The sequence below is a fragment of the Triturus cristatus genome, chromosome 8 (genome assembly GCF_964204655.1).
Source record: "Triturus cristatus chromosome 8, aTriCri1.1, whole genome shotgun sequence".
Classification (NCBI taxonomy): Eukaryota; Metazoa; Chordata; class Amphibia; order Caudata; family Salamandridae; genus Triturus; species Triturus cristatus.
The window spans coordinates 1590973810-1591117988 of NC_140591.1; positions in this window are offsets into that span (position 1 = coordinate 1590973810).

Consider the following 144179-nt stretch of genomic DNA (forward strand, 5'->3'; position numbering starts at 1 on the left):
AGGCATGGTGAAAGGAGAGAAGTCTGAGGAAAGGGGGTACCAAGAGGCAGAGGAAAATGCTGCAGGAAAACACCCAGGACATATCCAGGCCTTCCATTCTGCACCTGACTGTGCAAAGAAGGAATGCTCGAGGCGCAGGACATGATGGAAGGACATCGCAGGGCTTGCAGGGATATGGGGAGGAAAGCAGTAGCGGTCTCTCGTATTGTGAAGTGGTGAGGCGGTGGGAGAGGGAATACAAACTACAAAAAAGAATTATAAATGTATAAAATTGCACTTACCTGCTCTGGCGGCTGCCGCCTTGCTCCCGATCCTCGCCTTCCGGACATGCAGGAACTGCTGCACACTGCGCAGGCTCCCAGATGCCAATCCCATCGCTGCTCTCATGCTGGGAATATGCTCGGATTGGTCTGGGCGCCCTAGTGTGGTGCTCAGACATGGACTGGGAGCCTGTGTTGGTTCTCCTCCCAGCTGCACAACACAGCTTGGGTAGGAGAAAGGCTAAGTGCCCCTGACGGTTTGGCCTGCCCCGGATGGCCGTCCAATCACCCTTCGCTCTTATCAGTGCTCAATACTACCCTCTCCTCCTTCCAGGATTTTCCTGGTCTTAAGTTTGGCGCTGCCACCTATTATCGCTTCTCTTGATAATAGGTGCCAGTGTCCAAGTGAATGGGTGTTGCAGTGGAACCCCCACCGTAACACCCACTGCACGCCCCTTTCACGCTAATTTTAGCGTGAAAGGGGCCCTATTACCAAGGCAGGGTTAAGCCACTTAACGTGGCTTTTAGCTATATTATGTGGTTTAACGCTGCCTTGGTAATAGGCCGCTGACCCTATCGCCACCACAACGTCAAAAAAAGTGACGTTGTGGTGGCGATAGGGGCTTGGTAATATGCCCCAATATAATTTGGAATGAATATTGGAAAGTTGTGTTATTGAAGAAACTGAGCCCTAAAATCGTCTTTAGGAGATGGTAGCAGTAAATGCAGGTCAGTCAGTGAAAGACCACAAAGCATACCACAAACGGGAAGTATGTAATGGGTGCTTCCGCTCAGGAGGGCTCACCCTGGAACTGCACTACCGGAGAAAGGGGAGATGTTATTTCTGGATCGGGATGGGGAAAGCAACAACATTAGGCATATATAGGAGTGATTGACACAACATTAGTGGAGAGAGGGTGTGAGGAAAGATCGCTGAAAAGAAGGACTGCGTCGCTCCACACTGGTAGGCCGTGGACAATCGCCAAATGAAGCTTTAATTACAAGGAGGAAACAGAACAGCATTTATTCTGAAATCAATTTTAAATTGCTATTATGGGATTTAATCGCAAGGATTAACAATCTGGTGTTGATATGAGTAAAACGCATTGCAGGTAAGTGCTGTTTGTTAATTACAGTTCAGACATGTCATTGTAATATAATCAAATGAGAACAGCTGTAAATTGCTTTTTTTAAATTAGAATATCTGAAGGGCAAATCCCTGATGGAGGGAGTTTGGAAAATGTGTAGGCAAACGTGAAAGTGCCTGAAAGTTATAATTATCAAAATAAAAATGAAAGAAACAATCAGTGGGAACTAATCACACGAGAACAAAATGAGAATTGAAATGAATGATTAAGATGCCTGCTCTTGTTCTTAGTGAAATGTTATCATGAGAAATTGGAGAAAACTTGGGTACGGTAGCATGAGAATCCTTAACCGATGACAAAGTATCAGCCATTCAGAATTTGTATATATCACAGCGGGCGGAAAGGCTTTGATAGATCATCCATGCTGCGCACCCAATCATGTGTCCTCCGTGTGTCCAGCTTTATCCAACCACCCCTGCGCATCAGTCATACCTCTCCTTGACCCAAACACCAAACACCACTGCGCATCAGTCATATTTGTCCTTGACCCAAACACCACTGCGCATCAGTCATAATTCTCCTTGACCCAAACACCACTGCGCATCAGTCATAATTCTCCTAGATCCAAACACCACCGCGCATCAGTCATAATTCTCCTAGACCCAAACACCACTGCGCATCAGTCATAATTCTCCTTGACCCAAACACCACTGCGCATCAGTCATAATTCTCCTAGACCCAAACCCCACTGTGCATCAGTCATAATTCTCCTAGACCCAAACACCACTGCGCATCAGTCATAATTCTCCTTGACCCAAACACCACTGCGCATCAGTCATAATTCTCCTAGACCCAAACCCCACTGCGCATCAGTCATAATTCTCCTAAACCCAAACACCACTGCGCATCAGTCATAATTCTCCTAGACACAAACCCCACTGCGCATCAGTCATAATTCTCCTTGACCCAAACACCACTGCGCATCAGTCATAATTCTCCTTGACCCAAACACCACTGCACATCAGTCATATTTGTCCTTGACCCAAACACCACAGCGCATCAGTCATAATTCTCCTTGACCCAAACACCACTGCGCATCAGTCATATTTGTCCTTGACCCAAACACCACTGCGCATCAGTCATAATTCTCCTAGACCCAAACACCACTGCGCATCAGTCATAATTCTCCTTGACCCAAACACCACTGCGCATCAGTCATAATTCTCCTAGACCCAAACCCCACTGCGCATCAGTCATAATTCTCCTAGACCCAAACACCACTGCGCATCAGTCATAATTCTCCTTGACCCAAACACCACTGCGCATCAGTCATAATTGTCCTAGACCCAAACCCCACTGCGCATCAGTCATAATTCTCCTAGACCCAAACACCACTGCGCATCAGTCATAATTCTCCTAGACCCAAACCCCACTGCGCATCAGTCATAATTCTCCTTGACCCAAACACCACTGCGCATCAGTCATATTTGTCCTTGACCCAAACACCACTGCGCATCAGTCATAATTCTCCTTGACCCAAACACCACTGCGTATCAGTCATATTTGTCCTTGACCCAAACACCACTGCGCATCAGTCATAATTCTCCTAGACCCAAACACCTCTGTGCATCAGTCATAATTCTCCTAGACCCAAACACCACTGCGCATCAGTCATAATTGTCCTTGACCCAAACCCCACTGCGCATCAGTCATAATTCTCCTTGACCCAAACACCACTGCGCTTTGGTCATAATTTCCCTTGAACCAAACAACACTGCGCATCAGTCATAATTCTCCTACACCCAAACACCACTGCGCATCAGTCGTTATTGTCCTTCACCCAAATACCACTGCGCATCAGTCATAATTGTCCTTGACCCAAACCCCACTGCGCATCAGTCATAATTGTCCTTGACCCAAACCCCACTGCGCATCAGTCATAATTGTCCTTGACCCAAACACCTCTGTGCATCAGTCATAATTCTTCTTGACCCAAACACCACTGCGCTTAGGTCATAATTTCCCTTGACCCAAACAACACTGTGCATCAGTCATAATTCTCCTACACCCAAACACCACTGCGCATCAGACATAATTCTCCTAGACCCAAACACCACTGCGCATCAGTCATAATTCTCCTTGACCCAAACACCACTGCGCATCAGTCATAATTGTCCTAGACCCAAACACCACTGCGCATCAGTCATAATTCTCCTTGACCCAAACACCACTGCGCATCAGTCATAATTGTCCTAGACCCAAACACCACTGCGCATCAGTCATAATTCTCCTTGACCCAAACACCACTGCGCATCAGTCATAATTCTCCTTGATCCAAACACCACTGCGCATCAGTCATAATTCTCCTTGACCCAAACACCACTGCGCATCAGTCATAATTCTCCTAGACCCAAACCCCACTGCGCATCAGTCATAATTCTCCTTGACCCAAACACCACTGCGCATCAGTCATAATTCTCCTTGACCCAAACACCACTGCGCATCAGTCATAATTCTCCTTGACCCAAACACCACTGCGCATCAGTCATAATTCTCCTAGACCCAAACCCCACTGCGCATCAGTCATAATTCTCCTTGACCCAAACACCACTGCGCATCAGTCATAATTCTCCTTGACCCAAACACCACTGCGCATCAGTCATAATTGTCCTAGACCCAAACACCACTGCGCATCAGTCATAATTGTCCTAGACCCTGACACCACTGCGCATCAGTCATACTTCTCCTAGACCCAAACCCCACTGCGCATCAGTCATACTTCTCCTTGACGTATCAGTTGTCGTTCAGACTGTCCTACTCAACACTTTTACTTCTTTTGGAGTTAACGATAAAGCCCTTGATGGTTCTTCTCTTCTGTAGAATCTCTTTTTCTGTGTATCCCAGTCTTCGGCTCCGCACTCCACATTCCCTGCACCACAAGGCATATCCCAGGGCTCCGTTACCACTGCATCCACTTTTGTCTCTGCGCCCCAACTCTGTGAGTGGTATCTAATCTATCCTACCCATAAGGGTGAGTAGTTCGCGCTTTACAAATACCGTATTTATACTCTTTTTCAAATCACTGTCTTTCTGCTCTAGGCACTGCCTAACTCCACAACCTTCAATTTTCATTTTACACAAAATGTAACTCTCTTTACATGATATCACTTGAGATGGATCAGGAAAATCTCTGTTTACCTTTTCATCAATTTGATCTATTTGAACTAAGAGTGATGATACTCTGTTCCATCACCCGTGTCACTGCAAATAGACCTGCCGCGTGTTCAAAGTTCGGCCAGATCAAATCAGCGCTTCATACTCCCTAGGCTGATCCATTGAGTACAATTCTAAAGAATGATAGTAAAACTTGTTATTTGCAGTGACTACAAACTGCAAAACCATAGTACTTAACACAGTGTAATCATCATACTGATAATAATAATAATAATAATAATAATAATAATAATAATAATAATAATAATATTAATAATAATAACAAATTATTACTGTTATTATTTTTGTTATTCTCATTATTGTATGTAGTGGTAGTAGTAGTGCACTTATTGGTGTTAGATTGCTCTGCCTGCTGCACTGGTGTTGAGCCTTTGCTACACTGATAGAATTAGTAACACTTTATTAAAGTTTTATAGCAGGAGGTGTTGGCACCTGGCATAAAGTACTTTTTGGTAGTATGGAAGGATAGCACAGGCTCCTCAATATCCATTAGATGCTTGCATTCAATTTCCTTCAGCATTACCGATTGCACTTTAAAGATAAGGATGTTGTCATGTCCCATTTTAGAGTCATTTTCTGGAGTGTGGACATATATATTTTCTGTGAACTTATTTAGATGTATATGTTGTCCAATATGTCAACGTTGATGTCAATTTGCTTATATAGTGAGTAAAATATTTGGGAATAGGTTTAAAAATTATGGTTGTGTGATGGAACAACGCATACCTCAACAACGCATATCTTAACCACGTGGTGTTAACCACAACCGTGTCTTTACCATGCATGCCTTTACCACGCATACCTTTACCACGCAATTTCGTGGTAAAGACATGATTGGTAAAGGGACATATGTGATAAAGATCACATTCCTGCTCCTTTACCCTGAGCTCTAATATTCGGCCCTCCTGCGGACTATTGTACCTGCCCCAGCCCTATAAACTTCCCCGACCCCCTATGCTGAACCTTAATACTTAAACCCCCAGCCCCTAATAACTACCCTGACCACTGCCCCCTACCTAAGCACTAAAACCAGCCCCCACCTCCTAAAACCTACCTCCAATCCCCCCGGCCTAGCCCAACTGCCCCCTAGACCTGAAAAGTGCCACTTTCCTGACCCCACTCCCTGAGAACTAAAACCAGCCGCCACCCCCTAAAATCTACCCCACCTACCCCCTGCGCCAGCCCACCTGACCCCTTAACCTATAAACTGTCCCATTCCTGGCCCCTGCTCTGAGCTCTAAAACTCCAGACCCCCCAGCCCTGAAAATGACCCTGACCCAAACAAACTACCCCTCACACCCGTCCCCTGCCCTTATCCCTAAAATCCCCGGCCCCCCAGCTCCCAAAACTAGCCCCAACCCAAACAAACTACCCCTACCTCCCCAAACCCTAACCGTGGGCAATGAACTCCGCTCTGCTAGCAGAGGTTGCAGAGATTTGTTAACTACACATTGCATTAAAAACATGGAATTCGTGCAAAAATTCAGATTCTGCCATCAAGCGGAGTTAGCTACTGCACCCACGACCCTTTGATAAAACAATTTTACCTTTACATGCTTTGACAAATATCAGGCAATTACAGAGGTGATGATTTTGGGGTCCCCCCTAACCTAGGGGGAGGACCAAGCAGATGCCTTGAACACAAAGAGCATATCATGGCTCAACGATCGTGGTGGTCCCATCCTCCTAGGACCACCCCAAGCAAAGTTATGGGCAAAATACAATGCCAACCAAAGGCATAGCAAAGCATTATGGGGTTGGGGTTGGGGGTTCTCCTAGAAGGATGGGACCACCACTGAATCGTTCAGCATGATGTTCTCTTTGTGTTCAAGGCATCTGCTTGGTTCTCCCCCTAGGTTAGGGAGGACCCCAAAACCATCACGTCTCTCACTGCTTGCTGCATTTTCATTTTGAGTTTTGTGAGATGACTATATACATTTTAGCATGTAAAGATAGAGTTACTTGTTTTGTCAAAGGTATGTCAGGCTTCTGTTTTATTAATTGGGATGAGATGGAGAGGAGTTGCGGAGCGGAATTCACAGAGTTTTTGTTCAACTCCGCAGAATTCTATGTAGTGGCACTATGACAACTACGCCCACCCTTACCAAAAATCCCACTTACCTCACTTCCTCATGCAGATCTTTCTGCTTCCTGCTCTTCGGCAGAGCAGCAGCCAGCAACTAGACACCGCAAATGACTTATCCATGCGTATCCGTGATCAAGGCATGTGCACGGTTAAGGCAAGCGTGGTTACACTTGCGATGTCGGAACACGCATGGCTGAGGCTGCGGTGTTTCGACTGTTTCCCAAAAACGATGCTTCTTTAGTCTCAATTCATTTGCTATATATGCATTTAAAAATGATATTCATACAATGTATTATCACTTGCTAGCAACCTGGCAGCATGCTAATAAAAACACAGAAAGGTGTTTACCACAGCAACACCCTGGAGGAGGTTTGAATCTAAAATCTTGAGAGAAATGCTTAGTGACACCAATTCTTCACACCTCCAGCAGTAGAAACCCCTAAGGCAGCCAGCGGCAGTAGCCTGACCCTTGCAAATACCTTCACTTCAAAAGAGTCATGCCCTAAAGCAGTACCGCTATCTTGCCAACAGAGATAGCCATGTTTTTTTAAAAGGATTTAGTGTAAGGTTTGTTGTACACACAAAAAGAAATTCATTGCATTTCACGAATAAAAACATTAATGTGATTCAGAGTAAATTGAAAAAATTGTTCATCTTTATTTTAATGCTGATAAGAAAATTTAGAACTCTGCCATGCAGCAGAGCTGCTATTTCACGAGCCTTGTTTTTCTTCATATTTCTAAACCCCCAGACAGTAAACTTTACTCAAACTGCTAGTGTGCAAAAGTGATTTTAAATCAGACAGTGCATCCATAAGGTAATGCTTAAACATATATGAGGCATTGCTAAAACTCTGATTAGAGCCTGATGGTGGTATTTGATAGTTCTGCCCTTTTACATTCTGGCTTGGCAGTGCAGCTGTCACCAGTCCTTATGAGCTAAAAAAAAAAAGAGTCCCTACAAGGAGTGACTGTAGCTCCGATTGCAGTAATTTATTTGTAAAAAGCTCTATACTTTGGTGCAACATTCTGCACATGCAACGGTTTGGTGCAAATTCCGGTTCAGGCTTCACTTTGATGGATCTTTTGTTGCGGGACGAAGCTGTTGATTTAAATTATTTGCAAACCATTAATGTTCGTTAAAAGATTAGCACAGTTATAACTTCAAATCATCAAATTAGTTATAAATTAATACCCAATACATGAATGCATTAGTCAAAGTAATTCAAAGCAATTTAAAAATAAAAATCATAAATGCAAAGACGAACTGTTAGAAAGATTTCTCAAACTGTATTCCGGCAGACGCAGTTGCCCTTGAAGTGAAGAACCGGTTCTGCTAAGCCAGGGAAAAGTCACAAAGCTTGAGAGAGGTCAGGCAGAAGGTGCCATCGTAGAAAGCCTCTGAAAGGTGGGACAGTTACATTACATAAAGCTGTATCTAGCAAGTGGGGAAGGTATCTGCCCATGAGTCAAGTTAAACTCCTTCCGCAAGAGAAAAAGCCATAAGTTCTAAAGGAAGCTAGAAGGGAATCTGCTCTAAAGGAAGAATGAAGAGAATCTGCTCTAAATGAAGCTAGCTAGAAGGGAATCTGCTCTAAAGGAAGAGAGAAGGGAATCTGCTCTAAAGGAAGAATGAAGAGAATCTGCTCTAAATGAAGCTAGCTAGAAGGGAATCTGCTCTAAAGGAAGAGAGAAGGGAATCTGCTCTAAATGAAGCTAGAAGGGAATCTGCTCTGAATGAAGCTAGAAGGGAATCTGCTCTAAAGGAAGCTAGAAGGGAATCTGCTCTAAAGGAAGATAGAAGGGAATCTGCTCTGAATGAAGCTAGAAGGGAATCTGCTCTAAAGGAAGCTAGAAGGGAATCTGCTCTGAATGAAGCTAGAAGGGAATCTGCTCTAAAGGAAGCTAGAAGGGAATAGATGCTCTAAAGGAAGCTAGAAGGGAATCTGCTGTAAAGGAAGCTAGAAGGGAATCTGCTCTAAATGAAGCTAGAAGGTAATCTGCTCTAAATGAAGCTAGAAGGGAATCTGCTCTAAAGAAAGCTGGAAAGGAATCTGCTCTAAAGGAAGCTAGAAGGGAATCTGCTCTAAAGGAAGCTAGAAGGGAATCTGCTCTAAAGGAAGCTAGAAGGGAATAGATGCTCTAAATGAAGCTAGAAGGGAATCTGCTCTAAAGAAAGCTGGAAGGGAATCTGCTGTAAAGGAAGCTAGAAGGGAATCTGCTCTAAAGGAAGCTAGAAGGGAATCTGCTGTAAAGGAAGCTAGAAGGGAATCTGCTCTAAATGAAGCTAGAAGGGAATCTGCTCTAAACGAAGCTAGAAGGGAATCTGCTCTAAATGAAGCTAGAAGGGAATCTGCTCTAAAGGAAGCTAGAAGGGAATAGATGCTCTAAAGGAAGCTAGAAGGGAATCTGCTCTAAAGAAAGCTGGAAGGGAATCTGCTCTAAAGGAAGCTAGAAGGGAATCTGCTCTAAAGGAAGCTAGAAGGGAGTAGATGCTCTAAATGAAGCTAGAAGGGAATCTACTCTAAAGAAAGCTGGAAGGGAATCTGCTCTAAAGGAAGCTAGAAGGGAATCTGCTCTAAAGGAAGCTAGAAGGGAATAGATGCTCTAAATGAAGCTAGAAGGGAATCTGCTCTAAAGAAAGCTGGAAGGGAATCTGCTGTAAAGGAAGCTAGAAGGGAATCTGCTCTAAAGGAAGCTAGAAGGGAATCTGCTGTAAAGGAAGCTAGAAGGGAATCTGCTCTAAATGAAGCTAGAAGGGAATCTGCTCTAAACGAAGCTAGAAGGGAATCTGCTCTAAAGAAAGCTGGAAGGGAATCTGCTCTAAATGAAGCTAGAAGGGAATCTGCTCTAAAGGAACCTAGAAGGGAATAGATGCTCTAAATGAAGCTAGAAGGGAATCTGCTCTAAAGAAAGCTGGAAGGGAATCTGCTGTAAAGGAAGCTAGAAGGGAATCTGCTCTAAAGGAAGCTAGAAGGGAATCTGCTGTAAAGGAAGCTAGAAGGGAATCTGCTCTAAAGGAAGCTAGAAGGGAATCTGCTCTAAAGGAAGCTAGAAGGGAGTAGATGCTCTAAATGAAGCTAGAAGGGAATCTACTCTAAAGAAAGCTGGAAGGGAATCTGCTCTAAAGGAAGCTAGAAGGGAATCTGCTCTAAAGGAAGCTGGAAGGGAATCTGCTGTAAAGGAAGCTAGAAGGGAATCTGCTCTAAAGGAATCTAGAAGGGAATCTGCTCTAAAGGAAGCTAGAAGTGAATCTGATTTGAATGAAGTTAAGTAGGAATCTGTCTCTAAAGGAAGTTAAAAGGGGATCTCCTCTAAAGGGTGTTAAATGAGACCCTGAATCTAAAGCTCTGTAAACACACCCCTAAAACAACAGAATTCTAGCAATATTAGTAACAGGTAATTTCTCCAAAGAGCCAATCAATCGAATGGAGATGGAACAGACACATTACCAGTCTCATTATACAATCCTTTCTCACAAGCAGGATCTGACTGTGACCTTCAAACCAGCAGGAAAGACAAATGGCCTGCTCACATTTGCAGGCGCTGCTAAAAGGCTTCTGTTCAATTAAAAAATTCCTCCACGATCTCAAAAAACAAAATGTTCTTTTCTGCATGAGAAATTAGAAAAGCCAGCATTGCACATTTTCACTGTTGCTTCTGCTTTTCAGCAAAAAACAGAAGGGGCTCATTTATGTGACAGTACCCTCGCTGGTCTGCACCGTGTGACATGGGAAGGGGAGGAATGTGCCGTATCTAATAGAATATGACGCATTCTGTCATTTCCCTTGCACTGGCGCACCATGGGTTGCTCTGCGCCAATGCAGCTACCCTTGCGTGGTGCAAGGGTGCCTGCATTGCACGCAGGATTGTTTTTGTGCAGGAAAGGACACGTTCCTGCACAAACATAATCCTGGGAGGCATATTTCTCTTTCTACGTGTGCTGCAGAACACAGCACACACAGAGGAAGAAACTAGGAAACATAGAGATATTTCTCCTTGTTACGCCTCCCCTCGGAGGGTGTAAGATGTTGGCACATCCCTAGGTTTACCAGTTCTTGTTATTCTGGGGATGTGTCAAAATCCATAGGATTTGTGTGGCAAACCCATGGAATGCCTTCCAAGGTCAGAGTAATGCAACACAGCGATTTGTGCTGTGATGCGTTACTCCAGATGTTTGAAGCCACTCAAAGTGGCTTTGTGTGGCTTCAAAAATCTGTGTTACAGGTTTGCGTCACACATGTACCACGTTGCGCAACCTTCTCATATATAAGCCCCCAAACGTATATGTTTTACAAGCAAAGTATTCAACTAACCTGAGGCTTTTTTTTAAATACAGGTCTACATTAACTAGAGTTAGATTGGAAAATGTACAGAAAACACATTTGCCTGCGGCATGAGACTGATGATGAGTGCACTAAAGTTTTAATTAGAAAAAAAAAAATTCAGCTCCTACAGAAAGAGTGCTTACCCTCATTTATTTATCCACTTTTATGAGCCAGGCTCTTTAGCAAACAAAGCAATTGTGCTTGACTTGTGGGTTACTGAATACAAGCTGCGGATGCTATTAAACAAAGTCTCCTGGATAATAAGATTAGGATGGTCTTAGTTGTTGTCTTGTTGCCAGATGTGTTCAAGCTTATGCTTGATACAGAAGAGCTTTGTGGGCTAAGTTGGCAAGACAGTGACCAAGGCTATCATCTAGATGTGTTTGATATTAAACATTGGAGTAAAGTCAGTGACGTATTTATTGTGAAAAGGATATGTTAGTGTAAATAGGCATTTAAGGGTTTATCAGAATTACTGTGTTTTAAACCCTACAGTTAGCTATTTTGTTAAATGGAATTTGTCAGATTAGCATAGGAGGCGAGGGTTAGGTGCTGGTTACTCCCTCTGACATGATATAGGGATACAAGGATTGCAGTGAGATCATCCATGTTATACCCCAGTTGTTTGCATTGCTAACTGTGATGGTGTTCACGTTTTTCGTTTAGTGGCTGTATACTAGATGTTTTCCTTATTGGAAAGCCTGCACTCAATACAGTTTACCTGAGCTGGTTATGGTGACAAGATAACAATAAAAGGGACTGGTCTAAATGGTCCACTGGTAAAAGTTACATCCGAAGCCACAGGTCTTATCTCTTTATTTTGAAACATTATGACAAAGGCAATAAGCTTGATGTATGTGTTGCACAAAAACATTTGGCAAAGCCAATATGCCTTTAGCAGTGGATTGTTATCACACCAAGATACAGGCTGTTGACAGGTTTTTTGTTACATAAAGTCTCACAGTTTTACCATAAGAGGGAAAGAGTTTTAATGTTCCTTTGTGACAAACCCTGAGGGTAGAACATGTTTAGTGTGCTAATACTTGTTAAGCTCTTTTGGGAGGACTTGCATGTCATTTTGTCTGATGTAATTCTGTTCATTCTTGTGATTAATGCATGGTGATTACTAGCTTAGGCACACTTTAGTAGGCCTCGGTGGGCTAGTGTGTAAAGCCAATGATAAGGGCCTTAGTCCTAGTGGTTCTCTGGGGCACAAATCTCAGATTTTATAGGTTTGATCTGTTTGTTTATTTTTAAAAGTTATGAGAAAGCCACTAGGCCTGAATTATTTATTGTGAAAAGCATACGTTGGAGACATTTGTTGAGGCTAAAGGTTTTTAACAGTGAATTGTTAATGCATTGTGGTTAAAGCCCATGGGCAGATAGTTTGTTAAATGGAACCTCACAGATTGCCAGTGTAGCCAAGGGTTTTGGTGTTGATGACCTACTCGAATAAACGTGATTTGGACGTGTTCATCCATGTAAGGCCCTCCCAGAAGGGATTTTATATGATTTTGGTAACTGTAATTTGATACATATTTGTAATTTTATTACTGTCTACCTGATGATTTCCCTGTGGGATAGTGTATGCTCAATACAGTGGGTCCAAGTGGGTTATGATGACAAATCAATTTTAAAGGCTACGGGCCTGATTTAACAAATGCAATGTTATGTTATGTTATAATTTGGTAGAGCGCGAACAGCTGCCCCAGCAAAGAGGCGTCCCCGCGCTAAAGAACCACGGAAACTCAGCGGAGGACAAAAAAGAAAGCAACTAGGAAATATGAGACAAAAATCTAACTTTACGAGTTGTGATATTCATACAGTTCATTTACAAGACATATCTTAACATCCAGAGTCGGGCCGGAATCTCGGGCTTGTGCTGTACTCTCCGCATCCAGGCAGTACTCTCTGGCAAGGACCTGATGAAGTGTAATCAATGGGCCAGAATGCAATTTATACAAAAAGGAACATTAGGAACGTGTGATAAATGGCAGAGGAGGGCATGAAAATCAGTATGGACAGGGAAAAGGGTGTGGCCGGACACTACATCATATCCCAGAAACGTTTTCTCCTTTGCATCATGGTACATGCAGCCCACAATTTGCGCTCCCCTCAGTGTTGACAGGAAGGTGTACCTTCCTGCAGAAAAACAACCCTGCCTGTAGCGCAGTCACATTTACTCTACGACGCAAGGGTGGCTGTGTTAGTGCTAAGAAAGCCACAGAGCTCTTGTGCAAGGAGAGGGTAAATATTTGTATTGTAATTGTAAGTATGGCTTATTTTTGCACTCCCTACCTTTCACACAGCATAGTGGAGTCTGCCTCCCTGACAAATCATATGGGGGGGTAAAAGATTTGAACTGTTATAAACATTCTTCTTCTTTCGCTGAGGTTTGACAAGTCTGATATATCTCTTGTAAGAAAGAAGCCTTAAAAATACATATTACATATCCAATAGAGGAGAAGGAAAGAAATCTGATCAGAAAGAAACAGTGTCAGGGCAAATGAGTAAATGAGTGAAGCACTCTGATTGCATCCATGATGATATGTAGCTTGTGCCAATGTGTCAGTGACTTCAACCACTGGCTCTCTTGCCTATGAGTGATGCCATTTTTCTAATCACATTGACATCTACCTGGAAATCTGTCTGCTTCAGTGCCAGGACTGGAAGCCCCTCCTTCAGTGTTCCATGATTTCTTCTCATTTCTTTCCTAAAGTCTGTGTAGTGCACAGGACCCTGCCGTTCCCTGACCTGGCTCCAGACACACCACATGGGGGTGGAGACATCTTTGTGTGAGGACAGGCACAGCCCTATTCAGGTGTCAGTGACAATGCCTCCCACCACTCTAGGTCAGTAAGGCCCTATTCAGGAGTCAGTGACAATGCCTCCCACCACTCTGGCTCAGGAGGGCATATCAGCCTGGTGATGACCCATCAGGATATACAAGGTACACCTCAGCTTCCTTTGTGTGACTGTTTAAAACGAATGCACAGGAGCCCAACTGTCATCCTGACACAGATGTGGATTCTACAGAGGCACAGATTGATTAAGCAAGAAAATGACGACTTTCTTTAAGTGGCATTTTCAAACACGCAATTTAAAAACCAACTTCATCAAAAGAAATATTTTAAAATTGTGAGTTTGGAGACACTAAACTCCAAATCTCTCTCAGCTCCCAATGGGAAATTACACTTTTATTCCAAGACAATCCCCATGTTACCATGTGGGAGTGATAGTCCTTGTAATAGTAAAAAAACAAAATTAGCAGTATTTCACTATCAGGACTTGTAAAATACAACAGTACATGTCTGACCTATTAAATACACTGCACCCTGCCCATGGGGCTGCCTTGGGCCTACTTTACGGGTGCCTTACATGTAGTTAAAGGGAAGGTTTGGGCCTGGCAAGTGGGCGCATTTGCCAGGTCAAAATAGCAGTTCAAAACTGCACACACAGACACTGCAGTGGCAGGTCTGCGACAGGTTTGCAGGGTGTGGGTGGCACAATCAGTGCTGCAGGCCCACTAGTAGCATCTGATTTACTAGCCCTGGGCCCACCTGGTGCACTTTACTAGGGACTAACTAGTAAATCAAATATGCCAATCATGTATAAACTAATCACCAATCCAATTTGAACAGAGAGCATATGCACTTTAGCACTGGTTATCATTGGTAAAGCGCCCAGAGTTCTAAAGCCAATGAAAACAGAGGAAGAAAGCAAAAAGTTTGAGGATAGGTCCAGGTTCAACATAGAAAATCTACTTGAGTGGCAGCAAAATCAGCTTGAGAAGCTTGGGGTCGTCCACACTGATTTTTCAGTGTGAAACGAGCTCCCAGAGCAAAATCACAGTGCGAGCCGCTTGACGGCCCTATTTCCACCCGTTCACGGAATTCCGTGGAATTTAACAGAGTTTCTTCATAAGTTCCACCCAGGCCTAATCTTCGCCATTGAGCACTGCATCTGCAGCACTTATATTACATTGTATATACTACACCAAATTTCATATCAAGCAGAAGAATAAATAATTGTGACATGAACTTTTTTGCTAAAATTCTTTTGTATTTATTTTTATCTAATGCTGAATGAACAAAGTATGGATAATACCTCATAATCATGCAAGAGATATTTTACTGAAGGCCTCCCATGAGACAACTGTTGCATTGTAGTGCTATGCCTAGACAGCGGCATGTTTTCTTTTTCTATTTGTATTCCTTTAATGTATCTTACATATGTTGTTGAGTTTGTGTGTGTGTTCATTGTGGTTGTGTAAGAGTATGAATGCATTAACGAGTCAGTGGTTGGATGAATGGACACATGAGTGCTGAGATGAGTAACAGAGTGCATGTAGAATGTATGTATGTGGTATTTCTATGACATATGATGACCTATTGAATGCCTAAACCAATCACTGACAGAGGAGGCGCAATCATGTAAGAGCCAGGTCTATTGGCATGGCAAAGCTTGTTACTACACTTTGCACTATAAAGACATTTCGTCCTGTTTGATTTGAACAATTGCATTCTTTTTAACTGATGAAAAGCAAGTCTTGGTGAAAACATCTCTTTTTAAAAAAACAACAATTTATTGGCATTTATTAGGAAATTACAATTGGTACAGTGTAGTGACAGTTCGGTGAGGCATATGTGGCATAAAAAATGAAATACAAGATTCAATTATCTTCCGCAGTAGGCATGAAGGCGTGTCGCCTATGCATTATTCCCATAGTATTGATGGAGCCCCAACACGGCGCAGATTACCCTTGCTTTGGTCCTGTTAGTCGCTTACATCTGACAACAATTCTTCCTGTGGAGGCTCACAAATATTGCCTCGGTAAGCATTCCACTTGACCCATACCTGAGTCCATTTTCTTTGGGGCATCCCCTGTGGATGTAGACTGATTTCTTTATTATCATTACAGTATCCATGTCACGACACCATTGCTGATGGCTAGGAGTCTGTCTCGATCCCCAGTACTGAGCTATATTTGGTTTTGCCAATGTCATACCCAGTGTCGCCCAGTCTTGAGTCGTATGATTGAGGTCTGTAGGTTCCCATATGTTAAGAAGACATCCTTTTGGCTCTGGTGGAACCGTGACCCCGGTGACCTGCGAAATTATGTTCATGACTTTATCCCAGCAAGTTGCAATAGTCGGGCAGTGCCAGATCATGTGTAGGAATGTGCCTGGTGCACCGCATTGTTTCAGGCAGAGTGGTGTATCTGTCGCGCCAAATTTATGCAGTAGTGGTCGTGTGTAGTAGGTACGGTGTAGAATTTTCAGTTGTACCAATTTTGAAGAAATCGCCACCTCTTTTGGGGATGCGAGCGCGTCCTGCCAATCTGTGTCATCGAGTGGTCCCATCTCTGTCTCCCATCGCTCCCTGAAGGCGGTCATGGAGTCTTGCTGATTGTTTATTATTTTTCGGTATGTCAGGGAAATGGCTTTTTTGATCAAATGATCCGTCAGAAGCCTGTCCTCTAATGGTGAGGCCTCTGGTAGTTGTGTACCTGGTGGAAGTATCCCCCTTAAAGCATGTCTGATCTGCATGTATCTAAAAAATTCCGTCTGCGCCAATCCATAGGTGGTCTGTAATTGGGCAAATGGGATTACCTTGCCGTTTTTCCCTATGTCTCCCACGTTTGAAATACCTATCAGGTCCCATTGTCTGAACCCTTTAGTGTTTCGCAGTTTCCCGAGCCGTCGGGTTTCCCATAGTGGCGTAGCCTGCGTTATGACCCCTTCCCATCCCAACATTTGTTGTGCCTCGAACCATATACTGACGATGTGGGCCGTTGGGCCTGTGAGAGTCGTCTTTCTGGATTTGTTGTATAGTGTCCCCATAATTTCGTCAGCTTTTAGGAGGTGTCTATCCATACGGAACCTAGGGTCATCTTGTGATGCGTGAAGCCATTGATTTATTACCGTAAGCTGTGATGCACAGTAGTATATTTTTAGATTGGGGAGGGCAATGCCGCCATCATACCAGTCCCTCACTAATTTATGCATGGCTATCCGGGCAGGCTAAAAGTCACCTTTTGTAAATTCCATGTAGTCAGAAAACCAGACATTTGCTTAAATCAAACCTACACATAAACTTGGCTTTTTAAATAATCCCCAATATTTTTAAACACTATAAGTGCCTGTAGGGGGGTTTTATCACCCATCAGAATTTATTGCATGATTACATGAACTGAGAAATTAGTACTGTACTACCATTATTCAACTAGAAACATGAGGAGCTGGCTAACCATGATGATAATGATTGACTCAGAAACTCCAAGATTTCTAACAATGTGGGATGACCACTTTGTCTTGGCCATTGTAAACAGATTGTGCTTCACACCTGTCTGTAAGTGAAATGTCATAACGTTAATGTTAAATTAATTTATATCGCGCGCGGATACTCGAAAGTGTCCCGGCGCATACCTGAAGGGGGTCAGAGTCTAGTATTAAGCGAAGAAGTGTGTTTTCAGGTTCTTTTAAAAAATCTGCAGGTCCTGAGTATTCCGCAGGCTGAGAGGAAGGGCGTTCCAAGCCTCAGCTGCCTTCCAAGCAAAAGAGCTGCCTCCAGGACTCTTACATTTAAAACACGGAACCTGAGCAAGACGTTGAGACATGGAGCACAGATATCACGTGGGGGAATAGAAAGAAAGCCGTTTTGTAAGTAGCTTAGGCCATGACCATGAAGAGCACGGTGGACCATAACTAAAACGTTAAATTTGACCCGAAGGGCCACCAGAAGCCAGTGTAAAGAGCGTAAGTGACAACTCACGCTCATCCTAGAAGGAATCTTAAGAAGAAGTCTGGGTTCCGCATTCTGGACCACTTGGAGTGTTTTTAACAGATGGCCCGGAATGCCCACCAGTAGAGCATTGGCATAGTCCAATCGGCACAGAATAGGTGCGCAGATGACAGTTTCTTTTGCCGCCCTGGGCAGGACAGGAAGAAATTTGTTTAAGGTTTTCAAAAGACCAAAACAAGTCCCCGCAAGTTTCTTAATATGCGTGGAGAATGACAAGTTATCCTCGAACCACACCCCAAGGCTTTTGGTGGGTTTGCCTATAGAAGTTGGCAGGGGTAACTCGGGCGGCCAGAGAGTTTCCTTAAAATTGAGCGGGAACTTCCCAAATAGGAGGATCTCTGACTTCTCTTCGTTGCACTTCAATTGCACCCCGGCTAGCCATTTAAAAATGGAAGACAGACAGTGTTGAGCAGAGGAGACCGAGTCCCCACTCCTGTCCCAGGTAAAAAGAAGCTGAGTGTCAACAGCGTAGGCCATGACCTTAGCCCCAAGACCCTCTGCCAAGTACACGAGGGGACTAATATAAATATTAAAGAGAAGGGGGCTAAGGGAGGACCCCTGGGGGACACCGGTAGTCACGGGCTGGGGAGCAGAAGAAGACGGCGGGAGCCAAATCTGATGGACCTGACCTTCCAGGAAGGACCGAGGCCAACCCCAGGCTGTGCCTGACACCCCAATCTCGGCCAGACGCGAGAGAAGGAGAGCGTGCGGAACCGTATCGAACGCCGCCGCCAGGTCAAGCAAAATTAATGCAGCCCTCCCGCCGGCGTCCAAACACTCGCGAATTGCCTCAGAGACCTCCACCAGGGCCGACTCGGTACTACATTACTGTGTTGGTGGATATCTTTATTGCTAAATCTGTCAATGCTCTCCTTGTAACTAGTCAGACTCATATGGGGAAAAAGTGTGGGCCAATCCATATGTGAAGCAGACTGATGGCAGGCTAGGTTACCAAGCTGCCTCATAAGTCCCTTTGTGTCTGTCCCTTTAGCCCACTGCTATGTTAATGTGTCATTCACATTTTGTATCAGCCTCCAGATAGCATATACAGAGTGGTTCCTGGATTTGTATCAGTGTTAGTGACACTGTGGCTCAACCTACAGGACAGCCATGTGAAAGATGTCATGCTGTATATACAGATTGAAAATACTGAATTCAAATACCCTAAGACATGTGCTTGCTTTTCCTCTGGTATTTTCTTATGTTTTCTAACAACACGTCGCAAACAAACGTTATCAAATTCAATAGTTTAACACTTCCGTTATTAAGGTCTATTGGCTTTTAGTTTCTGTTTCAGGGACAGCCTTTGATATTTTATTATGTTTTTGTTTATTTTTATTGAAATGTTTTTAAAGACCTCTATCAACAGTGGATATTCTGATTCATGTGCTTCTTTTCTACATCATTCTTAAACTCTTGTAGGTCTTACTGCTGCTGGCTATGGTTACCCACAGATTTATTTTCATGAAGTGGAACACATTGTTAGCATGAAAAATCACTAGACATCATTTTCTCCTTTAGCTATCCTCCCTTTCATTTTTCTTTATGTCTGTATGTATGTATGTCTGTCTGTCTGTATGTATGTATGTATGTATGTATGTATTTATGTATGTATGTATTTATGTACATATGTAGCAATTTTTATAGCACAAACAGTGCTGTACAGACAAAAATTGGAGGAGGATAAACCGTCAGTGACAATGGCTACAATGAACAGGATATTTTCATTTTATGTCATGCCTCCTTTTGTACAATCGCATCATTCCAGTGGCCCTGGTAATACCAGAACATTTAGCACTGGGAGTTGATCGTAGTTCATACAAACTGCAAAATAATTAGTGTTTGACACTTATACTGGCATCGGAAAAGCTGCTATTGGTAATGTCCACCACCCCGCACTGTACCAGCCCACAGAAATTGCCAATTGAACAGGCATGAAAGAACTGGCCACTAGCCAATGCAAGGCACTCGTTTAAACTAGTTCTGTGGGTCCCAACAAGCTACATACTATAAGCAATTCTGGACATCTCTGAATGATATTCAAATATTGATGTTACTAATTAAGTCCACCCCAGCAGATCTCGCCACAGTTTCTCCCTCTAACCTACACCTGCTCAGGACCAGAAACTTTAAATAAAATATCTCAGAATGGACAATCCGTTGTGGTAATTAGTTAAGTGGACTATGCTCGTAAGAAATACTATGAAGGGACCTGCATAGCTGTTCAAAACTGCCTGCTTATTGAGAACCATCACCTGAGCCCAGGGACCTGCACAGCTGTTCAAACTGCCTGCTTATTGAGAACCATCACCTGAGCCCAGGGACCTGCACAGCTGTTCAAACTGCCTGCTTATTGGAAACCATCACCTGAGCCCAGGGACCTGCACAGCTGTTCAAACTGCCTGCTTATTGGAAACCATCACCTGAGCCCATCTCGCTCGCACTTCTTTATTTTTCATCCAATTCAATCAATTAATCTTTATTGGGATTATTCAAAAATCCATAAGAGCATACAGACATACAATATTATTAATCAAATAACAGCAATGGTGTAAATTTACCATAAAGTGCAAATGTGAACATTCAGTGACATTTTACAAAATATGTTAATGATGCACTGCCTTAATATAAGACCAAATGTGCAAAGAAAATGCTCAAGGTAAAATATTTTATAGAAATCGAAATACCATTAAGTTAAACCAATAAATGCAATTCAAATCAGGCAGAAAAATGAATCTAAAAACAATTATAAGTTCTATATAATTGGAGCGAGATCATATTCCTACCACATGTACCCAATAAAATCATTTTATTCCCCGGTTGAATCTGTTTAATAGCACAATCTTTCTAAATGACTAAGCGCCTTATGCCTTCTAATTACAAACTTAATGAAAGTGACAATCGCATAGCTGGAATGGGCGTGGTCTAATTTACATAAAAATGCAAACGCTCTCTGATAATGGACCAACCTCTGCGATAGAAATCGTGACCGCAGTACACGTAGTCTGATGTCTTTATATAGTATGCAAAATAACATGCGGTGAGTGGTTGATTGGTTGGCCTTTCCATCATATGGGCACTTAGGTAAGTGTCCTGACCAAGCCTTTTATTTGGGAAATGCAAGCATATAGGGTGGTACCTGAAGGCGTAGCCAAGTCAAATAGAATCCATCCTATATCTTAGTTACATTAATCAGATAGACTTGTATCCCTCGTTTCCATGGTTCCCGACAGTATCTATCCACTGTTATCTTAGATCTATCACACAGCTCTCTTCATTATTAAAGCTGCCCTTATTGCTTTTTTGCTGTATTGCAATATTCTCGCAGGGTATTGGATGCGTGGTGGATTCTGAAGGTCCTGCAATGGACACTTACATACTGCCGCCACTGAATGTTCTCATACTTCTATAGTTCCGGACAGTCCCGTATAATTTGTCTCGTAAACTTTGGACCCTTCTTGACCCAAACACTATATCATTGAATTTTTGCACAGAGGTGGATTGAGTCTTCAATATGCACAACGTCTCATTCTTTGTGGGTAATGTATGTGGGGTGGAACACGGGACTGCCAAGAGCCTGCATAGGAGGGACTTCTCCTGTGACTGAACCAAGTTACTACTTCCCATACCCCATACCAGGGCTCCATACAATGCACTGGGAGCCATTTACCTTTATATATTTTCACCATTTCTCTAATGCGTTTTGCGCCAAGTTTATAAGAAAATCTAAAGACCACATCAGAGGCTTTTTTAAACTTAAGATTTGCTGATTTGACATGCTGACCCCAAGAGCCCTCCTGTGAGAATAATATCCCAGATAACTGAAGGTGCTCCTTGTTCAAGCTTCTGGCCCGCCACAAAATGACGTCTACTCTTCTTTTCCCCCCTCCACAAGCCATAGTATATGCTTTTTTTTGGTTCATCTTGAGATCTCCAGCCTACATGTAGGATGGAAAATTATCTAGCAAAAGTGGGAGGCCGTTTGCTGTCCTTGACAGCAACACAGCATCATCTGCATATAACAAAGTGGCTGTGACTCGAGCCCCAACCCTAGGAGCGTCAGCAGTCACCCTCGGAAGAAAGGCATTCACCCCATTTATACACAAAGAGAACAAGAATGCAGCCCTGCCTGATTCTTTTTGTCACACTGAGGGCCTTATTTATGAAGTCTGAGGCCCCGGCTGTGTAAAAAATGCGCCATGTTGCACCATATTTACAAAGTGACTCATCTAAACCTTTGTAAAGGCCTGCGCTACATTATACCTGCTTCAGGTATAATGTACACAGGGTGGGCATTCCCCCGCAAAAAGCCTCATAGAAGTGGCATGAAATCTATTAGATTTTACTGCGCCACTTCTAGGATGCTACTGCGTCAAAATCGAACGCCTGCCTCACTGCAGGCATAAGACTGACGCAGGCCCTTTCGCCTGGGGCTTGCCCCATGAGAAAGGACACATTGCTGGAGATGCGCCTGTTTTCAGACACACCCCAGCAATGTGTCACCTTTGTGCCTACAGATACGTCAGTAATACTGACATATCTGTAACTCCTTGCGACATGGAATGCCATACATTAAATACGGCGCATCCATCGTGTCGCAAGGATGGTGCAGTGAGAACTGTTGCGTCGCTGTTTTCATGCAGCGATGCAACAATTTTCATTAATGAGGCCCTGAATTTTTCCATGCATTCCCCATTCATCTCAAAGTGTACTCTCACTGAAAGGGAGTTGTACGGCTAAGAGAGGTGGCTAATAATATCTTCTGGTGCCCCAAGTCCTTTAGGGTCTGCCACAATTTGGCACTATTTACTAGATCAAAGGCACTACTTAAATGTGCAATGCAGAGATGAATGTGCCGCAGTCGTGCCCTAGTATACTTACTGATAATTAGATTCAGGTTAATGCACTGCTCCACAGTGCCAATATCCTTTCTGAAACGTTATAATGGATCTGTTAAAATATGGCCTTCCTAAGCCCAGGCCCCCAACCTGCCTAATATCACCCTTCCTGTTTTAACTGATGAGTCCTGTAAGAATAACTGGCAGTAACACCTTGCATCCCCCTGTCCCCTTTCTTAAAAATGGGTACAATTATTCTCTCACGCCATGTCGAGGCAAAATATCCCTTTGCTGCTACATTAAAGGCTTGGGTTAAGATAGGCACCCATAATGGTATATGAGACTTGAAGGCATCCACTGGAACCCCATCAGCGCCTTCCCAAGAGCACTGTTTTCTAAGGCTAAAGTTACTTCTTCTAAGCTAATTGTTTATAGGGATAAGAATGATGGAGGTGGCTGTGTGCTGACTAAGCTTGCACCAATTTCTATATAATCTGGAATAAAAGTCCCTCCAAAGAGTCCAATACAGATTCCTGAAACAACCGAGGCCTCTATAGTTGCCAAGGTGTTATCTTTTAAGGAGGGGGCATAAATAGTTTTCCAAAAAATAATGGAGTCACCCTTTTCTGCTGCATGTTCCAGATCTTCCTATGCCTGTCCTTGAAGTTCTTTCTTCCTTACTATTAGAGCTATTTTATAAGCCCTGCTTAACTCCTTGATCTTCTTTATCCATGGTTGATTTTTGTAAAGCTTTCCCTAGGTTCTGTTTTGCTCTAGTGCAATGTTTGTCAAACCACCCTTGAACTTTACCAGTACTAAAGGATTTCCTAAAGGGTGCTCTTAAGTTTATTTATTTTTATTTATTTAAAGTTTTGTAAAGCGAATATGACCCAGGCGGGTTTCAGAGCTCTTTACATAAGGGTTGCGAGAGACATTGATTGAGCACTATGGGAGAAATTTACGTCAGTGTACATCAGTTACTGCAGTGACAGGGTGGACTGGAACGTTCCATTGGCCAGGTAGCAATTACAACAAGATAGATAAGGAATGTCAGTGGACAGGTGGCGGGCGACAGTGGGCCGTAGCAGAGGCCAGGTGGTACCATAGGCAGGTAAAACCAGGCAGGGCGGCAAAGGAGCAAAGCTTCTAGTTCAGGTTGTTGTTCATCAAAAGAGCTTTCACTTCCCTTTTGAAGGCAAGAGTTGAGGGAATTAGTCTTGTTTCCACAGGAAGGGAGTTCCATATTCTCGGGGCAATACCAGAGAAAGTACTTTTGTAGGTTTTCAGTTTTTTTTATTTCTTTGGCTTGAGGAGCAGTGTGCTGGTGCTCCTTGAGGGCCTGGCGCTACCAGATAGCTTGAGCTTATTTGCCAGGTAGATAGGGGTATTGAAGTGTAGTGCTCTGTGAGTCATACACACAATTTTTAACTGGATCCTTGCCTCAAATGGGAGCCAGTTGAGCACTTTAAGGTCAGGAGAGATGTGATTGGGTTTCTTGGAACCCGTGATAAGTCTAGTCGCAGCGTTGAATGATGCTCTAAGTGGGGCTAAACTGTGTTTCGGGAGACTGCATAGAGTAGCACTGCCGTATTCAAGTCTTGAGATGACTAGTGCTTGCACCGCTGATTTGAAGTCTTCTTGAGGTAGATAAGGTTTAAGTTTTCTAAGGATGCTTAATTGGAAGTACGCTCCTTTGGTAGATGCTCTGATTTGATCTTGCATGTTTAGGTTCTTGTCCAGTAGAACACCCAGTGATTTAGTGGAGTCAATGATGTGTGGTGTGCAGTTGAGAGCGGTGCCCCACAGTGGAGGATTGCCTAGTCGGTGAAATGAGGAGGAATTCAGTTTTAATGGCGTTTAGTTTGAGGTGGTTGGAAGTTAGCCAGTTTAAAGTTTTGTGCAGTGTTCCGTTCAGTGACTGGATGTCTTCAGGTGAGGATAATTTCATGTACAGTTGGGTATCATCCGCATACATGTGATATTGAATTATGGAATCTTTGAGGATTACCGTCAGCAGTTCAATGAAAAGGTTGAATAGCGTGGGGGGGTGTGAGGACACTTGAGGAACTGTTATCTGCAATCGCTACAGTGATTTTATTGGAACTCCATTAGCAGGGTGTCATCACATGCTTCTTGATATTCCATGATTACATTTTCTAGAAGCCTGACATCACTGGTGCCTGCCCACTTCAAACTAACATCGTTTCTGCCCACTGTCTCAAAAGGTGACACTAATTTAAAACTCTCTGCCCGATTGCAAACAATATTGAAAGTAAGGCCAAGCACTGCATGGCCATTAAGGGTGGGTGGTTCTATCTTAAGAGATTTAACCCAGTTCAAGACATTTACGGAGACTATAGTATTGTCAATTATAGAAAAACGGCCATTAGTGTGAAATGTTGGTAGTGGAGAGCTGAGTCCCTCCTGATCCTGCTCATTCAGCTCCAGGATAAACCGTGCATGGCTTCATTTAAGGATTCACCATAGATCATGTGGGAAGTGCAATAGGTCTTTCCCAAAGCAATCGTGATAATCACAAATTTTACTGTGTGCATGTTGATGTTTACTTATATTAAAACCCCAGCCCAGATAACATATTCTCTGCTCCTTTACCAGCTCCACCACAACTGCGCTTCCTGTGGTATTAAAAACAATAGTATAAAACTGTTTCAAAATCACCTCATATTTAGGACCAAGAAGTAGATATCAATTAACAAAAGAAAGAGAGAGCGATGAGGAAGCATAGACGTTCGTTTGTCTTCCTTACTCTTGGATTAAACAAACAAAGATAACGAGCTCAAAGCTAAACTCTAATTAATCCAGTCAGCAGGGTCATTGGAAAGGAGTATCCCTTGCAAGGAACCAATTTGGTTTGTAGAAGAACCCTCACCCACCAACCTAGTTGGTGGCATGCTTCATCATAGAGGTTGCAAGTGGCGCCCAGGTGTGCTTCCACACCTGATTACAGCGGAGCTGGGTTTTTGTGTGGTTATGGATCATTTATGTGAGTAGTGGATACCGTGAAAGTGAAAGGTTAAAACTACCTCGGGGTACTCAACTCTTTATTATATGGTTCCTGGGGTAGGGTTAAAAAATAGTTATTTGGATGTGAATGAGAGAATTAATCTTGCACGTCTCTTCAAAGATATGTGAAAATAATAATCCCAGTAAGTAGTCTACATGTTTCAGTTAATGAGTTTCCAATTGATTGGCTTTCTTCAGGACCTGTGGTTCAGAGTAAACCCTGAGCTCATGTGAACTATGCACACATGCTAAGGTGTGCATATGGTGTGTGCAGTGCGTAACTTACAGGTTTCACCGTCAGATTTTGTAATATTTAGAGCACAAATATTTTCCGTGACATAGATCCCCGCAGGAGGCGGTGCCTATTGTCACACTTGCATCAAGTTCAGCCGCCTGCAGGTTTACCTACTTGTACCTCTATTCAGGGATCTCGGCGAAGCCCGTAAGTTATGCACCGTATACACCTATGCACACCTCCACGTGTGTGATTAATATTACTAAACCTCCTTTTGCTCCACTGGAGCCTGAAGGGAAGGTAGGGGAAAGAATAGATATAAAAACCATCTACATGGAAACCTTCTGTGAGCCAGGTTTCTTGCAAACAAATCAAGTGTGCACAATTTTGATGTTATATCACGAAATTTACTATCGCATTGTCACACGTCACATGTTACAAAACACATTATCATGTTGATTAGTTCAGGCCAGAAAGAAGAAGCTCTTGGATATCAAGAGAAATTTCTTACAAGGATGTACTTATGTATAAACACCGCATGCACGTTACCACAAATGTCACACTTGTATGGTAGTGCACCGCAATGCTGTTGTGTGCCCCTGCAGATACAGATTACTAGCAGATAGCGTTTAATCTTATGGGCTTTCCACCAGCCCGTTGCTACTGACATTCCGCTAGTACACAGTAAATTGATTCCAGTGCCCCGGGGGACCGATACACCACTCCCAGATGGCGCCTAAAATGGGTTCAGGGATTCCAGTGTCCCGGGGGTCCTGATACACCAGGCAGGTCGCTCCCCCCATCCGCCACGCAGCCCCCTGTGGGTTGAACCTCTGTTGCTGCTTTTGCCGTCTGACTGCTCTCTCCCTTTTTTATTCTGTACCCCTGCACTTGGGTTTCTGTGCCACTTTGTTTTTTCATTCTGTGCCCCTGTGTTTTGCTTTCTGTACCCCTGTGCTCTGTTGTCCCTCTCCCGCCGTCTTTTCCCGCTGTTTTTTCCCCGGGTTTTCCCCCGCCGCTGAGCCCCTGTGGCCCTGCCCCCTTCACTCCCATTGGCCTCCCCGCTCCCACCTCCCAGCTGCTCCTCCCTCCCTCTGCCCTCATATGGAGGCCGCGAAGCAGCCGCGCAGCGGCCGCGTGCAGCGGGCGCGCCGCTGGCGCGCCAAATGCGCGCCTAAGGCAAGCCCGTCTACGCCCGTCTGCGCCTGGACCGCACCCAGCGCCAGAACCCCTGGACCCCGCACCCCTCGCAACGCCAGATTGCACTACGACGCAAGCACCCTCCACGCACTCAACACCAGACGAGACCACCCATGCTACCGGGCCACCCCGAAACGCAACCAGGGGCCTTTCACCTGCCGGAACTGCAGATTCACCAGCATCCAACCCTCCACACCACCAGCCAGAGAACCCAACCACCTCCGCTGCATCCTCCTCAACACCCGCTCTGCTCGCAAGCACGCCATCGAACTCTGGGACCTCCTAGACTCCACCGCCCCCGATGTCACCTTCCTGACGGAGACATGGCTGAACGCCACCTCAGCACCAGACATCGCCATAGCCATCCCACAGGGCTACAAGATCTCCCACAGAGACCGCACCAATGGAGTGGGAGGAGGAATCGCCATCATCCACAAAGACTCCATCAAAATCTCAACGAACACCGATGACACCCTCACCACCGCTGAGCACATGCTCTTCCAGATCCACACCGACCCCAACACCACCCTCAGAGGAACTCTCATCTACAGACCTCCCGGACCCCGCCCACAGTTCAGTGACACCATCGCTGACCTCATCAGCACCCACGCCCTCGCTTCCACGGACTACATCCTCCTCGGGGACCTGAACTTCCACCTCGAGAACAACAACAACTCCACCGCCCTGATCGACAACCTCGCCAACCTCGGACTCAAACAGCTCGTAACAACACCTACTCACGCCGCTGGACACACGCTCGACCCCATCTTCTCCGCAAGCCCCCACGTCTCCTTCAACCACACCACCGAACCACACTGGACCGACCACAGATGCGTCCACTTCACCTTCAGAAGACCCACCACACACCACCACACCCAACAGCTACCATGCCGCTGCTGGGGCAAGGTCACCGAGGACCAACTGACTACCGCCCTCGCCCTGAGACCACCCACCGACCCCACCGACCCCACCGACCCAGACATGGCCGCGACCAACCTCACACAGTGGATCAACGACTGCGCCAACACCCTCACCCCTCTCAAGACCTCTACAACCAACCACACCAACAAGAAAGCCGACTGGTTCACCGAGGACCTCCGGATCGCCAAGCACACCTGTCGGAAGCTGGAGAAGAAATGGCTCCACGACCGAACACCAGACAACCACACAGCCCTCAAGAGCGCCACCCGCTGACACCACCAACTCATCAGGACCGCCAAGAAGACCACCTTCAAGGACCGCCTAGACAACAACGCACACAACACCAAAGAGCTCTTCAGCATCGTGAAAGAACTCTCCAACCCCAGCTCCAACACCAACGACATCCCGCCATCTCAAGACCTGTGCGACTCCCTGGCCACCTTCTTCCACCGCAAGATCACCGACATCCACAACAGCTTCAACTCCGACCACCCCGCACCCACCACCGAATCCACCACCCCTGCGACTACCACTCGCACCAGTAGCCTGACCGTCTGGTCCAGCGTCAGCGACGAAGACACCATCAAAACCATGAACTCCATCCACTCCGGATCCCCATCGGACCCCTGCCCTCACCACGTCTTCAACAAAGCCAGCGCAACCATCGCGCCCCACCTCCGGAAAACAATCAACTGTTCCTTCGAGACAGCAACCTTCCCAGAAAGCTGGAAGCACGCCGAGGTCAACGCCCTTTTGAAGAAGCCCAAGGCGGACCCCAAGGACCTCAAGAACTTCCGGCCCATCTCCCTGCTCCCTTTCCCGGCAAAAGTGACTGAGAAGATTGTCAACAAACAGCTGACCCGCTACCTCGAAGTTAACAACATCCTGGACCCTTCCCAATCCGGTTTTCGCAGCAACCACAGCACCGAGACCGCCCTCATTGCCGCCACTGACGACATCCGGACCCTGATGGACAAAGGAGAAACAGCCGCCCTCATCCTCCTGGAACTATCAGCAGCCTTTGACACGGTCTGCCACCACACCCTATCAGCACGTCTCCATGACGCCGGTGTCCAAGAGAAGGCCCTGGCCTGGACCACATCGTTCCTCTCCGGCAGAACCCAGAGCGTCCGCCTCCCACCCTTCCGCTCCAAAACCACTGAGATCATCTGTGGCGTCCCACAGGGATCCTCCCTCAGCCCAACGCTGTTCAATATCTACATGGTCCCCCTCGCCCACGTCGCACGACAAGACAACCTCAACATCATCTCCTATGCCGACGACACCCAGCTGATCATATCCCTCACCGAAGATCCCCACACTGCCAAAGCTAACCTCCACAGAGGAATGAAGGCCGTAGCCGACTGGATGAAGGACAGCAGACTGAAGCCATTCTCAGACAAGGCAGAGGTCCTCATTCTCGGACCCACCCCATCAGCCTGGGACGACTCTTGGTGGCCCACGTCACTAGGCACAGCCCCGAAACCCACGTACCACGCACGCAACCTGGAGGTCATCCTCGACTCCACTCTCTCCATGACCAGGCAAGTCAACGCCGTCTCCGCGTCCAGCTTCAACACCCTCCGTATGCTCCGCAGGATCTTCAGATGGATCCCCCTCGGTACGAGAAAAACCGTTACCCAGGCCCTCATCACCAACAGACTCGACTACGGGAACGCCCTCTACTCAGGAACTACAAACAAGCTCCTGAGACGACTCCAACGCATCCAGAACGCCTCGGCCCGACTCATCCTCGACGTCCCCCGCCGCAGCCACATCACACTCCACCTGAGAGGCCTGCACTGGCTCCCCGTCAACAAAAGGATCACCTTCAAGCTACTGATCCATACGCACAAAGCACTGCACAACACCGGACCCACGTACCTCAACAACCGACTCAGCTTCCACACCCCCCAAGCCTTTGCTCAGCCAACCTCGCCCTCGCCACAGTCCCTTGCATCTGAAAAACCACCGCCGGCGGCAGATCCTTCTCCTACCTCGCCGCCAAGACCTGGAACACTCTCCCCGCCATCCTACGGCAGACCCAGGACCTGCTGGCCTTCAGAAGACTCCTCAAGACCTGGCTCTTCGACCAGTAGCAACCCCCGCCTCCCCAGCGCCTTGAGACCCTCTTGGGTATGTAGCGCACTTTACAAATGCAGTGATTAATTGATTGATTGATACACCACTCCAAGATGGTGCCCAAAATGGGTTTAGTACCGGCTTAATCCGCCCTCATGCTTCATTATTTAAGACAACGCCGGAGTGGACGGCTGCAGACTGCTGATTTGCATGGCAAACACGCCACGGCCTGGAGATCTGAAGGGTTCTACCTAATTCTGCCGGTAGGGAATGATAAAATGGACTTACTAGAGTCATAGTACGGGACAGAGGAGTAAGGGATAAAAATGCTGCTACAATGTTAATTTTACCTTATGATGGGCAGCTCTTCTAAAAGAAACTTGCTTACATTTGGAAGCATATTTAGCTTTCCGGACACAAGACTAATTAGTCTACCTCTCCAGGAGCAGAACTTACAGGAACCCCTTTCGGGATGGAATTATCACCAGAACTAAGGTAGCGGGATCCTTCATGGTACCTAGTACACCTTATTAGAATGTACCGACTGCCACTCTTTAGCTGATGTGCCCTTTTCTGTTACTTAGAGACTACTTGAAACTGACCTCAGGTATCATAATATAACAAAATACATTCTTTTATACATGTTTGATTACACAATATAGTCAGCATGTATTTACTATTTAGTGACAGCATGAGGGAGCACTACTTCGCCACAAATATAACAAAATAGATTATAAACCTAAATAGGTTGATTGCATGCCTGCACCTCGCCAACCACAGGATTACTCCTATAAGGGAGTCTCGAACACCAACTGTACCAGTATGTTTTATAGAGACAACATAAACGATTGGAGGCTTTGCTTGTTCTTTCTTACCCCCTTTGATATATGGATGCACAAAGAAGTTGTACAAGAAGCATGTACAACACCAGTTTCACATGGATTTCCACACAGTTCTATTCACTTTTTTAAAATTCACACAAGTCAGCGAAGTCACTTTGTCAATAATTTGAAAAGTAAAGTGTTCTTACTACCATTGCATACACAAACAAGTACCTGTTTATATATTCCCTTAGCCCTGAAGAACTCGCGGGGTAATCCCCTGTAACAGCAACGAAACACGTGTTGGCTAAGAAGGCTTAAAGATCTTGAATTAAAGACATCTGAAAATATAAAGACAAGCATAATTGTGATATTTGATGTAACTTTATGTACTTACTTTTGAACGTGTGCAGAGGATATGTATGTACATCATCTCCGTGTGTTTGTTCTGTTCACCCTAAATATTTAAGTATGAGTTGGATTAACTTCCCATTCAGAATAGGAAAGGGGTACAGATGTCCCCCAGATTTGGTGGGATGCAGGGGACCGGCTCGCTTTACGGGCAAAATGATTTCCCTGTAGGAAGAAATGATTCAAGAAATGCACGAGGCTCCGTTCTACCATGCGAGTCCTGCGGTACATATAATTTCACAAGATGAGAACAGGAGCTCTGTGAAATTTCACAAACAGTGCCAGGCACAGGCTTCCAGGCACGCTACGTAAAATGGCACATGATCATCAACAAGCAGTAAATCTGTAGTCATGGGAAGAGTACATATATGGATGCAGATGTATGATTTTGGTGACTAGGGCCCTACTTTTCTGGAGAAGTCTGTAGTAACATGAAGATGCTCGTACCGCATCATTGAGACGCACATCCTTATGCAAACAAGAGTGCAGGTAAACTTTTCAGGATTTGTACTTGAAAACCATAATAATAACTTGGACACCATCATGATGTCAAGCCACTGAAAAAGGAAGGCTACAGCTCTGGTGCAACTATAAGTTATGAAACAGAAAAGAAAACTCAGTTTTCAGGTTATTTGGGCTAAAATAGCTGGATTAAATCAACACCTTTACAACTCCACAGAGTGCATGCAGATGGACTGTCTCCAGTAGTTTTATACATTACCTATAAATTAGAAGTTGAAGTAAGTAATGTATACCTTAGGGAAAGCAATCCATATATACTGAACAGAGCCAGTGATGGGCACAGACCTTACTTATTCCAAGTTACCTTATAGCATGAAAATCACAGAGAGACATCAACAGGAGGGCAGGATCTCAATTCTGGAACGCATTTCACAATTTTGGTGAAATTACCTTAATTGCTATAATGTAAATGCTGTAATCCCAAAATAAGCTATCACTCGCAACAGAATAGGACACATCAATGTCCAAGGGTGTGCCAACCAAACACAGATACAATGATGTTCCCAAAGCGGTGACTTAAGCCACCCCACAATCGTTGGCATCTGAAGGAGGTGGAAGAGTAATGTGGTGTGTGGTACAAAATACAAAAATAATGAATACATAAATACATAAATAAAATTAAATGTGTGGCACAGACAGCAACGAGGGAACAATTCCTTAACCAGTGAAGTCAGTCGGCAGTCCCAGCAGAATGAGAACGAGTACTTACAATGAAGAAACAGGCAAAGGTAACGCCCACCACACCCGCGTGTCTGGCCAGGACCCTCACCATTCCAGACTCTAGACCAAAATGCCCCAACTGGAGGTGTTAGGACCAGGTCACACGAGTCCACACAGCTCGGGACCTCCATTACACTCACCCTTGGTCCAATCCCAGCTGCCATAGCTTTGACCACAAACCACTCCACACGTCTGATTTCTCTGGTTTACGTCCCCACAGGTGCTTAAAAAAATTAATGAATGCAGGTTATGGCAGAGGAAAATGAGATGTCATATTGTGACTCATTTTGTTGAGGGACAGAAAACCACAACCCTGTGAGTAAACATATTCAATTTACACAATTTCAGATTTTACACTCATAATACCGGAAGAGTGGACAGCATTCTTCAAGATATTACTGTTCGCTTCAACCTCTTTTAAGCAGCATGTAGTTTGCAGTAGTCATATCAAAACCGAATTCCTGTGGGAATATGTGTCATGTATAGGTTTCCCATAGACTTGGTGTAACCACAGTTACAAAGCTGCTATAATGCAAGTTGTGCTATTTAGAAAGGTTGTGCATACATTAGTGCGTGGCTTTTGCTTGCATGCATTGGACAGTATTGGCTTTACCAATGCTTTTTACACTAGGCTTGAAGTTCTATGTAGGAGGCATCTTTGAAACCCAGAATCCCCTCAAACGCAAGAAACCCTGGATGTAGGCAGCATTATGGGAAATTATGATCATACCACGGAGACCAATGAGGGTTGTGCAGGCAGCAACAAGTTAAGGTAATATAGAACACAATCTTAATATTTCATGCTATTGGCGATCTACAGTGTTCTTCTGTCATGCCTAGTAGTGTCAGCCAGGGCTGGATTAACCATTAGTCAACATAATCCCGTGCTCAGGGCATCAAGGGAAGGGGGGCACCACAGACATTTTTCCATTGCTGGAATTACCATGGACCATATGGTGCAAAACTGTGAATGGTGCAGCTGAACCTATAACTAAAGTGGAAGTATACAAAAAATCGACATTATTTTCCATTTTACTGTAAGTTTTGTTTAATTTCGAAAATTAAATTTCTTTTACGGTTTATTATTGTTTATATTTTAAATTATATATATATATATATACATAATAATAATGTCAATAATGTAAAAACATGTAAAAATGCTAAAGGAACAATGGCAACCGCCAAAAGCCAGATGCAATCATTCTTAAACATGGGTTAGCAGTCTAGTCTATTTTTTAACAGAAATAAACAAGGGATTCATGCACTTAGTCAATTTAAATAGACAGTTTAGACGGTGGAACTCTATGGTCCAGTTGAAGGCATCTGCCGAAACGCGTCGACCGTCCTTTCTTGTTTTGCACTGATGGTGTTCTAAAAAATAAAAGTACCTTAAAGGAACAACTGTGGACTCCCTCTCTGCCATGGATACTCTGGTGGTGATCGCGCCGAGTCCGTTTGAAAATATTGGTGCAGCGGCTGATCTGCACACCACGTGCACTCCACTAGTGGGGTGAAGCGGATCCATGCCGTTGACTCAGCCCCGTTTTCGAGTAACGGAGCATTAGAACCGACGCCTCTGCCACCTGTAGAGAGGGAAGATTGCTAAACCTCGGGATGTGGCGGAGGCTGAAAGCTGAAGCAGCGAAACCTGGGCGGTGAGTACGGGGGATTGGGGTAGGCGCTGCGGGATTCCAACCACGCTGCGGGAGTGGCGGGGGAGGTGTGTCGCATAGCTGATTCCATCCCGGCCGAAAAGCCGTCACAGCGAGTAACGGAACAGGAGCGTGCTGTGGTTTGAATATGAAACCGCTTCCCGTGCAAAGTTGCGATCTTTTAAGACAGACAGAGCAGAAATCCGAAAAGTGGTATTTTGTGGATCAGTATACGCTCAAACTAATGAGGTATACGAAGAAGAGAGAATCCAGACAAGGAACAAACACAAATTTCTTGATAAATATACACCAAGTGCAAACTAGTATTGTATCACCTAACCCTACAGACTGACAGCTAATAAACAAAAATGGCTGAAAGAATCTTGAGCCGGGCGCAGAGATCCAATGAGCTCTTAGATGATAACATGGTGAGTAGGGATCCCCCCAGTTCCGGGAGCACGCACACAGAAGGGAGGAGAAAGACTGTCCAGAGTCTTATTAAAGAATTACAACAAGCAAAAATCATAGAAATCAATAAATGGTGGGAGAAGACAACTCTGGAGATATATATTGAATTTAAAAGGGTGCCCAGGGGATTGCGAATTCTAATCATGCCCACACTAAACAATTTAGACCTATATTTGATCAAACAGTGGCAAATGGACACAAATGAATGCTCATTAAAATTAATGAAAACATTAATTATACATGCTGAACGGAAACTTGAAAGTATTCTGGAAAAAAATAAAAACTTGGAGGAAGAATTGGATAGACTACCAAATAACGACGAAAAGAAAGAACTGATGGACACAATGGAAAAGAAGTTAACGAAACATGAGATTGATGTGGAGAAGAGAAAGGCCAGTAAATTCAATTGCGATCGTATTGACTATGCGAATGGTCGGATTTATACGTTCGCAAGAAAATATGATTCCCTGAGGAACAGAGCAGCAATGGATAGATGTATCAGTTATGATACTCAAGGCACATACGATAGCTCTGATTTGAGCTCTGCAGATGAGGATACTGATACATCCAAACTGGATTTTTGTGGGGAAATGAGGTTGGCACAAATGGAGACGCAACAGCGAGGTCAAGCAAGAGAAATAACGTGGGGGAGGGGAAGGGGACATAACCCACCCCAACCAGACATAGCAAAAGAAGGAGCAAGGCCAAAAAGAGGAGAAGATAAAAAAAAACAAAAATAAAATTGATGTCATTACATAAAGATCTGGTAATAAACATCTCCAGCATGATTTTAAATGAAGATCACATTAGCCTCCTCAACCAGGGACTGACCTCCTGTCCGAATACCAACATGGACATTCCAAATTTTCGCATCGACCTGTACAAATTTTGTCACAAAGCAAAATTAAAGAAATATTTTGAGGAAAAACCATCCGTCATAAGGGGTACTCATTCAAGATCCATGGAAATCTCCCACCTGAATCAAAATGATTTACCAACTTTAAGAACGTTGTCAAATTTAGGGACCGACACTCCAGAGAATGGCCTGAATTCCACTATAAGAATAGATGATGACATAACAGTCTGTCAGAGAGAAGGTATTAATACATATCATGGTGGAGGAAGTGGATTAAAATCTCAGTCTAAGTTCTGCCCACAGTTACCCCCAGGGAATAAAATTGATCTGTTCCACGAGATTGTGGTAGAAGAGATTAATCAATTATCCATAAAGAAGAGAAATAATAAACAGTCATGGAACCTTACACCAAAATAACAAAAGGCATTGAAAGATCAAAGGGAAAACTCGAAAATTGTCATAAAGGCTGAAGACAAAGGCGGGAATATTGTTTTACAAGATCGAGAACAATATATCTCTGAGGCTTATAGGCAACTGAGTAATCCAGAGCACTACCAAAAACTGGAGAAGAACCCAATGGAACAATGGACCACGGAATATCATTCACAACTGTTGGCTTGGAAAGAAAGGGGACTGATCTACTTTGAGGAATATATGTACCTTAAGGTGGAAAACCCAGTAACAGCAACTATAACTTTTCTGTCTAAGGTACATAAATCACTCATCAATCCACCTGGAAGACCAATAGTTAGTTCCATAGGTTCTTTATTTGAAAAAACCTCCCACTATATTGATGTGTTCTTGATGGAATATGTGATGTCTCTTCCCTCATACCTTAAGGATACAACGGCCTTCCTAAACAGACTACAAGACATCAATTGGAACAACAATCAAACTATGGTTACGATTGATGTAAACTCGTTATACACATCAATTCTCCACAAAGATGGTTTAACAGGAGTCAGGAGGTTCTTGAAGACGAGATCTTTGAGTTTCTTGGAACACTCTGAAATGATTATGGATATGTTGAGTCATTGTTTAACGGAAATTGTTTTTCTCTTCAATGGCGAGATATTTCTTCAAAGACAAGGCACAGCAATGGGTACGTCATTTGCTCCGACATATGCAAATCTATTTATGGCAGTCTGGGAGGAAGGTATATTACAGAGCAGGTACAAGTTGAATATCAAGTCCTGGATGAGATATATCAACAATTTATTCGTGATATGGGAAGGAGATCTGACAAGTCTTGAAGAATTCACCCAAAGCTTGGACCAAAATGATTACAATCTAACGTTTACATCCATCTGCAGAAAAAACAAATGACTTACCTGGATGTAGAAGTATTTGTACAAAACAAAAGCTCTGTACCAGAATCCATAGGAAACTGACCGCCACGAACAATATCCTCCACGCGAACAGCGGACATCCACAACATCTGAAGTGGAACATTCCATATGGAGAGATGCTCCGCGTTAAGAGGAACTGTTCAGAGGCCGTTGACTTTGAGAAAAATCTAGATGAAACCAGCACCAGATTCCTGGCAAGGGGCTGTCCATTGGATGTTATTGAAAGTGCCAAGAATAGAGTAACAGGAAAAACAAGATCAGAACTACTGGAAGATCATAAGCAATTGGAAAATTATGACACAATCCGTATCATCCTAGACTTTAATGTGGAAAATAAGTGCCTAAGAAACATCATAAAAAAGCACTGGAGTATTCTAATGCTTGATGAGTCATTAAAGAGGAAGCTACCATCAACTCAATAAATAACATTCAGAAAGACAGCCTCATTGGGCGATCTTCTCACACACAGTCACCTGGAAACAACCAAAAAAGATAAAGGAACATGGCTAACAACTCCCGGATTCTGGAAATGTTCCAAATGCAAGGCCTGTGAACATGGACGTAATACACAAACGTATCAACTGCCAAATGGAAAGAGGGAATGGATTGCTGAATATATCACATGTGAGTCTAAATACGTGGTATATGTTTTAGAATGTCCGTGCAAAATAAATTATGTTGGGAGTACCATCAATAAATTAAAACTACGCATACTACAGCATCTAAGAGCAATAAAAAATAAAGATCTTTCCTACCCAATGGCAAAGCATTTCTCAGAGAAACATTCAGGAAACATCCAAGAACTAAAATACTTTGGAGCTAAAATGGTAAAACGAGGAGGGGACAGAACCCTGGACCTCAGGAAAGCTGAGTCAAGGTTCATTTTGATGCTGGGAACAGAAAAACCATTTGGGCACAACTTGGATGCTGAATTGCACGTTCATCTATAAGAACAAAAAGATTAATTTACAGTGCAAACCTAAAAAGGATAAATTAAAAGAAAAACATAGGAAAAACATCTCGATGATGGTCCCTGACTATTCTATTGGACAATCAATCAAGCACGTTTTAAGATCTATAATACACAAAAGAATGAATGGAGGAGCAAGAATTCTAAGTCGGTATCATTGGGTGACAAAGGAAAAAAGCTGTAAAGAGAACATGCAATAAAGGAGAAGATCAAAAGAAATATTAAAATAATTATATATAGCCAGGGAAGTGAAAACATCATGGATTCAACAAGAACAATTGAGGAAATTACTTAGACTCCCCAATGGAATATGTTATGTTATGTTATGTTAATTAAATTTATAACGCGCACAGATACTCAACAGAGTATCCCGGCGCAAACTAAGAAAAGGGGCCCTAGGCATTATCCAAAAAGATGAGTTTTTAGCTTTTTTTTAAAAATCACAGGATCATGATTGCAACGAAGCGCCAAAGGAAGAGCATTCCAGGCCAAAGCAGCCTTGCGCACAAAAGAGCTCCCACCCAGCCTCTGACGTGTAAATCTAGGTGCCAACATCAGAAATTGGGAGGAGGACTGCAGCTGTCTCAAGAGGACATAAAAGGCAAGCCTCTTCTGAAGATATGAAGGGCCTAGACCATGCAGGGCCCTATGGGCAGTGGGCAGAGTTTTAAATCTAATACGCGCCTCCACCGGGAGCCAGTGTAAAGAGCGCAAATGAGCCCGCACACTACATCTGCGAGATATACCCAACAAGAGTCTGACGGCCGAATTTTGGATGACCTGTAATTTATTCAGGAGAAAGCCCGGTATGCCCACATACAGAGCATTGGCATAATCTAGGCGAGACAGAATCAGAGCCCGCACAACCGTTTCTTTGGAAGAACTTGGAAGGAAAGGTAAAAATTTCCTCAGAGCTTTCAAAATGCCAAAGCAAGAGCCGACCAGCTTTTTAATCTGGGTAGAGAAAGACAGGTTCTCATTACACCAAACCCCTAGATTTTTTACAGCTGAGTCCTTTGTTCTAGGCAAGGGAAAACCAGGGGGCCAGAGTCTCTCTCGAAAGTTGTCAGGAAAGACGCCATACAAGAGAACCTCCGATTTCTCTTCCTTACATTTGAGCTGTGCCCGGGCCAGCCAGCTGAAAACTGAAGAGAGACAGTATTGAGCCATCGAGGCTTAGTCATTATCCTTACCCCAAGAAAACAGGAGCTGGATGTCGTCCGCGTAGGCCATCACCTTAGCCCCAAGTGACTCCGCTAAATAAATCAGCGGAGTGACATAGATGTTAAAAAGAAGGGGACTAAGGGATGACCCCTGCGGGACACCTGTGGCTACACGCTACGATGCCGAGACGCACGGGGGGAGCCAGATCTGCTGAGAGCGTTCCTCCAAGAAAGATTTAATCCATCGCCAAACTGTGCCGGAGATCCCAATCTCAGAGAGGCGATCCAAAAGCAGAGAGTGTGGCACCGTGTCAAACGTCGCCGAGAGATCCAGCATAACTAATGCTGCTCTCCCACTGACGTCCAGACACTCACGGATTGCCTCCGTCACCTCAAGCAAGGCCGACTCAGTGCTAAACAGAGCACGAAACCCTGATTGAGCCGGGTGCAGCAGACCCGATGACTCAACAAAGTTGGTCAGTTGCATGATGACAGTCTTCTCGCAGACCTTGGACAGTCTGGGTAGCAGTGAGATGGGGCGATAGTTCCCGGTGTCAGTGGGTCAAGGGATGGTTTCTTGAAAAGAGGGAGAATCTGAGCCCGCTTCCACGCGGCTGGCACAAAGCCTTCCTGCAACGACAGCAGCACAGGGATCAGTTGGAGATCCCGACTTCAAGGCCTTAAGAATTTTGAGAGAACAATCCAGCTCGATAGGCTTGAAAGACGACAGGCCATTAAGAGGTGCAGCAGGCAAAAAGCCAGCTAAGGCGATCTTACAAGCCATGCTAGACAGGGCAAATCTTGTCCAAAAAGAACTTAGCCAGAATATTGCACCAAGTCTCAGAAGCTGGTGCAGCACGAACCAAGGCACTGGGAGACATAAAACTTTGCACGATGGAGAATATTTCCTTGGAGTTATTACTCGCTTGGTCAATACGTCGGGAATAGTAGCTGCCTTTTGCGGCAGCTATGGCAGTGTAGTAACTTTTTTGTTTAATTCTCAGTTTGTGTTTGGCTAGAGGGCAGTAGCCACTCACGCGCCAGGCCCTTTCTAATATTTTACATTCATGTTTTAGAACTTTAAGCTCAGAGGAGAACCAAGGTTTAAAAGGAGACTCTCTTGCAAATTTGAGCCGGCGAGGTGTTGAAAGTGCAGACACTGAATCAGAGATCCAATCAGTGAACCTAGATAGGTTTCCCTCAAGATCTGCCTGAAGAGAGGGCCGAGATGCAGCCAAGGAACTAGCAAACTAAGTAGGATCTATCTTACTAAAAGTTTGAAAGAGCCTAAACCTGTGCTTTCTTTACTAATGGAAATCCTGCCTTTGCTTCAGAAATAAAGAACTGCATTTGAAAGGTGACACGCACATTTCTGTGCCACAGAGTGAAAACATGAGCTCTTGAAATTCACAGACTTCAGCAAGACACTTTAATTTAGCAATTTATGTAACCCATGTGCAAGTAATTCATAGTTTGATTTAAATGTGTTTAGTTAGATGTTGTTCTCACTTTGAAAATGTGACTAACTTGTGAAAACTGTTAAATGTGCATTAGTAGAAAATAACTTGCATTTGAATTAGCACAACATTTTATAATGTAGAAAACAGAACCAGCTCCAGATTCAGCTTGGTCTGTTAGTTTCTGTGGACCTTAAAGATAAGCAAAGGAATGTTTTTCTCTTAATGCAAAGAGAACAGTGGCAGGATTTACAGCTGTGACCTCGGTCTGATCTTTATTAGGTCTCGCCTGAGCCAGTGCTTTAGCGCTGCTCTCGCGAGAGCTTTTGTAAATGTGGGATTTGGAAGTGCACACTAGAGCTTTTCAGGCCTCCAAATACAGTGCATGTGCGCCGGGCGCGCGGACCATTTGGCAGCCTGCCTGGTCAGTTTCGCGGCCACTTTGATGTTCTTAGTGAGCCGCGTGGCCACTGAGAACATCAAAACGGCCGTGAAAGTGCTCACCATTTGCCACCCCCTCCCTTATCCCACTTCCTGCTTGTTATTTTATACTTGTTTTTTACAGTTACGGGGTGTGTTACAGGGATGGCTGCGGTTCGTGCATCTGATGTGCTTGTTTGTTTTGCTGCCCTTTACAGCGTTCAAAATACCGTTGCAGAAATTAGTTAAACGCATTTTTAATATATTCAGTACATGCGTTCAGTATATTTTATAATGCAGAATGCACAAATAAAAAATGCCCTCTCTTACACAGTGTCAGCACTAAATCCGCAAGCATTTCATAATAAAGTAACAGTCACACTGCAAACGTGAAACAGACTATTGACATCGTCCAATGCTCTGTGGCAGTATAACTAGTTTGCTTCCTAATTAACATCTTCTTCACTTCTGCACATTTATACCAAAAGGCAACTGTCGTGAAAAGTGTCTAACAGGAAACATTAAAATGATGCAATATCATGTATGAAACTTTTACTACTATCCTCCAGCTGATTCATATTTCTTGTTTCTACACAAATTTATGTTCATTGCACTGTCGTCTCTAAATCGGGGTTTCTGTTAAATGAAACATGTTAATTTCCGTTTTGCTTCTCTTGCTATTTAAATAGTCACACAAAACAGATATAATCAGTTTTTATAAGATGCACCACTTTCCACAATGGTGAATATATTAAAAAACGAATTATAGATATTATTCCTCATCATCAAAGCCTTTATAATGGATTCTAAAACATCTATAAAAGCAAAACATAATAACAATTAAAATCTCAATAAATACATAAAAACAACTTCACATAAATAAACTGAAGGGGGTCCAACAAAACTGAATTCCCATTGCACGATAACTAACCTGCCTGGTGCGTTCTATTAAGATTACAAAGAATTTAATAGCAATCTATGAATCGCAGACGCTTTCATCACCTCCAACCTTTGCCTCATGTTGGCCGCCTCCGTAAGAACACGACCAATAGAATAATATTACTCATGATCTCAGCACAGTACATAAGGACGAGATCGGGCGCATTCAGGCTGGTATGGCCATAGGCACCATTAACAAGCATTGGCATAGCCAATAGGTCTCGCCTTTGGGACCTTATAAGTGTTTAGCCATGCAACAGTTATAGGATATTGTGCTGCATAACTAAATACTTATAAGGTCCCAAATGCGAGACCTATTGGCTATGCCAATGCTTGTCTCTGTAGTTGCTGGAAATGTTGAACAAAGCCTCATTTAACTCTTTGCTTTAGTGAGAACAGAAAATCATGTATTTTAAAAGTGCATTACCAAGTTTAATGTTTCTTGCTTAGTTTAAAAATGTTATTTTGCAGTTCATGTTATGTGTGTAGTTAGAAATAAAATGTCTCTTTTAAAAGGAAGGTTAGGAGATGAAATTGTATTAAATAAGATGCAGAATGTACCGTGGGAAGGATCTTTGCCTGTCTGAGAGATGACGTATGAAATTTGCAGATGGGTGGAGGCATCCTTTTGGAGAATGCGGGATTACAGTTGGCGGAAGAGAAAGCCACGCCACATGCTTTGTAGCATTATTATTTGATTAACCCGTTCCTAGTTAGGAGTTTGAGAGAGCAGAGGGGGAGAGAGCTGAGAGAAGAAGATGAGACAGGACGCCTTCCAGAACACAGGCAGGAAGACTTTCAGAGCCCTTTGAGAGAGACACACAGACAGAGACACAAAGCTGCAGAAGAGTTTCAGACTCCCACGCAGCAATGAAGGAGAGGGCATAAGTGATTTATAGATGCAGTGAAGGAGAGGTCAGACCTTTGATGGAAAGCAGAACGTAGGCAGATTAGATGTAGTTTTAGTTCCATTCTGATTTTTGTTTTGACTCATTGGCTTTGCCAAAGCTTATTTGCTCTATTCTTTGTTTCCCTTCATGGGAGATTCTGCAATTATTAATTATTGATTGGCTTATGCTAACTCACTCTTGCTTCTGGAACTTTTCAGGAGTTCTGACTGACATCTTTTGAGCCCCATTGTCTTAGAATAGGGATTATTTCCTTTATGGAACGCGCTGTTTGCAAATTATGATGCTTTGTGCTAACCTAATTTTTCTGTTATCAATTCTGTAACCTGATTGATACCTGACTATTGAATGAAGAGTCAGAGATTCTTAAATTTTGATTGGAAAATAAATCCCTTTAAAACTGCTCATAACTCTCATTATTGGCTAAATGTTTATTTGCATTTTATGAATTGTTCATGTTTATGTAGAATCTCCCTGGTCATAAACGGTGGCAAAGATCCATTGACCTTTAGCGGCAATCAGGGTAACGGTAATCAGAGGTAATGGTGTCACATTTCCTAAATTTTCCAAAGCGAGATTACCGTGGGATTACCGCTGGAACAGGATGGTAGCAGAGTTAAGGTTAAACACCTTGACCAGAAGGAGCAGAGTTTAGGTTAATGCCCTGGAAGGAGCTACAAAAAAAAATTGCCCAAGTTAGAATAAGGCCCAAGCCCCAAAAAGTCCTGATTCCTGATTTCAATGCCCAGTACTTGAAGATTGGCAAAGTCCAAGAAGGCGGTTACTGAAGAAGGTCTGAGTATCAATAGGGAGCAGCGCATTTGTGGTAATTTCTGATTGTGGTAAATTTTGATTGCGGTAATTGCATAATGCGGTAATTGCGTTTGATTAGATCATGGTATGCGGTAATGGTATATGTGGTAATTGCATTGGATTAGATTGTGGTATGCGGTAATTTCAGTTGTGGTAATTCCAGTTGCGGTAATGGCGGTTGTGGTAATTGCATGGAGTGTGTTGGACTTGGCCCTTTTTGCAGGGTCATCCCTAAACTTTTTGCCTTCCTCCTGTATTTTTTCTGACCTGTTGTTGGCTGTTTTATGACTCTGGGCACCTTACCACTGCTGATCAGTGCTAAGGTGCATATGCTCTCCCTATGGTAAAATGTTGATGTTCATTGGATTCCATGATTGGCTTATTTGGTTTACTTTCAGCCCCTAGTAAAGTGCACCAGGAGTGCCAGGGCTTGTAAATACAAATTCTGCTGGTGGGCTTGCAGCACTGCTTGTGCCATCCACAGAAGCGGCCTAGTAAAATGTGTCTAAGGTCTGCCATTGCAGAACCTGCGTGCAGTCTGGTACTGTCATGCTGACTGCGCAAGTGCCCCTACTTGCCAGTCCCTAAACCTTCCCTTAACTACATATTAGCCACCCCTATGGTAGGCCCAAGGGCAGGGTGCATTGTAAGCCTAAGGTAGGACATGCCCTGAGGTGTGTGGCATGTCCTAATAGTGAATTACAGCCATTTTCGTTTTTCACTATTGAAAGGCTACCTGCTCTCCATAGGCCAGAATGGGCTGCTGGAATTACTACACTCTATAATCCCAGCGGACTCAGAGAGCATGGTAGAAAGTCAAGTTTAGTGTGCCTGAACTCAGAATAATAAAATACTTCTTTTAGTAAAGTTTATTTTAATATCCTGTGTTTGTAAATACTACTTTATCCTTGTTAAAATCTGCAGATTCTGCATAGGATGATGGGTCATATGGCAAACATGGCAAATTTATAATGATGCGACAATTACCACAGGCGTACAATCGCATCATTCCAGTGGCCCTGGTAATACCAGAACATTTAGCACTGGGAGTTGATCGTAGTTCATACAAACTGCAAAATAATTTGTGTTTGACACTTATACTGGCATAGGAAAAGCTGCCATGGGTAATGTCCACCACCCCGCACTGTACCAGCCCAGAGAAATTGCCAATTGAACAGGCATGAAAGAACTGGCCACAAGCCAATGCAAGGAACTCGTTTAAAGTAGTTCTGCAGGTCCCAACAAGCTACATACTATAAGCAATTCTGGACATCTCTCAATGATGTTCAAATATTGATGTTACTAATTAAGTCCAGCCCAGCAGACCTCGCCACAGTTTCTCACTCTGACCGACACCTGCTCAGGACCAGAAACTTTAAATAAAATATCTCAGAATGGACAACCCGTTGGGGTAATTAGCTAAGTGGACTATGCTCGAAAGAAATACCATAAAGGGACCTGCACAGCTGTTCAAAACTGCCTGCTTATTGGAAACCATCACCTGAGCCCTTCTCGCTCACACTTCTTTATTTTTCATCCAATTCAATCAATTGATCTTTATTCGGATTATTCAAAAATCCATAAGAGCATACAGACATACAATATTATTCATCAAATAACAGCAATGGTGTAAATTTACCATAAAGTGCAAATGTGAACATTCAGTGCAATTTAACAATATATGTTAATAAGACCAAATGTGCAAAGAAAATGCTCAAGGTAAAATATTTTATATAAATCGAAATACCATTAAGTTAAACCAATAAATGCAATTAAAATCAGCCATAAAAATGGATCTAAAAACAATTATAAGTTCTATATAATTGGAGCGAGATCATATTCCTACCACATGTACCCAATAAAATAATTTTATTCCCCGGTTGAATCTGTTTAATAGCACAATCTTTCTAAATGACTAAGCGCCTTATGCCTTCTAATTACAAACTTAATGAAAGTGACAATCGCATAGCTGGAATGGGCGTGGTCTAATTTACATAAAAATGCAAAGGCTTTCTGATAATGGACCAACCTCTGCGATAGAAATCGTGGCCAGAGTACACGTAGTCTAATGTCTTTATATAGTGTGCAAAATAACATGGGGTGAATAGTTGATTGGTTGACCTTTCCATTATATGGGCACTTAGGTGAGAGTTTTGACCAAGCCTCTGATTTGGGAAATGCAACCATATTGGGTGGTACCTGAAGGCGTAGCCAAGTCAAATGGAATCCATCCTATATCTTAGTTACATTAATCCGATAGACTTGCATCCCTCGTTTCCATGGTTCCCGACAGTATCTATCCACTGTTATCTTAGATCCATCACACAGCTCTCTCACGGCCTCCTTCTTCATTATTAAAGCTGCCCTTATTGCTTTTTTGCTGTATTGCAATATTCTCGCAGGGAATTGGATGTGTGGTGGATTGTGAAGGTCCTGCAATGGCCACTTACATACTGCAGCCACTGAATGTTCTCATAAAGCTATAGTTCCGGACAGTCCCGTATAATTTGTCTCATAAACTTTGGACCTTTCTTGACCCAAACACTATATTATTGAATTTTTGCACAGAGGTGGATTGAGTCTTCAATATGCACAACATCTCATTCTTTGTGGGTAATGTATGTGGGGTGGAGCACGGGACTGCCAAGAGCCTGCATAGGAGGGACTTCTCATGTGACTGAACCAAGTTACTACTACCCATACCCCATACCAGGGCTCCATACAATGCACTGGGAGCCATTTACCTTTATATATTTTCACCATTTCTCTAATGCGTTTTGCGCCAAGTTTATAAGAAAATCTAAAGACCACATCAGAGGCTCATTTAAACTTAAGATTTGCTGATTTGACATGCTGACCCCAAGAGCCCTCCTGTGAGAATAATATCCCAGATAACTGAAGGTGCTCCTTGTTCAAGCTTCTGGCCCGCCACAAAATGACGTCTACTCTTCTTTTCCCCCCTCCACAAACCATAGTATATGCTTTTTTTTGGTTCATCTTGAGATCTCCAGCCTACATGTAGGATGGAAAATTATCTAGCAAAAGTGGGAGGCCGTTTGCTGTCCTTGACAGCAACACAGCATCATCTGCATATAACAAAATGGCTGTGACTCGAGTCCCAACCCTAGGAGCGTCAGCAGTTACCCTCGGAAGAAAGGCATTCACCCCATTTATATACAAAGAGAACAAGAATGCAGCCCTGCCTGATTCTTTTTGTCACACTGAGGGCCTTATTTATGTAGTCTGAGGCCCCGGCTGCGTGAAAAATACGCCATGTTGCACCATATTTACAAAATGACGCAGATGCTTCACTTTGTAAAGGCCTGCGCTACATTATACCTGCTTCAGGTATAATGTACGCAGCGTGGGCATTCCCCCGCAAAAAGCCTCATAGAAGTGGCATAAAATCTATTAGATTTTACTGCGCCACTTCTAGGACGCTACTGCGTCAAAATCGTACGCCTGCCTCACAGCAGGCATAAGACTGACGCAGGCCCTTTCGCCTGGGGCTTGCCCCATGAGAAAGGACACATTGCTAGGGATGCGCCTGTTTTCAGGCACACCCCAGCAATGTGTCACCTTTGTGCCGACATGGAGTGCCATACATTAAATACGGCGCATCCATCATGTCGCAAGGATAGTGCAGTGAAAAGTGTTGCGACGCTGTTTTCATGCAGCGATGCAACAGTTTTCATTAATGAGGCCCTTATATACCCATTTATTCTTCCATCGACCTTGAGATATACATATATAAAACATATTTAATTTTCAGAAAAACAGACATTCACTGGATGATGTCATCAGTGATGTCATCAGTGATGTCATTTGAGATGTCATCAGTGATGTCATGAGTGATGTCACTGACCATGTCATGAGTGATGTAATATGTGACGTCATCAGCAGTGCATTGCGGGCGCGTGAGTTATAGTTAGCTGAACTAACTATAACGGGGGAATTTCAATGGTTTTGTACAAGTGAAAAGTCCAGCTAACTATAACACCCCTGAAACCTATGTTTTTTTCAGTGAATTTCTGAGGCTTTTTAAATGCTAATTCCTAACTATAACGTGCCTGAAACCTATGGTTTTTTCTGTGAATTTCAAAGGTTTTTTAAATGCTAATTTCTAACTATGCCTACAGAGATAGGACATGTGAAGAAAGAAGAAAAAATGCACAGAAAGAAAAAAAAGAAGTGCAGAAAGAAGCAACAGAAGTCCTCAAAGACGAAGAAAAGTGCAGGAAGAAGGATAACGTGCAGAAAGAACAAAAAGAAGAGCAGAAAGAATCCTTGTTGCAAAATCATCCTGTACCCTCAACTTTTTCAGACGGATACTGGTGGTAACTGAGTCTGACTAACCAGTCCTAGAGCCAGTGCTATGTTAAAAGACACTTAGAATACAGTGAAAACACCTACATACACTAGGGAACATTATGCGTTGGGGTCCCCCTGTGATTAGCATGACCTCCTCTGTAAGCCCCTAGTATATAATAGGGCAGGGGGATTAAAACTACCTCTTAAAACAGGCCACAGGGCGTTTTTGCACACGTTAACTCAGGCCCCGTCCCCTCCCTTCACCACTGTGTAAACACGCCCTGTGTCCGTTTTTAGTTGGCAGATTAAGTTCATTTGAATCCTGAGGGTCCCTAGGGTCCAACTAGCCCACTAGGTACTTCCAGTAAGTGCCATAGAGCTGCGTTGCAGAGAGGTGTAAAAAGTGGCACAGCCTGGACCACCTCTCTGCAATGCAGCTCAGTGGCGCTTACTGGAAGCACTTGGTGGGCTAGTTAGCCCCCAGGGACCCTCAGTATTGAAGGGAATTTATATCCCCAATTTAAAACGTGCCATAGTGCGTGTTTGCACACGTCACCTCAGGCCCCGTCCCCTCCCTTCACCACTGTGTAAACGCGCCCTGTGGCTGTTCTAAGTTGAGAGATTAAGTCCCCTTGAATCCTAAGGGTCCCTAGGGTCAAACTAGACCACTAGGTACCTCCAGTAAGCACCACAGAGCTGTGTTGCAGAGAGGTGTAAAAAGGGGCTTGGCCTCAGAACACCTGTCTGCAGCGCAGCTCCCTGGCGCATACTGGAGATGCCTGTTGGGCTAGTTGGCCCTCAGGGACCCTCAGTATTGAAGAGGAATTAATTCCCCAACTTACAACTCGCCAGGGGGCGCGTTTGCAGAGTGCTGCAAGGAGGGGGCGTGGCCTCCGGCACGATGCCAGTCTTTTATTTATTTTAATTTTTTAAGAAGGGGGGGCTGTGTGGTTCCCCTTCTAATTCTAATTTATTGGCCCTGATGACCCCATCCCCCAGGGCCTGTCTCCTAATTATATTTTTTTTACCCCAATCCCCAGGGCCGGCCACTGTTTTTTATTACTTTTAAAAAATATATATTTATAGACACACCTAGGACATGCTGGACAAACCGTACATACCTATCACCATGACGATTTGAGTGATATTCATTAAAAGGCGACTATGCATACAATGAATCCACGTGGAATGTATTTACACCACTAGTGAAGCTTTGACATGTCTGATGCCCTACCGTGCCTAATCCCGGTAGACACCCTTGTTGTTTATTTATACAAACATGGGTAGCTATTGACGGGCACATTTAATACACATGCACACCAAGCCATTCAAAGGGGATTCGACAAAAATTCGACCAAAACTATGTAAGAAACCCCCCTCACGGTTAATAAAACACACATCCACTGCCGGATGTGTAATACTTTTTATTTTACTCTCTGGAAAGGGGACGAACATCACTTGAGAGTCACAGCGCGCTCCTGGCAGAGCCCAATGCTGTGTTACACCCACCATTGCCTGCCGAGTGCCACACACCTCTGTGTTGTATTCCACCAGCTAGTGCATATGCTATGACACTCTCTAGCCCATGTGCACTGTAACACCACCCCGTGAATATGTCATGCCACACTTGTCTTCGCACGGGTTATATTGCCCCATCTAACGTGCCTTCCTCGATGCCTGTTATAACGCACAGTGCTATGCCATACATATTACAATCTCGGATCCATATCTTTGTCACAGTGCATATGCAACGTTACACTCCCCAGCACATATTTTATATTACAACTTTAGAGACTAGTTAGGTTACACAACACTGCCCTGTGCATATTACACTCCAAGGCGCACATCGCATAGCACGCGCTAGTGCCTGTGCTATCTCGCGCTCTCCAATTAATCTGTCATTGCGCACAATGTATTGCATATTATATTTCACGCCCGGTTCATCTTATATCACACTTTTTGGTGCATAGTTTATACCATACACTATACCTAGTTTTCATTTTCAATCGTGCTCTCAGGACTATGTTCTATATAACACTGCGCTTTTCACGGGCATTACATTTTGCAATAGGGGGTGGAGGGTCAGGGGGTGTTTCTGCCAAGTGAGCCCGGAGTCACAGTCACAAACGTCCTCTTCTTCATGAATAAAAGTGAGATTATGCTGCATACTTGTTCATATTTTAAGTAGTTCGCACAGACACACGTTTTAAAAACAATAAAGTTCCTAATACCCGCCTTCTCTGAACAGTTAGCTTGCTGCCCCATCCCCCTCCTCCCTATCCTCTGTCGTGTGAATCCATGGACTAGCCTCCTCCCTCCTGCCATGCATGGTCTGATATGCTGCCACTGCCCTCAATTTAGTATGATGTACCAGTCCCCTCCTCCTGCCCTCCATTGCCCAATTCTATGCCCCATCATTGACCTCCTGCTTAAACTCTGTGCTTAGCTTGCTGCCCCTATTCTCCTTCCCCCTGCCCTCCGATGTCTTTGTGCATGCCCCTGCTCCATCCTTTTTGCCCACCATGTTCCATGGACCTGCCACTCCTATCTACTCTGAGTGTTCTGTTGAGCTGCCACTCCCCTCCCACCTGCCTAGCATTGTCAGATGACTGTAACCTGTCCCTGCCACCTCCACCCTGCCTGTCCACATGCCATGCCCCTATCCTCTTCCTCCTGTCCTACATGGTCCATTGTACTGCCACACCCTTCTGCCCTCCCTGGTCTGTTGTGCTGCAACTGCTCCTCCTGCCTGCCCCGTGCGGTCTGTTGTGAGGCCCCTTCCCCTGAACTTTCTTGTCTGTGCACAGGTCCTGACCCTCCCTTCTATCCTCCACCATCCTTTGTGCATGCCCCTGCACCCTCCTTCTTGCCCATCATAGCCATTGTGCTGCCACTAACCCTCCCACTTGCCATGCATGGTCTTCTGTGCTGCCATGGCCCCTCCCACCTTCCCTGTGTGGTCAGTTAGCTGCCCCTGACCCCCTCCCACCTACCCTCCATGGTCTGTGTGTATGCCATCACAGTCTCACTGTTGCTCTTCATGGTGTGTCTTGCTTCTAGTGCCCATCCTGCCTGACCTCCATGGCTATCTTGCTGCTCCTGCCCTGCCCCCTTGCCCCCAGCCCTCTGTTTACATGTGCAGACCCCTACTCCCTCCCTCCTGGCTTGTCTGTTCCATTGTAATGCCCCTGATCCGTCCCTCCTGCCCTTTATGGTCTGTTATGCTGCAGCTTTCTCTCCTGTCTGTCCATTATGGTCAGCTAGCTACCATTGCCTCTTGCCCCTCTGTTCTCTGTTGTCCATGTGCATGGTCCTGTCCCCCCCTCTTGCTTTCTATGGATTGTTGTGCTGTACTCCCGTCCCGCATGCCCTGTGTGGTGTATTGTGCTGCTGCAAACCCTGATGTCTGCCCTGCAGGGTCAGTTTGGTGCATCTCTCCATGTCCCTCCTGTCCTCTGTTATCCAAGTCCATGTCCCTACCCCATTTCCTTCCATGATCCAATGTACCATACTTGCGAACATTTTGAACTTGGTAAGAGGGAGATTTTGAAAAAAAACTGGGGTATTGATTTTCCCCTTTGAGTTACATTGAAAAAGAGGAGATTGTAGACAGGAGACAGATCAAATAAAGCCCATTTGAGCTTAAAAACATTGGACGTTTCCTGGCTGAATCGGGTCTGTTGGCATGTATGGTTGTACTACCGTTGCCTCTTCCTTCTGCCCACAATGGTCTATTACATTGCCACAGCCTCTCTTGCAAGTCCTGTATTGTTGGTTTGTTGCCCCTGCCCCCCTTTCCACTGCCCTCCATAGTCTGTTGTGCTGCCACGGCCCTTCCTGCCTGCTCAGTGTGGTTAAATTGTTGCCTTTGCACCCTCCTACCTGCCTTCAATTTTCAGAGTCCGTGCCCCTGGCCTCTGCCTCTCAACAGTATCCTAATGAACAACTAGATTGCTAACATTCTATATTTATTACAAAAGTGTGGAACGCCTGACGTCATCTTGATGTAATCTAAACTGTAATACCTAGAGCATTTCCTTTAGAAATTACATATATGAGAGGGTCTTATTGGCATCAAAATTATGGTTAGTGCTCTAAAAGACTAAAATAAGGACATATTTTCTGAGTTTTCAAATAGCGACAAAGCACTTTTAAATTATTTGTTATCTTTATTTTTTTTATCCAGTTGACCACTTGATTAAATGTTGCACTTAGGGGAGAGGATGTGGTGTTACTTCCAGAACTGCAGACTTTGCAACTGGGGAACCAGGTTGGAGTTTCTGCCTCAGCTCGACATTCTGTGATTCAGGTCAAATCACTTAGTCTCCCCATGTCTACAACCATAATGAATTTGTTCTTGTGTGATGTAACCAATGCTCATGTAAAGCACTCCAATACCTGACAAGTCAGAATTTTGTAATGAAATAGAAGAGGATTTGAGAAGTCACTCAAAATGTGCCCTCATTTTCTTTCTTCAGCATTAATCATAATTTCTATGACAAAATGAACCCCCTCATTGTGTTCCTTTATAAATTAAATGTTTTAAGTGTTACCAGTTTATTCCAATCAAGATGGCTTCAGGTGTGCCATACTTTTGTCATAATGAAGACAGTAAGCGCTCTAGTTGTTTTTAAGAACACTCTGGGACATTCTGTCATTGGGCTATACTTGGGCTACATCTGGGTGATATTTGGGCTACATTTGGGCTCTTTTGTCTCTGGTGGCCATCTTGGGAGACTTATTTGTTATGAAGTTTCCTAATTTCCTCATTTACTGCAGTCTCCTCAGTAGGAAATACTTTCAGTTTTTTACTTTGATTCCATCAAGAAGGCATTCAGATGTGTCACACATTTGCCATAAATTCAGAATGTTAGCACTCTTTTTGCTCATTAGATCACTGTAGTAAAGCTACTGCTCACCAGGGAAAACTGCTGCTGGTATTAAAAGTGCATGTTTCAGTCTGCATGTCAGAATTTTTTAATGAAATAAAAGAGGATTTCAGAAGTCAAAATGTGCCCTAGTTTTTCTTTCTGCAGCACTAATCATACTTGTTATGGAAAAATGAACCCCCTCATTTTGTTCCTTTTTAAATTAAATGTTTTAAGAGTTACCACTTTAATCCAAGCAAGATGGCTTCAGGTGTGCCATACGTTTATCATAAGTAGGACTGTTAGCGCTCTAGTTGTTCTTTGGAACACTCTGGGAAGCTGCAGTAGAACACAAAGGAATCAACTGACAGTCTCTGCCCTTGTTGGATGTACATGTTTTACTGAGAATGTCAGACTTCATTCTCACATGACTGAGAAAGATAATGTGAATTTACAGAAAATAAGCTCTCAGTTTAGTTTATAGATCACCTTCCAAACCTCTGTGGGAAAAGCATGAGAAAATATTTTTCTCTCAATCATGATATCCCAGCAGAAGGCTTTTTCACATGGTGAAATCACCTTAGAACATACCACAATTCCTAAAATGAGTATGGTACCATCAACAAATGATTTATAATGTAACTAAAGTCTTAAAACCTTCTATTAACTGCAATGCTTTTGAGGTGCTATCATGTATATTGGTCCCAAGATGGCTGCCAACACTTCTTGGATGAAGTGCTGACACCCAATCAGATCTCAGGATGAGATGTGTGGTTAGGCTCCGCCCACATATATATATGATTTTACTTTTGATTTTCTCAGGAACTACTGAACAGATTGACACCAGACCTGCAAAAGGCACTTCCCTGAGATGAGGACTACCTCTCTGCCAAATTTCAAGTAATTCTGTTCAGCCGTTCGGGCTGTATCTTGGACTAAAGGTCCCTATGGAAAATTGCATGGGGAAAACACGTTTTGGGACCCCCCTTTTTTCTCAGCCCCCGCTTGACGAATCCCCGCGAGACTTTCAGGGTAGGACTGGAGCGAAGCGCCCCACCTATTTTGAAAATTTCGCGAGGATTCGTCAACCGGCGCGAAAGTTATTCCAAATAGAATGTTGCGGATTTCCTATGGAAACACGGTCCTAACTATAACTATCTACTGGCGACCGCCAGTAGATAATTAAAACCCCAGCCCAGATATACATATTCTCTGCTCCTTTACCAGCTCCACCACAACTGTGCTTCCTGTGTTATTAAAAACAATATTATAAAACTGTATCAAAATCACCTCATATTTAGGACCAAGAAGTAGATATCAATTAACAAAAGAAAGAGAGAGCGAGGAGGAAGCATAGCCGCTCGTTTGTCTCCCCTACTCTTGGATTAAACAAACAAAGAGAACAAACTCAAAGCTAAACTCTAATTAATCCAGTCAGCAGGGTCATTGGAAAGGAGTATCCCTTGCAAGGAACCAATTTGGTTTGTAGAAGAACCCTCACCCACCAACCTAGTTGGTGGCATGCTTCATCATAGAGGTTGCAAGTGGCGCCCAGGTGTGCTTCCACACCTGATTACAGCGGAGCTGGGTTTTTGTGTGGTTATGGATCGTTTATGTGAGTAGTGGATACCGTGAAAGTGAAAGGTTAAAACTACCTCAGGGTACTCAACTCTTTATTATATGGTCCCTGGGGTAGGGTTAAAAAATAGTTATTTGGATGTGAATGATAGGATTAATCTTGAACGTCTCTTCATAGATATGTGAAAATAATAATCCCAGTAAATAGTCTACATGTTTCAGTTAATGAGTTTCCAATTGATTGGCTTTCTTCAGGACCTGTGGTTCAGAGTAAACCCTGAGCTCATGTGAACTATGCACACATGGTAAGGTGTGCATAGGTGTGTGCAGTGCGTAACTTACGTGTTTCACCGTCAGATTTTGTAATATTTAAAGCACAAATATTTTCTGTGACATAGATCCCCGCAGGAGGCGGTGCCTATTGTCACACTTGCATCAAGTTCAGCCGCCTGCAGGTTTACCTACTTGTACCTCTCTTCAGGGATCTCGCCGAAGCCCGTAAGTTATGCACCGTATACACCTAAGCACACCTCCGCGTGTGTGCATAATATTACTAAACCTCCTTTTGCTCTACCGGAGCCTGAAGGGAAGGTAGGGGAAAGAATAGATATAAAACCATGTACATGGAAACCTTCTGTGAGCCAGGTTTCTTGCAAACAAATTAAGTGAGCACAATTTAAATGTTTTAGCCATTTGACATTCCCTAATTTATCCCTTACTCCTGCAGCATTCCATGATTTATATACTAAAAAGGAGTGAGTTGGTTTGGTGGTCTTCACTAGATCCCTCCCTTCACTTTGTTGACTTTCTAATGTTGGGCATGAGCCTGGTTCTATAGAATTATCCTGTCAATCCTGTGCATTTAAACCAGACACAGGGACAAATACATTTGTCATGGTAAGTGCAGGCAAATGGTGATCACCCTGAAACTAGGTCCCTATTTGCCCACGTCCTAATGACTGATGAGCAGGCAGGGAACTAAACTCTTCAAGGGATCGTAACACAGGGCTAACATAAGTGTTTGGTCAATAACAATGCCCCAATGAGTGTGCCCTTATTTTGCTTGTATAGAGGTTCATTTCTGCAAGTCACTGAAGCAGCTGGTCTACAATCCTAGGGCTCCTGAAATTGATTATAATGTAATCCCCTGGCGTCTCCTTCTGATGGATACCCAACCATGCCACCCTCCTCACATGTATGACTACCCAAGACAGGTCCCACTTCCAGCCGGTGTTAGCGTTTCAGTCAGAAAATTGTCTTGGTTTTTAAAACCGCAAATTATTCTTTGTGGTGTGAGGGTAGCACAGGGACATCTTTTAATATATTAGAACCGGGAGCACATTCTCGGGGTAATTGTGGATAGCTAAAATGGGAATTCTCAGAGATTTGAGGTGGTTGGTTGGTGGTATGGTCTGTCTCAGGTCCCTTTTGTTCAAGACACCGACTTTGCTGCAGCCACACCATTCAATTGGCCCTGTGGAATACTAGTAGTGTTAGCTACACTAGTTGTATGTAGTTGGTAAGTCACCTCATTTAGAGGCTTCGGAACCTGTGTACTCTTGACATCTCGCGCTGGAGCTGAAGCCTCCCATGCTCAGTTCTTGTTCTTAAGTTTTGGTAACATTGTCTCCATACATTCCATCGGATCCCCCCACAGTTTCTCCCTCTAAACTACACCTGCTCAGGACCAGAAGCTTTAAGTAAAATATCTCTGAATGGACAACCCCTTGTGGTAATTAGTTAAGTGAACTATGCTCGTAAGAAATACTATGAAGGGACCTGCACAGCTGTTCAAAGCTGCCTGCTTATTGAAAACCATGGCAAACACAAGGAGATGATGGCCGGAATGCTGATACTTTTCAGACACTCACCCCCAGTCACAGATCTGGGTTGAATCCATCATCGTTCTTTAGCTCACTTCGCCACCCTAGTTCAGACCTGGCCATATGCAAATCAGTCTTGACCCTGCCCATCATCTCCATGTGTTATACAGTCGGTGATGAGGAATAGGCAAAATGGCGCTCTATGGTCTATCACAAATACAAATCAGTAATGGCAGGTAATATGGCACGGTGCATAAGGTAGGGAAAAACCACCAGATCCCCATGTGTGTGGCCAGATGACCACTTATGCTATATATACAAATCCTCTGCACACGTTCAAAAGTAAATACATAAAGTTACATAAAATATCGCAATGATGCTTGTCTTTATATTTTCCAATGATCCAGCTATTTCTTCAGGGCCAAGGGAATATATAAACAGGTACTTGTTCGTGTATGCAATGGTAGTAAGAACACTTTACTTTTCAAATTTTAAATGATTATCAAGCTATATCACGAAATTTACTATCACATTGTCACTCGTCACATGTTACAAAACACACTATCATGTTGATTAGTTCAGGCCAGAAAGAAGAAGCTCTTGGATATCAAGAGAAATTTCTTACAAGGATGTACTTATGTAAAAACACCGCATGCACGTTGCCACAAATGTCACACTTGTATGGTAGTGCACCGCAATGCTGTCATGTGCCCCTGCAGATACAGATTACTAGCAGATAGCGTTTAATCTTATGGGCTTTCCACCAGCCCGTTGCCACTGACATTCCGCTAGTTCACAGTAAATTGATTCCAGTGCCCCGGGGGGCCGATACACCACTCCCAGATGGCACCTAAAATGGGTTCAGGGTTTCCAGTGCCCCAGGGTTCCTGATACACCACTCCAAGATGGGGCCCAAAATGAGTTTAGTACCGGCTTAATCCGCCCTCATACTTCATTCATTATTTGAGACAACGCCGGGGTGGCCGGCTGCAGACTGCTGATTTGCACGGCAAACACGCCACGGCCTGGAGATCTGAAGGGTTCTACCTAATACTGCTGGTAGGGAATGATAAAATGGACTTACTAGAGTCACAGTACGGGACAGAGGAGTAAGGGATACAAATGCTGGTACAATGTTAATTTTACCTTAGGATGGGCAGCTCTTCTAAAAGAAACTCGCTTACATTTGGAAGCATATTTAGCTTTCCGGACACAAGACTAATTAGTCTACCAATTAGTCTACCTCTCCAGGAGCAGAACTTACAGGAACCCCTTTCGGGATGGAATTATCACCAGAACTAAGGTAGGGGGATCCTTCATGGTACCTAGTACACCTTATTAGAATGTACCGACTGCCACTCTTTAGCTGATGTGCCCTTTTCTGTTACTTAGAGACTACTTGAAACTGACCTCAGGTATCATAATATAACAAAATACATTCTTTTATACATGTTTGATTACACAATATAGTCAGCATGTATTTACTATTTAGTGACAGCATGAGGGAGCACTACTGCGCCACAAATATAACAAAATAGATTATAAACCTAAATAGGTTGATTGCATGCCTGCACCTCGCCAACCACAGGATTACTCCTACAAGGGAGTCTCAAACACCAACTGTACCAGTATGTTTTATAGAGACAACATAAACGATTGGGGGCTTTGCTTGTTCTTTCTTACCCCCTTTGATATATGGATGCTATAACAGGAACAAAACGTGTGTTGGCTAAGAAGGCTTAAAGATCTTGAATTAAAGACATCTGAAAATATAAAGCCAAGCATCATTGTGATATTTGATGTAACTTTATGTACTTACTTTTGAACGTGTGCAGAGGATTTGTATGTACATCATCTCCGTGTGTTTGCTCTGTTCACCCTAAATATTTAAGTAAGGGTTGGATTAACTTCCCATTCAGAATAGGAAAGGGGTACAGATGTCCCCCAGATTTGGTGAGATGCAGGGGACTGGCTCGCTTTACGGGCTAAATGATTTCCCTGTAGGAAAAAATGATTCAAGAAATGCAGGAGGCTTCGTTCTACCGTGCGAGTCCTTCGGTACGTATAATTTCACAAGGTGAGAACAGGAGCTCTGTGAAATTTCCCAAACAGTGCCTGGCACAGGCTTCCAGGCATGCTACGTAAAATGGTACATGATCGGCAACAAGCAGTAAATCTGTAGACCTGGGAAGAGTACATATAAGGATGCAGATGTATGATTTTGGTGACTAGGGCCCTACTTTTCTAGAGAAGTCTGTAGTAACATGAAGATGCTCGTACCGCATCATTGAGACGCACGTCCTTTTGCAAACAAGAGTGCAGGTAAACTTCCAGGATATGTACTTGGAAACCATAAGAATAACTTGGACACCATCATGATGTCAAGCCACTGAAAAAGGAAGGCTACAGCTTTGGTGCAACTATAACTTATGAAACAGAAAAGAAAACTCAATTTTCAGGTTATTTGGGCTAAAGTAGCTGGATTAAATCAGCACCTTTACAACTCCACAGAGTGTATGCAGATGGACTGTTTCCAGTAGTTTTATACATTACCTATAAATTGGAAGTTGAAGTAAGTAATGTATACCTTAGGGAAAGCAATCCATATATACTGAACACAGACCTTACTTATTCCAAGTTACCTTAAAGCATGAAAATCACAGAGAGACATCAACGGGAGGGCAGGATCTCAATTCTGGAGCGCATTTCACATTTTTGGTGAAATTACCTTAATTGCTATAATGTAAGTGCTGTAATCCCGAAATAAACCATCACTCGCAACAGAATGGGACACATCAATGTCCAATGGTGTGCCAACCAAACACAGATACAATGATGTTCCCAAAGCGGTGACTTAAGCCACCCCACATTCGTTGGCATCTGAAGGAGGTGGAAGAGTAATGTGGTGTTTGGTACAAAATACAAAAATAATGAATACATAAATAAAATTAAATGTGTGGCACAGACAGCAGCGAGGGAACCATTCCTTAACCAGTGAAGTCAGTAGGCAGTCCCAGCAGAATGAGAACGAGTACTTACAACGAAGAAACAGGCAAAGTCAACGCCCACGACACCTGCGTGTCTGGCCAGGACCCTCACCATTCCAGAGTCTAGACCAAAATGCCCCAACTGGAGGAGTTAGGACCAGGTCACACGAGTCCACACAGCTCGTGACCTCCATTACACTCACACTTGGTCCAATCCCAGCTGCCATAGCTTTGACCACAAACCACTCCACACATCTGATTTCTCTGGTTTACGTCCCCACAGGTGCTAAAATAGAATTAATGAATGCAGGTTATGGCAGAGGAAAATGAGATAATATGTCATCTTGTGACTCATTTTGTTGAGGGACAGAAAACCACAACCCTGTGAGTAAACATATCCAATTTACACAATTTCAGATTTTACACTCAGATTGTTCGCTTCAACCTCTTTTAGGCAGCATGTCATTTGCAGTAGTCATATCAAAACCGAATTCATGTGGGAATGTGTGTCATGTATAGGTTTCCCATAGATTTGGTGTACCCACAGTTACAAAGCTGCTATAATGCAAGTTGTGCTATTTAGAAAGGCAGTGCATTCATTTGTGCGTGGCTTTTGCTGGCATGCATTGGACAGTATTGGCTTTGCCAATGCTTGTTACACTTGGCTTGAAGTCCTATGTAGGAAGCATCTTTGAAACCCAGCATCCCCACAAACGCAAGAAACCCTGGATGTAGGCAGTATTATGGGAAATTATGATCATACCACGGAGACCAATGAAGGTTGTGCAGGCAGCAACATGTTAAGGTAATGTAGAACACAATCTTAATATTTCATGCTATTGACGATTTACAGCATTCTTCTGTCATGCTTAGTAGTGTCATCCAGGGCTGGATTAACCATTAGACAACATAATCCCATGCTCAGGGTATCAAAGGAGGGGGGGGCACCACAGACATTTTTCCATTGCTGAAATTACCATGGACCATATGGTGCAAAACTGTAAATGGTGCAGCTGAACCTATAACTCAAGTGGAAGTATACAAAACAATCGACATTATTTTCCATCTTACTGTAAGTTTTGTTTAATTTCGAAAAAATAAATTTGTTTTATGGTTTATTATTGTTTTTATTTTTAATTATATATATACCTAATAATAATGTCAATAATGTAAAAAATGTAAAAATGTAAAAAAATGTAAAAATGCAAAAGGAACAATGGCAACCGCCAAAAGCCAGATGCAATCAGTCTTAAACATGGGTTAGCAGTCTAGTCTATCTTTTAACAGAAATAAACAAGGGATTCATGCACTTAGTCGCTTTAAATAGACAGTTTAGACGCTGGAACTCTATGGTCCAGTTGAAGGCATCTGCCGAAACGCGTCAACCATCCTTTCTTGTTTTGCACTGATGGTGTTGTAAAAAAAAAAATACCTTAAAGGAACAACTGTGAACTCCCTCTGTGCTGTGAATACTCTGGTGGGTATCGTGCCAAGTCCGTTTGAAAATATTGGTGCAGCGGCTGATCTGCACACCACGTGCACTCCACTAGTGAGGTGAAGCGGATCCATGCTGTTGACTCGTTTTTGAGTAATGGAGCATTAGGACCGACGCCTCTGCCATGACTAGAAAAGGAAGATTGCTACACCTCGGGATGCGGCGGAGGCTGAAAGCTGCAGCAGCGAAACCTGGGCGGTGAGTACGGGGGATTGGGGGAGGCACTGCGGGATTCCAACCATGCTGCGGGAGTGGCGGGGAGGTGTGTCACATAGCCGATTCCATCCCGGCCGAAAAGCCGCCACAGCGAGTAGTGGAACGGGAGCCTGCAACGGTTGGAATATGAAACTGCTTCCCGTGCAACGTTCCGATATTTTAAGACAGACAGAGCGGAAATCCGAACACTGGTATTTTGTGGATCAGTACACGCTCAAACTAATGAGGTATACGAAGAAGAGAGAATCCGGACAAGGAACAAACACACATTTCTTGATAAATATACAACAAGTGCAAAAATGGCTGAAAGAAACTCGAGCCGGGCGCAGAGAGCCAATGAGCTCTTAGATGATAACATGGTGATTAGGGATCCCCCCAGTTCCGGGAGCTCGCACACAGAAGGGAGGAGAAAGACTGTCCAGAGCCTTATTAAAGAATTACAACAAACAAAAATCATAGAAATCAATAAATGGTGGGAGAAGACAACTGGATAAATATATTGAATTTAAAAGGGTGCCCAGGCGATTGTGAATTCTAATCATGCCCACACTAAACAATTTAGACCTGGATTTGATCAAACAGTGGCAAATGGACACAAATGAATGCTCATTAAAATTAATTAAAACATTAATTATACATACTGAAAGGAAACTTGAAAGTATTCTGGAAAAAAAAAAAACTTGGAGGAAGAATTGGATAAACTACCGAATAATGACGAAAAGAAAGATCTGATGGACACAATGCAAAAGAAAATAACTAAACATGAGATTGATGTGGAGAAGAGAAAGGCCAGTAAATTCAATCGCGATCGTATTGACTATGCGAATGGTCAGATTTATACGTTCGCGAGAAAATATGATTCCCTGAGGAACAGAGCAGCGATGGATAGATGTATCAGTTATGATACTCAAGGCTCATACGATAGCTCTGATTTGAGCTCTGCAGATGAGAATACTGATACATCCAAACTGGATTTTTGTGGGGAAATGAGGTTGGCACAAAGGGAGACGTGACAGCGAGGTCGAACAAGAGGAATAACGTGGGGGAGGGGAAGGGGACAAAACCCACCCCAACCAGACGTAGCAAAAGAAGGAGCAAGGCCACAAAGAGGAGAAGACAAGAAAAAGCAAGAATAAAATTGATGTCTTTACATAAAGATCTGGTAATAAACATCTCCAGCATGATTTTAAATGAAGATCACATTAGCCTCCTCAACAAGGGACTGACCTTCTGTCCGAATTCTACCATGGACATTCCAAATTTTCGCATCGACCTGTACAAATTTTGTCGCAAAGCAAAATTAAAGAAATATTTTGAGGAAAAACCAGCCGTCATAAGGGGTACTCATTCAAGATCCATGGAAATCTCCCTCCTGAATCAAAATGATTTACCAACTTTAAGAACGTTGTCAAATTTAGGGACCGACACTCCAGAGAATGGCCTGAATTCCGCTATAAGAATAGATGATGACATAGCAGTCTGTCAGAGAGAAGGTATTAATACACATCAAGGTGGAGAAAGTGGATTAAAATCTCAGTCTAGGTTCTGCCCACAGTTACCCCCAGGGAATAAAATAGGTCTGTTCCACGAGATTGTGGTAGAAGAGATTAATCAATTATCCATAAAAAAGAGAAATAATAAACAGTCATGGAACCTTACACCAAAAGAACAAAAGGCATTGAAAGATCAAAGGGAAAACTTGAAAATTGTCATAAAGGCTGCCAACAAAGGCAGGAATATTGTTTTACAAGATCGAGAACAATATATCGCTGAGGCTTATAGGCAACTGAGTAATCCAGAGCACTAACAAAAACTGGAGAAGAACCCAATGGAACAATGGACCACGGAATATCATTCACAACTGTTGGCTTGGAAAGAAAGGGTACTGAACAACTTTGAGGAATATATGTACCATAAGGTGGAAAACCCAGTAACAGCAACTATAACTTTTCTGTCTAAGGTACATAAATAACTCATCAATCCTCATGGAAGACCAATAGTTAGTTCCATGGGTTCTTTATTTGAAAAAAACTCCCACTATATTGATGTGTTCTTGATGGAATATGTGACGTCTCTTCCCTCATACCTTAAGGATACAATGGCCTTCCTAAACAGACTACAAGACATCAATTGGAACAACAATCAAACTATGGTTACGATTGATGTAAACGTGGTATACACATCAATTCCCCACAAAGATGGTTTAACAGCAGTCAGGAGGTTCTTGAAGACGAGATCTTTGAGTTTCTTGGAACACTCTGAAATGATTATGGATATGTTGAGTCATTGTTTAGCGCATAATGTTTTTCTCTTCAATGGCGAGATATTTCTCCAAAGACAAGGCACAGCAATGGGGACGTCATTTGCTCCGACATATGCAAATCTATTTATGGCAGTCTGGGAGGAAGGTATATTACAGAGCAGGTACAAGTTGAATATCAAGTCCTGGATGAGATATATCGACAATTTATTCGTGATCTGGGAAGGAGATCTGCCAAGTCTTGAAGAGTTCATCCAAAGCTTGGACCAAAATGATTGCAATCTAACGTTTACATCCATCTGCAGTAAAAAACAAGTGTCTTACCTGGATGTAGAAGTATTTGTACAAAACAAAAGCTCTGCACCAGAATCCATAGGAAACCGACTGCCACAAACAATATCCTCCACGCGAACAGCGGACATCCACAACATCAGAAGTGGAACATTCCATATGGAAAGATGCTCCGCGTTAAGAGCAACTGTTCGGAGGCCGTTGACATTGAGCACAATCTAGATGAAACCAGCACCACATTCCTGGCAAGGGGCTATCCATTGGATGTTATTGAAAGTGCCAAGAACAGAGTAACAGGAAAAACAAGATCAGAACTACTGGAAGATCATGAGCAATTGGAAAATGATGACACAATCCATATCATCCTAGACTTTAATATGGAAAATAAGTGCCTAAGAAACATCATAAAAAAGCTCTCTCACGGCCTCCTTCTTCATTATTAAAGCTGCCCTTATTGCTTTTTTGCTGTATTGCAATATTCTCGCAGGGAATTGGATGTGTGGTGGATTGTGAAGGTCCTGCAATGGCCACTTACATACTGCAGCCACTGAATGTTCTCATAAAGCTATAGTTCCGGACAGTCCCGTATAATTTGTCTCATAAACTTTGGACCCTTCTTGACCCAAACACTATATTATTGAATTTTTGCACAGAGGTGGATTGAGTCTTCAATATGCACAACATCTCATTCTTTGTGGGTAATGTATGTGGGGTGGAGCACGGGACTGCCAAGAGCCTGCATAGGAGGGACTTCTCATGTGACTGAACCAAGTTACTACTACCCATACCCCATACCAGGGCTCCATACAATGCACTGGGAGCCATTTACCTTTATATATTTTCACCATTTCTCTAATGCGTTTTGCGCCAAGTTTATAAGAAAATCTAAAGACCACATCAGAGGCTCATTTAAACTTAAGATTTGCTGATTTGACATGCTGACCCCAAGAGCCCTCCTGTGAGAATAATATCCCAGATAACTGAAGGTGCTCCTTGTTCAAGCTTCTGGCCCGCCACAAAATGACGTCTACTCTTCTTTTCCCCCCTCCACAAACCATAGTATATGCTTTTTTTTGGTTCGTCTTGAGATCTCCAGCCTACATGTAGGATGGAAAATTATCTAGCAAAAGTGGGAGGCCGTTTGCTGTCCTTGACAGCAACACAGCATCATCTGCATATAACAAAATGGCTGTGACTCGAGTCCCAACCCTAGGAGCGTCAGCAGTTACCCTCGGAAGAAAGGCATTCACCCCATTTATATACAAAGAGAACAAGAATGCAGCCCTGCCTGATTCTTTTTGTCACACTGAGGGCCTTATTTATGTAGTCTGAGGCCCCGGCTGCGTGAAAAATACGCCATGTTGCACCATATTTACAAAATGACGCATCTAAGCAGATGCTTCACTTTGTAAAGGCCTGCGCTACATTATACCTGCTTCAGGTATAATGTACGCAGCGTGGGCATTCCCCCGCAAAAAGCCTCATAGAAGTGGCATAAAATCTATTAGATTTTACTGCGCCACTTCTAGGACGCTACTGCGTCAAAATCGTACTCCTGCCTCACAGCAGGCATAAGACTGACGCAGGCCCTTTCGCCTGGGGCTTGCCCCATGAGAAAGGACACATTGCTAGGGATGCGCCTGTTTTCAGGCACACCCCAGCAATGTGTCACCTTTGTGCCGACATGGAGTGCCATACATTAAATACGGCGCATCCATCATGTCGCAAGGATAGTGCAGTGAAAAGTGTTGCAACGCTGTTTTCATGCAGCGATGCAACAGTTTTCATTAATGAGGCCCTTATATACCCATTTATTCTTCCATCGACCTTGAGATATACATATATAAAACATATTTAATTTTCAGAAAAACAGACATTCACTGGATGATGTCATCAGTGATGTCATCAGTGATGTCATTTGAGATGTCATCAGTGATGTCATGAGTGATGTCACTGACCATGTCATGAGTGATGTAATATGTGACGTCATCAGCAGTGCATTGCGGGCGCGTGAGTTATAGTTAGCTGAACTAACTATAACGGGGGAATTTCAATGGTTTTGTACAAGTGAAAAGTCCAGCTAACTATAACACCCCTGAAACCTATGTTTTTTTCAGTGAATTTCTGAGGCTTTTTAAATGCTAATTCCTAACTATAACGTGCCTGAAACCTATGGTTTTTTCTGTGAATTTCAAAGGTTTTTTAAATGCTAATTTCTAACTATGCCTACAGAGATAGGACATGTGAAGAAAGAAGAAAAAATGCACAGAAAGAAAAAAAAGAAGTGCAGAAAGAAGCAACAGAAGTCCTCAAAGACGAAGAAAAGTGCAGGAAGAAGGATAACGTGCAGAAAGAACAAAAAGAAGAGCAGAAAGAATCCTTGTTGCAAAATCATCCTGTACCCTCAACTTTTTCAGACGGATACTGGTGGTAACTGAGTCTGACTAACCAGTCCTAGAGCCAGTGCTATGTTAAAAGACACTTAGAATACAGTGAAAACACCTACATACACTAGGGAACATTATGCGTTGGGGTCCCCCTGTGATTAGCATGACCTCCTCTGTAAGCCCCTAGTATATAATAGGGCAGGGGGATTAAAACTACCTCTTAAAACAGGCCACAGGGCGTTTTTGCACACGTTAACTCAGGCCCCGTCCCCTCCCTTCACCACTGTGTAAACACGCCCTGTGTCCGTTTTTAGTTGGCAGATTAAGTTCATTTGAATCCTGAGGGTCCCTAGGGTCCAACTAGCCCACTAGGTACCTCCAGTAAGTGCCATAGAGCTGCGTTGCAGAGAGGTGTAAAAAGTGGCACAGCCTGGACCACCTCTCTGCAATGCAGCTCAGTGGCGCTTACTGGAAGCACTTGGTGGGCTAGTTAGCCCCCAGGGACCCTCAGTATTGAAGGGAATTTATATCCCCAATTTAAAACGTGCCATAGTGCGTGTTTGCACACGTCACCTCAGGCCCCGTCCCCTCCCTTCACCACTGTGTAAACGCGCCCTGTGGCTGTTCTAAGTTGAGAGATTAAGTCCCCTTGAATCCTAAGGGTCCCTAGGGTCAAACTAGACCACTAGGTACCTCCAGTAAGCACCACAGAGCTGTGTTGCAGAGAGGTGTAAAAAGGGGCTTGGCCTCAGAACACCTGTCTGCAGCGCAGCTCCCTGGCGCATACTGGAGATGCCTGTTGGGCTAGTTGGCCCTCAGGGACCCTCAGTATTGAAGAGGAATTAATTCCCCAACTTACAACTCGCCAGGGGGCGCGTTTGCAGAGTGCTGCAAGGAGGGGGCGTGGCCTCCGGCACGATGCCAGTCTTTTATTTATTTTAATTTTTTAAGAAGGGGGGGCTGTGTGGTTCCCCTTCTAATTCTAATTTATTGGCCCTGATGACCCCATCCCCCAGGGCCTGTCTCCTAATTATATTTTTTTTACCCCAATCCCCAGGGCCGGCCACTGTTTTTTATTACTTTTAAAAAATATATATTTATAGACACACCTAGGACATGCTGGACAAACCGTACATACCTATCACCATGACGATTTGAGTGATATTCATTAAAAGGCGACTATGCATACAATGAATCCACGTGGAATGTATTTACACCACTAGTGAAGCTTTGACTTGTCTGATGCCCTACCGTGCCTAATCTCGGTAGACACCCTTGTTGTTTATTTATACAAACATGGGTAGCTATTGACGGGCACATTTAATACACATGCACACCAAGCCATTCAAAGGGGATTCGACAAAAATTCGACCAAAACTATGTAAGAAACCCCCCTCACGGTTAATAAAACACACATCCACTGCCGGATGTGTAATACTTTTTATTTTACTCTCTGGAAAGGGGACGAACATCACTTGAGAGTCACAGCGCGCTCCTGGCAGAGCCCAATGCTGTGTTACACCCACCATTGCCTGCCGAGTGCCACACACCTCTGTGTTGTATTCCACCAGCTAGTGCATATGCTATGACACTCTCTAGCCCATGTGCACTGTAACACCACCCCGTGAATATGTCATGCCACACTTGTCTTCGCACGGGTTATATTGCCCCATCTAACGTGCCTTCCTCGATGCCTGTTATAACGCACAGTGCTATGCCATACATATTACAATCTCGGATCCATATCTTTGTCACAGTGCATATGCAACGTTACACTCCCCGGCACATATTTTATATTACAACTTTAGAGACTAGTTAGGTTACACAACACTGCCCTGTGCATATTACACTCCAAGGCGCACATCGCATAGCACGCGCTAGTGCCTGTGCTATCTCGCGCTCTCCAATTAATCTGTCATTGCGCACAATGTATTGCATATTATATTTCACGCCCGGTTCATCTTATATCACACTTTTTGGTGCATAGTTTATACCATACACTATACCTAGTTTTCATTTTCAATCGTGCTCTCAGGACTATGTTCTATATAACACTGCGCTTTTCACGGGCATTACATTTTGCAATAGGGGGTGGAGGGTCAGGGGGTGTTTCTGCCAAGTGAGCCCGGAGTCACAGTCACAAACGTCCTCTTCTTCATGAATAAAAGTGAGATTATGCTGCATACTTGTTCATATTTTAAGTAGTTCGCACAGACACACGTTTTAAAAACAATAAAGTTCCTAATACCCGCCTTCTCTGAACAGTTAGCTTGCTGCCCCATCCCCCTCCTCCCTATCCTCTGTCGTGTGAATCCATGGACTAGCCTCCTCCCTCCTGCCATGCATGGTCTGATATGCTGCCACTGCCCTCAATTTAGTATGATGTACCAGTCCCCTCCTCCTGCCCTCCATTGCCCAATTCTATGCCCCATCATTGACCTCCTGCTTAAACTCTGTGCTTAGCTTGCTGCCCCTATTCTCCTTCCCCCTGCCCTCCGATGTCTTTGTGCATGCCCCTGCTCCATCCTTTTTGCCCACCATGTTCCATGGACCTGCCACTCCTATCTACTCTGAGTGTTCTATTGAGCTGCCACTCCCCTCCCACCTGCCTAGCATTGTCAGATGACTGTAACCTGTCCCTGCCACCTCCACCCTGCCTGTCCACATGCCATGCCCCTATCCTCTTCCTCCTGTCTTACATGGTCCATTGTACTGCCACACCCTTCTGCCCTCCCTGGTCTGTTGTGCTGCAACTGCTCCTCCTGCCTGCCCCGTGCGGTCTGTTGTGAGGCCCCTTCCCCTGAACTTTCTTGTCTGTGCACAGGTCCTGACCCTCCCTTCTATCCTCCACCATCCTTTGTGCATGCCCCTGCACCCTCCTTCTTGCCCATCATAGCCATTGTGCTGCCACTAACCCTCCCACTTGCCATGCATGGTCTTCTGTGCTGCCATGGCCCCTCCCACCTTCCCTGTGTGGTCAGTTAGCTGCCCCTGACCCCCTCCCACCTACCCTCCATGGTCTGTGTGTATGCCATCACAGTCTCACTGTTGCTCTTCATGGTTTGTCTTGCTTCTAGTGCCCATCCTGCCTGACCTCCATGGCTATCTTGCTGCTCCTGCCCTGCCCCCTTGCCCCCAGCCCTCTGTTTACATGTGCAGACCCCTACTCCCTCCCTCCTGGCTTGTCTGTTCCATTGTAATGCCCCTGATCCGTCCCTCCTGCCCTTTATGGTCTGTTATGCTGCAGCTTTCTCTCCTGTCTGTCCATTATGGTCAGCTAGCTACCATTGCCTCTTGCCCCTCTGTTCTCTGTTGTCCATGTGCATGGTCCTGTCCCCCCCTCTTGCTTTCTATGGATTGTTGTGCTGTACTCCCGTCCCGCATGCCCTGTGTGGTGTATTGTGCTGCTGCAAACCCTGATGTCTGCCCTGCAGGGTCAGTTTGGTGCATCTCTCCATGTCCCTCCTGTCCTCTGTTATCCAAGTCCATGTCCCTACCCCATTTCCTTCCATGATCCAATGTACCATACTTGCGAACATTTTGAACTTGGTAAGAGGGAGATTTTGAAAAAAAACTGGGGTATTGATTTTCCCCTTTGGGTTACATTGAAAAAGAGGAGATTGTAGACAGGAGACAGATCAAATAAAGCCCATTTGAGCTTAAAAACATTGGACGTTTCCTGGCTGAATCGGGTCTGTTGGCATGTATGGTTGTACTACCGTTGCCTCTTCCTTCTGCCCACAATGGTCTATTACATTGCCACAGCCTCTCTTGCAAGTCCTGTATTGTTGGTTTGTTGCCCCTGCCCCCCTTTCCACTGCCCTCCATAGTCTGTTGTGCTGCCACGGCCCTTCCTGCCTGCTCAGTGTGGTTAAATTGTTGCCTTTGCACCCTCCTACCTGCCTTCAATTTTCAGAGTCCGTGCCCCTGGCCTCTGCCTCTCAACAGTATCCTAATGAACAACTAGATTGCTAACATTCTATATTTATTACAAAAGTGTGGAACGCCTGACGTCATCTTGATGTAATCTAAACTGTAATACCTAGAGCATTTCCTTTAGAAATTACATATATGAGAGGGTCTTATTGGCATCAAAATTATGGTTACTGCTCTAAAAGACTAAAATAAGGACATATTTTCTGAGTTTTCAAATAGCGACAAAGCACTTTTAAATTATTTGTTATCTTTATTTTTTTTATCCAGTTGACCACTTGATTAAATGTTGCACTTAGGGGAGAGGATGTGGTGTTACTTCCAGAACTGCAGACTTTGCAACTGGGGAACCAGGTTGGAGTTTCTGCTTCAGCTCGACATTCTGTGATTCAGGTCAAATCACTTAGTCTCCCCATGTCTACAACCATAATGAATTTGTTCTTGTGTGATGTAACCAATGCTCATGTAAAGCACTCCAATACCTGACAAGTCAGAATTTTGTAATGAAATAGAAGAGGATTTGAGAAGTCACTCAAAATGTGCCCTCATTTTCTTTCTTCAGCATTAATCATAATTTCTATGACAAAATGAACCCCCTCATTGTGTTCCTTTATAAATTAAATGTTTTAAGTGTTACCAGTTTATTCCAATCAAGATGGCTTCAGGTGTGCCATACTTTTGTCATAATGAAGACAGTAAGCGCTCTAGTTGTTTTTAAGAACACTCTGGGACATTCTGTCATTGGGCTATACTTGGGCTACATCTGGGTGATATTTGGGCTACATTTGGGCTCTTTTGTCTCTGGTGGCCATCTTGGGAGACTTATTTGTTATGAAGTTTCCTAATTTCCTCATTTACTGCAGTCTCCTCAGTAGGAAATACTTTCAGTTTTTTACTTTGATTCCATCAAGAAGGCATTCAGATGTGTCACACATTTGCCATAAATTCAGAATGTTAGCACTCTTTTTGCTCATTAGATCACTGTAGTAAAGCTACTGCTCACCAGGGAAAACTGCTGCTGGTATTAAAAGTGCATGTTTCAGTCTGCATGTCAGAATTTTTTAATGAAATAAAAGAGGATTTCAGAAGTCAAAATGTGCCCTAGCTTTTCTTTCTGCAGCACTAATCATACTTGTTATGGAAAAATGAACCCCCTCATTTTGTTCCTTTTTAAATTAAATGTTTTAAGAGTTACCACTTTAATCCAAGCAAGATGGCTTCAGGTGTGCCATACGTTTATCATAAGTAGGACTGTTAGCGCTCTAGTTGTTCTTTGGAACACTCTGGGAAGCTGCAGTAGAACACAAAGGAATCAACTGACAGTCTCTGCCCTTGTTGGATGTACATGTTTTACTGAGAATGTCAGACTTCATTCTCACATGACTGAGAAAGATAATGTGAATTTACAGAAAATAAGCTCTCAGTTTAGTTTATAGATCACCTTCCAAACCTCTGTGGGAAAAGCATGAGAAAATATTTTTCTCTCAATCATGATATCCCAGCAGAAGGCTTTTTCACATGGTGAAATCACCTTAGAACATACCACAATTCCTAAAATGAGTATGGTACCATCAACAAATGATTTATAATGTAACTAAAGTCTTAAAACCTTCTATTAACTGCAATGCTTTTGAGGTGCTATCATGTATATTGGTCCCAAGATGGCTGCCAACACTTCTTGGATGAAGTGCTGACACCCAATCAGATCTCAGGATGAGATGTGTGGTTAGGCTCCGCCCACATATATATATGATTTTACTTTTGATTTTCTCAGGAACTACTGAACAGATTGACACCAGACCTGCAAAAGGCACTTCCCTGAGATGAGGACTACCTCTCTGCCAAATTTCAAGTAATTCTGTTCAGCCGTTCGGGCTGTATCTTGGACTAAAGGTCCCTATGGAAAATTGCATGGGGAAAACACGTTTTGGGACCCCCCTTTTTTCTCAGCCCCCGCTTGACGAATCCCCGCGAGACTTTCAGGGTAGGACTGGAGCGAAGCGCCCCACCTATTTTGAAAATTTCGCGAGGATTCGTCAACCGGCGCGAAAGTTATTCCAAATAGAATGTTGCGGATTTCCTATGGAAACACGGTCCTAACTATAACTATCTACTGGCGACCGCCAGTAGATATTTAAAACCCCAGCCCAGATATACATATTCTCTGCTCCTTTACCAGCTCCACCACAACTGTGCTTCCTGTGTTATTAAAAACAATATTATAAAACTGTATCAAAATCACCTCATATTTAGGACCAAGAAGTAGATATCAATTAACAAAAGAAAGAGAGAGCGAGGAGGAAGCATAGCCGCTCGTTTGTCTCCCCTACTCTTGGATTAAACAAACAAAGAGAACGAACTCAAAGCTAAACTCTAATTAATCCAGTCAGCAGGGTCATTGGAAAGGAGTATCCCTTGCAAGGAACCAATTTGGTTTGTAGAAGAACCCTCACCCACCAACCTAGTTGGTGGCATGCTTCATCATAGAGGTTGCAAGTGGCGCCCAGGTGTGCTTCCACACCTGATTACAGCGGAGCTGGGTTTTTGTGTGGTTATGGATCGTTTATGTGAGTAGTGGATACCGTGAAAGTGAAAGGTTAAAACTACCTCAGGGTACTCAACTCTTTATTATATGGTCCCTGGGGTAGGGTTAAAAAATAGTTATTTGGATGTGAATGATAGGATTAATCTTGAACGTCTCTTCATAGATATGTGAAAATAATAATCCCAGTAAGTAGTCTACATGTTTCAGTTAATGAGTTTCCAATTGATTGGCTTTCTTCAGGACCTGTGGTTCAGAGTAAACCCTGAGCTCATGTGAACTATGCACACATGGTAAGGTGTGCATAGGTGTGTGCAGTGCGTAACTTACGTGTTTCACCGTCAGATTTTGTAATATTTAAAGCACAAATATTTTCTGTGACATAGATCCCCGCAGGAGGCGGTGCCTATTGTCACACTTGCATCAAGTTCAGCCGCCTGCAGGTTTACCTACTTGTACCTCTCTTCAGGGATCTCGCCGAAGCCCGTAAGTTATGCACCGTATACACCTAAGCACACCTCCGCGTGTGTGCATAATATTACTAAACCTCCTTTTGCTCTACCGGAGCCTGAAGGGAAGGTAGGGGAAAGAATAGATATAAAACCATGTACATGGAAACCTTCTGTGAGCCAGGTTTCTTGCAAACAAATTAAGTGAGCACAATTTAAATGTTTTAGCCATTTGACATTCCCTAATTTATCCCTTACTCCTGCAGCATTCCATGATTTATATACTAAAAAGGAGTGAGTTGGTTTGGTGGTCTTCACTAGATCCCTCCCTTCACTTTGTTGACTTTCTAATGTTGGGCATGAGCCTGGTTCTATAGAATTATCCTGTCAATCCTGTGCATTTAAACCAGACACAGGGACAAATACATTTGTCATGGTAAGTGCAGGCAAATGGTGATCACCCTGAAACTAGGTCCCTATTTGCCCACGTCCTAATGACTGATGAGCAGGCAGGGAACTAAACTCTTCAAGGGATCGTAACACAGGGCTAACATAAGTGTTTGGTCAATAACAATGCCCCAATGAGTGTGCCCTTATTTTGCTTGTATAGAGGTTCATTTCTGCAAGTCACTGAAGCAGCTGGTCTACAATCCTAGGGCTCCTGAAATTGATTATAATGTAATCCCCTGGCGTCTCCTTCTGATGGATACCCAACCATGCCACCCTCCTCACATGTATGACTACCCAAGACAGGTCCCACTTCCAGCCGGTGTTAGCGTTTCAGTCAGAAAATTGTCTTGGTTTTTAAAACCGCAAATTATTCTTTGTGGTGTGAGGGTAGCACAGGGACATCTTTTAATATATTAGAACCGGGAGCACATTCTCGGGGTAATTGTGGATAGCTAAAATGGGAATTCTCAGAGATTTGAGGTGGTTGGTTGGTGGTATGGTCTGTCTCAGGTCCCTTTTGTTCAAGACACCGACTTTGCTGCAGCCACACCATTCAATTGGCCCTGTGGAATACTAGTAGTGTTAGCTACACTAGTTGTATGTAGTTGGTAAGTCACCTCATTTAGAGGCTTCGGAACCTGTGTACTCTTGACATCTCGCGCTGGAGCTGAAGCCTCCCATGCTCAGTTCTTGTTCTTAAGTTTTGGTAACATTGTCTCCATACATTCCATCGGATCCCCCCACAGTTTCTCCCTCTAAACTACACCTGCTCAGGACCAGAAGCTTTAAGTAAAATATCTCTGAATGGACAACCCCTTGTGGTAATTAGTTAAGTGAACTATGCTCGTAAGAAATACTATGAAGGGACCTGCACAGCTGTTCAAAGCTGCCTGCTTATTGAAAACCATGGCAAACACAAGGAGATGATGGCCGGAATGCTGATACTTTTCAGACACTCACCCCCAGTCACAGATCTGGGTTGAATCCATCATCGTTCTTTAGCTCACTTCGCCACCCTAGTTCAGACCTGGCCATATGCAAATCAGTCTTGACCCTGCCCATCATCTCCATGTGTTATACAGTCGGTGATGAGGAATAGGCAAAATGGCGCTCTATGGTCTATCACAAATACAAATCAGTAATGGCAGGTAATATGGCACGGTGCATAAGGTAGGGAAAAACCACCAGATCCCCATGTGTGTGGCCAGCAGACCACTTATGCTATATATACAAATCCTCTGCACACGTTCAAAAGTAAATACATAAAGTTACATAAAATATCGCAATGATGCTTGTCTTTATATTTTCCAATGATCCAGCTATTTCTTCAGGGCCAAGGGAATATATAAACAGGTACTTGTTCGTGTATGCAATGGTAGTAAGAACACTTTACTTTTCAAATTTTAAATGATTATCAAGCTATATCACGAAATTTACTATCACATTGTCACTCGTCACATGTTACAAAACACACTATCATGTTGATTAGTTCAGGCCAGAAAGAAGAAGCTCTTGGATATCAAGAGAAATTTCTTACAAGGATGTACTTATGTAAAAACACCGCATGCACGTTGCCACAAATGTCACACTTGTATGGTAGTGCACCGCAATGCTGTCATGTGCCCCTGCAGATACAGATTACTAGCAGATAGCGTTTAATCTTATGGGCTTTCCACCAGCCCGTTGCCACTGACATTCCGCTAGTTCACAGTAAATTGATTCCAGTGCCCCGGGGGGCCGATACACCACTCCCAGATGGCACCTAAAATGGGTTCAGGGTTTCCAGTGCCCCAGGGTTCCTGATACACCACTCCAAGATGGGGCCCAAAATGAGTTTAGTACCGGCTTAATCCGCCCTCATACTTCATTCATTATTTGAGACAACGCCGGGGTGGCCGGCTGCAGACTGCTGATTTGCACGGCAAACACGCCACGGCCTGGAGATCTGAAGGGTTCTACCTAATACTGCTGGTAGGGAATGATAAAATGGACTTACTAGAGTCACAGTACGGGACAGAGGAGTAAGGGATACAAATGCTGGTACAATGTTAATTTTACCTTAGGATGGGCAGCTCTTCTAAAAGAAACTCGCTTACATTTGGAAGCATATTTAGCTTTCCGGACACAAGACTAATTAGTCTACCAATTAGTCTACCTCTCCAGGAGCAGAACTTACAGGAACCCCTTTCGGGATGGAATTATCACCAGAACTAAGGTAGGGGGATCCTTCATGGTACCTAGTACACCTTATTAGAATGTACCGACTGCCACTCTTTAGCTGATGTGCCCTTTTCTGTTACTTAGAGACTACTTGAAACTGACCTCAGGTATCATAATATAACAAAATACATTCTTTTATACATGTTTGATTACACAATATAGTCAGCATGTATTTACTATTTAGTGACAGCATGAGGGAGCACTACTGCGCCACAAATATAACAAAATAGATTATAAACCTAAATAGGTTGATTGCATGCCTGCACCTCGCCAACCACAGGATTACTCCTACAAGGGAGTCTCAAACACCAACTGTACCAGTATGTTTTATAGAGACAACATAAACGATTGGGGGCTTTGCTTGTTCTTTCTTACCCCCTTTGATATATGGATGCTATAACAGGAACAAAACGTGTGTTGGCTAAGAAGGCTTAAAGATCTTGAATTAAAGACATCTGAAAATATAAAGCCAAGCATCATTGTGATATTTGATGTAACTTTATGTACTTACTTTTGAACGTGTGCAGAGGATTTGTATGTACATCATCTCCGTGTGTTTGCTCTGTTCACCCTAAATATTTAAGTAAGGGTTGGATTAACTTCCCATTCAGAATAGGAAAGGGGTACAGATGTCCCCCAGATTTGGTGAGATGCAGGGGACTGGCTCGCTTTACGGGCTAAATGATTTCCCTGTAGGAAAAAATGATTCAAGAAATGCAGGAGGCTTCGTTCTACCGTGCGAGTCCTTCGGTACGTATAATTTCACAAGGTGAGAACAGGAGCTCTGTGAAATTTCCCAAACAGTGCCTGGCACAGGCTTCCAGGCATGCTACGTAAAATGGTACATGATCGGCAACAAGCAGTAAATCTGTAGACCTGGGAAGAGTACATATAAGGATGCAGATGTATGATTTTGGTGACTAGGGCCCTACTTTTCTAGAGAAGTCTGTAGTAACATGAAGATGCTCGTACCGCATCATTGAGACGCACGTCCTTTTGCAAACAAGAGTGCAGGTAAACTTCCAGGATATGTACTTGGAAACCATAAGAATAACTTGGACACCATCATGATGTCAAGCCACTGAAAAAGGAAGGCTACAGCTTTGGTGCAACAATAACTTATGAAACAGAAAAGAAAACTCAGTTTTCAGGTTATTTGGGCTAAAGTAGCTGGATTAAATCAGCACCTTTACAACTCCACAGAGTGTATGCAGATGGACTGTTTCCAGTAGTTTTATACATTACCTATAAATTGGAAGTTGAAGTAAGTAATGTATACCTTAGGGAAAGCAATCCATATATAATGAACACAGACCTTACTTATTCCAAGTTACCTTAAAGCATGAAAATCACAGAGAGACATCAACGGGAGGGCAGGATCTCAATTCTGGAGCGCATTTCACATTTTTGGTGAAATTACCTTAATTGCTATAATGTAAGTGCTGTAATCCCGAAATAAACCATCACTCGCAACAGAATGGGACACATCAATGTCCAATGGTGTGCCAACCAAACACAGATACAATGATGTTCCCAAAGCGGTGACTTAAGCCACCCCACATTCGTTGGCATCTGAAGGAGGTGGAAGAGTAATGTGGTGTTTGGTACAAAATACAAAAATAATGAATACATAAATAAAATTAAATGTGTGGCACAGACAGCAGCGAGGGAACCATTCCTTAACCAGTGAAGTCAGTAGGCAGTCCCAGCAGAATGAGAACGAGTACTTACAACGAAGAAACAGGCAAAGTCAACGCCCACGACACCTGCGTGTCTGGCCAGGACCCTCACCATTCCAGAGTCTAGACCAAAATGCCCCAACTGGAGGAGTTAGGACCAGGTCACACGAGTCCACACAGCTCGTGACCTCCATTACACTCACACTTGGTCCAATCCCAGCTGCCATAGCTTTGACCACAAACCACTCCACACATCTGATTTCTCTGGTTTACGTCCCCACAGGTGCTAAAATAGAATTAATGAATGCAGGTTATGGCAGAGGAAAATGAGATAATATGTCATCTTGTGACTCATTTTGTTGAGGGACAGAAAACCACAACCCTGTGAGTAAACATATCCAATTTACACAATTTCAGATTTTACACTCAGATTGTTCGCTTCAACCTCTTTTAGGCAGCATGTCATTTGCAGTAGTCATATCAAAACCGAATTCATGTGGGAATGTGTGTCATGTATAGGTTTCCCATAGATTTGGTGTACCCACAGTTACAAAGCTGCTATAATGCAAGTTGTGCTATTTAGAAAGGCAGTGCATTCATTTGTGCGTGGCTTTTGCTGGCATGCATTGGACAGTATTGGCTTTGCCAATGCTTGTTACACTTGGCTTGAAGTCCTATGTAGGAAGCATCTTTGAAACCCAGCATCCCCACAAACGCAAGAAACCCTGGATGTAGGCAGTATTATGGGAAATTATGATCATACCACGGAGACCAATGAAGGTTGTGCAGGCAGCAACATGTTAAGGTAATGTAGAACACAATCTTAATATTTCATGCTATTGACGATTTACAGCATTCTTCTGTCATGCTTAGTAGTGTCATCCAGGGCTGGATTAACCATTAGACAACATAATTCCATGCTCAGGGTATCAAAGGAGGGGGGGCACCACAGACATTTTTCCATTGCTGAAATTACCATGGACCATATGGTGCAAAACTGTAAATGGTGCAGCTGAACCTATAACTCAAGTGGAAGTATACAAAACAATCGACATTATTTTCCATCTTACTGTAAGTTTTGTTTAATTTCGAAAAAATAAATTTGTTTTATGGTTTATTATTGTTTTTATTTTTAATTATATATATACCTAATAATAATGTCAATAATGTAAAAAATGTAAAAATGTAAAAAAATGTAAAAATGCAAAAGGAACAATGGCAACCGCCAAAAGCCAGATGCAATCAGTCTTAAACATGGGTTAGCAGTCTAGTCTATCTTTTAACAGAAATAAACAAGGGATTCATGCACTTAGTCGCTTTAAATAGACAGTTTAGACGCTGGAACTCTATGGTCCAGTTGAAGGCATCTGCCGAAACGCGTCAACCATCCTTTCTTGTTTTGCACTGATGGTGTTGTAAAAAAAAAAATACCTTAAAGGAACAACTGTGAACTCCCTCTGTGCTGTGAATACTCTGGTGGGTATCGTGCCAAGTCCGTTTGAAAATATTGGTGCAGCGGCTGATCTGCACACCACGTGCACTCCACTAGTGAGGTGAAGCGGATCCATGCTGTTGACTCGTTTTTGAGTAATGGAGCATTAGGACCGACGCCTCTGCCATGACTAGAAAAGGAAGATTGCTACACCTCGGGATGCGGCGGAGGCTGAAAGCTGCAGCAGCGAAACCTGGGCGGTGAGTACGGGGGATTGGGGGAGGCACTGCGGGATTCCAACCATGCTGCGGGAGTGGCGGGGAGGTGTGTCACATAGCCGATTCCATCCCGGCCGAAAAGCCGTCACAGCGAGTAGTGGAACGGGAGCCTGCAACGGTTGGAATATGAAACTGCTTCCCGTGCAACGTTCCGATATTTTAAGACAGACAGAGCGGAAATCCGAACACTGGTATTTTGTGGATCAGTACACGCTCAAACTAATGAGGTATACGAAGAAGAGAGAATCCGGACAAGGAACAAACACACATTTCTTGATAAATATACAACAAGTGCAAAAATGGCTGAAAGAAACTCGAGCCGGGCGCAGAGAGCCAATGAGCTCTTAGATGATAACATGGTGATTAGGGATCCCCCCAGTTCCGGGAGCTCGCACACAGAAGGGAGGAGAAAGACTGTCCAGAGCCTTATTAAAGAATTACAACAAACAAAAATCATAGAAATCAATAAATGGTGGGAGAAGACAACTGGATAAATATATTGAATTTAAAAGGGTGCCCAGGCGATTGTGAATTCTAATCATGCCCACACTAAACAATTTAGACCTGGATTTGATCAAACAGTGGCAAATGGACACAAATGAATGCTCATTAAAATTAATTAAAACATTAATTATACATGCTGAAAGGAAACTTGAAAGTATTCTGGAAAAAAAAAAAACTTGGAGGAAGAATTGGATAAACTACCGAATAATGACGAAAAGAAAGAACTGATGGACACAATGCAAAAGAAAATAACTAAACATGAGATTGATGTGGAGAAGAGAAAGGCCAGTAAATTCAATCGCGATCGTATTGACTATGCGAATGGTCAGATTTATACGTTCGCGAGAAAATATGATTCCCTGAGGAACAGAGCAGCGATGGATAGATGTATCAGTTATGATACTCAAGGCTCATACGATAGCTCTGATTTGAGCTCTGCAGATGAGAATACTGATACATCCAAACTGGATTTTTGTGGGGAAATGAGGTTGGCACAAAGGGAGACGTGACAGCGAGGTCGAACAAGAGGAATAACGTGGGGGAGGGGAAGGGGACAAAACCCACCCCAACCAGACGTAGCAAAAGAAGGAGCAAGGCCAAAAAGAGGAGAAGACAAGAAAAAGCAAGAATAAAATTGATGTCTTTACATAAAGATCTGGTAATAAACATCTCCAGCATGATTTTAAATGAAGATCACATTAGCCTCCTCAACAAGGGACTGACCTTCTGTCCGAATTCTACCATGGACATTCCAAATTTTCGCATCGACCTGTACAAATTTTGTCGCAAAGCAAAATTAAAGAAATATTTTGAGGAAAAACCAGCCGTCATAAGGGGTACTCATTCAAGATCCATGGAAATCTCCCTCCTGAATCAAAATGATTTACCAACTTTAAGAACGTTGTCAAATTTAGGGACCGACACTCCAGAGAATGGCCTGAATTCCGCTATAAGAATAGATGATGACATAGCAGTCTGTCAGAGAGAAGGTATTAATACACATCAAGGTGGAGAAAGTGGATTAAAATCTCAGTCTAGGTTCTGCCCACAGTTACCCCCAGGGAATAAAATAGGTCTGTTCCACGAGATTGTGGTAGAAGAGATTAATCAATTATCCATAAAAAAGAGAAATAATAAACAGTCATGGAACCTTACACCAAAAGAACAAAAGGCATTGAAAGATCAAAGGGAAAACTTGAAAATTGTCATAAAGGCTGCCAACAAAGGCAGGAATATTGTTTTACAAGATCGAGAACAATATATCGCTGAGGCTTATAGGCAACTGAGTAATCCAGAGCACTAACAAAAACTGGAGAAGAACCCAATGGAACAATGGACCACGGAATATCATTCACAACTGTTGGCTTGGAAAGAAAGGGTACTGAACAACTTTGAGGAATATATGTACCATAAGGTGGAAAACCCAGTAACAGCAACTATAACTTTTCTGTCTAAGGTACATAAATAACTCATCAATCCTCATGGAAGACCAATAGTTAGTTCCATGGGTTCTTTATTTGAAAAAAACTCCCACTATATTGATGTGTTCTTGATGGAATATGTGACGTCTCTTCCCTCATACCTTAAGGAAACAATGGCCTTCCTAAACAGACTACAAGACATCAATTGGAACAACAATCAAACTATGGTTACGATTGATGTAAACGTGGTATACACATCAATTCCCCACAAAGATGGTTTAACAGCAGTCAGGAGGTTCTTGAAGACGAGATCTTTGAGTTTCTTGGAACACTCTGAAATGATTATGGATATGTTGAGTCATTGTTTAGTGCATAATGTTTTTCTCTTCAATGGCGAGATATTTCTCCAAAGACAAGGCACAGCAATGGGGACGTCATTTGCTCCGACATATGCAAATCTATTTATGGCAGTCTGGGAGGAAGGTATATTACAGAGCAGGTACAAGTTGAATATCAAGTCCTGGATGAGATATATCGACAATTTATTCGTGATCTGGGAAGGAGATCTGCCAAGTCTTGAAGAGTTCATCCAAAGCTTGGACCAAAATGATTGCAATCTAACGTTTACATCCATCTGCAGTAAAAAACAAGTGTCTTACCTGGATGTAGAAGTATTTGTACAAAACAAAAGCTCTGCACCAGAATCCATAGGAAACCGACTGCCACAAACAATATCCTCCACGCGAACAGCGGACATCCACAACATCAGAAGTGGAACATTCCATATGGAAAGATGCTCCGCGTTAAGAGCAACTGTTCGGAGGCCGTTGACATTGAGCACAATCTAGATGAAACCAGCACCACATTCCTGGCAAGGGGCTATCCATTGGATGTTATTGAAAGTGCCAAGAACAGAGTAACAGGAAAAACAAGATCAGAACTACTGGAAGATCATGAGCAATTGGAAAATGATGACACAATCCATATCATCCTAGACTTTAATATGGAAAATAAGTGCCTAAGAAACATCATAAAAAAGCACTGGAGTATTCTAATGCTTGATGAGTCATTAAAGAGGAAGCTACCATCAACTCCAAAAATAACATACAGAAAGACAGCCTCATTGGGCGATCTTCTTACACACAGTCACCTGGAAACAACCAAAAAGGATAAAGGAACATGGCTAACAACTCCCGGCTTCTGGAAATGTTCCAAATGCAAGACCTGTGAATATGGACGTAACACACAAACGTATCAACTGCCAAATGGAAAGAGGGAATGGATTGCTGAACATATTACGTGTTAGTTTAAATACGTGGTATGTGTTTTAGAAAGTCCGTGCAAAATAATTTATTTTGGGAGTACCATCAATAGATTAAAACTACGCATACTAAAGCATCTAAGAACAATAAAAAATAAAGATCTTTCCTACCCAATGGCAAAGCATTTCTCAGAGAAGCATTCAGGAAACATCCAAGAACTAAAATACTTTGGAGCTAAAATGGTAAAACAAAATGATCGAGGAGGGGACAGAACCCTGGACCTCAGGATTGCTGAGTCAAGGTTCATATTGACGCTGGGAACAGAAAAACCATTTGGGCACAACTTGGATGCTGAATTGCACGTTCATCTATAAGAACAAAAAGATTAATTTACAGTGCAAACCTGAAAAGGATAAATTAAAATAAAAATGTAGGAAAAACATCTCGATGATGGTCCCTGACTATTCTATTGGTCAATCAATCAAGCACGTTTTAAGATCTATAATACACAAAAGAATGAATGGAGGAGCAAGAATTCTAAGTCGGTATCACTGGGTGACAAAGGAAAAAAGCTGTAAAGAGAACATGCAATAAAGGAGAAGATCAAAAGAAATAGTAAAATAATTATATATAGCCAGGGAAGTGAAAAAATCATGGATTCAACAAAAACAATTGAGGAAATTACTTAGACTCCCCAATGGAATATGGGTTGAGTATGTGTTAAATTCTACCTTAGAAGTACCAGAAACTCTGGAGAGGGACATTTTGGAACTGCAACTTTGCACAATATATTTGCACAATGTACTTGTCATTTTTTTCTCCTGACTTTGAAAAATATCCCAGAAGAGTTATGACCCTTGGAGAACAGACTCTTGGAACTCTAAATTTGCACTATGTATTTTGCACAAAGCACTTGTCACTTTACTCTCCATATAAGATCTGAAACTTAGGAATCCTTGGGGTAGTTAACGTAATGTTGGATGTTTGGTTCTTAGTTGCAAATTGTTTTAACCTGCCTTCCGCTTAATATTGGACAGAATCTGGGTTTTTAGATCATGTATAAAAGGTACTTTATAGAAATGAAATGATCTTGCCTATCTAGTAATATGTCAAAGGGTCTTCTGTCTTGCACCTGAAGAGGTCTCTCTTCACCTGAAAACTGTTTCCCCAAAGAAACCTCTTCCGACTGTCTCTTTCATTCCCTTCTCCCTTCCTTTTCCTCCTTCCCCTTCTTTCCAAAACTAGCAACATCTTCCCTTCTCTACCCCTTTTTTTCAAATCTAGCCCCGCAACCACCCCCTCTTCCACCCTTTTCTCCCTTTCTTTTTTTGGCTCCACTCTCTTTCCCTGTATATTTGAGCATAAAACATGATATAGTTATTCTTTAACAGGCCGTTTTTATAACTAGTTGTTTTGTTTGACTTGGGTACTTCACCAGTAATGTCCATAATGTAAAAAATTAAAAAATGTAAAAAAATGTAAAAATGCAAAAGGAACAATGGCAACCGCCAAAAGCCAGATGCAATCAGTCTTAAACATGGGTTAGCAGTCTAACAGAAATAAACAAGGGATTCATGCACTTAGTCACTTTAAATAGACAGTTTAGATGGTGGTACTCTATGGTCCAGTTGAAGGCATCTGCCGAAACGCGTCGACTGTCCTTTCTTGTTTTGCACCGATGGTGTTCTAAAAAATAAAAGTACCTTAAAGGAACAACTGTGGACTCCCTCTGTGCCATAGACACTGTGGTGGGGCTCGCGACGAGCCCGTTTGAAAATATATATATTATCACTTCCACAGTAGGGGGTAGGGTTCAAATTTATGTCATTTGGAAAGGGTTGAAATGTTTAACCAATAGAAATGTGTGTTAGCTTTTGAATGTATGTGGAAAGGAATGTGATTTGATGTTTACATGTATATGTGTGGAAAATGAGAGGGAAACTTTGCCATTCTTTGGTTTTGCTGACAGGTGCACAGTGCAGAGATTCTGTATAAGAAAATCTGGTGTGTGACTGATATACTTCTTAATCTACAAAACAACTTGAAAGGTGAGTTATTTAAATGTGAGGGGATGTATGTGGTCTATTTTGATTTTAATCAAACTAATGTATTTCTCCTGCTAAAGTGCAGGGAGTACTTTTTTTTGTCTACAATCTTATTGACAGTGTGTGTGCATGTAGAAACCATTCTTTGATAAGCATTTGTGTTTTTCATGTGTTTGCAGACAGATAACTGCGCTGTTTTTATATTTTGGTACAATTAGAAACCAGTCATTGTTTATGAATTTGCAAAATGAGTCATGTTTCTACATTAAAATGTAGTACTCGTAGATTAAGAACTGTGTTTTGGTATACTGCAAGGGATAGTGTTGTTTGTCTAGAATCACACTGTGAGTCAGTGTGCATTTAGGAATCATTTTGAGAGAAACATTTTGGTACTAATCTGTAGTAGAAGATTTTCTGCAATGTGTGCAGTCACCTTAGATCTTGTAGACTAGTAAATTTATTTTGTACAAGGGATAGTTGGCTGTCTACAATCACACTGTGAGTCTGTGTGTATTTGGGTAAGCATTGCGAGAGAAGCATTTGGTAAAATTGTGTATTTGCTTGCAGATAATTGTTTTAAAACCTGGCATGTTGTCAAGTTTTAGTAGCATTAAAAGCCAGTCTTTGCTTGTGCATTAATAAAATGAGTCAGGCTTTGACACTAAAGTGTAGTACTTAAATATATAGATTTTGTGCAGTACCCTTACCCGATCCAGAGTAGTGAATGAGTTTTGGTAAACTCCTAGTGATAGTGTTGCTTGTCTTGAATCACACGGTGAGTCTCTGTGCATTTGGGAACCACTGTGAGAGAAGCATTTGGTAACATAATGTATTTGCTGACAGATAACTGTTTTAAAACCTGTCATCTTGTCAAGTTTTAATAGCATTAAAAGCCAGTCTCTGCTTATGCATTGATAAAATGAGTAAGGCTTTGACACTAAAGTGCAGCACTTCAATATGTAGATTGTGTGCAGTCCCCTTATCCCTTCCACAGTAGTGAATGAGTTTTGGTAAACTCCTAGTGATAGTGTTGCTTGTCTAGAATCACACGGTGAGTCTGTGTGCATTTGGGAACCGCTGTGAGAGAAGCATTTGGTAACATCATGTATTTGCTGACAGATAACTGTTTTAAAACCTGTCATCTTGTCAAGTTTTAGTAGCATTAAAAGCCAGTGTTTGCTTATGCATTGATAACATGAGTCAGGCTTTGACACTAAAGTGCAGTACTGAAATATGTAGATTGTGTGCAGTACCCTTACCCCTTCCAGAGTAGTGAATGAGTTTTGGTAAACTCCTAGGATAGTGTTGCTTGTCTAAAATCACACTGTGAGTCTGTGTGCATTTGGGTAAGGATTGTGAGGGAAGCATTTGGTAACATTGTGTATTTGCTGACAGATAACTGTTTTAAAACCTGTCATGTTGTCAAGTTTTAGCAGCATTACAAGCCAGTCTTTGCTTATGCATTGATAAAATGAGTCAGGTTTTGACACTAAAGTGCAGTACTGAAATATGTAGATTGTGTGCAGTACCCTTACCCCTTCCAGAGTAGTGAATGAGTTTTGGTAAACTCCTAGGATAGTGTTGCTTGTCTAAAATCACACTGTGAGTCTGTGTGCATTTGGGTAAGGATTGTGAGGGAAGCATTTGGTAACATTGTGTATTTACTGACAGATAACTGTTTTAAAACCTGTCATGTTGTCAAGTTTTAGTAGCATTAAAAGCCAGTCTCTGCTTATGCATTGATAAAATGAGTAAGGCTTTGACACTAAAGTGCAGTACTTAAATATATAGATTGTGTGCAGTCCCTTTACCCCTTCCACAGTAGTGAATGAGTTTTGGTAAACTCCTAGTGATAGTGTTGCTTCTCTAGAATCACACTGAGTCTGTGTGCATTTGGGAACCACTGTGAGAGAAGCATTTGGTAACATCATGTATTTGCTGACAGATAACTGTTTTAAAACCTGTCATGTTGTTAAGTTTTAGTAGCATTAGAAGCCAGTCATTGATTATGTATTGATAAAATGAGTCAGTCTTTGACACTAAAGTGCAGTACTGAAATATGTAGATTGTGTGCAGTATCCTTACCCCTTCCAGACTAGTGAATGAGTTTTGGTAAACTCCTAGGATAGTGTTGCTTGTCTAAAATCACACTGTGAGTCTGTGAGCATTTGGGTAACCATTGTGAGAGAAGCATTTGGTAACATCATGTATTTGCTGACAGTTAACTGTTTTAAAACCTGTCATGTTGTCAAGTTTTAGCAGCATTACAAGCCAGTCTTTGCTTATGCATTGATAAAATGAGTCAGGTTTTGACACTAAAGTGCAGTACTGAAATATGTAGATTGTGTGCAGTCCCCTTACCCCTTCCACAGTAGTGAATGAGTTTTGTTAAACTCCTAGGGATAGTGTTGCTTGTCTAGAATCACACTGTGAGTTTGTGTGTATTTGGGAACCACTGTGAGAGAAGCATTTGGGTTCTTCATATCTTTGCATACGCATAACTGCTTAAAAACATTTCCTGTTCTCAAGTTTTGGTAGAATTAGAAGGCAGTCATTGCTTATGTATTCACCCAGGAACTGTCCTTGCAATACTGTAAACATTCAGTTAATATCCAAGTAGTAACGGAGTGAGGCAGACCTTAGCACATGCATTGATTCAAATGCTTATCCACTATGCCTGCAGTCCTCTAACCATCTACACAGTTCTCTTTCACACCTTTAATTCCACAGTCAGTATCCATTCACTTCCAGTAAACATCCTGTCACTCCCCTTGTACGCCTCTAGTGACCCATTCAGCACCATGTACTAATCCATTCACTGCGCCAAAACCCAAACACTTATAAATTCACAGAGGCACTCTCCTTGTAGTACTCTAATGATTCAGTTAGTACCCAGGTACTTATGTGGTGAACCTGGACTTAGCACATGGACTACTTGAAACGTCTATCCACTATGCATGCTTGCCTCAAATCACCTATACAATTGTCTTTCACACCTTCAATTGCCCAGTCAGTATCTATATACTCTAATAAGCATCCTGTCACTCCCCTTGCACACCTCCAGTGATGCATCAAGCACCGTGTACTAATCTATTCACTGCGCCAAAATCCAGAAACTTAAAAGATTCATGCAGGCACTCTCCTTGCAGTACTCAGGTACTGATGCAATTACCCAGGCCTTAGATAATGGACTGCTTCAAATGTCTGTCTAGTATGCATGCAGGTCTCTAACCACCTACACACTTGTCTTTCACACCTTCAATATCCCAGTCAGTATTTATACAGTTTCCACAAACACCCTGTTACTCCCCTTACACTTATCCAGTGACCCATTCAGCACCATGTACTAATCCATATACTGCGCCAAAAGCCAAACACTTATAAATTTGCTGAGGCACTCTCCATGTACTTCTCTAATGATTGAGTCAGTACCCAGGTACTTATGTAGTGAACCCGGTTTTAGCACATGGACTACTTCAAATGACTATCAATTATGCATGCAGGCCTCTAACCACCAACACAATTGTCTTTCACACCTTCATTTACCCAGTCAGTATCTATATACTCCAATAAACACAGTCACTCCCCTTGCACACCTCCAGTGACTCATTCAGCAGCATGTACTAATCTATTCAGTGCGCCAAAACCCAAAAACTTAAAAGATTTAACCAGGCACTCTCCTTGCAGTACTATAATGATTCAGTCAGTACCCAGGTACTCATGCAGTGACCTATGCATTAGGCCATGGAGTGCTTCAAACATCTGTCCAGTATGCATGCAGGCCTCTAGTCACCGACACATTTGTCTTTCGCTTTTTCAATTAACTAGTCAGTATCTATAAACTCCAGTAAACACTCTTTCAGTCCATTTCCACACCTCTACAGACTCATCTGGCACTATGTAATAATCTATTCACTGCACCAAAACACAAAAACTTAAAAAGATTTACCCATGCACTCTCCTAGCAGTAGTGTAATGATTCACTCAGAACCCAGGTAATCATGCAGTGTCTGAGGTCTTAGCTCATGGACTGTTTGAACGTCTATCCACTCTGCATGCAGGCCTCTAGTCACCTATACACTTGTCTTTGACTTCTTTAATTAACTAGTCTGTATCTATATACTTCAATAAACACCCTGTCACTCACCTTGCACACCTCCAGTGACTGATCCAGTACCATGTACTAATCTATTCACTGCGCCAAAACCGAGAAACTTAAAGGTTTCATCCTGGCAGTCTCCTAGCAGTAGTTTAATGATTCAGTCAGGTACTCATGCAGTGAACTGTGCATTACCACATGGACTGCTTAAAAGGTCTATCCAGTATTCATGCAGTCTTCTAACCTACTATACACTTGTCTTTAACAGCTTGAATTCTCCAGTCAGTATACATGTACTCTCAGCAAACATCCTGTCACTCTTCTAGCACTCTTCCAGTAACTTATTCAGCACCATGTAGTAATGCATTCACTGCGCCAAAACTGAAACACTTAGGCACGCTTCTTGCAATAGTCTAATCATTCAGTCAGTACCTAAGTGCTAATGGAGTGAGGCAGGCCTTAGCACATGGATTGATTCAGACGTGTTTCCACTATGCATGGAGGTCTCTAAGTACCAACACAATTGTCTTTCAGACCTTCAATTTCTCTGTCAGTATCTATAAACTCCAATAAACACTCTGTCACTTTAATTGCACACCTCCACTGACTCATTTGGCACTAAGTACTAATCTATTCACTGCACTAGAACCCAAAAACTTAAAAAGATTCACCTAGTCAGTCTGTTTGTAGTACTCTAATGATTCAGTCAGTACTCAGGTAGTTTTGCAGTGATCCAAGTGTTTGTCAGGCGCGGCGGGCTCAGGCGCCTGCCTCATCATCACGAACAACTCCAAACTACAATTCCCATGGTGCTCGGCTGGGCGCATGGGTATTTCTGTGGGGAAGAGCACGCGAGCGGCGTGCGTAATTACTTCCGGTTTCCGTGTCAGCACTCGACTCGGCTGCTACGGACGCGCTGGGTCTCTTGTTGGATGATTCCAAGTTCCCACCCAGGTATCGTAGCAGTTCATTTAAACCGCGGGGAGCAGGACTCTGCTCGCGCGCCTTGCGTGAAGACACGTGTCTTCCCAATTCATTGTCCGCCATGATTATCCTCAAGGGATCTCAATTGAGGTAATCGGGAGGCGGGTTCTCTCAGTTTTCCCCCGGTGGAATTCCCTGCTGTTTGCGGTGGGTCATAACACTGGAAAAACCCTTCCTGGTGACGTAACTGGAAGGGAAGGCTCTGAATTATCATTTGTTTGTAGACTTGCTGCCGATTCATGCTTTCTTGTGGATTAGCGTTCAAGAGAACGCGAAGAGTGCCCTTTTGATATGGAGTTACGGTCAAGTGTTCGGGACACTGTACATTCATATAACCCTCTATAGACCTTGTGGTACATTGGCATCCATTTCCTGAATGTGGTATGTGGCACGTAGAAATACCTTTCCTATATGCCTGATGAGGAGTGGGGTATGTGCAGGCTATAACTCCTTTGCAGTTTCTCTTTACCTTAGCAGAAACATTCAGGAAGGTTGGTGGTTCAAATGGATGTTGTCCACAGGGAAATGCAGTTGCACTTTTAAAGGTATATGTTGTTTTATTACCCAGCGAGACTATTGAGTGTAGCCAACTGAACTTGTATGCGTATTAAATGTGTTCTTTTCTTTCACAGCTTCCTATTCCCTGAAGTTCCCTTCCCTAATCCCTATCCCTCGCTTGACCACTTCACTACTCTATGTATATGTCGATAGTCATAGAGTTGGAGATGTCAGGAGGTGGACCATTTTAAGCATCGTTCCTGGTTCTGAGGTGTTCCTATTCGCTGGATGCTGACAGAGTTACTCTATGGACTGTTTCAAACGTCTATCCACTATGCATGTAGGTCTGTAGCCAGCTACACACTTGTTTTTCACACCTTCAATATCCCAGACAGAATTCATACAGTTTCCGCAAACACCCTGTCACTCTCCTTATACTTCTCCAGTGACTTATTCAGCATCATGTAGTAATGTATTTATTGCACCAAAATACAAATACTTATAAATTCATTCTGGCACTCTCCTTGCAATACTGAAAACAATCAGTCAGTATCCAAGAACTATTGGACTGAGACAGGCCTTAACATATTCGTATCCACTATGCATGTAGGTCTCTAATCACCTACACACTTGTGTTTCACACCATCAATATCCATGTCAGTATTCATACACTTCTAGTAAACACCCTGTCACTCACCCAGTGTGTCTCCTTATAGTACTGTAGTCATTCAGTCAGTTAGCATGTAGTCTTTTAGTGAGGTAGGCCTTAGGGCATGAACTGCTTCAAAGTAGTATGCACTATGCATGTAGTGTTTTAATCATCGTCACACTTGTGCTTCAGGGCTATAGTTTCTTAGTCAGTATTTATATAAAATGTGTTTCTACAGTAATATAATAGTATAAATTTGAAAGTTATTAAAATACATTTATTTGTGATTATTTTTTACAGATAATGTTTTTCAACGTTAAAATAGAGAAATCATGCCAGAAAAAGAAAAGAACAGAGACAGGAGAATTACTTGAAGAAACATCAACCACAAGTATTGAAAGAACAAGATAATGTGGCTAAAAAGAAAAAATCTTCTGGTAAGATCACAAAGCAATTTATTAAAAATGTTTGTAGGACCAAACAGAATGTACAGAATGCTGAAACCTCTGAGAATGCTTCAACTAGAAAAAAAAATTCAAAATAAGAGGAAAAGCAAAAAAGCAAATGGACAGTCAAAGGAGACAAAGCATGGTAAAAGAAGGCAAAATCAGTATAAGGAATTACGCAAAAAAATATTTTACAAGAGAGTAGTACATAATTTGCTGAAAGATGTGAAGAAATATAAAAAGAGAGCTCTGTTTTATAAAAAGAAGAAGCATATTGAAAACATTGTTGAAAAGGCTTTTGAAGTAAAAAGGAAACTATTCATTTTAGTATTAAACAGAATTCGATCACTAGATAAACCAATCCATTTAATGAAGGCCAAAAGTAGGAGGAAAAGAGTAATTAATAGAAAAAAATGTTGTGATGTTTTTTGGGAGAATGGAAACACAGTTCCAGTTCAGAGCCTTTCTTTAATGAAGAGAGTTATTTCCAGAGCAAAAAATTATTGTATGCAGTTGACACCAGTGGTAGAGGTTATGAGGTTAGAGATGGTTGTCCAATTGAGAAAGAGAAAATGGTTGAAAGAAATGCAGAAGAAGTGATAGCTGATGAAGTTCTAGGGAGATGTCCTAAACACCCTGTGTACACATGGGATTGCAGTAGTATTTGTAGTGTACGACAAGACTCTATTGATAAATTATGTAGTTTTTTACGAGCATATAGTAAAAAAAGTGTTAAACAAAAGATTAAGGTGTTGCAAGGACTAGACCCTTGCAGAGTGAGAAAAAATACTAATTTGCAAGGTCATTCTCTGGCTTGTCTTTCTAGAAAAGTTTGTCAAAGTGTTTTTCACCATTTCAGGATGCTGGCAGTACATCATACTCAAATGCAGAAGTTAATGAGAAGATTGTATTATGCAAAAAGTCCAGCACTAAAGTCAAATGAGTTGAACAGTGCTCTTTTGCTTGGGTCAGTATCAGATGTGAAGTAGGTTTGTGATGATATTGAGTTTTGTTACTTTGGTCCTCAGCAAGAGAGTGCAGAAACTGACACTTTATTAGAACAAAATGTTGAAGACAATGTAGAACCCGTAATTACAAAACATTTTGAGGATTAAATCACAAAGTTTAAGGTAATTTCAAGTGAAAGACCAAATGTTTCTTGTATTTGTTGTCGGCGAAGTCACTAAAAATCAGGCTAGGGGTGTCAATCTGTATTTAAAAAGTGAAATAGAAGATTATGATAAGTGGATGCAATTTGAAACTTATTTGTTGGTAGAGGATTGTTTTGATTTGGGATCTGAGCAGCGTATTTGCAAATATTGTTATAACAAATTAGATGAGAATAAAATGCTTGCTAGAGCTGTTCATAATAATCTAGAGTTGGTTGCTATTCCTCCAGAGCTGATAGATTTAAATACGTATGAGTCTATTCTCATTCAATGTGTGCACCCGTTTCAGGCTATTGTTCGTATGGAGCCTAACACAGGTAAATTACCTCCATCAGAGTTACAAAGAGGATTGAAAGGAAGAGTTATGTATTTACCGTTAGATTTAAAGAAAAATATTGAAACTATTGGTGTAGACCATGCAGAAACTGAACCACTAGTCATTCTAGTTAATGGTGTTCCTACTAAGAATAAGAAAATCTGGCAAGAGTTAGTGGATGTTAGAAAAGTGCAAAAGGCATCATTGTATCTTATAAAAAATAATGAGTACTATAGAAATGTGTTTGTAGGAGAAGAAGAAATAGATTTAGCAGAAGATACTGAAACATCAGGTGGACAAATTGAAAAAGTGGACATGTCTAGATGTGAAGAAATCTATGAACATTACAGTGTACATCCACTTCATTCCAAAGAGGTGATGGGGAATAAGATTGAGTTGTTCCAAATAAAAAAAGCAAGAGGAAGTCCCATGAGTGCATGGGAAGAGAGCTTGGAAGCTCGTTGTTTCCCGCAGTTGTTTCCAACAGGAAAAGGTGGACGATATGATGAACGTCCTGTGCAGATTTCTGCATCTGAATATCGGACAACAAGATTATATGCAGAAGATCCAAGATTTCGACAATGTATCCCTTATATGTTTCAACTTCTGTTTGAAAGTGACTTGTCTGGACTTTCATATGCAGTAAATCACATTTTAAAAACTGGAATGCATCTGCAAAATTTAACTGCAAAGGATTTTATGGATAAAGTGCTTCAGAGAGATGATCATTTAGAATCTCAGTTGATTAATCTGATGGCATGTCAGCGCGGGACTAATGAATATTGGTACCGTCGTCATGGAGAACTGAAATGTATGCTACGGAACTCGGGAACTCTTACATGGTTTGTTACATTAAGCTGTGCTGAGTATACTTGGGATGATTTACTTGAATTTCTTCGAGAGGCAAATTCCAATATAAAAAATATTGAATACAAGACACCTGGAGAATTGTGCTCTTTGGATCCTGGTAATGTATGCAGATATTTCACTAATAGATTTGAAGCTATGATGTCTTTCATCTGCAATAAAAAGAATCCTCCTCTTGGAGAAGTTGTGGATTTCTTTTGGAGAAAGAAGTATCAAGCAAGAGGTGCTCCTCATATACATATGTTGTTATGGATCAAGGACGCCCCCAAATTTGGAACAGATTCAGATGAAACTGTTTTGTCTTTCATTGAAGATTATGCCACATGTGCTGTACCCAATAGCAGAGAAGATAAAAACTTAAAACAACAAGTCTTCCGATTCCAAAGCCATAGGTGTGGAAAATACTGTCGACGAAAGTACAAGTCAAAGGATAAGTTCTATACCAAATGTTGTTTTGGATTTCCATGTCCTGTATTATCCAAAGGAAGAGTGAACAGTTTTATGTCAGCTATGCGACATACCATCACAAGAAAGTCTCCGAAAAATACGTACAACTTAAGAAGAAGCGAAGAATCAAAATGCATAAATGACAACAATCCAGTTATTTTATCCATGTGGAACGCTAACATGGATATTCAGTATGTTGCGGACAATTCCATTGCTGTTGCTCGATATGTAACGTCCTACATTACTAAATCAGAAAAGACCGAATTGAAAGAAATGTGGGAAGAGATTTTTCATGAGAAGACTCTAAGTAAGAAATTATACAGTTTCAGTTTGAAGATGTTATCGTATCGTGAAATTGGAGCATATGAATGTTCAGATCGGTTATCATCTGCAAGTCTATATTCCAAAAGTAGAAGAATCATTTGGGTGAGTCTAGGTCTTGCAGGAATGCGAAATCGGGTACTGAAATCTGTTCAAGAAATTAAATATTTAGCAGAAAAAGAACCAGAAAGTACAGATATTTTGAAAACGAATATGTTGGACACATATTACCCAAACAGAAGTCATCATCTTGAGAACATGTGTCTCTATGAAGTGCTGCAAAACTACACTTTTAAATGGAATACTACAGAGAAGATCAATGATGGAAAATATGCAGTGATTGGTTCCGAAGGATGTCTGGTGAAACAAAGGAAAGGAAATTTAATTAATCACAGGAAACTGAGTTGCGACACTGCTGACAAAAGGGAATTATACTATTTAGCCCTTTTGCAAATGTTCAAACCGTGGCGTTCAGAACTGGAATTACTTGGAGATTTTCAGAGCTATGAAGATTCATTTAATGCTTGTAAAGATAGCATACAAGGCAGTGCTTTTGCAAATTATGTGAAAATGTTGAATGATGAAATTGATCAAGAAGCTACAATTGCAGCTGAGACTGCTAGAGACAGTTCTCAAGATAGTCAACTTTCTGCTGCACTGAGTCAAGATCCACTTGGACAACCAATTGTTGAAAATGAAGCAGCAACTGCCATGAATGAGGTGGAAACAGCAATGTATCGAACTCAAGAAGATGTAATACAGTTAGGAAACTTGGAAGAACAACTAAATGTTGAACAGAAACAAATATATCAACAAGTCAAAGAGCAGATTCACCATGGATTACTTCATGAAAAGAAAGGGTGCTTATGTACATCATTTCAACCTATCCGAATGTATGTGAGTGGTCAAACTGGAACAGGAAAAAGTTTCTTAATTAAAGTAACTACAAGTTATCTGCAGAAAACAAGTGAGTCGCATTTGTCTTGTGTTGTCACTGCTCCAACTGGGTTGGCAGCACATAACATTAAAGGAATTACTTTACATCGTTTACTAATGCTACCAGTAGAGCATGAGAACAAATTGGAATACCACAAGCTATCTGGAGAAGCTTGTTGTGAAGTTTCAAGAGTCCTGAAGAAAATGAAACTTCTCATTATTGATGAGGTAAGCATGGTCTCAAACTTGATGCTTGCCTTTGTGCATTTAAGAAAGCAGCAAATTCTTAAAACAGAGTATGACGTGTTATTTGGAGGAAAACACGTCATAGTTTTTGAAGATCTACTGCAACTGACTCCGGTAAAAGGACAACCGGTATTTAAAACACTTGCACATGAAGATACCAGAAAGTCTCTTGGTAGTGTTGGTAATGTGAACATTTGGACTTATTTTGAATACAAAGAACTGACAACAAATATGCAACAGGCAAATGATGCTGAATTTGGAAGTCTTCTTCAAGCTATAAGAATTGGAATTCTTACAGAACATGGCAAACAAGCTTTGGAGAGTCGATTACTTTGCAATGTGTTTCCAAATGAAAATGTAGTTCTTGCAAAAGTGTACATGAAAATTGCAGAAAATAAATCAGTGATCTGCTTAATGCCAACACTGTGCGAGTGTTCCATATTCAACAAAGAACTATTGAAACTGGAAAATGAAGAAATTATAAAAATGGAAGCCATCGATAAAATAGAGCATGAAGGAATCACTATTATTTTGACGGGAAAGTTGAAAACAAAACTGGATTCTTTAGGAAAAAAAAAATATCTAAAACAGCTGGTTTAGGAAAGACACTATATGCATGTGTTAACTGTCGGGTAATTTTAAGGCGTAATTTGGATGTAGAAAAGGGTTTAGTTAATGGCGCAATGGGTAAGTGGTGGATTTTGTTAATTATCAGAAAAAAGAAGGAATTGAATTTTTAAAAATTAAATTTGATCAGATTGAAGAAGTTAAAGAAATTGGTCGTTGTTCAGTTCGTTTTTTGCTTGTTAAAGATTTATATGTCCATAGGAAACAATTTCCATTTTCTCTGGCATATGCTGTGACTATTCATAAATCTCAAGGATTAAGTGTAGACAGTGCATTGGTGAACATTGGATCTACCGTATTTAAAGAGGGTATGGCATATGTTGCATTGTCGCGAGTCAGAACATTATCTGGTTTGTTTTTGATTGATTTTGATGAGACCAAGGTTACTGCAGATGCAAACTGTGTAAAAGAGTATAATCGGTTAAGAAGGGAGTATGCTCCAAATTTAGGTCAATATCCTGTATTTGAAAAGCGTTTGGTTGCTCGAAAAAGAAGGTTTGAGAATATCTGTTCTGAAGGTGTCGAGAAGGGAAAAGAACAAGATAATGTTGTGATTGCAAGTAAAAAGAAATCGGACACTGTTGAAGAGATTGTTGGTTATCAGTTTGAAAATAGTTCAGGTGTCAACTGCTATGCTAATGTAGTGGTCAATGTTGTTTTTTATCTTGAAGGTTTGCAAGAACAAATTATGCAGAATCGGCAAAAAAGATTTTGTTCTCTGTTGCATTCTGTTTATGAAAAATTGACAACAGATACAAGTAAAATACAATCTGTTTCAGATGTTCGTAATCTTTTGGATGTGTGTTCTGGTTCTACACAATTTACACAAAATATCCAACAAGATGCTCAGGAATGTTTAATGTATATGCTTACCATTTTTGAAAATAAAGGTGTAGAAATAGAAAATATTTTTGGCCTTTCTTACAAATGGGAACATCATTGTGAAAATTGCATGTATACATGTACCACTAATGTAGACACTGAAAGATTTCTGTATTTAACATTACCAGACTGTAAATCAGTGTCTTTCAATAATTTAGTTAAAGGTGCAAATCAAAACATGGAGTGTAGCCAATGTAAATCAGAAATGTTATCCACATTATTTTTAACAAAATATGGACAATACATAATTTTAATGATGCAACGTTGTACAGCTGATGGAAGAAAATTGGATACTTTAATAAAGCAATTTGTAGCAACACAACTATCAATATCAGGAAGGACTTTTGTAGCAATTGCAATAATTGTCCATGATGGTACTTCCACAACATCTGGAGATTACACTGCCTATCGAAAATGTGACAAAGGCTGGACACTTTGTAACGATTCCCAGTTGGTTTTCAAACAACGTTTGCCTAGGGAATTACCAAATTCCTACCTAACATTTTTAAAGTCAAAGTTTTAGGAAGATAATTCACTCTCTGAGGAATTTATTATAATAATTTAATAGGACTACCATTGGACAATTTACATAAAAAGGAGTGCAAAAATACCATTTGGCCTCAAGGAAAGGTATATGTTTGAATTATGGACTTTTTTGTGCTCATTGACTCGGTGAATATTTTAACGCGACAACATTTACAGTTTTTATAAGTTAAAGTTATAAAATTTTGTTAGCCATAAGCATTTCATATATGTGTGATTAGTATTTTCTGGTATTTTACTGAGAATAGCATGTTGGGTTTTTTTAAACAATCTTTTTGATTGTTTTTTTTTTGCCCGCTGTTAAGTGATGAGTACAATTGAAATCACTATTTCTAGTGAAATTCAATATATTCTGAGAACAGCAAAAAAGGCAAACAAATTACTTTGTTGAAATTATGATGTGTTGTAAAAAATGTATTATTACATGTTATAACTATTTTTTCTTTTCTTTCACAGATCCTAATTCTAAAATAAGCAATTTACCTCAAATTGCATTACAAAAAAATCTGACAAAAATGTGTACCATTTTTAATTTCTATTACTGTGAAGGTAAGTGTAACTAAGTATTAATATGCAGAATGGGCAGATCTGCAAGAAGCTACAAAGTTTGAACACGTTTTTAAAAACACTTTGTTTATACCTATGTAGTTTTGAAATCTCTCTGTTATCGGATATCATGTGACCTCCAAAAAAACAGATTTGAGTGGTTCATAATATTTCCTATTGTACCTATTGAAGGACCGCAATATTTTCAATCATTCTTCTTTGATCATCTTTGCAGACAAAACTCTGTGCTTATCTTCTATCATTCACAAGCAATTTTAAAAACTGAAATATGTCACTTTTTGTAACATAGTTATTGCGCAAGACAAAGGCACTCTGTCTACTTTGTCTACTCCATGTAAATACAACCTCATCATACACACCACTTTGCGTTGAAAGGGTGTTCTATAAGTGTTGTTGTGCGTGATTGCACTGAATACTCATAGAACAAGACACATCTCCAGATTTATCAGAAATCATAAATCTCGATATGTGTGCGAATGCTGCACCATTCTCCAATTGGTGTAGGAAAGCACAACAAGGAAAATTATTTTCATTTCTCCTCATTTTTTAATCTTCGATGCATGCTAAAATGTTTAGCATACATTGAAGGAGAAAAATGCGTTTTACTGATTGTTTTTGTGCAGGAAGGTTTGTCTTCCTGCACAAAAACAAACAGCACATGGCACAGATATCCTTGCACCATGGTGCAAGGGTGCCTGTGTCACCACATGGCTGCAGTTTAAGCAGCCGTGCAGAGAGAAGCATAGATTTGCAACATATTTACGTACATATGTTGCATCCCTGTGCTTCGGAAGTACCACAGCACACTGCAGTTAAAGAGCTTACTGTGTGATGCTGCAGCACTTTCTCATAGTTCTGCACTTATACAATCACCATACACTACTAATGCATTTGTTCAGTCAATTACGTACTACACATACATTCATCTATACTTTCACACACTAACAAACAAATATAGCACTTTTTTTAAACCAGGAAAGTTAGTTCTTAGAAGAACTTTTTTTTTCTTCCTTTTTCTTTTATCTTTTTTTTGTGGGGGGTTTCAACGATTTTGTGATTTTTTTTCAACAAAAAAGGGAACATGAAGAACAAAAAAGTGAACTTTAGGAAAAAAAAAGAAAAAAATTAACAGTGATGGAGATAAGCTCAATGGACTGCTCACCGTAACACAGCCGTTTGTTGCAACTATTTTTAAGTTGTCCAAATTCGGGACGTATGTCCGCGTGAACAACAGTTGGCGGTGCTGTAGATGTACTTGCCACTGCTGGCGAAGGGTTGTGACACATTCTTCCGCATTCTTCCCTTGCCAGGTTGATGGGGTGGAGAGTCCTAAGATGTTTCATCATGCTTGCAGTCCCGCAAGAGTATTTTTTAGTTGGATCTCCCCTTGATAGGACTCTCTGGCAAATATTGCACGTCACCTTCATTGCATTTGTCTTTGTTTCTCCATCAGGAAAGGTAAAACATTTCCATAATACTGAACTATATCATTGAGGCCGAGGAGTTTCTGGAAGAAACCCATCATCTGAAGAATGTTCTGAATCAGATGGTGCTTGCTGTCCAGAAGCCATTTTCTTTAGAATAAAAAGAATGGTAGCTGTGGAAATCTCCCCCAAAAAGTTCTTCTCTGCAGAGAGATGCTCCTCCAAAGAAGGTCAACGAAGAATGATTGAAATGGGTGGGGTCTTACAATAGTTAGAATAGGAAGTGTAGTGAACCAATCAAATCTCTTTTTTTCAGGTCACATGGGATCCGCCCACCATGCGCTTATGCAGCACGCACCCAGCGCGCATCAGCGAAATTGAATTTAAAAGGAAAATAGGATTAGAAGTAAAAATGTATTACTTTTATGAGTAGTTTAGAGTTTGTCTTCAATTATTATTCACATGAAATTCATATATAAATGTTTTTTTAAATGTAAAATATTTCGCGGGATTCGCGCACCCACCACGTCATACAGGCACATGATGTATCGCGTAAGCGCGTAAGCGTCGCATAACGTGCATCGTACGTGTTGCGTATAGGCTGGGAGTCGCGCACTGGCCGAATTGCAATCGCGCACCAAACACGTACCCAACGCATACCGTATGCGGATGCTTTCGTGCAGGGATCGTGAACGGTGCCCATAGGGTGCGCGAATCCCAAAAAAATGGAAAAAATAAAATAAAAAATAATGTTTTGAAAATATAGTTTAAAAATATATTAAAAAATATAAAAAAATATATTTTTTTAAATTTACAATTTAATTTTTTTTTTTAAATCATATTTTTTAATTTTTAAAAGAATTAATTGAAAAAAATAAGTAAAAAAAGGTGATAAAAAAGTATTTGAAAAAATATATAATTAAAGGAATTGACACACTAAAATAGAAAAATTGTGAAATCCAATGAAAATCATTAAACATCATAGCTTTAGAGATAAGTTATAGATAGGAATTAGCATTTAAAAAACCTTTGAAATTCACTGAAAAAACCATAGGTTTCATGCACGTTATAGTTAGGAATTGGCATTTAAAAAACCTTAGAAATTCACTAAAAAAACCATAGGTTTCAGGGGCGTTATGGTTAGCTGGACATTTCCCTTGTGCAAAACCCTAGAAATTCCCCCGTTATAGTTAGTTCAGCTAACTATAACTCACGCCCCCGCAATGCACTGCTGATGACGTCACATATTACATCACTCATGACATGGTCAGTGACATCACTGATGACATCACTGATGACATCTCAAATGACATCACTGATGACATCACTGATGATGTCATTCATGTGATCATTTGATGCTTCTTGTCACACCCTAATATAACCTTTGATACACCCACTCTAAATTACATACTGCCACTCTCAAAACCATAAACACTCCAACACCAATAAGTACATACCCCATCACTGACTCTTAGGTCTAAACACTCATCCACTCACTCACCCGTACAGTCACTCATACTTATGGTCACTCAGTACAGGACTATCATATGCACTCATACACCTATATAGACACTCCCACGCCGCTACTCATCCATAGAGTTACTCACACATATACTCAGTCATGCAAGTAATTAATCACACTGCCATTTACTCACCTATACAATTATACACGCACAAGCTCAATTACTCATACAAATACCAGCAAATTCTTATGGTCTTATACAATCAATGATACAAGCGTACACTCATCCATACAGCCACTAACACTATCACACACTCTCAGTTAGAGTTATTTCTGTACTCCACCATCCATATATACTGCCATTCACATATGTAGTAAATTACACATGTACTAATGAAATATATATTCACTCACTAACACAACCATACATACACTCACCCACCCATACAGTCCATCACAGATGCACTCTTAAAACCATGCACCCACTGAACCACCCACTCACACATCTGTGCACAGAGTTACACACACTCCACCCACACAAACACTCAGGCACCCATACAGATACTCAGACAACCAATCAATAACCCATATAGACACTCATGTAGCTGTTCACAAACCCATGCAGCTGCTTACACACCAACAGACAGACAGATACAGACATTCACACAGTTTAGTCACTAGTCCGCAGTTACATAGATTTAATCACTCACTTATAGAGTCAGTCACGCACCTACTAAATCATCCATTCACACACTTATACACCCACTCATTCTTCCATAGGCCTTTCCCTATATATATAAAACATATTTAAACTTTACAGAAACACACAGTCACTGGATGATGTCATCAGTGATGTAATCAGTGATGTCATTTGAGATGTCATCAGTGATGTCATCAGTGATGTCACTGACCATGTCATGAGTGATGTAATATGTGACGTCATCAGCAGTGCATTGCGGGGGCGCGAGTTATAGTTAGCTGAACTAACTATAACGGGGGAATTTCTAGGGTTTTGTACAAGGGAAATGTCCAGCTAACTATAACGCCCCTGAAACCTATGTTTTTTTTTAGTGAATATATATATATATATATATATATATATATTCACTCCAACGCTCACCTTCACTACAAAGCATATATATATATATTTATATACATGGCACACCAATACCTTTTAAGTGCTTAGGGACTATAAAGGTTTTCATCCAGCTTTGATGTCAGCATCCCTCCTTTGAAGATGGTTAGCTGTAGTAGTGCATTCTTCAAATACAGAGCTCGTGAGTCTGATTCATTGATCTGACTGCTTTACATCCTGAGGGGAACAAGCATTGTCTGTGGAGTGTCAGGGACTTAAGTAGCTGACAGCCCGGAGGACAGTAACAGCGTAAGGATGAAGGTGAATGGGGGTGGACAGTTCGATCATGGCATCAGCAATACAAAGGGGAGTAAAGGTGAACTCCCTTCTACTACACCAAAATCGTCAGGCCCAAAAGTTGAGCACCATCTCTGCCATCTGCCATTGGCTGTCGGAAACGCTCCATGCACCAGTGATGACCAGCGTTTCTGTGGCACTATGCCCCGAGATGCATCGATTGTACCACACTTCATTCAAATTTTCAAAACATTTGACAGCATTTCTGAAGCTCCTAAAGGTAGCCTTCTGGAGGGGAGAACGATGGTGCCATGGGCCCCCAAGAAATCCTCCTACAGGTGGGTGCAGTCACTCACCGCATTCTCCTGAAAATCTCTCTCTCTCTCCCTTTGAAAGCGCAGGCGGGTGCCACCTGCACAGTGAAGCACAGAGGGGCTTTAAAACAGCTGCTTCATATTTCCCCTGAATGCGCTGCCCTGAGGTGGCGTGGATACACGGTTGCCCTTGGGGCAACGTATTTTTTGTAATATGGTGCACTGTCCGTGTTTGCACTAGGCACCCCTTTTGAAAGGTGCACCATGGCGCGAACAGGGAAAGTGTGTTGTATTCATAGTACGGCTGCTGGTGCTCTACTGCTAATTTTAAACTAATGGGTGGTCCAATAAAATGTATAATATCAGGAGGCACAAGTCTGATAATTATCATCAATGTTTCAGAAGGAATTTGGGTATTTATTTATTGACACTCCCATGTGCCGTCTGTTGTGACATTTGCTTTATTTGTTTATATATTATTTGTTTTCTTGTTTTGAACTTTTTAGACGCTTTCACGTATTAAGATCATATAGTGCTAATACAACAGCCATGAGAAGCTTATTAAGTTACTAATAAACAAACATACACATACTTTGTGAAACAGAGGAGAAACCCAGTGAGTGTGCTCATGGCTTGACTAAGACTGTAGTCATCATTCCCACACCAGATTAATCACTACAAGTAATACAATTCTGACCCCCTTCAATGGTCATTTCATAATATGTAGCCTAGTGTTATACACTGGAAGTGTGAGCTGCAAACTTTCTGCAGGAAATATGTACTTTACAAAAGCACATGCTACATATTGAGGTACAAGTGTAAAATGTGTGTCCTTCAATCCTACACTCCATATCTGCACTTTCTACAGTGGATAAAACCTCTGAACAGAGACCATTTATTTACCAAAATGACAAGTGAATCAACTCTAAAAGAGGGCTGTTCTTTCTATACTGAGCACACATGGCTGAGGTTTCATCAACAGACCTCCAATACTTAGAGGTGAAAACCATCGGGGGCCTCATGTAAGAAAGGATTCTTGCAGCCCAGTTTTGTAGTGGGCTAACACCAGCCTCTTGTTTTGTGGTTTGAGGACAGTACAAAGCATCTTGCACAGAAAAAGGACCCATCACAAACGTATACAAACCTCCCACCTCATAAAAAATTGGGGGATCAGCTTGTACCTTTCGCTAATGTTGGGCCTGAGGCCTGCATTGAACAGTAGTCGACCATCCTTTGGTTAATTCGCGAGGGTACACTAAGAAATGAGGAAATATTTAGCAAATGAGTTATTCTGGATTCTGTTTTTTCTGTAGTTCCTCATTTTGGCCAGACTTTCTCTTCGATATATTGGCTGACAGCTCCGGTTGATAGAAAACGGATTGGAGGTGCTCCCACAGATCTCATAATTCAGATGGTGGCAGAAACTACAGTTACCTTACTTGTAATGAGGGCCATAGTTTCTTTAAATGACACTTTTTTAGGTACAGTTTCTTTATTGTTTGATAATGTCTGAGTAGTGTTAGCTGAATTTTGCTTCAGCGTTGAATGCTAAGACATATGTGCATGCACTCACAGCTCTCGTTCTGTCCTTGTGTGATTGCCAGCTGGTCCTGGGGACAAAAGCTTGACTTCCTTCATTAATTCATAACATTTCTCTAAAGTTGTAACATGCAAGCTTCCATTGAAATGTTATCTTTCTGCCAAATTTAAAAAAAATGCTTGGCAAGATAGCAGCTTGATCAGCTACACTAAAGACAGAATATTACTTTGTAAGAAATTGTGATAGCAAATAGACCTTTGTGAATAAGAAACGGGTGCCGTCGGTTACTCTGGTGATGTGTAGGCTGCATTCTTCAGAGCAGTTCCGATAGCAGGCAAATTTCAAAGAACTGAAGAGGACCCTCAGGTTTTTCTATCAGAAGAGCCTACTCTCGGCTGATCAACAAAGACATCACCTCTGAGGGTATCCAGGCACTAATCACGTTTGAGTGTATCCAGGTACTGAGTACGGCAGGCTAGAGGGAAGTGTTGCAGATCATGTCGGTTTTGTCTGGAAGAGCCATGTCTTCCGGGAAGGGGAGGTTCTGAAGTGTTTTCCGAGGTTGTTCCAGTTCTTGGCTGAGAGGTATGATAAGGAGCGTCCTCTGCTTCTGGTCTTCTTGATGCGAGGGAGGTGTGCTCTTTCCTAGGATATGGATCAAATGTGTCTGGTGGCTTGGTAGAAGTTGAGGCAGCGTTTGAGGTACGCTGGACCAGTGTTGTGGATGACTTTATACACATTTGTGAGTAGCTCGAACTTACATCTTTCCTGGGCTGGGAGCCAGTGGAGATTGCTGCTGTGTGGAGAGATGAGATTCCTTTGCTGCCTATTCAGGGTGATTCTGGCAGTGGCGTTCTAGGTGGTTTGGAGTTGGCGTAGGACCTGGGCTGGGATTCCAACATAGAGGGCATTTCCTAAATCAAGTCCACTTGTGATAAGATCCTGGGTGACTGTTCATCTGATGTTTAGTGGGATCCACATGAAAATCTTGCGTAGCATTGCAAGATGTGGGAGAATGAAGAGTAGACAGTGTTGATCTGTGTACTCATGGAGAAGTTGGCGTCCAGCATGAGCCTGAGGTATTTGGAATCGGCTGCTGGGGCAAGTGGGGGGCCCAGTTTGGAGACCACAAAAAGCTGTCCAGGGGAGTGGTTCTTGCTGAAAATTAGGACTTTGGTTTTGTCTGTGCTGAGCTGGAGGCAGTAGTTCTTCATGTAGACATTGAAGAGTGTTGGACTGAGCTGTGATCATTGAGGGACTCAACAGATGAGTTTCTTAGGTTCTGAGGTGTAGGGGGAGTCTAACTGTCCCTGAGAAAGGGAAATCTCCATTTGAGGTCTGGTTCGCAAATACCTAAGTCCTGGAGATTTCAGATGAGTGACTTATGGAAGCCCGTATGGAAAGCTGCCAAGAAATCAAGGAGGATGAGTACAGCTGTTTCTCCTCGGTCGAGGATACTTCTGATGTCATTGGTGGCCACAATGAGGGATGTCTTTGTGCTGTGGTTGATGTGAAAAACTGATTGAGAGCTGCCTAGGAGTTGATGGAGTTCTAGGTGGTCTGCAAGTTGGGAATTGATGGCTTTCTCAATGACTTATGTTGAAAAAGGCAAGAGCAAGATGGGTCTCTAGTTGCTGAGGGTGTTGGGGTTCACTGTTTTTTTCTTCAATAGGGTGTTGACTTCAGCCTATTTCCAGCAAAGCTGGAAAGTGCCAGTGGATATGGAAGGGTTGATGCAAGCTGTGAGCACGAGGCAGATGATGGTTCTACCAAGGTCGTATAGGAAGTGGGAGTATGAGACTGAGCGGGCGCCTGAGTTGATGGTATTTATCAGGGTAGTTGTTTCTTCATTCAAGAGGGGCATCTAGTTGCGTATCTGCTGCATGGTGATGAAAGAGGTGTCTAGCTGGTCAAGGGAGTTCATATCGATATGCTGTGTATCGAATGTGTTGTAGATCTTGGCAATCTTTTGTTCTAAGAAGTTTGAGAGGTTGTTGCAGAGTGATTGAGAAGGAATGAAGTGATTGTTGGCAGCTGTATGGTTGGAGAACTCCTTGGCAATGGTGAAGAGTTCTTTGGCGTTCTCGGAGCTTGCTTTGAGCCTGAGAGTTAGGGCCTTTTTCTTTGTGTCTCGTAGTTGTTGGTGGTAGATGATAAGGGCAGTTCTGTATATGGAACTTGCGGTGGTGTTTTTGCCAAGTCCCCATTTTCTCTCAAGTTGTTTAAAGTGGTGCTTGGACTGCTTGAAGTCATTCTTGTACCAGCTGCATTGTTTGCTGTTTTTGTAGGTCTTGTTTCTGCTGGGAGTGATATGGCTGGCACTATTAGTGAGCCATTTATTGAAGAGCTTGGTGTTGACATCGAGGCTCCTGATATGGTTGGGTGGGGGTTCCTGTAGGGTCTTGGTCCAGTTTTCTTCAGATATTTTATCCCAGTGTCTTGATTGTGCTTTGGGTTTTTCTGGTGGGGTGGCTTGATGGGCGAGAATCTTGAAATGCATGATTCAGTGGTCAGAGCATTCGAGTGGGGTCGTGTAGGCAGGGGTGATCCTGTTGTTAGAGAAAATAGGGTTGAGGGTCTGCAGTGTGGGGACCACATGAATGGGCTGTATGATTCTGATATTGGTGAGGCTGTTGAGGAGGGTCGTGGAGGTAGGGTCAGGGGTGTCTTCCAGGTAGAAATTGAGGTCCATGAGGAGGATGTAGTTGGTTGATATGATGGAGGTGGGAGCAATGAAGGCTGCTATATGGTTGTAGAATTCTGCTGGGGGACCGGGGGACCAGGGGACCAGGGGATGGTAAGTGAGAGTTCCCTCGTGGGTGATGTTGTAGTCCATTCATATTTTGAAGTGGAGGTTTGCTTTGAGGTTGGTATCTGAGTCCATGGAGATGGTGAAGTCAATCATGTTGTTGTAGATGATCGCGAGTCCTTCGCCTGGTTTGTGGGTTTAGTCCTGGTGTATGATTTTGTAGGCAGGCAGGATGGCTATGGTGATGTCCAGTTTGGAGGCTTGTTTGAGCCAAGTTTCAGGCAGGAAGAGAAGGTCAGTATCTTGCTGTTGAGGAGGTCCCTGCTTTCAATGGAGTGTCTCCTGAGGGATGGAACATTGAGGAGCATGGTAGAGAGTTGATGCGGGGTGGTGCTGGTGGCGTGTTGGTTACCTGGAGGAAGGGGTGTCGACATCAGGTGAAATGCCAATGGGTGCAGAAGAAAGGTCCTCCTGTGGTGCTGACAGATTCGCAGCAGCAGCAGGTTTGATGGTGTGTGTTGTTGATTCCACAAAGGATGGCTGGGGAGTAGTGGACGCATTTGTTGGCTCTGGGGGCAGCTGTGGTTGTGGTGTTGCATTGGATGTTCGAGGGGTCAGGAATCCTGGTACTCGGTGGAGTCCAGGCACGGATGGGTGCGAATGGGCTTGACTTTGGTGAACCCCTTCGGCACTTCAGCGGCATGCTGTGACCTGCAAGAAGTAGATCCTGGTGTGGACAGGACTTCTGTTGATGGAAAGAACAGTGAGCAGGAAAATCTCAGGCAGGAAAACCCAACAGCGGCCGTGTTGCTTGGTTAAAAGGCGGCAAATGGCACAAGCAAGTACTGAAGGCCACTGGCAAGTGGCAATCTAGCTGTCCAGCTGCCTACTGTTTAAGAAGAGCCCTAGGCCACTGGCTGGGTAACTCCTAAAGCCCTGAAAAGCCAAGAAACACATGGTTGGTCCCGAGCACAAGGTGCTATGTCATAGCAGACGACATAACTTCCTGGCATCTCTTCAATTGGGATAATCTTGCGTAATCGGGCAATTTACCCCATGTGTGTGCTCCTCAATGAAGGTCTGATTCACGAAGAAATCATGAAAATTTGAACTCTACACATTTTGGCTTCACTTTTTTGCAAACTTTTCTGCCTTTCAAATGATTCACAAGTGATAATAAGCCTAAATCTCGGATTTCCATGTGTGCTGCTTCTCCTCATGGTTTACTGCTCAGGAGTGTTTTCTTTACAGAAAGTCTTTAGGAGTTATTCGAGCAGAAATGTGAAGTAGCACATAGAAAGTTTTATTTTTTTCCAGTAGGAAATGTTTGTCTATAATATAAATGACCAAAAGGAAGTGTTAGACATTATGGACCAGATTTATCAAAGGTTTGCGTTGCTCTTGAATCACGCAGTGATGAAAGGCCACCTTGCGTGGCTCTGTAAATCTGGAGTAACACAAGTCTACGCGAGCAGCCAGGCCTATCTCCAAGGCACAAGTGTACAGTATGTGCAACCACGCCCACAGCAACCCACTGATGACACCACAAATGGACTCCACATGAGTTTGATAAAACAAGTATAAACTTTATATAAAAAGATAAACGATCAGACCACACGATACAAAAGCCAACATATAATACAGGGTAATATTCGTTCTGGCTGGTTGGTAGGTTCAAATCTCAACCACCGCTTTTGCAATGCTATGCTGGTCGTAATGCGCTGGGCAAACAAGAAATAATACAATGCATACCAACACACCCAGGTACCTTGCAAGGTGAGAAATAATGCAATGCGTACTGCTACAATCCTGTACTGCGCAATGAAGGAATAAATCAATGCGTCACACCCCAATCACGTACATTGCAATGAAGAAATAATGCAATGCGCACCACTACAATCATATACTTTGCAATGAAGGAATAATGCAATGCGTAGCTACAACCATATACTTTGCAATGAAGAAATAATGCAATGCGGGCTGCTACAATCATGTACTTTGCAAGGGTGAAATTATGCACTGCGTAGCGCTACAATCGTGTATTTCGTTATGCAGGAATAATGTCAGGCGTCATAAGACAGTTCGGCAGTTCATTAGCAGCAATATTGGCAATGTGTATTACGACAGTCAGCCTCTTCGACAACAGTTGCCCCCCACACGGATCAACGATGACACACAGTACAGCTTCCCACTCAGGGCCCCGGTACTGCCACTCCTTTGGTCAGTATGGGCCCCAATCTGAGCCGAAGCAATGGCTCACCTCGCCAACAGGACTGAGAGGCCAATAGAGTGTCCCTCCGAGCCCGTGCTCCACGTTACCTGGGGGCACGACCCCACTCTCCTCTCCTCCTTCTGGGAACTGGGCCTTCCGTGTAGAACTTTTTCAATGGGCCTCAGCGGCTCGTCCTGGCAGCTCAGCTCCTCCGGGGCTGCCGGTCCGGGCCGCGACTGTTATAAAGGTCTCAGGTGGCTGCGGGCCACACGTACCCTATGCCCCTGAGATTGCTTTTACTCCAGCTTCAGGTTCACCACAGCATCTTCCAGGTCTTCTCAGGCACGAATCCACACACACAACGCTGATGGGTCTTAACTTTGACACCGAGTGCACACTCACCACGCACTCCCTCCTGCTGTATCAATTTGCACCAAGACACGCACACCACACTGCAGAGACTCACTTTCTTCCGGTGCACACCATGATCAACAGATCACCTCCAGAGTCCCAGGTTGCACCAAAGCATGCACGCTGCTTCACTGAGACTTACTCCAACTCCTGGTGCTCTGATATCCAGGCCCTCTTCGCCAACGCTTCCGGACGCACTTCGACACGCTCGCCGTGTCTGAGCATCACTTCTCCTCTGGTGCACCCGATGACCAGGTGCTCTTCACCAGCGCCTCCGGTGCACCCTGACACGCACTCTGCACGTCCGAGACTCGCTCCGCTTCGGATGCACACGTTGAGCAGGCGCTCCTCACCAACACATCCTGTGCACCACGACACGCACCCTGCACATCCGAGACTCACTCCACCTCCAAGGCACCAGCTAACCCGGCGCTCTTCACCAGCACTGCCAGTGGACCCCGACATGCACCCAGCACATCTGAGTCTCACGTCACCTCTGATGCACACGCTGACCAGGCCCTCTTCACTAACACCTGCGGTGCACCACGACACGCACCATGAGCGTCTGAGACTCACTTCACCTTTGGTACACACGTTGACCAGGCGCTCTTCACCAATGCCTCCTGTGCACCACGACACACTCCCAGCGCGTCTGAGTCTCGCTTCACCTTCGTCTGTCCAAGATCACAGGGCACACCTTCTGAAGGTCTCAAGCTGCCACAACACGCGCCCACCGCGTTGCTTGAACTCTCCAGAAACCTTTGTTTCTGTTTTTCAAACAGGGAGCCAGCTCACCTCGGGCCCTTGGGGTTGCAAGACACAGCACAAACCACAGTCTTCTTCAAGCAGGGGGACCCAGGCGCACAAAGCACAGTCTCAACAGCCTCTTCCTTGGTTAGAACAGCAAACTGCAGACCAGCCCCAGATCACAAAGCAAGGATTGGTCCTTCCCAGCAGTCTATTCAGTTGTTTCTTCCTTAGCAGAGGTTCCTCTTGACCACGAAATGGGTCCAAGCCTTTTTAGTCTCAATCCATTCCGATTTCTATTCCGACGTTCAGGGGCTTCGGAATTCATAGTTATACCCCTCAATGTCTTTGAAGTTCGTTGTGCTCAGGGGTCCCTGACCCCTACCTAAATCAGTTCTGGGTGTCTCCCTCCCAGTGTCACCTTTCTCCCTTTGATACTGGGGGTCTGGATCCTTAATCACTCAGCTGGAGATGGGTTCATTGTTTTATAGCTGCAACCCAGGCCTCTTCCCCTCCCGGGGTTTCTCCTATGCCCTCTCTCTAGATGCAGGTCAGCCTGGTGCCATCTCACCCCTCCCCTCTGAGATTCAGACAGTCAATCCACATACAGCAGAGACACATGGAAATGCTTAAAGCACAAAACTCTGCCACTTTCTAAAAGAGTGGTTTCTGAACACAGAGACAAAACCACCTTCATAGAAAGATGTGTTATGACACTGTGAGTTCATACATACTAAACTTCACCTGTCTCAATTTTAATCCTATGAGAAACTAGGCTAACAAACAATACCCAGCCTCCCCCATTCTGTCCTCTGGGCAGAATGGCCTTTCACCAGTGAGAAACAAAATTGAGTATTTTTCACTGTCAGGACATAACACACACCTTAGGATATGTCCTGCCTTTTACCCACAATGCACCCGGCCCAGGGGTTACCTGGGACCTACCACAGGGGTGCCCACTGTGTACGCAAAAGGGAAAGTAAGTTGAAACAACATGCTAACTTGACAAACTGCACGCAGGCCCTACACTGCAGGCCTGAGTTCCATGCTCAGCGCACCTTTGCATTACTAGCCCTGGCACACACAGTGCACATCACTAGGGACTTTTACTAGTAAGGAAAACATACTAATCATGGCCAACCAATTATCATTACACTTTACACAGGGAACCTTTGGTACTTTGACACTGATCAGCAGTGGCAAAGTACCCAGAGCATCTAAATAGGCAACTCTATGTCAGGAAAACTGTAGGGAAAAGCAAAAGGTTTAGGGAACTTTAGCCAAAATGGTCAATTCCTACAAGGTGCAACAGGGAGAAATATTTGTATTTCTCCTCGTCTTTTCCACTCTCTAAGGGCCTTATGTAGGTAAATTACATTTACCACTTCATAAATACCGAATGTTACCGATTCGGTATTTATGAATCGGTAAATGTAATGTAGGAAAAAAAATACCGAATCGGTAAGTGTCGGTATTTTAGAGTCGGTATTTACCGATTCAGTAATGGCAACCTGTATCTCATTGATTCCTATGGGCCAGGAGGCCCATAGGAATCAATGGGAAGCCAGTTACCATTACCGAATCAGTAAATACCGAATCGGTAATGGGGGGAGCTTAATCAAGGGTGGCAGGGTGTCACATTGACACCCTGTTGCACCCCTGATTTCTGCATGTGTGCACATGTGGCACACATACATGCCCTGAGGGCATGTGTGTCTGCCACATTGCACACTTCTAAGCGCTTTAAAATGCTTTTACACATCCATTCTTTATTTACCACCAACTATTAGTTGGTGGTAAATACCAACTCCAGACAACACCCACACACTCCCCCTACATCTCATTTCTGTATTCGGAATTTACCGAATCGGTAAAATTACCGATTCGGTAATTTTACCGATTCGGTAAATTACCGAATACAGAAATGATCCCCCTACATAGCAAAAGCCTAAATACCGGTCGGTAACGGTATAATTACCGAAAATCGGCCGTTACCGACCGGTATCCCAGGTCAAACAGGATTACTTTAGAAGCAATCCCAGAGTCATTGGATGATCATCCAACTACTCTAGAAGTCATTTTCACATAATCAGACATCATCAAGCTCTTGAAGTCATCAGCAGAGTTTAGAAACTTGAGCTCGATGACTTGTGGATGACAAGAAAATGAGCATCTGATGACTTCACATCCTGTTGACATATCTTACCGCAGAGACATTGTCCATGCGGAGCATTATGGAACACTTGATCGAATTTTTCGAAAAACTCCGAACCGCAAAGGAACCGGCTAGAAGCTCCAGGCAGTTGATATGAAGTTCCTTTTCCTTTAGAGTCCACCGCCCCCCTGTGGAAAGGTTGGCGCAAGTTGCGCCCCATCCCTGCAAACTCGCATCCGACTCTATAATCAGGTCTGGTATGTCCCCGAAGATGGCATTGCCATTCCACGCCTCTGCATTCCTCAACCACCAAATAAGTTCTTTCCTCGATTCTTCGTCTAGGTAAGTCATCTGAGAGTAGGAAAGACTCGACTTCAAGGCTTTCGCCTTCAGTCTCTGCAGGGCTCTGTAATGGAGGGGGCCCGGGAATATGGCCTGAATGGTCGAGGAGAGGAGACCCAGAATTCTCGCTAGAAGTCTCAAAGGAAAGAATTTCAGGGCAAGGATCGTTTAGAGTTCCTTTTTGAGTTTCTTTCATTTTTCCCTTGGTAGCTTTAATTCTCCCGAAATAGTGTTTACCATGAATCCCAAAAATTGGGTTTCTTCTAGAGGGGTAGTACATGATTTTTTTGTGTTTATAATGAAGCCTAGATGCTCCAGAAGGTGAATGGTAAGGTTCGTGTGTCGACGGATTTGAGCCTTGGACTGGGCCATAATAAGAATGTCGTCTAAGTAGATTATCAGTCTTACTCCCCTTTTCCTTAGCCAGGCTACCACCGGACGTAAGACCTTGGTGAAGCACCAAGGGGCTGATGACAGGCCGAAAGGAAGACTTGAGAATTCCCAAAGTTTTTTCTCCCAGGTGAACTGGAGAACTTCATGTGAGGTGGCCAAATCGGAATTGTGAGGTAGGCGTCTTTTAAGTCTAGACGTGTTAGCCAATCCCCTTTCCTCAAAACATCTCTGAGAAGATGGATTCCCTCCATCTTGAAATGGTGATAGGAAACCCAACTGTTCAGATTTTTTTAATTTATTACGGGTCTCTGGGTTTTGTCTTTCTTTTCGACCAGAAAGATATTGCTGATGAAGCCTATTTCTGAGCTCTCTCTTATAGCCCCTTTGTTTAGAAGATCTTTGACTTCTTGGGACACTAGTTTTTTCTGATCTTCTGAAAAGGTTATTTCGTGAGGAATTTTTGTTTGGAAAGGAAAGCCTATAAAGTCTATTTTGTAGCCTTGAACTGTTTGTAAGACCCAGGGATCTTGTGTTATTAGTGTCCAATTGCCAGAGAAAAGGGCTAGTCTCCCTCCCACTTTTACAGGGGTATCTGAAGGGTCTATCGATAGACCTACCTGATGAAAAGGCTCTGCTCCTCCTCTCGCCTCGAAAGGGTCTTGTTCTGAAGCGTTGTCTTTGAGGAAAGAAGGAGTGACCTCCGTAGGAATGTGATTGCTGGAATCTATTTCCTCGTCCCAGGAAGGGTCTTGAAATGGATTGTCCACGGCCAGGGAATCGACCCCGCATTCTCCCTTCCCGGCCAAAAATTTTATCCTGAAAGACCTTTTTGATTTCTCGTTGAGATTTCTGTATGGAGCTAAAAGCTCCCACGTACTTTGCCATATCACAAATAAAATCTTCTCCAAAAAGGAGACCTTGAGAGCTTGGACCTGCCTCTTGGTTTGCCAGTTCAATAAGTTTGGGATCTATTTTGATGAGTATACCCTTTCTCCTTTCAGTTGAAATGGCAGTGTTTGCATTGCCGAGAAGACAAATGCACCTTTGAATCCATTCGCGAAGTTCCTTCGCGTCAACAGGGATGCCACCAACATATGCGTTCTCTGCCATATCAAAAATTTTGGTTAGAGGTCCGGTTAGGTCCAGTAAGCCAGTAAGACTTTTATCTATCCCTTTCCTTGGGTCCTTTGCGCCTTTGGCTATGAACGCAACGACTTTAGGGTCAAGTTCAGGAGTGAATGCGATTTTTTCTGGGAGAGATGGTCGAGGGCATTCTGATCTTAGTCTAGACCTTACTTCCTTCGGGATCTCTCTCCTTAGCCAAAAGCTAATGTAGTCTGCCACGTGTTGTGACGGTATCCATTCGGGAGAAAAGGGATGTTTAATTAGTAAAGGATCAAACATGATTTCTCCAAAGGGGTCAGTGATACCCATTTTTGATCCTGAGGCCTTGTTTGCCTCTTCTGTGTTGACAGTAGAACACTTTTCCTGGACCTCGATGTCCGAATCAAAGGACGAGGAGCATGAGAGATCTATCTCCGCCTCGTATTGCTTGTCGCTGTCAACTTGTATAGGGGATTGTAGGCCTGAATCTTGCCCTTCTGAGATGCCCTGGGCATCATTCTGGTCTCCGCCTTGAAAGCGAGATCGATCCGTATTTAATAAGACTTTAATTCTTTTAGATCTTTGCTCTGTTTGCTGTATTCCGGATCTTTTCTTTGGGACCTTTACTGTCCCTTCTTTGGGGTTAAGATTATGTGCTCCGCTAGTAGAGGGCCAAGCCTTTGTGAGAATGTCAAATTTTTTATTTATAGTTTCATTAAATCTTTTATTTATACGTTCGCTGAAGGAGTACATGGCCTTGTCCATGGCCTTGGAAACCATTAGGTCTAGTTTGGTTTCCAGCGATGTGTCAGAGGAAGACATAATAGAAGAAAATAGACAAAAACTTATTGAAATTGTCTTTTCCGCTTATATCAGCGAAATGATGTAATATTAAAGGCTAGTAGGTGTTAAATAGGTCCTCCTACCGTAGTTCTCCTCTTTCCCATTTTTTTTTTTTTTTTTTTACAGAGAAGGTAAAATACGTGTAAAAAGGTATAAAGATCTGAGGATCCGCTTGTAAGTTCGTGCAGTAAGATTCAAAAATAGTCATCCTAGAGGGTAAATAAAACGTAATGACAGTTGTACTTCACCGAGGCGATACGAGGGAGCAACTGACAAGTGTTGATAAAGAAAAAACCATGACAACCACACACGTTTCCGACGTGCGTGGTTGTCTCTAAGGGGCATTCCTCTAATACATTGGTGCTCGCGATGCGCGAGGCAAAGAGAAAAAGCAATTTCGGCAGCGTTGGGGAGGAAACGCTAATGGCGGCTTAACAGAGACGGGGGAGGCAGCACGAATGCGCCGGTGAGAGAAGACGAGACCGGAGCGGCCTTCGCACTACACGGTAGGCTTTGCGCTACATGGCGGGGTGTGAACGCGTATAAGGAGCGGGCAGCGCTGCTAGGCAACGGCTAGCACTCGGGTAAAGTTTGAAACTCGCATAGTGAAAAGCGAGAAAGGGGAGACTAAAAGAGTGAAAATTCTTGCAGCAAGGGGGTATAAATGGGCATCTTGAGCATAACAATGACAGATGAAAGGCTTAAAGGACCGACATTGACACGGGAGGAAGAAAGAAGCCCATAAGGGAAGGGAAGAAAGACATGATAGGGTCAATAGGACCCAGTCATGTACAAATAACGGTTACAAACAATCAATCATAACGCTAGTAATAAATACTTATAAAAAGTAAGATCGAGTGAAAGGAGATACTTATCTCTGCGAGCAGCAGCAACAAAGAATGGCTGTGTGCTCACGGTCTTTATGCTGTTTTACAGAATGTTCACAAGTTCTATGTTCTCTTCATTGTTACTGCTGAGCTGTGGCAATAAAGGAGAATTTGCATAATGTTGGCCTCCGTGTCATGCCATAAAATTCTGAAGATGTTAGCAAATCATCCAGTGGTTGTAAACAGTAACCATGAGGTTGTCCTGAAATCATCCGGCAGTATTTCAAACTCATCCTGCACTTGTCAGTTAGTATTCCTTGAGAAGTACAAGATCATCACGCATTTTTAATTGAAGTAATCAGGACACCATCCTGGAGTAATTCACACTCATCCTGCAGTTGTCAATCAGTATTCTTGGAGTTGTAAAGGATCATCACGCATTTTTAATTGAAGTAATCAGGACACCATCCTGGAGTAGTTTTTGTGATTACAGTAAGAGTCATCTCATTTAAATATTTCTCCCTGTGGGCAGACTTCAGGATGGCTTGGGATGACTTCCCCAGATAATTACAGGAATAGCCTGGCTGAAGTCATCGGATGACCCTAGAATGAGTCCAGGATGATCTTCCTTTTTGACTTGGGATTAGGCTACCTACATGAGGCCCTTGGTGTGTTGCAATTAGAAAGAGGAAAATACTTCTAAGTATTCTTTTTGTGCAGAAGGGTATCACCATGACGCAAGGGCATCTGCACTGGCTCGAGGCTACACACAGTGCACAAGCGCTGACACACAGCTGGAATATGGCATATGTTATGTAACATAGCACATACTTGCGGTCTCCATTTGATGCAGCGCAGCAAGTTGTCTTGCTGTATTGCGCTCCATTGAATAATGTGCAATCTGGCCCCTGGTTTACACTCTTTCTCCAGCCCAGTATCCGGTGGCAATGTGGGTAAGTGTGTAAATGGGATGTCCGAAACCACTGAAAAGGATTGTGAATCTATGAAGTTGGTGCTTCCTCGTAGGTGAGTCAATTTTGAGGTTTAAACCACCTGCTCCCTGTGCAGGTAAGGGCAGTGGGACCGTGTGGGGGGCATTTTGACAGATGGCGAGAAAAAAAAAAATCTTTATTTAATTCTGCCTTGTGGTTTTCTGCCATATCCTCCCCCCCCCCCCCCCCCCCCCCCTCCCCGAGCAGTGGCTGGTTGGAACTATCCGTAAAAGCTAAGTCTGTGAATGAAAATGTATGGTTTTTTTTACAGACCGGTAATTCAACTGGGTGGGCACCTTACTGAAAATGTTATGTGACTGACTCCCAATTGCATCAAAAATAAATTCACTTTGTTTACTTTTTGCTTTCCAGGCTTTACTAGTCCCTTTGTCCCAATATTGCAAGGTACCCCAGAATATGGATGGAAAAGTCATAGAACGATGTCTAACTAATAATCATACCCAGTATTTCTGGGGTCATCTTTGTTTAGCCTCACAATGTCTTGACAAGCAACATAATGCAATAATAACTTCCTAGGCAATTGACGTGATTAGTAAATTGACAAGCAACATAGCCAGTTGGTAAACTTAGAAAATAAAGCTAACATTTGTTTTTCCGTAAATAAAAACATTTCCAAATGGGAAATAATAAAACATGAAGCTCTCCGGTGAAACAATCTCGCGCTAAAAGCAGGGCAGGCTTTTGCAATCAAAAGCCATTAGCATGTTCCCCAGCATTTAACGAGATGGCTGTTGCTGCATTCCAAACTAAATATAGAGAGATGTACAGACAAGGGCTGGACGGCAGAATGTTAATGTATTCCTTCCCAGACCCATCATTGTCAGGCTTCGGATGTAAAAAACGCAGCACCCTACGAACAGAACAGTAAGATGGCGGCCGAAGATGGCTGGTGACTGCTCTCGGCTTCCATTGACTAGGATGTTTAGGTCTGGCTGTAGAGATCTTTAGGGTCTCCGGGACCCTGGCAGTACAAGAAGAGATGCATGTACCTGAAACGATGCGATGCTCTTTGGAAATGCATGTGCAATTGTTTGGAGGAGGGTCCAGGAACCGTACTGTGGCATAACACAAAATGATGCCCCCCTCACCCTGCAGAGTATAGTGAGGGGCCACTAAGACACCAACATTGCAGAGATTTCCTAGGTCTTGAGCTCCACGGGGTTTCACTGAAGAGAGCGCCCCCCTGTTCCGCACATGCAGCAGGGGTCGGCTTTGCACCCCTGGTGTTGTAGTTGACCAGTCCTTGCATGCACACGTCTTGGTCCCTTCTCTTCTCGGCCCCCGCCCTTACTCACATGCTCCAGTCCCTAGTGTTGTGGCGCTAGCGCTGGTATTGCGGGCCTAGCGGCGCACGCTCGCAGCCCAATAAGGTACGCCACACTGCACGTCTTGGTCTCGGCGCCAACTGCCTTCTCAGGCCGCGCCCCTTTATTTATATACAAGCGCGTACGCCACGCTCGTGGCGTACGCATCGCGTCTCAGGCCCCGGCGCTCTAGCGTCTAACGCTAGAGCGCTAACTGCAACACCTAGCGGCTGGCTCAGCTGTCCTGCATGGCAGATAAGCCCAGGGCATTCTCTGCCCAGGGATGCTGCAGGAAGGGCAATGACGATAAGTGGTTATGCTGCGGTGCTATGCCACAACAGGGATGCAACTTGCTTAACATCTGGCACTTTCAAAATCCCTCAGGAATAAAGGCGGGCAGAGGTCTGAATGCGCCATGTGTCTCCCAGCAGCAAGCAAACCGGCCCCCTATAAAGAACCTGCAGCCGTGTGATACGCGGCATTTATGTGAACAGATATTTCATTGAAACAGGGATGCTAGGTAGGGTGACAGTAAGGAGCTTGCGGGTGGTTGTTTGAAAGTGTGTCTTGGAATCATGAATGCAATGCAGTGGTGTGTGCAGAGGTCTGGTGGAGGCTGCTGTGCTGTGACTGTACACCGCACTCAGGCAGTTGATGCACTATCTGGTCCAACACGAGTTCTCAGTTTCCTCCTACATCTTGCTGTCATGTTTAGAGAGTCCGACTCAAAATCACTACCTTTCAATCACTTATGCCAGGCCGAACACATTCTTCATAAGAAAGTCCAGAAGAAGGAGTGAAGATGCAGGAATTCTGCATCACCATCTGCCCAAATTCCGCACCACTTCAATGAGTGAAAAAGATGGATTCATCTTTCCCTGTTTCACCTCCAAATTGTAGAATTTCTAGAGGCCAAATTCATCTGGGGCCTACTGCAATCTGGCTTATGTTCTGCTCAAAGGAAGGAGACTGTTAGTGTCTCTTGAAATATCATGTTCATGTCTAACATTTCCATTGAATATGACAACATCAAAGTCGAATACTTTCAAATCATGTAATCCGTCATCCCTCTGTCAGACCTTAGAATGATGACACCGCATCTCACCACCCCTGCAGTCAGGGAACTCCGGCGACTCACCTGAAAAAATGTAAATTATTGCAAACTCAGTATCCTGGCTCATTTCTCATCTGGACCCTGTTCAGCAAATGTACCTTAGTCTTAATACTTTATTTGTTTGTGTTGCGTCGGGGCCCCGCTCCGGAGTCCGACGCCAAGAAGATAATGCCTTATTAGCGCTCCGAGACGCCACTCTAGAAATAAGGCAAGGACACAGGCGCTGGTGCTGGCGCCCATTGCTCTAATGAATTTGATCACGTCCGGCGGCCTTTTATTACTTTCTCCGATCACGTGGGCAGTGCCGACCACTCTCTCCACAGCTAGAGGAGGGGGTGAGCACACCCACTACTATTCCCGGGGATGGGAAGCCGAAAGGGTTACACAGGTCACCCCTGTTACGTCATGGGGCGACATTACATTCCTCCACAAAACAGATCACAAAACCCACAAAACAGTAACAGATAACAATAACGTGCAGGCTATAGATTGGACTCCGCCCAGGGGCCATGGCCCTTCAGTCCCTGCAGCATGACATGCAATATGGGCACAGCCAAATAACAACAAGAAAAGGTCTTACATGAAATGGTCCCTCAGTCTCCGGAATGGCTCAGAATTCGGGCGAAGCCCATATCTGGTGCAGGACCGATGCCCCACTGTGCTGCTGGATGACCATTCCACCACACGTTCCACCGTGGGAATAAGGGCATCCGGAACCTCTGATTCAGGGAGGGGAATTACTGGGGAGTCACTTACAGAGCAGTCTCCTTCTCCAGCATCCAGAGTGTCACTAAACATGGGCTGCCTAGCCCCCCGATGTACAGTCGTAGGACAGTCTAGTGGTCCGAGGGGCGGAGTAGAGGGGTGGAGAGGAAAGGGAAGAGCTAGATGGGGACGGCGGGCAGTCAGGGAAAAGTGAAAGAAGAGAGAAGACGTGTGAATAAAGATCCTGTACCCAGACCACGGTGTCTGTCGTTATTTGGCCCGATAGATACGACAGCTGGCGACGAGGGTGGGATGCATGTGATGCTCCCCTGAACCCGGAGAAGACCGTGGTCTGCACCCTGGCCGAGGCGCAAGAGGAGACGCCTGAAAGCGGCCCTTCCGGAGCGCGACCGGAACCTGTGCGGGATCAAAGGCCCTGTGAGAGCGGGACGAAAGGGAGAGCCCAGCCCCGAGCCTGACCCCTGCTGCGTGTGTCAGAGAGCAGCGCTGACCGGAGTGAAGAAAATCCACCGTACGAAGGTGAGCCCCAGCGTGAAGCCAGAGCCTCGCGTGTGTGCAAACAAGGGAGCGACAGCAACTGCGTGTGCTCACCTGGAATGAGGAAGGCCCAGGGAGCGAGTGAATGAAGCTGCCAGCAGCGCGATCTGCAAGGGAAGGAATCCGAGGGATGATTCAGCCTCGTGACAAGCACCGCGTGTAGAACCATCTTTAAACCAGGCGGCCACCATAGGACAGTGCTCTGAAAACAGGTTGGCGGCCATCTTGGAGTCAGGCGCCAAACAAACCCAAGCAAAGGCAACAAAAAAAAAAAAAAGAAGCACGAGCTAGAGCAAGCGAGCAAGAAGATAAGCATAAGCACCAGCAAGCTGTAGAGACCCCACAAACTCGTACCACACAAGATGTCGAACCAAGGGTCGCCTGCACGCCAAGAGGCGAAGCCCGTCGTGAAGGGACTGTCTCACCTGCGTCCTCCAGAGCCTCTAGCGCTGGTGGTCGGGAGCAGCATGGGCCCCCGCTGGGAGGAGTGGATTGAAGACTTTGAAGACTACATCAAAGGCTCCAAAGTAACTGGCGATGAAGACCAAATAATCGCGCTTCGCAACCTAGCGGGAAAAGACATCAGCAAAATGATCAAGGAACTCCCGGCTGCGGATGCAGGGACATACGCCAAGGTACGGGAGGCCCTCGACAAGAAATTCCTGCATAAGAAAAATGTAGACTACGAAAGGTATGTGTTCCAGCGGGCACGCCAAGAAAAAGATGAGAGGATGAATACCTACATAACACGACTGCGCAGACTGGCACGACACTGCAATTTTGAAGCGTTCTCGACGGATGATGCCATACGACTGCGCGTCATTGATGGCTGCCTGTCCGAGACCCTTCGGAGGAAGTTATTGAAGAAAAGTCATACCCTCGACGAGATCGAAGAAATGACGAGGGTGCATGATCAAGTCGAGGAACAGGCCAAGATCATCGAAGCAGGGAGTACAGAACGCAGAGAACAGATATGCCAGGTGCGAACCAGCCGGCCCCGCCGAGGGTCCCGAGAGCACAGACGTCACACCTGGCCGCCATCGCGCCGCCGCCATTCGGGACGTCGACGGCCAGACTCAGGAAGGAGAAGCAAGCGCCATGACCCCGTGCGAAAGACACCTGCACGAAGATGCTATAGATGCGGGTATGATTTCTCACACACCGGAGCATGTCCAGCCATGGGACAGCAATGTCGCAAGTGTGGCCGAAGCAACCACTTTGAGGCCATGTGCGGAGAGTATCGCCGCGAGAAGGAAAAGGATAGACCCGAGTCGTCGCGAGGCGACTCCCACCGGCACCACGCACGAGCGGCGCGTGACCACCCAAGGTCGTCGTCAAGGTCCTCGCAGTCCAGCGGGGAGTCGCGGACATCGCGATGGTCGAGGAAGTCGCCACCGCGGGATTCCAGATCGACATCCGAGGAACGAGACTACTCGGTGGAGTATGCAAACATGATCGCTGACCCAGATCAGCTCAAGAAATATCCCCGACTGGACATCGGCGTCGGTGAACACAACACAAAGTTCGTAATGGACAGTGGGGCGTCACTAAACTACCTCCCAGTGACTGAATACAATAAGATGAATCCCCGTCCTCGACTGAGCCCCGCGCACGTCCGTGTCTACACCTGGATGTCCAGGAAGCCACTTCCGTGCCTCGGGAAGTTCTCAACCACACTACGACACAAAACAACATCTGTCCCTGCCGTGATACACGTCATAGAAGGACCGGAGGCCGACTGCCTCCTTAGTCTGCCGACGGCCGAACATCTCCGGCTAGTGGAAGTCCTATACCGCGTCAGCAATGACAGTGATATTGTCCACAAGTTCCCGAAGCTGTTCATGGGACTGGGGAAAATGAACAGAAACCAGATACGTCTCCACATCAATGAACAGGTCCGGCCAGTCGCCCAGCACCCCCGGAAGGTGCCATTCCATCTTCAGCAAGCCGTGGAGGATGAACTGCAAGACCTCCTGCAAGATGACATCATTGAACGTACGGAGGGTCCCACGCCATGGGTGTCGCCCGTAGTGATCGTCCCAAAGAAAGGGACTCCGGGGAAGGTGCGGCTGTGCGTGGACATGCGGATGCCCAATACCGGTATCGAAAGAGAGCGTCACCCAGGCCCACACTTAAGTGACTTTATAGCCGCGCTGAATGGTGCTCGAGTATTCTCCAAGCTGGACCTCAATAAAGGGTACCACCAGTTGGAACTCCATGACAGCTCTCGGTATATTACAACCTTTGCGACGCACCTGGGGTTATACAGATACAAGAGGTTGAATTTTGGAATTTCCTCGGCCGCTGAAATATTCCAAGAAGCGATTCGGCAAACCATTCACCATATCCCCAACACACTGAACTACAGTGACGACATCCTAGTGTATGGGGCAAATGTCCAAGACCATGACACGGCCTTAGATCGAGTCTGTCACGCCCTCCTAGAGGCGAACCTAACACTCAACAAAGAGAAATGTGAACTGCATCAATCGAAGCTGAAATTCTTCGGGCACATCTTTTCAGGGGCTGGGATGAAGCCTGACCCGGACAAAGTGAGCACGCTAAACGACACCAGAAGCCCGCGGGATGTCAGCGATGTGAGATCCTTCCTGGGCATGGCGAGCTACTGCTCAAGGTACATCAAAGACTATGCCACGCTAAGTCACCCACTCCGAACCCTGACCAAACAAGGGCAGAAATTCGAATGGACCTCTGAGTGCGAGCAAGCCTTCCAAGAGATTAAACAAGCGGTCGGAGCAGCCGAGAGCCTAGCCTATTTCAACCCTAGCCGCAAGACAGAAATCACAGTAGATGCTAGCCCGGTCGGTCTAGGTGCCATCCTAGCCCAATACGACGATGACACTGATCAACGCCACATAGTGGCCCACGCCAGCCGGAGTCTCTCCAACACAGAAAAAGCGTACTCACAACCTGAGAAGGAAAGCCTCGCGGTCGTATGGGCCTGTGAACACTTCCACGTGTTCATATATGGGAAGCATTTCACCTTAGTGACGGACCACCAAGCGCTAGTCACCATCTTTGGCAATCCACGCTCCAAAATTCCGCCTCGCATCGAACGATGGGGACTTCGGTTGCAGGAGTACACATACACCATTGTACACAAGCCAGGAAAGTCAGCCAACCCTGCTGACTACATGTCGCGTCACCCGGAGCCATCCCAATCCTCCAGACCGTCAGTTGCTGAGAAATATGTTCACTTTGTGGTGGACCAGGCGCGGCCACCGGCTGTCCCCCTGGATGTCATCCAACAAGCCACCTCGCAAGATGAGACATTACAGAGAGTGATTCGCAAGGTTCAGGCACACCGATGGCGGCACGAAGATACCGAGGAAGGGAGTGATCTGGTGACGAGGCAAGAACTGCAGGCGTTCAGGAACGTGAGCGAGGAGCTGTCTGTCACCTCAGCGGGTCTGCTACTGCGAGACCACCGCATTGTCATTCCCAGTCTACTGCGCCAAGGAGTCATCAACTTGGTGCATGAAAGTCACCGAGGGGTAGTTGCGACCAAGAGAGCCCTTCGTGAGCGTGTCTGGTTCCCCTCTCTCGACAGGATGGTGGAACTCACCCTGAAAGACTGTCCGCAGTGCCAGGTGATGGGGCAGGGAGACCCTCCGGCCCCACTCCAGATGACGCCACTACCGTCGGGTGTGTGGCGCGAGTTAGCCATGGACTTCTATGGCCCCATGCAATCGGGCAAGTATGTTCTAGTGGTGATTGATGAATACTCGCGTTTCCCCATTGCTCAGTTCGTGTCGTCAACCAGCGCAGCCGCGACCATTCCAGTGCTAGATGAAGTCTTTGCAGCCTGGGGTGTGCCTACAGAACTGAAAATGGACAATGGCCCACCTTTCAACAGTCAGGAGTTTGGGGAGTTCATGAGACTCATGGATATTCGACACCGGCGGATAACCCCGTTATGGCCACAAGCCAACGGCACGGTCGAGAGGTTCATGGCCACTCTCAAGAAAATGTTCCAACAGGCCACGTTGGACAAAAGAGATCTGCAAACAGCCCTCAATGACGTACTCCGGTCATACCGGACGACGCCCCATGCCACCACGGGCAAATGTCCTGCGACGCTCATGTTAGGACGTCCTGCTCGGACAAGGATACCTACCTGGGAAGGGGCCCTTCGACCAGTATCACCCAACCGCATACATCAGGAAGTAAGGGTCGCAGACAGAGCCCGCAAAGACAGTATGAAAGCGTATGCTGACGGCAGGAGACGTGCACGGTCACTCTCACTTCGGAAAGGGGACTGTGTGATAGTCAAGCAGGAGCAGAGCAGAAAGACTGACAGCAGGATCAGGGCGGAACCCCTGACCGTCATCCGACAAAAGGGCACCATGCTGACCGCAGAATCAGACAACAGGCGCATCACCCGCAATGTGTCGCACTTTCACAAATGTAGTCCTGCCCTACAGGAAGCCTTTGGGTCCCAAGCAGTGACACCGAGGACTGAGCAGATTGAGGAACGAGCCGAGGGTGCCACAAGCCTGGAAAGGGGAGAACGGGGCACCCCGAGAGGTGAGGCAGAAAGTTGGTCTCTCAGACCCCGACAAACAATTCAACGGCCCAAAAGGTTAATTGAAGAGATGTAACACAGTGTTTCTTTCTTCTGTTAACAAAGGGGGAGATGTACAGTCGTAGGACAGTCTAGTGGTCTGAGGGGCGGAGTAGAGGGGTGGAGAGGAAAGGGAGGAGCTAGATGGGGACGGCGGGCAGTCAGGGAAAAGTGAAAGAAGAGAGAAGACGTGTGAATAAAGATCCTGTACCCAGACCACGGTGTCTGTCGTTATTTGGCCTGATAGACACGACACCCCCCATCCGGGGACAGTTCACTTGGAGGTTGAAACTTCTTGAAGAAGGACACGTTCCTGGTGACGGCGTGGAGCACGGCCATAAAATGTATTTATTGTAATAAATTTGTATTTTTGATAATTATATATATAAGGGTCACGTTTGCTTTCTGTTTCTTTTTTCTTAGATCATTTTTGTGATGATTATAAATATGTTATTTGTTTATTAAGTGTAATTTGGTGTATGAGTTCTTGAACTATTGTTTGGATTAAATAGTGATTGCCCCTGGTTCAGGCGCTTTTGGGCCGCCCATGTGGTTGGTAACATATTTATAGATGATCACTCCCCTCTGGACGTTGAGTCTCGTACCTTTTTGATGAGTGATGATCCACGGCTCTCGTTTGAACGGTAGATGAAACTTGCTGCTAGCATGACGATTCTGCATTAGCACGTTGTTGCCCACTTGGAGATGTGATGGTAGTGCTCCATGCCGGTGACTCGCCTGATTGTTTTGATGCAAGCGATGAGCTTGAACTCTGCTTTCATCCACCCCCTCCAGATGCCATAAAGGATGATGAGGGATAGAATCCATAACCACGCGGCCCATGGATAGGTGCCCCGGGGCTCTCCTGGATGTGGAGTGGGGAGCCTGGCGATATGTCCTGAGGAAGGAGAAGATGACTAGTTCCAGAGATTGTTGGTGGGTAAGGGCAATGCGAATGATCTTGTTTAATGTCTGCATGAACTTTTTGGCCTCACCATTGGTTTGAGCCCATCGAGGTGTGGTCTTATTGTGAGTGATGTTGAGGGAGGACAGGTAGTTGGCCATTTCCTGACTTTGGATGGGAGGCCCATTGTCTGTTCTTAGTTCCTCTATCAGTCCATGGGTGGGCATCCCTTTCTCCAGCTTCGGGATCACGTCCCCAGTACTCAAGGATGGAAGAATCTCTACCTCCGGATATTTTGAATGATCGTCTATTAATACAAACATGTATTTACCACCATGGAGGCTCCCAAATTCAAGGCTGGTGCATGCCAACGGACGTTTAGTTATCACCGGCACTCGTGGCCTGGGCTCCCCAATGGCTTGGCACCACTCACAGGATCTCACCTCCTCCTCCACTTTCTCATCCATGAGAGGGAACCATACCTTGGTCCTCAGGCGGCTCTTGTTTTTCACCATATCCTGGCGCCCCACATGGGCAAGTTGTATTACTTAGGATGTTAGGACAGTGTGGATGACCAGGCCATGGCCTCTCAGAAGACATCCTGTGACATCCTCATTCAACTCTTGTTGAACGTGATAGAAACCGTCCATTATCCGATGAGCCTCCGGCGTGAGATTGTTCCATCCCTGCTTGGCCTGTTGCCATTGGTTGTGTCTCATAATTGTCACGGCCCCGCTGGAGGAATTTGTCATGTTGAGTTTCTTCTTGCAAGACATCCAGGGACAGTGGAAGGGGACATGATCGGGCCATCACATAGCGGACATAGACCTCAGTGTCTTCAGCATCCTCTTCTTCCTCCTGCGTGACTGCACGGGGGTGCAGTGACAAGGAATATGCAGGATTTAGTGACCCTGGATGGTATTCCACCCGACAGTGGTACTCTTGCAACTGCAGCATCCATGTTTCAATCCTGGGGAGGCTTATTGGTGGTTACGGCAAAGAGTGGGATAAGGGGCTTGTGGTCAGTCGCAATGACAAAAGGGTGACCATGTACATACAGATGGTAATGTCTACAACCCCAATGAATGGCAATGCCTCTTTTTCAATCTGTGAGTACCTCTGCTCGGTATCTGTTAGAGAGCGACTGGAAAATGCCACGGGGTCCAGTCTTCCTCTCAGTCTCCTCTCTGTAGTATGACCGCACCTAATCCCTTTGGTCCAGCATCAACAGCAATCATGGTGGTTTTCCGGGGATCAAAATAAGCCAATGTGATGTTGGAGGATAGGGTGTCTTTGAACGCCTGAAACGCGTCTCCTGTTCATTGCCCCAGGACCAAAGGACTGACCCCTTGGTGAGCTTACTCAGTGGCTTGGTGAATATGGTGAGGTCTCGAATAAATCGGCCACAGTAGTTAACCATTCCTAAGAAACTTCTGACCTCAGTCACTGTGGTGGGAGCGGGCACTCCTTTAATATCTTGCACCTTCTCAGGGTCGGGGGTTACACCTGATGCCGAGAAGACATAGCCGAAGAACTGAAGCTTCTGTATAAGGAATTCACATTTGTTGCAGTGTAGTGTGAGTACCACCTCTTGAATCCTCTGGAGCACCATGTTCAGTCATGCATTGTGCTCAGCGATAGTCTTTGCATTAATTAGGATGTCGTCACTGACGTTGACGACTCCTGGTAGGTCTGTCAACAGTTCCTGAATCATGTTTTGGAACACCTCGGTGGCACTCGCTACACCGAAACTGAGATGAGTGTATCTCTGAAGACCCACATGGATAGAGAAAGTGGTGATGTATCTCAACTCATCATCAAGCACTAGCTGGTGGTATCCCGACTGAAGGTCAAGTTTCGAGAACCCACATGCTCCACTCAACTCCCCTATGAGATTGTCTGTCGTGGGCGTTAGATGCCTTTCTCTCTTTATGGCAGCATTTGGCAGCCGCATGTCCACACAGATTCTCACCTCTCCTGCTTGCATCGGTTTTCGGGTGACAACGATGGGGGAAACCAATGGTGTTGGTCCTGTCTCCTTCTCGATTATCCCAGTGACCTCCAGCTTGGCCAGTTCCTTCTCCATCAAAGGCCGCAGGTGGAAGGCGATCCGCCTGTGTTGTAAGGTGACTGGTTGCATCGTAGAGTCAATGTGCAGGTGTATTTCCTTCCCTTTCAACATTCTGATGCCCTTGTGTCAGGATCACCAAAAATCCGTCAAGAGCGAGATTCTCGGTGAGTGTAATTGCGCTGAGAAACAAGTCAAAGCGAAGAAAAGTTAAGCGTACGCCTGGCCTTCCCAAGATGGCGGTTTGTGAGGCAGCTGAAGAGAACTCTGTGGCGCGTTCTAGCTTTTAATGCCATCGTTATCGTTCAGGTGTGGCGCACTTCACCTGAACCGTTGAGGAAGAAAGCATGCAACTGAAGATATCCATATTCATCCTGAGGAGTTTGTAGAGCATATTGAAATTATCCCGGAGGGTCGCGGCAGGAAGCTGAATCTATTGAAGTCTGCAGTAAGACTGTTCCGTGACTTAGTTTCCTTAAGCGCATGAGGAAAAGACAAGCGTTTATAGTTCAAGCATACGCATTGTTTATTTGGGCATAGTTAAAAGAAGAGTCAGCACAAGTGACTTTATATGCGCATGAGGAAAAGACAATGTATTTAGTTATCGAACATGTGCATGAATTCTTTTGGGGCAACAGTTCGAAAATAAGAGAGTCAGCACAAGTTACTTTTAAACGCATGAGAAAAGAAACGTAGAGTTTAGGAATTAAGTTGCACATGAGTTCTTTTGAGGCAATAGTTTAAAAATATGAGAGTAGCACAAGCAAATTAGTATCAGAATTTAAGCCTATATCAATGTTACAAAATAAATAGTATAGTGGAATCGTTAGAAACCAGTACAGGAAGAAGGTTATCTTCAAGTACATTTGGAAAGGTTCCAGGTTCAAAGTTCTTAGCGAAGAACATTATTAGAGACCAGATATTTGGACACAAGAGAGAATACTTACCTTCAATAAGATAATGCAACAGCATAAACCAAATGAGGTGAAGAATCAGTTGAGGAGCCCTGGGAAAAAACAAATTAATACATAGCTTAATTAGCGTCTCAAATTAACATAGAAAGGTAATCATAATATTTTCATTTACAGAATTCAAGGTCAAAGATAACACATTTGAAACGAAGAGGAGCAAGTTCACACCACTTCAGGGGTAGGTAGAGTTACAGAGGGCTAATTGTTGGGAAGTAGGAAGATATCTAGAGTCTTCAGTTAACTATTCAATTTCTTGCAGCAACAACTACATGCCTGAAGAAGATGAGCAGCAGGTGTCTGAGGCTGAAGAAAGAATCAGACGGGTGTGAGCAGTCTCTTCTCTGTCCTCGGCATTGTGTAATTTGAAGTTGCGTGTTGCTGAGGAACCTTGGTGGGGCATTGGGAGTTAGCGACATTCTGCTCTCGTGCTAGTGGATGCAAGCTCCTGACAGAGTGAAGTGCCCACGTGATAGATTAGCACCCAGCAGAATTGCGGAGGGTTTAGATTTCAAAAAGTTAGGAGAAGTTTTAGACAGTATACAAAGGGAATTAATCTTTGTAAAGGAGGAAAACAGAGAGCTTAGGAAAGAAACTGCAGAACTGACGTTTAAAATGAGTAATCTTATGTCAGAGCCCAGTTTAAAATATTCGACCTCTCAAGAAGGAAATTCAAATGAGACTTCTATCTCTCAGCCCAAAATAACTACTCAAGTAATTCATTCTTTAGCACCTGTGATCCCATTAGCCCCACCTGAGCATTTTAATGGGGATCCATAAAAGGATCAAGTCTTTCTGACACAGTGTACTCTTCATTTCATGTGTCGCCCAGCACTTTTACCCGATGCGCAGTCTCGAGTGGCCTTTATTCTATCATATTTAAGCGGGGACACCGCGTCATGGTCAATGCCAATGGTGTCAAGAAATGATCCTATATTATACGATCTTGATGAATTCAAAAAGGAGTTTCTAAGAATTTTTGATAGACGAATAGCAACACAGGCAACGGACAATGAGCTACTGGAAATTGAACAGGGGAATTGAGATTTGATTTCTTATTTGGCTCAGTTTATTAAACTGGTAGTAGAGACAGAGTGGCCAGAAAACAAGAGAGCAGCGGTGTTCTATCGAGGCTTAAAAGACGAATTAAAAGACGCACTGGCCAAATAGACCTTTGGAAATTTCGGCATTAATTGATTTAGTACTGGAAATAGACTTTCGTCAAAGTGAGAGAAGAGGTGAAAAGAAGAGGGAATTTCGTTTCAGTGTTCCGAGATATGATCGAGTCAGGGTGGAGAATACTATTGAAGCTGACACGGACCGAGGAGGAGAACCAATGCAAATTGAAACAATTCGAGGCCCTCTCTCTAAGGAGGAAAAGGAACGAAGAAGAGTTAATAAACAGTGTCTTTATTGTGGTGGCAGTGGACATTTTGTTCGTAATTGTCCAAAGAAACCTAAGCCATCACCGGCGGAAAACACCTTGCACCACCAGTAAATGGAGTTGGACTGGTGGTTGCAAAGGTGGAAACAACTCCAGATACTCATACCTTGGTCAACACATTACAGTCTGCATCCCCACATTTAGTAATGATGATGACATTGCGATGCAGAGAGAACATTTTGACTCAAGTAACTGTGATGGTCGACTCAGGAGCTACTGGCAATTTTTGCGATTTGAGGTTTGCAGAGAAGATTGGGTTAAGAGCTATCAAGAAGGAACGAAGTGAAGCAGTTCGAGCGGTTGATGGCACCAACCTTTCATCTGGCCCCATTGTGAGCCATACTGAACCCGTAGAGTTAGAGTCAGATGAGGGACACCTGGAAACCTTGCAGTTCAATTTAATTGATGCTCCACAGTTTCAATTAATATTGGGTCTGCCATGGCTCATCCAATAATTGATTGGGGGGCTAGAACTATAGCATTGAGATCGAAATATTGTAAGGAGAATTGCTATAAGAAATGTTCAAGAGATCATATGAAGTCACCAGCGTTTCATTTAAGTGAAAGAGAGGCAACAGTTTGTGTGATAACGACTACCGAATTGCCTGAGGAGTACACAGAATTTCGAGATGTTTTGAGTGAAGTAGAAGCAGAAAGACTCCCTCCACATAGAGATTTTGATTGTAAAATAGAATTGGAGCCAGGTGCCAATCTTCCGTGCAGCAGAATTTCTGCTCTAACGGAGCATGAAGACACCCACTTGAAGGATTACTTGCAAAAATATCATGAAAATGGATTTATACGACCATCTCAATCCCCAGTCTCTTCACCACTTTTTTTCATCCCAAAGAAAAATGGAGAATTGAGATTCTGTATAGATTATATAGCAATCAACCGGATCACTATTAAGAATAGATATCCTTTGCCTTTAATCTCTGTCCTTTTGGATCAGGTCAAAGGAACACAAGTATATACCAAGTTGGATCTGAGGGGGGCTTACCACCTTGTTCGGATACGAGAAGGTGATGAATGGAAAACCGTGTTCAGAACTAAGCATGGGCTTTTTGAATACCAAGTAATGCCCGATGGCTTATGTAATGCTCCTGCAGCATTCCAGCATTTTATAAATGATGTGTTGAAGGAGTTCATTGATCGAAATGCTATCGTGTATATAGACGATATACTGATTTATTCAAACACAGTGGAAGAGCATAAAGGACATGTAAAAAAGGTGTTACAAAGGTTACGTGAGAACAGTCTGTATGTAAAGTTGGAAAAGTGTGCGTTTAATGTTTCCTCTGTAGAATTTTTAGGTTTTTTACTCTCTCCAGATGGAATCACTATGGATAAAGACAAGATAAAGGCAGTGATGGATTGGGAATCCCCAAAGTCAGTGAAAGAAATTCAAAGCTTCATCGGATTTGCAAACTTCTACAGGAGATTTATTCAAGATTTTTCTAAAACATTAATTCCTTTGGCCAGATTACTGAAGAAGGGGGTGAGCTTTGAATGGTCAAGAGAGGCTGAAGAGGCCTTCTCATTGTTAAAGAAAGACTTCACTTCAGCACCAATTTTACTTAATCCAGATCCCTCGGAGCCATTCTATGTGGAGACTGATGCCTTAAACTTCGCCCTAGGAGGATTGTTATCTCAAAGACATAAAACCACAGGGCAATTGCATTCAGTGGCTTTCCGTTCACGAAAGTTAACATCAGCTGAGATAAATTATACTATAACTGAAAAGGAACTATTGGCCATTAAGGATGCTTTTAAAGAGTGGAGACACTACTTAATGTGGGCCAGGCATGTGGTCACAGTTTATACAGACCATCAAAATTTGAAGTGTCTAAAATCTTCTAAAACTTTAACCCCCAGGCAATTACGTTGATCTTTATTTTGCAGACTATGATTTCATCATCACATATCGGCCAAGTTCACAAAATGGTAAGGCTGACGCTTTGTCCAGATTGGGTACAGAAGATATTTCAGAAAACATCGAGAGACAAGAAATCATCCCTGCAGAACGAGTAATTGGTGCAGTTTTGAAAGAAGCATTAGAAGGTGAAAATCAGAGTTCAATGGCCCAAGAAGAAATTGAGATTTGGTTAAAAGAAAATCCTAGGCGAGAAGTTAGAGGGGGTTTACTGTATCATGAAGGAGCCCTCTATTTACCTACGTTGGAGATGCAACAAAAGGCCTTAAAGGAATGTCATGATAACATTTTAGCAGGACATAAAGGAATCTTGAAAACCGAAGACCTGATTCGAAGACGTTTTTGGTAGCCAAGAATGATCAAGAATATACGTCAGTATGTAACCACATGTGACACTTGCGCGAGGGGAAGACCTGAGAGACAAGCTCCCAAAGGTCTTTTGCAGCCCATGCCCACTCTACCCTATCCATGGCACACAGTCACTTTAGACTTAATTGTAGAACTACCATCAAGTCAAGGCTTTGATACAATATTAGTTTGTGTAGATGCATTTTCCAAGATGGCACATTTTATACCTTTAAAAGGTACACCCACAGCCAAGACATTAGCTCAAGTTTTTAGTCAAAACATAGTTAGAGCTCATGGAATTCCAAAAGTTTGAATATCCAACAGAGGTTCCCAATTTCTCTCTCATTTTTGGAGATCTTTCACTGAGCGGTTGAATATAGAATCTAGGTACACAACTAGTTATCATCCAGAAACAGATGGCTAAACAGAGAGAACAAATCAAGAACTAGAGCAGTACCTTAGATTATGTTTATTAGGTCAGGAGGGGGATTGGCCAGAATACTTGTGGGCGGCAGAGTTTGCACATAATAATGCAGAAAATGTGTCCACAGGCTATTCTCCTTTCTATTTGAATACAGGAAGGCATCCAAATCAATCTTTAAATTTTCAGGAGGCAGATGTCCCAGCAGTCACAGATTTAGTAGTGCATATGACTAGGGTACATAGTTTAGCCATAAAAAACTTAACCATAGCAAAAGAAAATTACAAACAGTACGCTGAAAAAAAGAGAAGAAGGGAACCAGAGTTACGAGTAGGAAACAAGGTTTGGTTATACACTAAGAATCTTCGATTAAAGGGAAACAGAAAGGTGCAGCCTAGGTTTATAGGCCCATATTTGATTGAGAAGAAGTTAAGTACTTTGGCTTACTGACTAAGTTTACCCAAGGAATTAGCGGTTCATCCAGTGTTTCATGTCTCTCTATTAAAGAAGGCATCAAATGAAGTACAAATAAATAAACCTCCTAAACCAATTCTAACCGATCAAGGAGAGGAATTCGAAGTGAAACAAGTGTTAGATGCAAAGATTCGCAAAGGACGAGTGTACTATCTTCTAGATTGGATGGGTTACGGACCCGAAGAGAAATCTTGGGAGTTGTCAACGGATGTTCATGCTCCAAGATTGATAAAGGAATTTCACAAGAAGTTTCCAGGCAAACCCAAGCTGAGAGGTACTATTTTGAGGGAGGGTACTGTCAGGATCACCCAAAATTTGTGAAGAGCGAGATTCTCGGTGAGTGTAATTGCGCTGAGAAACAAGTCAAAGCAAAGAAAAGGTAAGCGTACGCCTGGCCTTCCCAAGATGGCGATTTGTGAGGCAGCTGAAGAGAACTCTGTTGCGCGTTCTAGCTTTTAATGCCATCGTTATCGTTCAGGTGTTTAGTCCGCGCTGTGGCACACTTCACCTGAACCATTGAGGAAGAAAGCACGCAACTGAAGATTTCCGTATTCATCCTGAGGAGTTTGTAGAGCGTATTGAAATTATCCCGGAGGGTCGCGGCAGGAAGCTGAATCTATTGAAGTCTGCAGTAAGACGGTTCCCTGACTTAGTTTCCTCAAGCGCATGAGGAAAAGACAAGCGTTTATAGTTCAAGCATGCGCATTGTTTATTTGGGCTTAGTTAAAAGAAGAGTCAGCACAAGTGACTTTATATGCGCTTGAGGAAAAGACAAAGTATTTAGTTATCGAACATGCGCATGAATTCTTTTGGGGCAACGGTTCGAAAATAAGAGTCAGCACAAGTTACTTTTATACGCATGAGAAAAGAAACGTAGAGTTTAGGAATTAAGTTGCACATGAGTTCTTTTGAGGCAATAGTTTAAAAATAAGAGAGTAGCACAAGCAAATTAGTATCAGAATTTAAGCCTATATCAATGTTACAAAATAAATAATATAGTGGAATCGTTAGAAACTAGTACAGGAAGAAGGTTATCTTCAAGTACATTTGGAAAGGTTCCAGGTTCAAAGTTCTTAGCGAAGAAAATTATTAGAGACCAGATATTTGGACACAAGAGAGAATACTTACCTTCAATAAGATAACGCAACAGCATAGACCAAATGAGGTGAGGAATCAGTGAGGAGCCCTGGGAAAAAACAAATAAATACATAGCTTAATTAGAGTCTCAAATTAACATAGAAAGGGAATCATAATATTTTCATTTACAGAATTCAAGGTCAAAGATAACACATTTAAAATGAAGAGGAGCAAGTTCACACCACTTCAGGGGTAGGTAGAGTAACAGAGGGTTAGTTGTTGGGAAGTAGGAAGATATCTAGAGTCTTCAGTTAACTATTCAATTTCTTGCAGCAACAACTACATGCCTGAAGAAGACGAGCAGCAGGCGTCTGACGCTGAAGAAAGAATCAGACGGGTGTGAGCAGTCGCTTCTCTGTCCCATCCCCTTTCCCCCCTGGGGTTCCCTCGGCATTGTGTAATTTGAAGTTGCGTGTTGCTGAGGAACCTTGTTGGGGCATTGGGAGTTAGCGACATTCTGCTCCCGTGCTAGTGGATGCAAGCTCCTGACACCTTGAAGACCATGGGAATTCAGCCAAAATGTGCTACACAGTTCCTTGGTGCATTCCGAACGCGAAGGTTACAATTCCAAGGTCCTCCGTTACTCGACATCCCAGCAACATGCCAACATTATGAAGTTAGAGCCACATGAGAGGTTTGTTTTAAAATTCCTCACATGGCTAGCGGCTGAACTTGGCTGTACGCAAATACCTTGATGGCTGCGGCGTGTAGGGGTGGAGCCGGCATCAAGCTCTCATTGGTTTTTGCTTACATGATGTTAATGGTTGCTCCGGTGTCCACAACAGCAGTGGTATCTTGTCCCCCCACGCACACCTGGCATTGCGGGAGATGACATGCCGATCGGGCGGCTGTGCCTATGGTGAAGGCCGAATGGACCGTGTGCTGTTCAGCTTCATCATTGTCTATGTCGCTATTCCCACTCCTGACTTTTGGGATCATGTTGACTGTGGGCCGGGAGCCCCTCGTTCTCGTGGCTCTGCATACCCGCACAAAGTTGTTCATTTTGCCACATCCTGTGCACTTCTTCCCTCACGCGGGGCATTCTGCTGTGCCATGAGGACTCTTTCCACAATACCCACACATCCATGTGTTCGCGTTATCCTTCCTGTGGGATTTGATCCCTGAATGAGTGGTAACAGCGTTGACCGGTTCTGTTTTTACCGGGACGTTTAAGATGGCTTCCATGTGGGCTGCCTGGGCCCACAATAACTCGTTTGTGCGACCTAGTGTCAGAATGTCTGCAAGGTGCTTTCCGTATTCTTCTAGAATTCTCTCCCTGGATTTGGCAGAGGCGCACCCTCATATAATTTGCCCCGGTATCTCCTCATTTTCATCATGAAACCCACAGGTGCTTGTGAGGTCCTTGAGGCAAGCATGAACGCATCTATCGACTTCTACGCTTGCTGGTGCACTAGGCGAAATACGAATCGTTCATAGTCTTGGTTCGCCATGTGCTCAAAGTGTGTGGATAGCACCGTGACTAAGGTGAGATGGGTCTTGGGGGCCGCTTCCCTGATGGATTTTGCAATCTTATAGATGTCTTTCCCCCCTAGGTGTAGGAGAATTGCTCTCTTCTAGTCGTCGGCTAATTTGGTGGCTTCGAATAACAGAATGAGCCACTCAACCCATTCCTTCCATATGGGCGCTTGCGCTGATGGGGCCCCTTCCACTATGGGTGGTGGTATGATGGCCATGTTTTACCCTCTATTCACACTGCGGGCATCTTTGGTGCCTGATAGTTCTGTCCTCCAGTTGCTGGGTCCTAGGTGTGTGCTTGCTGTGTGATGATGTCTGGGTGCCTCCCCCGTGTTCACTGGTGGCTGCTGTTGACAGGTTGCAAGCGCAGCTCTTCAGTGCAGCAGTGGGCCTTGTGGGGCTGGTATCACTCCCCAGTATTTCAGAAGTGCCTTAGGTGGAGTGAGGCGCAGCACGTGTAGGGCTGGCACTCACCTCCTGACCAATGTGGTGTTAAGCTCCCTCAGGTTTCCTGTTGTTAAACTCCCTCAGTTTTTCTGTGGGTGGCCCCCCTGCAGCAGCTGTTGAGTGTGGTGGTTGAACACTTGGGGGTGTAGGTGCTAGTACAGGCCTCGGGACACAAGCAATGCGTGCAGGAGAAGCGCACCTGTGGCCGCTACAGAATCCATGTGGTAGTTACACATGACCACCCTCGTCACCAGTGTTGTGTCCGAGCTCCACTCCGGAGTCGACGCCAAATGGAAAATGCGTATTAGCGCTCCGGCACACAGCGCTGGAAATAAGGCAAGGACACAGTGTGCTGGTGCTTGCGGCCGTCACCATATGTGAACAAACCCTGTTGTGTCCGGCCGGCGGCCTTTTATTACTTCCTCCGACCACATGGGCAGTGCCCACCACTCTCTCCAGAGGTAGAGGAGAGGTGAGCATGCCCACTACTCTTTCCAGGCACAGGAAGCCAAAAGGGTTACACAGGTCGCCCCTGTTACATCATAGGGGCGACATTACAGTTCCCAACCAACAAAATATGTCAGACCACGGCCCTCTGCCTGATTCAAAAAGGCTTCAATAGCAGCTCTTGAAAGTGTCTCTTCACCTTGATCACTAAACCCTCCACTTTAGAATATTTGTTATTCTTCATTCTAGTTGATTAAGCCCCTCCGTCAAATCCTCATTAGTGAGAGGCAGAGCATCTGTGGAAAGAGAAGAAACACTTTGGAATTTCCTGCACAATATCGCAGACATTTTAATAAGTATCATATTCTGGGATCAGCTGAAGAGAGGGGGCCTTATTTATAATTGGGTGGATATGGTACCCTGTCACGTACTTGGTGGATATCCACCCACCGTACTACAAGTGCATTATAGTCCATGACACATGTAATTGGGCATCCCACACATTTGTACCGGGGTCCCTATCCGTAAAACTTTAAATAAGGCCCATGGTTTTTCAACACAGCTCTTAAATGGTGGGTTTAGGTATCCTTCCCCTATTGAGTATTCACTCCCCTATCGGGTTCCATAAGTGTTGAAATAGGGCTTTCAGCATATATTAAATCAACAAAATGAGTACATAAATTAAAATACAAGAATGCACACTGAAAACTAAATGAATATATGTTATGGATGGTGATTGAGCAGCATCTCTTCTCTGCCCGTTCTGTTAAATGGAAACAGTGTTAACATCAAAATAACGCATGCGGAAGTCAAATGTATGCACGTGAATTATGGAATAAGTCGAGCGCTTAATTTGAGTCGGTGATCGGCACCGAGAGTTAATTGTCAGCACTGGCTCTAGTCACAGTTCCCCCCATGGTGGCACAGTCTATTTAATTTTGAGATGAGCACCACAACCGTGGCTATTAAGTCAAATTGCATTGAAAATAAATAATGCCAGCCTCTCACACCATTATTATAGCTTTGTGTGGCCAGAAATAGTCTGAATTGTCACACTTGTAGGAGCGCAATGGTTAGGTGTTATGTTGATACTGTCATTGAAAGTGCTAGCAGGGCCAATGTGTGGTGCTGGCTGTAATGGCCTTCTGAGAGGGGCCCTGGCATTTATACCTTTTTACAAATTAAACACTGGATAAGTCCCTTGCAATCCAACAAAATCATAAAGTGCTCCTTTCTCATGGTCTATTGAGGTGAATGTATTGCAATTGATTTCTAACATTAGTATGACCAGGTCTGCGTTTTACTATATCAAGTGCTTATACAGGATGTCCTTTGTCATGCTATCCTCAAGTCTGGTAAGAATCTTGAGTTCCACTTATAACAGGGATAATGTCAAGTAGTTTGAGGATTTTCACCTGACTCAGAAGTATATTTGGAACCTACTCAATCAATCAATCAGGGAATTATAATGCGCTACTCACCCGTGAGGGTCTCATTTGGTGCAGCTCCCAGTCAGCTGAAGTGCCAGGTCTTTAGTCTCTTCCTGAAGATGTGCAGCTTGGGAAGCATCTGATGTTGACCGGGAGCTGGTTCCAGGCCTTTACCATGACACAGGAGAAAGCTCTTCCACCAGCTCTGATTCTGCGGATGAGTGGGGTTTCTGCTAGAGCGAGGTCGGCGGAGCAGAGGTTACTGTTGGGTACTTGGAAGGAGACTCTTTCATTGAGGTATTTAGGTCCAGTATTGTGGAGGGATAGAGGGCATTTCCCTAGTCCAGTTGTATTGTATTGTATTGTAGTTAAATTTATAACGGCGCACAGCTACCCACCATGGGGTCTCCCGGCGCCAAGAAAGGTGAAGGCCAAACTGAGATAGCTGTTTATTGAGGGAAGAGCCAAGTTTTCAGGTCCCTACGGAACTGTGTAAAAGTGGGTTCCAATTTTAAAGAGACAGGAAGAGAGTTCCAGAGCTTAGGGGCGAGGTGGGAGAAGGAGCGACCGCCCATTCTAACCAATCTAAATCTGGGGATCACATAGTTACCCTGAGATGCTGATCTAAGGGACCGGGAAGGGACATAAGGATGAACAAGTGATCGTAGATACAGAGGTGCCAGGCCTTGTTTGATTTTAAATATAAAGCAGAGAGCCTTGAATTTAATACGGCTCTCTATACACAGCCAATGTAGGTCCCGCAGACAGGGAGAGATGGAAGATCTCCTTGGGACATTACATAGGAGCCGGGCGGCAGAGTTTTGCACCAACTGGAGCTTCTTTCGAACCTCCTGGCTACTGCCCAGATAAAGTACATTACCATAGTCAAGGTGGGGGGTGACAAGTGCCTGTACCACGGTACGTCTAGATGAAGCAGGAAGCAGCCATAGGATTTTCCGAAGTCACCTTAAGATGGTGAAACAGGTGGCTGCAATGCTGACCGCTTGTTGACGCATAGATAGAGAATCGTCCAGCAAGAAGCCCAGATTGCGCACATGCGTAACCGGTTGGGGTAGCGGGCCCATTGCCAAGGGTCAGTGATTCGGGCCCCAGAGATGTTTGTCCTTGCCCAATATAACTACCTCAGTTTTATCACCGTTAAGTTTTAGTAGATTCGCCTTCATCCATTCTGCCACGCGACCAAGTCCCTCCTGTAAAGTAGAAAGGGAACACTCCTTGTTTGAGGATAAAGAAAAAATGATCTGCGTGTCGTCCGCATAAGAATAGAGGGATAGTCCAGCATCCTCCACAATCGAGGCCAAGGGTCGCACGTAGATGTTAAAAAGCATCGGGCTTAGCGTGGACCCCTGGGGAACCCCGTAGGCAGATGCGCGAATAGAGGAGGAGGAACTAGATGAACAGACCTGAAATGAGCGCTGACACAGAAACGAGGCAAGCCAGGTCAGAGCGGAACCGGTCACCCCAGCATTTTTTAGTGCGGTGAGAAGAATAGGATGGGACACCGTATCAAATGCGGCGCTCAAATCAAGCAGGATCAGTGCCATGGTTTCGCCTTGATCGAAACGAACACGTAGAGTCTCTGTAACCCCCAATAAGGCAGTTTCCGTAGAGAAATGAGTGCGGAAGCCTGACTGAGAAGAATGGAGATAGCCTACTGCCTCCACATGGGCCGTCAGATGAATGTTTACATGTTTCTCAAGGATTTTTGAGAACACGGGTAACAAAGAGATAGGACGGAAATTAGCAAAAGTTTTAGGATCCGCCCCAGGTTTTGTCAGAAGAGGGATCACCATAGCCCTCTTCCATTCTACGGGAACTGTAGATTCCCGAAGAGAGGCATTAAGCAATTCTTGGACAACCAAGAGGGGAGCGGGTGCAAGCTGACTAAGAATGGCAGTAGGCATAGGATCTAGAGGGGAACCAGATTTCACCTTAGAAAGGCAAAGGCGGAAGGACTCTCGATCCAATAGAGGCCAGTCAGAGATCACTTCATTGGGAGAGGAAGACTCACCATAAGTAATGGGAGAAGGCTCACCCCCGGGCAACGGCAAGCCAGCTGCCAGGGAATTATGGATAGTTTCGACTTTGGTGGTCAAAAAGTCAGCAATCTCATTGCATTGGGATTCCTCGAATGTCGGAGGAGCCGGGGAGGTGTCAGCCCCTGCCAGTTTCTTTATCATAGAGAAAAGAGCCTTAGGGCGATTACTGGTCTTAGAAATAGAGTCGGAAATAAAAATCCCTTTCGTTTTCCTGCAGGCCAGGTGATAGTGTTTTAGAGCTAACCTATAAGTTAATTTACTATCTGATGAATAGGTTTTCCTCCAACATCTTTCCAGATGTTTACACTTAGACTTCATTATTTTAAGGTCCTGCGTAAACCAAGGGGCAGGGGGCAAGTGCACAAGGGGACGCCTAGTGCATAAAGGAAGATGGTGATCGATAGTAGATGACAGCCATTGTGACACCTCCAAGTTCAGAGAGGACACAGGAAGAGAGGTATCAGGGCATGTAGATGTCAACTCGGCATTGAACTTATCCAAGTTCAGTTTAGACCATGCTCTGTACCTAGCAGCATTAAGGGGCAGAACTGGTGTGGCAACACTATCGGAAGTTAAGCTGAATTGAACGGCAAAATGGTCCGACCAAACAAGAGGGAGGGGCAGGATACTACAATCAAGCAAAATATTGGATAGAATAGGGTCAAGTAAGTGTCCAGCCTGATGGGTAGGTCCTTGATTACATAAAACTAGATTGATTGCCTCACAGTCAGCAAGAAACATTTTGCTCAAGTTGTTGTGAGCATCTTCTAAATGAAGATTAATATCTCCTACGATGATGAAATTTGCAGCCTTCAAAACATAAGGAGCTATCTGCTCTGAGAATGAGGAGAGCCAATGGGTCGGTTTATCTGGGGGACGATAAAGAAGAATGCCCGATAGAGTCAGGTGAGGTGAAAGTGCTAATTTAAACAGCCCAGCTTCACAGTGGGGGAGTGGCAGAGCCTCTAACCGGCATGTGTAGATGTCTTTAAATATGATTGCAATCCCGCCACCTTTCCCCGAACTTCGGTCTCTTCTCAGTATTACATAGCCAGGCGGAAGGGCATTGGCCACATCCGCGCCGGAACTAGAGTGGAGCCAAGTTTCTGTAAGAAATAGTGCATCCGGGTGTGCAGTGCTTAAAAGATCAAATATATGTTCCTTATTCTTAGGGAGGGACCTACAATTAATACTCTAGAATTTAAAAATGGAGCTTGCTAACACAGGTGAGGCTATTTTTGTAGAGGATTCAGGTTGAGTCTTGCCTCTAAAGCAACTAAAGGTGTAATCGCAACCAGTGCATTTACCCAGAAATCTAATTGACATGTCAAGGGGTGTACAGGCGCAATCCTTACCCCGTAGCTGGTACAATTCACTGGCAGAGTATTTGCGACGTGAGCTGCTATCCCGCCCATCAAGAACATTATTACTGGCCGCTGGGCGCTTCGGGGCGCGGACGGGCGCAGACGGGCTTAACTCTGGCGCGCCTCCGGTGTGCCATCGGCGCGCCCACTGCGCGCTTGCATCTGGTTGTTCAAATAGCGGCCGGTCGTGTCAGGGGGGGCATGGCCAAAGGCGGAAGAGACCCTCCTACTCCACTCGCGAATTAAGAGTGAGTGTTAGAGGGTGTCATGGCAACCCAACGCAGGAACAGCGAAAAGCCCCAAACGTTAGTCCCCACAAACACAAACGAACAAACACTCAGGCCAACAGTAAGAAAGGCGAGGAACAAAGGTTCCTGTGGTTTAAAATTTTAATGTGCAGGTATGCGGGCAAGAAGCGTTTAGCTCAGCGGCAGCGGTGACAAGATCTCAGTAGACCCAGTCTGCTTGTTATGAGTGTGTGGGTGACGGTCTTTCTGGATCCGTGGGATCAATTTGAAGGTCTTGCAAAGGATGCAGAGGGTGTTAAAGCAGGTGGAGATGATGGCATTGAGGGAATTTCCCTAGTCCAGTCTGCTTGTTATGAGTGTGTGGGTGACGGTCTTTCTGGATCCGTGGGATCAATTTGAAGGTCTTGTAAAGGATGCGGAGGGTGTTAAAGCAGGTGGAGGTGATGGCATTGATCTGGCGGGTCATGGTGAGGGATGAGTCGAGTATGGGGGATTGCCAAGGGCGGTGGGCCACCAGGTGTTGTCCCAAGCTGAGGAGGTGGGTCCGAGGACGAGGACTTCAGTCTTCTCCGAGTTGAGCTTCAGAGATCTGCTGCTCATCCAGGATGCTACGTCTTTCTGAGTCTGGTGGTGTCGGGTTCTTTCATGATAGAGAGGGTGAGCTGGGTGTCGTCTTCGTAGGATACCATGCTGAGTCCATGCTGTCTGACGATGGTTGCGAGGGGGGCCATGTAGATGTTGAAGAGTGTGGGACTGAGCAATGATCCTTGGGGTACTCCGCAGTTGATCTCTGTGGGTCCGGAGATGAAGGGTGGGGAGTCCGATCCTTTGGGTTCTGCCGGCGAGGAAGGAGCTGAGCCAGTCGAGGGTGGTTTGCTGTATGCCGGCGTCGTGGAGTCTGGCTGCGAGAATGTTGTGGGAGATGGTGTCGAAGGCTGCGGAGAAGTCTAGGATGAGGGCCGCGGTGTGGCCTTGGTCGAGAAGCGTGTGGATGTTGTCTGTGGCAGCGAGGAGGGTGATTTCGGTGCTGTGGTTGCTGCGGAATCCAGATTGGGAGGGGTCAAGAATGGTGTTCTCTTCGTCAGATGGACGTTGACAATCTTCTCAGTGACTTTGGCCGCGAAGGGGAGAAGAGAAATGGTTCAGTAGTTTTTCAGGTCCGTCCGGCCTGCCGAGGGTTTCTTGAGGAGGGGCTTGACGTCTGCGCATTTCCAGTCATCGGGCAAGGTGCTGGATTCGAAGGTGGCATTGATGGTACGTCATAGCTTGGGTCCTATGGCAGCGGCGGCACTGTGGAAGATGTGCAGCAGGCAGGGGTCCGTGGGGGCTCCTGAGTGCGTGCTCTTCATGGTCGTGGCAGTATCTTCAGTGGAGACTAGGGTCCAGGCGGTGATAGTAGGAATGCTTTCATCGCTGGAGGAAGGAGTGGTTTCTGGAGTCTGTTTGCTGAAGTTGTCATAGAGGGCTTTGATCTTCAGATGGCCTAGCTTGTTGCAAAGGTCCTGGGAGGGTGTGATGTCCGTGGCTTTGGTGGGGGGTTTGGTGAATTGCTGGATGATGCTGAATCGTTCCTTCGAGTTGCTGGAGTTGGCGAGGTTTTTTGAAGGTCCTTTTGGTGGATCTGATGAGTTTGTGGTATTCTGTCGTGGCATTCTTGTAGGTGGTCTGGTCTTCGGTGGTTTTGCTGTTCCTCTAATGTTTTTTGAGACGTTTGCAGGTGTGTCTGGATTCTTGTAGGTCAGTGGTAAACCAGATGGCCTTCATGGGGATCTGTCTGTCGGGGTTTCGGAGGGGGGAGAGCTTGTCTGCGCAGTTGGTGATCCACAGGTGTAGTTCTCTGGCTGCAGAGTTGGCATTGGTTGAGGTGGGACGGGGATCGTGGTCCTCTGTGACCTTGCTCCCGTTCCTTCGCAGTGGGTGTGGAGTGGGTTTGTGTGCGGTGGCATTGTTGAAAGAGAAGTGTTTGCAGTTGTGGTCCGTCCAGAGGGGCTGCATGGTGTGGCTGAAGTTGATGTTGTTTCCTCCTGTGAATATGGGGTTGAGGGTTTGTCCTGCCTTGTGGGTGGGTGTGGTGATGAGCTGTTTTAGTCTGATGGTGGCGAGGTTGTCCAGGAGGGTGGTGGAGTTGGGGTCGCTGGGGTTGTCGAGGTGGAAGTTCAGGTCTCTGATGAGTATGTAGTCCATGGAGGCAATGGCGTGGGGTGTGATGAGGTCGGTGATGGTGGTGGTGAACGAGGTTT